At 39.1% G+C, this 144179-nt stretch overlaps 1 protein-coding gene across 1 annotated transcript; it reads right to left on the reverse strand.

The window, feature by feature from the left end:
• Window positions 1–3284: 3284 nt before the first annotated feature.
• ABCA5 (ATP binding cassette subfamily A member 5) lies at window positions 3285–78282 on the reverse strand. Its single transcript, XM_030295096.1, has 39 exons — window positions 78183–78282; window positions 66232–66348; window positions 64781–64985; window positions 62733–62894; window positions 61426–61514; window positions 59453–59682; window positions 57560–57701; window positions 56284–56472; window positions 54418–54565; window positions 52086–52254; window positions 50663–50721; window positions 44177–44287; window positions 42804–42979; window positions 42152–42271; window positions 40904–41042; window positions 39847–39937; window positions 39517–39656; window positions 38447–38566; window positions 34048–34249; window positions 30693–30862; window positions 28067–28194; window positions 27309–27446; window positions 24373–24486; window positions 21275–21445; window positions 19428–19541; window positions 18896–19030; window positions 17343–17417; window positions 16508–16599; window positions 14319–14445; window positions 13893–14010; window positions 13705–13796; window positions 12526–12701; window positions 11633–11708; window positions 11413–11507; window positions 10320–10439; window positions 9037–9186; window positions 8574–8653; window positions 7480–7535; window positions 3285–6986 (listed from the first exon to the last, which is right to left on the reverse strand). The coding sequence occupies exons 2-39, from the start codon at window positions 66331–66333 to the stop codon at window positions 6879–6881; spliced, it is 4929 nt and encodes a 1642-aa protein (XP_030150956.1). The 5' UTR covers window positions 66334–66348; window positions 78183–78282; the 3' UTR covers window positions 3285–6878.
• Between the last annotated feature and the right edge of the window lie 65897 nt (window positions 78283–144179).

The raw sequence follows: 144179 nt of genomic DNA on the forward strand, positions 1-144179 counted from the left end.
CCTGCTGCCATCTGGCGGCCAGAGGGGTTCAGCAGTTCAGGATTTCGCAGCTTGTTTTGTGCTGTTCTCAGCAGGCACACCTGGCGGGATTAGAAACTGTGTTCCATGGCCTCTGGAGGGAGGGAGTGGGTGGGGGTGGGGGTGGGGTACTGGACCTGAATTGTAAAGTTTGAGATAAAATGGTTTTGAATTAAAAACACCCTCAGCATTGCCACATTTCCAACGTGAGATTCATTCTTCCCCAGCTCAGAGCTCTGCGTTTAAATTGTTACCTAAATTCACTTTCCGTTAGACTAAAATGACCAAGAAACTTTCGGTGGCTTTTTATACAACTCAGTTCTCATCTTTTTTCTCTCAGTGGTCTGCTGGATAGGCTTTTTATCTTCAACTGTACGAGGGTCAAGACCAGACCCTGGGTTTGCATCTTATATATACAACATATAACAATATATATGATTCTAATGGCCATAAGTCAAATAGAACTTTAACAGTTCTAACCTTGTAGTTCAAAATGTAAGCAAAGCTATACTGACATGAGGATCTGCCATTCTGTCTTCATAGATTTCTATGTTCACCTAATATTCATAATGTAGGCCTGAAAATAGGGATGGCCCCCTAAAATAAAGGCCTAAACTGGGGACTTATTAAGAAGTAGGCTAAGAATAGCAGATAAACACCTTGACACGTACTAAGAAAAATCACAAAATAATCAAAATCAAAGATTAACTCAAAATAGCACGGAGTGAAAACTTCATATATGCACAAAGACCTTAAGAATAAGTCTGCAGATAGTGTATCAAATTCTGAATGCTTATTTCACTTTTTACTTATTTTTGAGAGAGAGTGCGAGTGAGCGAGGGGCAGAGAGAGAGGGAGAGTGAGAATCAACCCCACCAACACCTTGAATGTGGACTTCTGGCCTCCAGAACTGTTGAGAATAAATTTCCGTTGTTTTAAACATCTCAATTTGTGGCACTTTGTCATGGTAGCCTTAGGAAACAAATACTACACGTTAGAATAGTTCTTATCCAAGCCAAGGAAATGTGTGAGTTATGCCAGCTCTCCTATTTCAATTATATATTCAGAGACTAGAGACATCAACACCAGACGGACCTACAGATTAGTAGACTATGAACTGGATCTAGGCCAGGATTTTATTGATTACTTGGCCCTCCAGTGCCTCCCAACTATGCCACAGGTGCCGTGATGCTTTGGGTCTCTGTGTCAACTTCTATCCTGTGGCCAATACACCTTAAAATATTTGAGCACTCCCCCTTTTCCAGTGTAGTTACCTGGATTAATGGCCACAGATCCCTCTGGAGATCTAGGGGGATAGATACCATGTACACTTGCCATGATATTGCCACCTGGGTGCCCAGTAGTGTCGTGACTGCTGGCCGGCCATCAGCTCCCAGGACAGCCTCCACTAACTTCAGAACAACGTTGGTGTGCCCCTCACCAGCACATTCCCTGTTGCTTTCAGTTTCACCCTCTGCCATGTTCTTCAGTCTCGTAAACCTACTCAAGCATGCCCAGTTTTCTGAATCTTTTCACTCCTTTTCCATCACGCCCCATGGCTTCTTAACATTTAAATGTGACATCGTATGGGCCACTGCTTTTTTTTAACGTTTCTAGGAGCTATCTTAGCAGCATGTTCACCCCGCCTGGGGTTCTTGCCAGGGAGTCAAAAACTTTGCATGCCCCAACAGTGCTCCCAAGTAGTCTTTCTTATCTAACTTTACATTCAGCACCACTCCATCAAGTATCCTCAGAATCCAATCCAACGTACGCTCTCCTAGCTCCTGTGGGTTACGTGGCCAAGTACTATGGCTCCCGTGTGGCACTGCCCCTTTCCCCTCTCAGCAAGCCCAGCACAATCTGGCCAAGTAATTTTATGACTTAACCTTGTCAGTTGTAGTCAACAAAAAGAAAATATCAACTACATAATAATTACACAGGAAGAATAGTTTGGTGAAAAAACATTACTAGCCAATAAACAAGAGAATTAGCATTCAGTATTTTCTCTTACAACTATGTGAAAGACTTCATATTAATAGGTAAGAATTGGATAAACGGATCCAAAATAATGATGTCATCCTGTTAGTAAAGAACCACAAACCAAAAGGGAAAATAAAATGGCAACCCGAGTGAGGGATTCATTTAGCTAGTCTCTGAGAAGGGCACAGTACAGTCACAACATGGAACTTGAAAAATCCTATTATGAATTTCAGAGAAAACTAACGATAAAACTTAAGTGACATCTTATCTTAGAGAAAAATATTGGGTTGCAAAAACCTGAAACTTAGGGCACAGTTGAAAACTCAAGGTCAAAGCCTGAACATAAACAAAGGGCCACCTGGCCAGTTGCCGGCTTACTCTTTGAAGGTAGATCCAGATTTTATGCTCATACTAGCATTTAGTTGACTTCTAAATGGATAGCCCGTTATCCGTTCCAATCATTAAATGAGTAACCTAACCAGCATCCACATCTTAATTTCAAGTTATCAAGAGGTGAACTTTGGTGCCCTGAGACAGCCCTTTTATTGGTAAATGTGTAACCCTGGGCAGACACGTGTAGAGATGGTGGAAAAAAAATTACAAGTTATTGTGTTGATACTTTTTGGAATCCTGCATTTATTTATGTACGTGGGGGAACAAACCCAATCATGTGGTTTTGTGTATAGTGTCCATTTTTAAGATGCTTGAAATTAAGTTTATTTGCTTAATTTTAAAAAAGGTGATTAATTCGATTTGCAAGCTTAGGTTCTTGGGAAGAAGTTGTCCATTACATTTAAAATCTTATCTGTGTTTGGGAGAACCAAAGTTATTCAAAAATTCTTAGGAAACTGATAAATATATAAGCAGTGTCAAGTATGTGGGAATAACTCAGTCTGTTCAATGTAATAAAACATAAATGAAAGTGATTGCCTTGTATTTTTACAAAATAGGTTTGAGACAAAAAGATCTACAAGAATACCTAGTTTACACTTAAAATATGAATGTGAACTGAGGCGCCTGGGTGGTTCAATTGGTTAAGCGTCCAACTCTTAATCTCAGCTCAGGTCATGATCTCAAGGTTTTGTGAGTTCGAGCCTGTCAGGCTCTGTACCAACAGCACAGAGCCTGCTTGGGATTCTCTCTTCCTCTCTCTCTCTCTCTGCCCCTCCCCAGCTCACATACACACTCTCTCTCAAACATTAAAAAAATATATGAATGTGAATTAAAACACAAGTAACTGTCAATCTTCCTTCTGTACTTGAAAACTCCCAACAGATACTAAAAAAATAATTACTAACAACTTTAGTGCCAGTTTTTTTCCTTCATTTTTAATGAGTCGCTCATTCATTTATCAACACTAAATGACAAAAAATCCATTTTAGTATACAAAATGAAAGGTTATCTTAAATTTTCAGTTCTTAAAGCTTATTATTGATAGTATTTATTTTTCTTAAAGAGTAGCACTGAGAATTACATATATCACATCGTGAATAAAAAATAAGTAAACTTTTACCTTATAAGAATAGCTGATATAAAAATTATTCACCTGAGAATAAATTCTTTCATTGTATGTAACACGTTCTTTCAGGAGAGAAAATGAAAAGTTGGTATTAGCAACATTAAAAATACATTAAGGATAAGCATTCCTATTTTGCAAAAATTAATGCCTACTTAGGTATTATATGAAAATACAGTATAGTTTCATCAAATTCATAGTACAATCAGAATAAAATGTATGACCAACAGAACAACAATAAAAACAAGGACAACACTGACCCTAAGTAGACTTAATTGTGCTCCGATGAAAGTGTTAGTACCACTAGCAAAGCATTTGTGCTATTATATTATATGGGTATTGATCTTCCTCTACTGGACTGTATGACCTTACAGGGCCAAAATGGATGGTCATCCTTGTATCCAAAGAACCCACTGGCTTGAAAGACAGTCACTAAAATGTCTGTTGAATTAAATTACTCTAAAAATATTTTAATGATTAAAATTTAAGTACTGACTTAAGGCAGTTTGTGCCCATTTAAAAGAAAAATGTTAAAGAAAACCTACGGCTTTTGTTGTTCTCTACTGAAAACTGGAAAAAAAAAAAAAATCAAGAGCCCACAAAGTGAAACATAAAATACACTCATTGTAATGTTTTCACTGCTACCATCTGTTTAGTCCCTAACAGCTGCACACAGAGGTTTGCCTTATTAGTCGGTAAACAGAGTCACTCAGTGAAGTCCAGGGTTTACTTTAACATTTTATTGTAGATGGAAAGTATAAACTAGGTGATGCTGTTTTACCCAAATTTTGCCTAATGTATGTATTTATGCGCATGTGTTATTGGTATAGGAAAAAAATTTAGATCAGTAATTTAAGAATGTTCAAAAACACAAACGGTACACTAGAAAGAAAAACAGACTTCCTATTTAACTTTCTGTCTCCTTTTCTTCACCCCACTTACCCTGGCTTTCCTAAATATTAGTTAAATTCTACTTCTGGAATTTAAATAAAAACTTTAAAAAAATTATACTTTTGAATAGGGAAGATTTTACTACTGTGAAAAAGGGAAAACACTCCTACAAATAATTTAATTCATAACCAAAATATATTCACTCTGTGTAAAAAGTAAAAAATTAATTCGTGTCTTTTTGAGAAAATGCTTACAAGCGCACAACAGTAAAGTAACCCAACAAACGTAACAGATAAGAACTTGATTACAACTACTCAGCATAACCTCACCTCTCATTTTCCTTTCCATCAGTCACATATTCACAGATGCGAAGCAAACGTGACGAAATCAGTGTGCAGAAGGAGGTAATGCTCTATGTTGGCCACACTCCTTAAAATTACACACTTTCCTCAGTAGGGTCAGGTTCCAAGAAACTACCTTTTCAGTGACTGTCCTGGCAAACTGCAGATTGTTCTGTCTCTTGCATGGAGTTGAAGTGCTCCAGGCAACACGTAGCTACAAAAACATACCCCCAATAAAGAAGACCCTGGGTATTTATATCAACACTAGATACGAAAGGTATCTCCCCAAATTTACGGCACCATTTAGCGATGACTTGCTGAGAAAATGAAACGTGCTATTATCCACAAAAATAAAGATCTTCTTTCCAATGTGTGTTGAGCTGTATTCATCATGCAGGACTAAAGTTCAGTAAAAGTTACAACTTTTACTAAAGATGCAAAAGTGAGATCCTCAGGTGAAGAATCCAAACGCTTGGTATTATGAGGCAAGTGGCTGTCAGTTCCTGATAGAACATTAGAAGCTGGTGCCAACTAAATCTTACGCGGAGAGATAACTTCGTCGAGGGTTGTAAAATCCAAGCAGAGATCGTGAGACAGCCCATTGAGATCAGCGACAAGACCTCAGAGATAGCTTGAAACGCAGGCATCTTTAGGAATGTGTACAGCCAAACAGTAGGTAAAGTATCAGTCACGCACCTTGTGCTGAGAAAGGAACACTATTTTAAATCAGCTGCTAGAGCCTAAAACCACAGATGTCTTATGACACAGGAGTGTTAAAAGTTGATTAAGTTTACCTAAGTAAATAATTAATATTATTTCATTAAAGGGTCTGGCTATTTAAAGTAACTCAGTACCAAATTCTTCTGTCATGGCTGTTGATTTTTAAGATTCTCTGTAATGCAATAATCATACTCCCAATACATTTTTTAAATGTATTTAAGTTAATACTTTCATTCATCTGGTTGAAACAGAATATCAGCTAGTATTATTTATACTATATTATACCTAAAGTCCACACATGAGTTCTACAAGGAAGTATTTCCAAGATTATATTGACAATAACCTTACTTCAACTGATAGAGTGAAATTCTGGTTTCTCATTAAAGTAAATTATGCATAGTTTGCTTCTAATCCTTAACTTAATCCCCCAAAGTTTATTTATCTCCCACCAAAGTGGGAGAATCTGAGGTGAGGTACTAAATAAATCGATACAGATACACTTTAAAACTCTATAAAGGTTCAAATAATAAAGTTTACCAACAAAAATGATTACCCAACAAATTATTTTATTCTATAATAAAATAAAATGTGCCCTTTGAGAGAAAGCAGACCAAAAAATTTATATATGCCATGAGGGGTGCAGGGAAAGGTATGGCTGATTCTTCCAACTGTACAGATGATGTCGTTTCTAACTGGCATCAGTCTATTACATAATAAAATTCTAGACACAGCCTTCTTTTAATTACAACGAAAACCACTGGGAATTTTATTGTAAGCATTCAAATACCTGAAGCCCGATGTCTAACATCACCTAATAGAACGAGGTCTCATTTCCTTCAGATGGTGGATGAGTGCCACCTAGTGGAAGGCCCCTCTATCTGCATGGAGACTGCCTGATGTTTACTTAGCTTCCTGGGATGCCAACTTGCACTCAGTTTCTTTAGAAATTAAAAAGGAGAAGCAAGGAACTTCTGCTTTGTATCTTCTTTTTTGTAAATCATTTATGCATTAGTTTTTTATTTAGACTGGGATACTATATACTTACAGAAAAAGAGGGTATAAATTTAAAAATAAAGATAACTTACAAATAAAATTATTCTATCACTATTTCTTTAAATCATAAATTTAGAAGCACTGTTTTTTGAAAGGTAAAAAAGTAAATATCCAACCTCACATACAGACTGCAGTTCAACAGACTTCGTGTACAAACATGCAGTTTCAATAATTTATACACAAGTTTTATTTGAAGAAAAGCGAAGCACACAACCACAGCATTTCAATTAAGGAACTCAGGAAAATCTCAAGTGCTCCCATGGTTCTTCAGTCACCATTCAAATAATACACCCTTAAACCAAAGTTAAAAATAAAGTAAACAAGAAATAAATTCAGTAAGCAGACTGAACAATACATATTCAAAATACTACTCTGTCTTCCTGTGTTCTTTCCCACCACAGTGTGCTGTTTAAAGTTCCACAACTATTATCTTCTTCCTCTTGTTCTTTAGTGAGTTCTACAAAAACCTAAATGAAAGTAAATAAATGAATATGGTATTCTGTATCACAATCATCTCAAAGAATTTTTTAATTAAATCAGAAAGAGTATAAGGCTACATGCAAATACATTAACCATTCAAGATCAAGAGATATGTTGGTATATTACTTAAGCAGAATAACCTCCATTAATCACCTACAGAGATGAATGCTATGAGGACTAATAGATATTTTTGATTAATATATGAAAAATAATTTATAAATATTTAAGCAATGTAACTATAGATATAGGAAATACCATCAACAACACTCATTTTCTTCACTGAAGAAAAAATATTGAGCTGTTCAAAATAAGCAGATGGAGAACCTGGAGTTTTTTGAAATTATACAGTTTAGGTCTACCGTGTAATAATTTTGTCTCTGGCTCACACGCACCCTCCCCCTCTCCAATATAAATCTAAACAATTAGATATTAGACACCTTCTTCTATAAAAGAATTTTTAAAAATTTAACTTTATAGTACCTGTTCCAGTGTTGCTTGAGAAAAGCTATATTCTTCAATGGCAAAAGTATGTTTAGCTATTAAAATATGAAAATAATATTTTACTGATTAACATTTTAAAATAAAAACGGCAGTTACTACTAAGTGGTTAACCACCCGTTTAAAAAATTTTTTTCTGTCATCAACTCATTTAAATTTGAAGCTGCCAAAATACGTTCCTTTTCTCTCTGGTCTCCTCAGGCCCCCAGCTGGCCCGCAGCCCGAAGCACCACACCCGCGAGGTGACCTGCCTCGCTCACCTGCCTCTTCTAAGCAGCTTCTCCCTCACTATGCCTTTTCTCAGGCCTGCTCTGGAGCCCTGCTCTCTGGGCGCCCTGGGAACCTTTCGTTCCCCAATTTCCATCACAGCCTGTTCTGAACTTCGTGAACTAGACTCTGGTCACTGTTCCTATGTCCATATACTTTCTAATAGTTATTTCAGATCCTCTTGCAATCTGATCTACTACCAAATTTTCTGGTTTTCTTACTCATTCCTGTCGTGGAATTCTCCCCAAGCAGTACAGAGGTGGTTTCATAGTTTATACATTCCATAAAACAACCTGTACACGAATACCTGCCCCATCCAGGAGTTCACCTCTCTCCACTTGCTACCAGGATAGCTTCTTCCTACCAACCACTTATTTTTAAAAATGTCAAGTTTCAACAAGCTTCATTAAAGCTTTTAGGAATGTCCACATTCCTACGCTATGAATTTTCCTCTACTGTCTCCTGTTGCCACTGAAGCCTTGCTACCATTGCTACTTCTAAGGCCTGATACAAAGTGAGAATTCAGTGTTCTGGAATGAACCACTGAGTGCTAATTAAGCTAAACTTTCTCACAGATGCAATGTGAAAAACTGTAGTGATGTCAACTAAAACAGTAAAAGATTTACACTACGATATAGCTGATGTACCAAACCTCTACAGTGTTAGCATTTACCTACATCTTAAACTAATAAAGGGTTCATCTTTTTATTTACAATGGCTTCTATAATAAGCAGCCCCAATTTTCAAACTTTGTAAGTAAAATTCTTTTATGATTTGAAAGCTACCTTGCAATGTTTTTCAAATCTTACCTTCCTCCAGCTTAGAAAAAGACTGTGCAAGGGATGGAACATCTTCCTTAGGAATCTTATAAGCCAAAATAGAAGAAAAACTGAAAACAGATAAAATATAGAAAAATTTAAAAATGACGACTAATATGTTCTAAAGTTCAAGCTCTTTAAAGTGCAAAATCAAACTCCAATGATTTATTTTGATGCATATTTAGATAAACACTGTTTTAAATCTTAAAATATTTCCATGCAAAACAACTCTTTTATTACCACTGATATGAGAACTTCAAAAAGTTTAAATATTATTGAAAATTGCAAGATCTAATACTAAATTAGATATAAAACTGCAGTCATCACACTGCATGAATTCACTACTGGTGATAATAACAGACTTTTTTTTTCCCTAATCCTTAATACAATAGCCAAGTTTTAATGATTATTTATTGCTCTACAAAACAAACAAACAAATTTTAAAAATCTTTACCTCTCCTGACGGCTTGCATTTGGGAAAATATACTGAATTTCTCTTTGAAGGCGGTCTACTTCTAGGTTTTCCACCCATTCCTTTAACTTAATTTCCAAAAAGTAGCCTTTTCCAAATTTACTCTTCAGATGCTGGACGGTCCCAATACACCTACAGTTATTTTTAAAAGAAAACTCGGACTTAAGATGACTTGACAGTTTCAAAGTATGATTTCTCACTTAAAGGATGATTTAAATTAAATGTTTATAATGGAATACTTTTAGATTTATAGACAAGTTGCAAATATAATACAGTCTCCATACACCCCTCATCCAGTTTCAATTTCCTTAATATTATGATCTTGTATTACCATGGCACATTTGTCAAAATTAAGAAACCAATATTGGTTAATATTACTATTAACTTTATATTTGATTTTATTTGGATTTCACCCGTTTTTCCACTCATGTCCTTTTTTCTGTTCTAGGATCTATCCAGGATACACACTGCACTTAGTTATCATGTCTCCTTAGACCCCACTGGTCTGTGACTTTCTTAATCTTTCCTTCTTTTTCACCTTTGACAGTTTTGAGATTGGTCAAGTGTTTTGGTAGAATGCCTCTCAACTGGGAATAGTATGATTATTTTTCTCAGAATTAGACAGGAGTTACGGGTTTTTGGAGAAAATGCCGAGGAGCAGGAGTACCTTTCTTACCACATCATATCAGGGGTACATGATTGCCACGCGACACTGCTCTACTGTGTGGTTACCACCATCCCCTTCCCGTACGTTAGAAGAGACTGGTTAGATCACACTACTCTTGGGAGGTGGAAGACTGAGATCCGCTTCCTGGAGAGGGCAGTATCTCCATATACTGTTTAGAATCTTTTTGTAAGGAAAATTTGCTCTCTTCCCACATTAATTCATTTATTCAGCCACTTATTTATAGGAGTATCAACATGAATTATACATGCATTTATTTATTTAATATTTTTTATAAGTGTATTTATTTATACTTTGGGTTACAACCCAATACAATGCCTAGCAATCTTTTAAAATAACAGATATCATGCATGAAAAATAACACTCCAAGTTGCTGAATCATTAAGCCAATTACATATGCAAAGTAGTCATTTTTTGGAAATAAACCAACATATTTTCAAGTAATTCTATAGAAAGCTAACTGATTCAAAAACTCAAATAAGGATACTTTTCTTGGCATTTACATTTATTATCGTAAGTTTCTGAAACGGTTATGCAAAACCTACCCCCCACCCAAATGGCATGCGCTTCAGACATTTACCGTAACTGCCCAGATACCATGACAGCCACTCGGTCACAGACAGCCTCTGCTTCCTCCATATAATGAGTGGTCAGAATAGCAGCCCGCTTTTTGTTTTTAAATGCAGTTCGAATTGCTCGCCTATAAAACATAAGTAAAATAAACAGAGAAAAGCAACTGAATGCTAATGAAAATCCAACTCTCTGGTTAATTAGAATTTATCAAATATCAACTGCTGCAGTTAATATACACTGCCCAACTACGATTCTTCTAATTTATTTTCCTTTATTTTGGAAAGTTTGACAAATAAACAGAAACTCCATGATTTCAAATATTTCTCTGCATTAAAAAATAAATTATAAAATTTGATGCTTTTTCACATTTTAACAAAAATTGCCATAGAATCATAGGGAAAACTTAATATGCATCTCTACACCAAACCTCACATTTTATAGACATGGAAATCTAGGCTCAAAAAGTTGGCCAACTAATTAGCACTATGAATTCCTAAGAGTTCCAACATAAATTCAAGCCAATGTTATTATGAGAATTATAATTTATATGTTAAATGACTAGGAAAAAAATCTTCTAAAGGCTATTCAGAAAGCAGTACTCTTTATTTGAATAATTACCCATATACTCATTTTTGTTCTGGAATAAATAAAATATTACTAATATTTCATGAAAGTATGAAGTATGATAAAGTTTAAAAGTTCATGGGATTCTCCAGAAATCAAAATATTCAATTTTTAATTATCATTTTGCCATTTGCATAGGATTTTAACTCAGTGTGAATATGTATATATAAATAACACAAAACCATTAATTATAATATTCTTTTACTCCAAAGTATGATACAGTGTAATGCGTCCCCAGTGTCTTTATTAGTTTTCTTTATTTTTGAGAGGCAGAGAGAGAGACAGAGCGTGAGTGGGGGAGGGGCAGAGAGAGAGGGAGACACAGAATCTGAAGCAGCCTCCAGGCTCTGAGCACAGAGCCCAACGCGGGGCCAAACTCACAAACTGTGAGATCATGACCTGAGCTGAAGTCGGATGCTCAACCAACCGAGCCACCCAGACGCCCCTGTCCCGAGTGTCTCTAATGTCATACTCACCACATGTGCTGTTTGGCTTTAGGGTCCATACCCGTAGATGGTTCATCTAGCAGAGTAATGGGAGGGTTCCCCAGCATACTCAGGGCAAAACACAACTAGATAGAAAGGAAAGAGGGGGAGGGGGACTAATAAGCCTTCACATAAGAAATTTGATCAAGACAGTATCAGGCTCTAAACTGATCAATAAAACACACACATATCTGTTGTTCAATAAAAGTACCTTTCGCTTGATTCCTGCAGGCAGTTTCTTTACAGTTTTCTGAAGATGTTCTTTTAAATCAAGTGCATTCGTTATCCTGCAAAACAGGTAATACAAAATGAGTGTATTATCAGTCATTGTTTGTGATCATTCACAGTCTTTTTTCTAGAACACTCAGTTGAAGGGGTGCCTGAGTGGCTCAGGAGGTTGAGCACCTGGCTCTTGATTCAAGTGATGATTTCACAGTTTGTGGGATCAAGCCCCACATCCGGCTCTGCTTGGGATCCTTTCTCTCCCTAGCTCTCTGCCCCTCCCCCACTCATGTGCATGCACACACACACGTGTTCTCTCTCTCAAACACAGATAAACATTAAAAACAAACAAACAAAAAGAACACTCAGCTGAAGCTTACTATATAATTAGACCTCTAATTTACATCATTTTAAACAAATTACTATCTTGACAAAAAGGTTCACTTTAAAATAAGTTTTGGGGCATCTAGGTAGCTCAGTTGCTTAAACATCTAACTTTGGCTCAGGTCACGATCTCACAGTTCGTGAATTTAAGCCCCACATCAAGCTCTCTGCTATCAGCACAGAGCCTGCTTGGATCCTCTGTCCCCCTCTCTCTGCCTTCCCCCATTTGTGCACGAATGTGCTTTCTCTCAAAATAAACATTAAAAAAATCTAATTAAAATAAGTTTCATGACATTTATAGGCACATTCGTTCTGTAATGAGAAACAGAAAAATTACCTTTTTATTTTCATAACTATCATAATTCTGTAAAGAATATATGAAAAAGTAATGACCATTTTCAATGAAAAGTATGATCCACAAAAATGTCTTTAAAAATTAAACTTTTAAAATGTGAACTGTACACCTTTCTCTGGGTAATAAAAAGTTTCCAATTTTACCGATTTATGATTTCTTTCACGTCACTCGTGCTCATTCCTTTTACAGCTCCGTAAATTTCAAAATGTTCCTGCAATGTAATGTCTGGCCACAGTGGGTTTATCTGAGGACAGTATCCCATATACTTAATGGAATCATCATCTTCAGTTGGGTCTGAAGAATAATCTCCTAGAAATACCTACAGAAATACAAACCAATTTTAAATAACTTTTTGCTTAATTTACATTGTAAAGGAATTGGTAGGTGAATTAATTCAAACTCCTTCCTAGAATCACGGTAATAGTAAGTCAAATTTTTATTCCTTCTGATGGCGAAAGGACATACATAGCTAAGTCAGAGTTCAGTGACATGGCCCAATGGGGCGATTAGCTTGACTGATGGGGTACCTGGGTGACTCAGTCAGTTATGCGTCCGACTTCGGCTCAGGTCATGATTTCACAGTTTGTGACTTGGAGCTCTGCATCAGGCTCTGTGCTGAGAGCTCAGAGCCTGGAGCCTGCTTCAGATTCTATGTCTCCTTTTCTCTCTGACCCTCCCCCAGTTGTGCTCTGTCTCTGTCTCTCAAAAATAAATAAATGTAAAAAAAAAAATTAAAAAGAAGCAGGAATGCGGCTTGATTGAAAAGGTAAACTCCAATTGTAACTAGGATGATCAAGGGACCTCACTGGAAGGTGACCTCTGAGCCATGGAGGTAAGCAAATTTCACTGTTTGGATTTCTTCTGGGTAAGGAATACCCAATATAAGGAACCGCTAGAGCAAAAACCCAAAGAAAAGGGTATGCCTGGCATTTTCCAGGATATCAATGGGCCAGAGCAGAAGACAGGATCAGACAGTGTTGTGGTTTCCACAAAGTGGTGATAGGCTACAATCAAAGGCTAACTGATGGCAGGGTCAATATTAGCTCCTAAATCTCCTGAAGTTAGTAAGATGGCCTTCCACTAAATTGGTGGACAAATCCCCCACGCAAGTAATAATCATAAAAGCAAAAATAACATCTGTGCGTGTATCTGCATGTGTGAAAATTTTACGTTATTTTCAAAGATAACCAAAAATATTATAATTTGATCAAGTTATATTAAAAAATTACTACTGAAAACATTAGATCCTAGTCTGTCATTAAGAAACTTACTGTAATTAAAAACGTAAATCATAGCATCTCCCACACCCTCATATACCGTACCTGGCCTGAAGTTGGTTCAATGTCACCAACCAGAATATTGATAATTGTGCTTTTGCCCGCACCGTTTGGACCCAGTAGCCCCAAGATCTCTCCTAAAGAAATTGAAAGAAAAATCATTATGTGTAAGTCAGACTAAAAATCGAAATTACTCTTCTGGAAAAATTACTAAAGAAAAAACAAATACCAACCTTTTTTCACACAGAAAGAGACATATTTAGTTGCTACTTTCTTTACTTTTCTTGTAAGAAGAAAATCTTTCTTGTCATCATACTCTTTATGCAAACAGCTGACCATAATGGCTGGTTTCTAATAAGGGAAATAGGATTTAAAAAAAGAATAATGTATCAGATACCTATCAAGAAATGACAAGCTGTCCACAATTCATGTCCACGTATCATAAGAACTATAGTTGCTAATAAGGGGCATTATATAAGTAAATACCCATTTGTGACTAAAATATGGACTTATTCAAAAGTAAGTAGACAAAAGTATTTTTTCAAAGCAAAGACTTTTTCATATAGATTCATATGAAAAGTATTCTTCAGGTTAATTCCTACACAAGAGAAACTGATCACTGCACATTTAGTAAGACTTGGCGATACAGACTGAATTACCTCCTCACAACACTGGCAACTCATTAGCTCTTTGACCTTCAGTCTTTCAGCTTTGACATCTTCATCTTCATCCTCATTGTTTGGTGGTTCTGGAGACTTCCTATTTTTGGACTTTGTTGAAAGGGTCCTAAACACATAAAGACAGTGGTTTTTCAAATAATTAAAATAGCAAGACATTCTAGCACTCCATGGAGAAAAGACTGAAAAAATACACCAACATGAGATGAGTGGTTCTCTCTGAAAGGTGAAGTCACAGAACTAGTTTCACTCACTGAAACCGTCTGGATGATGTCGTCTAAACTCATTCATTTCTTCAACAATATTATTTATGATCAGTATGTGTCAGGCACTATTTCACACAAAGATAAAGAAACTAAAAAAAGGATGTATCCATCCCTCGAAGATTTTACAGCCTGGCTGTAAATGACATGACCCGGGCAGAGCAGATGTGGAGGGCTGAATTCAGAACTCATAGAAACATCAGAAAGGTAGGCAGAGAAAAAAGTGCTTCCAAGGAAGTTTTGAAGAATAAGAGAGGTAAAGAGGGAAACAGGAGTTGACATTATGGAAAACAGAGGAACAAGAGAAAAGCATAAGGAGGAAGAAGTCAATCATACTAAAGCAACAGATTAGCTGAATAAGTGCAGCCTACTTGATGATACACAGAGGAAGTCATTAGTTACCTTGCTGAAAACAGAATCAGCAGAGGATCAAGCGCAGAACCAGATTACAGGAGTTAAGAAGTGAAAGGGAGGTGAGGAGCTGGAGGTGGAAGTTTCTCAGCTATGAAAGTTAACAGACAGGGGACAAGAGCTAGAGGGATACAGGTTTAAATGAGATTTGTGAGTTCTGATTTCTATTACTTTGTTTTATGGGAGAAAGGTGACTGGCCCCCTCCCCCCAAAAACCCTATTTAGATCCAAAAGGGAAAGACACAGAAAGAGAAAATAAATTGGACAGAGCAACATCTTTAAGGAGACACAATAACAAAGGCATGAATAACAGGAGAGGTACTTCTCTCTCTGGGACCAGGAAAAGGCAAAGGTGATGTAAGTGTGTAAAAATTTATAATTTATAATTAAGTGAGACGGCAAGATCATCCACTGAGAAGTAGAAAATGAAGTGAGAAGGACTGGAGAATTTGAGGACTACAAAGAAGGCTTGGGCTAACGATCGAAAAGTGGTAGGAAGAAAATGGGATAACTCGTGTTAAAACAAAGCTGAGTCTACATGGGATAAACGTGGTGTTAGCAAGCTGCACTTTTATGTCAATTTTCTCCAGCCTGTAATTAGACTTACCAAAAGTTATGATTTTTCGCGGATGGGTGAAAGAGATACAGAAGTGGAATACAGGGTGCTGAAAAAGGGTGAAAAAGGGTGAGAAGGATGAAGCCGAACAGAGAAAAGGTGGAAAAGGCGATTAGCGGAAACATTTGAAGAACAGAAAAAACTCAGGGGCAGAGACCACAGCAGAAAAGTTCAGTGAGACTAACAAAACAAAAAGGCCGGGAAGATGAAGTGTTCCTGGAAGCATGGGACACAGAGGAGGTGAAGCGCGGTGATGGCAGGGCTCCGACCCAAATCAACACGGGACACGCAAAGTCACGAGCATGGAGAAAGTCAGAAACTGAGGATGTTACAAAGGTTCTCTCTGCGGACGCTGATTCTCCCCCAAGACGACAGAAGGAGTAAGAACAAAGAGAAAGGAGAGCCAGATGCTAAGTCCTCAGTGGATGTGGGGAGTAGCCAGTGGTTAACAAGGACATTCACAGCAGCACTGTTCGTGATGGCCAAGAGGTGGAAACGACTCAAACGTCCATCAACTGACGAACAGAGAAGTAAAGAGCGGTATCTCCATACAATGTAATACTAAGAAAAGAAAACTGTAACAAAGTACTGCTACACGCTTCAACTTGGATGAACCTTCAAAACGTTACGGTAGGAGTAAAAAAAGCCAGACAAAAAGACGATCCCATACAATTCCATTCATACGAGCGCTGAGCACTGGCAAATCTGCAACAACTAGATTAGTGGACTGTGGTTATACGTGGCTGGGTGGCATGTGGGAGACGGGCCAGTGAGGACTATAAGGATTTTGGGGGGAGTGAAGGAAATTACCTAAAACTAGATCATACACTATGTAAATACCCTAAAAAACATTAAAACTTAAAAAAAAAAAAATCACTGACCTGAAAAAGGGATCCTTTCGTATCGACCTGCCTCCGTATTTTTTCTCGTAGTACTGTAAGAGGAAAATCCACAGTACGCACTGCAGGTAAGGCTGAAAGGAGAACACATAACAGCTAGTGACTGAATCTTTTTGTTTCCCTGGATCAACAGAACAAAGACCACACACATCAGGTTCCTTACCATCACCACAATAATTAATCACACGTCGTATGAGTTAAGAATAAACTTTAAGATTTCAAGGTAGAGTTTTAGCAAAATAATCCTTCACATATTTTTCTGCCTCTGTAAAGTTCACTGGCTGTCAGCTTCATAAAATATAATCAAAGGAAAAGAGGTTGGTTGCATTTCTGAAGAAGCCAGAATTATAATTAAATAAAATTAATAACATGAAAGAGACAAGTATATTACAACGGACACTTTCAGGGGCGCCTGGGTGGCTCAGTCGGTTAAGCGTCCGACTTTGGCTCAAGTCACGGTCTCGTGGCCCATGGGCTGGAGCCCCGCGTCGGACTCTGTGCTGAAGGCTCGGAGCCTGGAGCCTGCTTCGGATTCTGCGTCTCCCTCTGTCTCTCTGCCCCTCCCCCGCTCACGCTCGCACGCGCATTCTCTCTCTGTCTCTCAAAAATAAATAAACATTCAAAAAACTAAAATGGACATAGTCAGTAAATCTATTACCACTGAAATGTACATTGACTACCGTTAACTGACACAGTTGACTCTCTGATGTACCTTCACTGTTATACAAAGGGATAGAAACTAAAAAGAGAGTTACACACATACAACCAAACTGCTCTTAAGGTAACATGTTAACCCAACATTTTTGGTATTTCTTACCGATATAACTGCCACCAAAAGTCTATCCCATGGGTTATACGTGTCCTCGTTTTTTCGAATATTCTTCCAAGAAATCTAAGACAAAAAGTTTTGAAAATTTTTATGCTGCTGTGATAGGATGATATAATGGTATTTGGTTTTTGACCTGGTTCCAGGACAGAGCTTTTAACCCCCTGGGAATTTTCTGGTTTACAGAGGTGAAGGGAGCATCTTTTGTTATCTAAAATAAGCCCCTTTCAACCCAAGCTGAGTCTCTGTTACTCAGGTGACTTGGAGGATGGTGCTGGTTTCCAGGGAAACCAACCAAGTGATTACAAGGTGGGACCTTTCAGACTCATCCACTGATCACAAGGGGAGAGGGGCTTGAAGACTGATCAACTCACTGTGCCTCAGTAATGAAACCTCCATAAAAATCTCCATAAACACAGGGCTGGGAGAGCTTCCAGACTGGTGAATGCATCCACACCCTTGGAGGGCAGCAAGCTCCAAACTCCATGGGGACTAAAGCTTCAGTAGTTGGGACCCTTCTGGACTATGCCCCCCATAACTCTTAATTATTCATTTGTATATTCACTATAATAAACTGATTAATAGTACAGAAAGTGTTTCCCTAACTTCTATAAACCATTATGGCAAATTACTGAACCTGTGAAGGGGTCACAGGAACACTGGATTTGCAGCCACATCACAACCTGCAGACCCACTATTCAGATCTGGCATCTGAAAAACGGGGGGCAAGCTTGTGGGGCTGAGTCCTTAACCCTGAACACAGCCCCGAGTCTGCACTACCTCCAGGTGGTTAAGTGTAGAACTGCTTTATGTGGGAAAAACTCACGCATTTGTTAGAAATGTTGTAAGTTTTCTTTTAGCTGCAACATGTAGGAATATTTAGATTAAAATGCGTTTTGTTCGGTGACGTGTATTCTCTATGTTAGCTATTAGTATTAACAGCTATGCTTTCTACTTAGATTACAATCCTCCCCATGCCCAAAATATTTCTATCTGGGGATGTATAAATTAAACATATTAAACTGAAGCAAAAAAGAAAGTGGAGGGGGGGTTAGTGAGTAGAATTAGTCAGCAATCATCCCAAATCAGTAATTTGTCAATTTTTTTCTAATCACATGGAATTTTTCCAATTATCCAGGTTTAATAAAAGTAATTTTTTTTCTTTGAAAAAAAAGTCTCTTACACTTTATTTTCTCTCATCCCTTTATAGTACAATACATTATTTAATCCTTGACAAACTCCCCCAAAACATACTGACTGAAGTCAGGTCATACTTCGAATTTATGTCCATCTTTTTGGGAATCAAAGAACAGGGAATGGACACCATACTCCTTGTCCTTTGAGACTTACAGCTTAAAGACATGCTTGAAAAGATTTCACAGTAAACTTAAACTGCTGCTTAATAATATTCAAATCAAGTAAATAGCAGCCAAACTGTTTTTTTTTTTTTTTTTTTTTTTAACTATATTCAGCACAAGAACTAAGATCTCAAAGATTAGGCAGTATTTATGCTTTTCAATTATTAAAACACCTAACAGACCTACCTTTATGAAACAAATCAGACAACCTAGAAGTGGATAGATTGGAATGGCCATACAAAAGGTATAATGGAGAACAGCCGTAACTGTGTATCCCATAAAGAACGTGATTTCGGTGACTGCAATGCAAGCCAATGCTGTCTAAAGAAAGACAATGAGAACACAAGTGAAAAAATGTTTAGCAATTTCATACAAACTCACTTGGAAGTGTGTGCCTCGGCATTTACTATGTCTTTAATCCTCTAATAAGACACGGAACCTGAGAGGATACTTGGCCAGGAGGCGTCAGTACACAGGGACCAGCTCTGTGCAGCTGGGATCCTTGCCACACAGCTCTTACATGCTTTCGGTCCCGTCCCTTCGTGGAATGGATGACGCACAAGACAAATATGTGAAAAGATGCCGGCGGCTAGCTAGCTAAGTCCGTACTCAGAAAATTCTGACACAGCAACATTATGAGTAAAATCTTGAAACAGTTCACAACTTTCAAACAAGTGCGGTCATACAAATAAGTGAAATAATACAAAACATGACTTACCACAGAATAAATAAATGACCAAAACTCTTTGGTATTCAAAATTTTTTTGAAAGTGAAAGAAGTAACATAGGTAAACAGAATGACTGATGGAACATAACCAATAAGGCAAAAAACCTGTAAAACAGAAACGTGTATTTTTATGTAAACATATGAAAAGCTAACAGTCCATATGATCTCAAACACCAGTCATATCAAATAGGTAAAAAAAATTTTTTAATGTTTTATTTATTTTTGAGTGAGAGAGACACAGAGCGTGAGCGGGGGGGGGGGGGGGGGGGGCCCGCAGAGAGAGAGGCATACACAGAATCTGAAGCAGATTCCAGGCTCCGAGCTGTCAGCATAGAGCCAGACGTGGGGCTTGAACTCACGAACCACGAGATCATGACCCGACCTGAAGTCAGAGCCCAACCAACTGAGCCACCCAGGTGCCCCAGACATCTCAAATATTAAGGAATGATTATTCTTCAAGTTTTATTCTCAACAAATCACTCCAAAAACTGAAATTGTGGTTACCTGAGAAATTACCATGCACACTTCTCCTAAATCAATAAAACTCATACTTTTAACTAATTGTAACACAATCCTGAATAAGTAATTCACACCAAACACTATTTGTAGTTCTCTTTTATGCCAAGAAAAATGCTATCTCTAATCATTTTATTATAAAAACAAGTATAATAGCTGGTTACTACTTTATCCTTCTCAATCAACTATGAACTACCATTTCTTTTTTTTTTTATTTTTATTTTTATTTTTTTAATTTTTTTTTTTTCAACGTTTATTTATTTTTGGGACAGAGAGAGACAGAACATGAACGGGGGAGGGGCAGAGAGAGAGGGAGACACAGAATCGGAAACAGGCTCCAGGCTCTGAGCCATCAGCCCAGAGCCCGACGCAGGGCTCGAACTCACGGACCGCGAGATCGTGACCTGGCTGAAGTCGGACGCTTAACCGACTGCGCCACCCAGGCGCCCCTGAACTACCATTTCAATATACAACATTCAATATTTTGTAAATGTTTAAAAAAAATTATTAATTTATAAGGCACAATTTAATATGTAAAGTCACTATAGCCTCTGGCAAAATTGATAAATTTACATTCAGCAACCCCAACCTTACTTCTGTTTTCCCTTCTTCCTAATCACTCATACAAAAGGGTCGAGCATCAGTCATGAACATGTGAACATGAATGGAAGCTATATTCTTCCTTAGTATTTTAAGCTGTATTTATAAATTTTTTTAATGTTTTTAATGTTTGTTTATTTTTGAGAGAGAGAGAGAGAGAGAGACAGAGAGCAAGAGGAGGAGGGGCACAGAAAGAGGGAGACACAGAATCCGAAGCAGGCTCCAGGCTCTGAGCTGTCAGCACAGAGCCCAATGCGAGGCTTGAACTCATGAACTGTGAGATCATGACCTGAGCCGAAGTCGGATGCTCAACTGACTGAGCCACCCAGGCGCCCCTAAGCTGAACTTTAAATTGTGGAATAAAAGAGTTTCTTTGTGAAATTATATTCAAGCAGAGAGACAAGGAGGGCATTTGAAAGAGGGACCGTTTAACTATTCCTGATTACACACCTAGCAGAGAGTCTACAGAAAAGACCACCTTAGTTTCAAGGAATTATTTTATAATAATAGTAAGCTGTGGTTTTCAAAAATCACTTACAGTAATATAAATTACATCATCAGTATCATACACAATAATTAAAACAAATATTGGTTCTATTTTCTATGAACAAAATTAATATCCAAATTACTCAACTAACCACCTGTCATGTTTATAAAGACTTAAGTTTCTTAAAATAACGTTTCATTTATAAATAGCATGAATATAACTGATGTTAACTTACCACAGAAAGGAACTTTATAGCATAAAAATATAATCCATAATGAAATGCAAATAAACTTCCTAGCATCAAAATAAGAACAAGAAAAAATATGGGGATATCAACAATAGCTTGTCCAATCCAATATGCAGACGGTAAAAGCCCTGAAAGTTTAAGTTGAGTATAAGCTTTGATCTACAAAAAAAAAAGAGGGGAGAGGGAAAACTGATTATAATTATAAACATGTTACAAACAAAAAACTCTAGCAAATTATTGTAGAACTCTTAATTTTACATCAACAAAACAAGTCACATTCCAGGTCTCTAGGTAATAAAAGCCTTCCTACAACTAAATATAAATTCCTTTATAGTCTTTAATCTGGTCCATTATTTCTCAGATGTAGCAATTTCGACAACAGTTTTCAGAATCAGAATACCGTAACACAAAACTAAAATAAAGCAAATGATGTCATGGGGATTATAGCGGCGCAAACAGTAAGTAGCCAAAACACTGTTGCTTTTAAAAATCTGTGGAAATAGATGGAAAGATATGTTTAAACAGAAAATGGATTCTCATTATTTACTTTTTAAAATTTTTTTTAAGTTTATTTGTTTATTTTGAGAGAGACAGAGAGCACGAGCAGGGCAAGGGAAGAGAGGGATGCAGACAGAGGATCCGAAGCAGGCTCCATGCTGACAACAGAGAGCCCGACCCGGGGCTTGAACCCACGAACCATGAGATCACGACCTGAGCTGAAGTCAGACGCTTAACCGACTCAGTCACCCAGGTGCCCCAGATTCTCATTTTTTAATATTACCTTCCATGATAACACTAATAAACTGCCAAGTGTCTTCTGGATTTACAGAAGGCTTTCAGCTTTAGTGGGAAGCTTTGTATTGATAATGCACTTAAGCCTTTTATAAACTCCCATGTAGTGCAAAAAGTAAGGTGTTATTACTACATTTTCACATATACAAACAGTAAACTTAAATGATTTGAGTTTCCCTAACTCTCTCATCCTCTCATTATTTAACTTGAAATTTTGAAAACCTTTTATAAATCCAAATACCTAACAATTTTATTCAGTTAATTTTTGACATCTGTAAATGCTTACACTCATAACAATGTATTATATGAAAGGGCTGGTCTTAGAGATAACAGAAGCACGGAATATAAAGTTTAGTTAAGACGGAGAGGAGGAACCGGGGCACCTGGGTGGCTCAGGTGGTTGAGCGTCCGACTCTTACCTTCGGCTCAGGTCATGATCTCATGATTTGTGAGTATGAGTGCAGAGCCTGCTTGGGACTCTCTCTCCCTCTCTCTTTACCCCTCCCCTGCTCGTGCTCTCTCTCTCTCTCTCTCTCCCTCTCTCTTTACCCCTCCCCTGCTCGTGCTCTCTCTCTCTCTCTCTCTCTCAAAATAAATAAACATAAAAAAAAAAAAGACGAAGAGGAGGAATGATAAAAACAAATGGACAACTTTTGTGTTCAATGAATTATAAGAACAAAAATATAAACTCCAAAATAAGTATGAAAACATAAACAAGTCCAGTAGAGTTATTTGGATAATCCATGCTTTTTGTCATTCAAATAATGCAGGTGGGAATGTAAAACAGTATATCCCCTCTGGAAAACAGTTTGGCAATTTCTTATAAAACTGAAAACGAAATCACCGTATGACGCTCTAGGGCATTTACCCCAGAGAAATGAAAACTCACATTCACACAAAAACCTGTACGTAAATATTCACAGCGGTTTTATTCACCATAGGAAAAAACTGGAAACAATTCAGATTCACACCATGGAATACTACCAAAAAATAAAAAAGAATGGACTGGTGGTACATACAAACTGAGTAAATCTCCAGGGAATCATGCTGAGTCAAAAGGCCAGTCCCTCCCAAAAACATGTTGTGATTCTACATATACATTCTTGAAATACTGAAATTACAGAAAGGGAGAACAGACTGGTGGCTGCCAGAGGTCAGGGAAGGGGTGGGTGTGGGGGCTTGAAAAGGGCAATAGGTGGGATCTCTGTGGTGACAGCACTGTTCTGTACCGTGACCGTATCAATGTCAACGTCCTGGGATCTTACTATTATATGACAGTCTGACAAGATGCTATTACTGAGGTGAAGAGAGTAGGGTACACAGGATCTCGTTTTATTATTTCTTACCACCTAATATGAATCTACAATTACCTCTAAATAAATATTTGAATTAAAAAAACATTTTAAGTTGAAACAAAAAAAGAGAAAAATGCAATTGTCTAGGAAATTTTGTATGTGGGTGGTGTGGGGTTATGGATTTTTTAAATTTTCTTATACCTTCCTACATTTTCTAAATTAGCACAATGAATATATATAATAGAAAAAATGAATATGTTTTTAAAATATCTCCTGAGACTCATGTATTACTTTTCCACTACAGAAAATTATTAAAAGATGTAACTGTCTGCTATGAGGCTTAACTTCATTACTTGTCACACTGGGTAAATTAAGAGGAACCTGTCTCCACCGAACTAAGAGCAGACATGGAGAGAACGAGAATTTTGATTACAGGGGTAAGAGGGACAACCTCGGGAGGGTGCAAGGATAGAGACTGTACAGGGCACCACTTGCCTGAGGACAGGAGAGAAAAGGAAAGGATACCACACCACCCCTGTACACACAGCAATTTTCCCCAGGCTCTGGTGATCACAATCACTACCTATTTTTTTCATTTAACAGAAGTTAAGTATCTTGGACATTCAGTACATTCCATTAAAGGTTAAGGGGGGAAAGGGAGTTTAGTGAACTAATAAGAACATAAGGACCCACTACTAAGAGGAGATGAGACAACACGGAACATGGCACATGACTCCCATCACTTCCTGACTTACAAAAGGTCGGTACACATAAACTTACATCACAATGTTGCAAGGATTAACGGATGTAACTTTTGAAGCATGTGACAAGGACTCAAGTAATAAATGATTGTTATTACTCTTACTGTAGTAAATATGTTGACGCTCCATCTACTTATTCCTGAAATATGAAGTCTTGCGCTCATGCAAAATAGGTTATTTTTCTTATATGAGATTTCTTATTAACAAACTGTACCTGTAATTTTAACTCAATCATTACCTTATGATTCTCTGCATTTTCCATGGCAAAGTAAGGTGGCATTGCAGTCACAATGATTCCAAGCAAAGCTGCTTGGAAATACAGCTCGATTTTAAAAACGATGTCTGTAATTTCCTGAAAGATAACCACAGAACAAGAAATGAAAGTGAGAGTTACTTCACATCATCTTAGTACCTTCTAAAAGACTATCAAAACCTCTGAAGAAACACACTAGGATATCTACCCTAGGCGTAGCCTATGTGAGGGAATGAGTGGCAGTTATTAACAGGCAGTGACTTACAGGACCAACTTTGCTACTTAGGAAGCAGCTATAGAATCCTGAGCAAATTATGGTACTTCCATTTTCTTATCTGTAACAGGGAATAATGCAGCATTTAAATTAAGCTTCCCCATTTAATTAAAAATCATAATGTGCATGAAAAAGCAGTTTACATGTCCACCAGCCGTCCTATGCAATGAAAAGGACCACGTCAGAATGATTTCTGATGCACTCACTGGTTGTGACGACTGAGCCATCTGGGATCTCGGGGCCCTCTTCCGTTGGAAAAAGCTGTACTTTGGAACCAGCTCAGCCTCCTGGAAACAGGAGTTTCTTCTCCCCAGCAGGGAGGACTAGAATTCCCACAGGTCCCGATGGTTCCTAGCTAAGAGCCAAGTACGGAAGGCAAACTTCTCCGGACAACCTACGTAAACAGCTGGGGCCCCAAATGTAAGTCACCCAGAACCAAGTTACTGTATCACCCTGCCCTCCACAAGGCCATTTTCTTACCCGTATTCTGTGAAAGATACACCTGTGGGACAGGGAAGGTCCTCTGCACTAGGAGAGAACCCACACTACGTCTAGTAGTCACCCCGGCCCTGGCACACCTCCCTGCAGGACGATGTGGAGACGGAAGGCATCTTGTCAACACTGGCCTTCTCAGTTTTTAGCAATAAAGCCAATTCTTTCATTCATGTCACATGACATTGTAGAATTTGTCCCAAACTATGGTAATTTATAGTGGAAGACCCAGACGGAACCAATAAATATATAAACTAGATGGTACAGTAAGTGGAGATTAGTAAGAATATACTTGTATTCAATCACACAGAATCTGACAAAGGAAGGGAAAAAATGTGGAACACTAGTAAGACTATTGTCTATGAACTGAGCTTTTTAAAAGTCTCAGTTCTTTCCTTCTGGTTTTAAAAAACAGTATGGTTATATGTCCGTGTTTGATGAAAAATATAAGTTGCAAGATCTTTTTTAATAGTCATGGATACATACCAATGTAGTAACATCATAAAAACATACACAGGAATTATAAATTTTGAACTGTGGTTACTTCACGGAGAAGAGAAGGAACAAGATTAGGGAGGAGCACACTGGAAGTTTCAATTGTATCTTTAAAATTTTATTAAATTAAAAAAAGTGCAACAAGGCATTAACATTTGGAACATTTGAGTAGTAGATACATGCCTATTTTCTGCAGGTCTGGAATACTTCACATTAAAGAAAATCACAGAGGATGATCCATAACTGGTGATTTCAGTATCACCTATGTACTGGGACTCCCAATATTTATTTCTGGTCCAGAAGTTTCTCCAGGTTAACTCATCCAGATGCCTCCTACATGTCCCATCAGGCAAATGCCACAAGGATCACCAATAACTCCGTACGCTCAAGACTGAAATGAGCGTCTCCGTTCACCAAACAAAACCAAACTCTCTCCTGCCTGTATTCTCAAAACTGGTGAACAGTACCACCATGCACCACATTACCCAAAACCGTAAGACACACGACTCTTCTTTTCCTCACCTCACAAACGCAACAATGGTGAAGTATGACAGATCTTTTAACATCTTTTTGATTCTATCGCTATTGTTAAGCCACTGCATTAACTCAGTCACTCATCATCTCCTCTCACCTGAACTATTTAGTAAAACAATCTCTGATCAAATCTAAGTTTCCTTCCTTTTGCCACCACCATTCACCCCAGAGAAACTGCTCTCCACCCTGGTGCCAGTGATCTTCTAAAAATGCAAATCTGATGTTTAAGTAAAACTATACCAAGAAGAGTACTCACCTTCAATGTGATCTCCATTTCAAGACGGCAAAACATTACAGCAAACTAAACAAGTTTTAGGTGTAGATTATACAGCCACAAGGTAGAAACACAAGGTAGATTAGTGGCTGGCTGGGAGTAGGGATGGGCGGGGGGGGATAGGGGGTGATTAACTAACAGGAACAAGGGTTTCCTGGGGGGCCGGGAGGAAGATAAAACCTAGAACTGGCATGGTGATGGGTGCAGAACTCTATGAACATAATAAAAACCACTTAATTGTACACTTAAATGAGTTAATTCATAGTATATGAAGTATATCTCAATAAAGCTACTTTAAAAAAGTATAGCAATAGAAAACAAAACAAAAAAAAAAAAACAAAAAACCTGCCATTACAGAAAGCATTACAGAAAGGTATTTGTCCATTTATTTTTCAATATGTGAAAAATAAAACATAATGGCGAGAGAACAATGTTGACTATTCTTCTAAAAACTTAAGTTAGTTTTCACTTTCATAACCCAACAGTCCTATCCAGAGGGAAAATGACTGTATGGATGGCTTCTCAAGGTTCTTTCAGTACCCCAGGAGGAGATTTTAGATGAACAATGTTCATTTGTAAATTATCTTAATTTTTCTTCGACGATGAATACAAAAAATACGTATGCTTTACAAAATATCAGTACCAAGACAGAATTTCCTTGCCTGAAGCAAACCAATACTGGGCAGTCCTAAACCCAGATGAAAACCATCCCCAAGTTTCAATAAGACTAAGAACTGTCATATGATGAATATCTACAGATTTCATTTGTATTAACACTTGGCTTTTACTACACACACACACACACACACACACACACACACACACACACACAAATTTTTTAAGTTTGCTTACTTGAAAGAATGGAGTATTCCAAACCTGGATGCTTTCAGTCACATTTAAATGGTAAAGATAATAATTACTAATAATATTCATCAATACAGGTAAAGAACAAACCATAGTACTGTTGAAAACAGCTGTAAAAACATAGTCCTAAAATTAAAAAAAAAGAGAGTTATTGACATACTTTATATGAAACATATTGCTACCAAGCTTTTCTCACAGACTAAGCTAATCCTCACTAACTAAAGTTGATCGAACAAATTATAGAAATCATATTCAATAAAGACAGAGAGATAAAGATAACCTGGCTTGGAATCTATAAATATTTTGATGTTTTAAACAAATTAAATTACTTGTAGTTTTATAAATTGGTCATTCAGCAGGTCATAAAACACATGATAAACACAGCTAGCTATTTCCAAAAGTAAATTCTAATTTCTAACTAATGAGGTCAAGCCACCAAATGATTAATTTAAAAAAATTTTCTTAGTGTTTTATTTATTTTTGAGAAAGAGACAGAGTATGAGCGGGGAAGGGGCAGAGAGAGAGGGAGACACAGAATCCGAAGCAGGCTCCAGGCTCTGAGCCGTCAGCACAGAACCTGATGTCAGGCTCGAACCCATGAACTGTGAGATCATGACCCGAGCTGAAGTCGGACACTTAACTGACTGAGCCACCCAGGCACCCCAAGCAAACGATTAATTTTAGAGAAAATATCTTAATGTTTTATAACTTTCAAATAGGTATTCATTCACACACATTCCTCTTACCTGTTCTGAATACATCACATTTAAAGCTGCACTATGGGGAGCAGCGGACACATAGTCACTGTCATTAAACATTGTCACCATTATGTTCTGGTTTGTGAAAAAGCCAATAACATCGCTGATATCGGAGTCTGGTGTTAGAAAATAAGCAAATAACAAAGAATCAGTTTAAATGAGAAACAGACACAGACTTTTAATAACACTGGAAAGAGCTTTTTTGAAAAAAAAAATTATCTTCATTAGATAAAGCATAATTAAGAACAATGGCTCTGGCGCCCGTCAGCCTGGATTCAAATCCAAACCAATATATACACAGGCCTTAAAAACAGAACCTGGCACACAGCAACTGCACAAATTTTAGCTGAAGCTGCTACTATTAACGTTGAAAATGTATCTAGAATACATGAAATTTGGTTACGTTTTGAGAAGTAAAATCTATCTGGCAATCTTATGTAACAAGATAACCTACTGGGCTCAGAAAGATAGAGACAGGCAGGGTATGGAGTAAGGTAAGATCACTCTTTAGAGGATTTCTGTCTGCTCTGAGCTGACACACCTTATACATGTCTTACATGCCTTAACTGTCTTAAAATATTAAAACACATAATCAGGTGTCCATCTATATTCTTTAAATTGCCTGGAGCCAAGGGAAAGACTGTGAATCCTGTCTGAGGTTTAAATCTACACCAACAGGTCTGATGAATGGAAACAGTTTCCTCTACATCTTCACAAAAGCCAGAAAGGACAAATGAGGCTTTGAGGGAAATCAAAACCAAACAGAGGAAAACACTGTCAGTAACTGAGAACAGTATGGCAGGTGGATCAGACTCAGCACCAAACTTGAGTGTCAGAGAAAATGGTGCTCTTAGTGCTTTCGTTGGTGCTTTTTTTTTTCTTTAATTTTTTTTTTCAACGTTTATTTATTTTTGAGACAGAGAGAGACAGAGCATGAACGGGGGAGGGTCAGAGAGAGAGGGAGACACAGAATCCGAAACAGGCTCCAGGCTCCGAGCCGTCAGCACAGAGCCTGACGCGGGGCTCGAACTCACGGACCGCGAGATCGTGACCTGGCCGAAGTCAGACGCTTAACCGACCAAGCCACCCAAGCGCCCCTCATTGGTGCTTTTTAAGATACAACATTTACGCTTTATCTAGTGCCTTAAATGACCTCTCATCTCCAGTTTGCCTCTGTGGCTCTATACTCTTGAGAAGAGAGCTACATTATAACTGAAGGAACTGTATCACCTGTGATACAAAAAGCTTTGCAAGGAGCATGGATACAAGCCAATATAGACACAGACACCAGTGATTCCTAAAGGAAACATGGCTTTGTTTAGGACCAACAAAGCCTAGGAAAATATAGGGTACATATGTATGCAACTCTAGAAATACTAGAAAATAACAAAAGGGACAAAACTTTGAAAATACTAGAATTTCTATAGATCGAGAATGAACACAAGGCAGAAAAATTTGAAATACACAATTTCCCAAACACACAAAAAATGTGTATCAGAGTATAAGGCTCCATGCAGTACTATACTTTAACATCATGAAATGTAAATTAAAATCAAAACAAAACTTCTAATGAAAGAAGTAACATCACATTTTCTATTCAAGAGTAGTTTTCTGTCATTCTTCCTCCAAAGGAATAAAGATTACATAATAAAAAGAGAGCCACATTTTAAAAGTGATGATTTTAAGAGTAATTCATAATCATCCCTAACTATGATGATTATCTTAACACGGTCAAAGCTCTTCCATTAATAGTGAATCAGAAAGGAGAGATACTAGAATATAGGTGAAGTGTTGGAAAGTATTAAACCCCAAAGAGTTTGTGAGTTATGTAAATGATCGCATCAAATGCAACTTTCTCACATATTTCAGCAAGATAAGCAAATAAAGCTGCCTTCTATTCTGCTGTCAATCTGCCAGTTAGCTAACCTTGATTTACTCTTCAAGAACCTTGGGACTAAAAATGACCCATGCAGATGGGAGATTTTGTAGGAACAACTGATCACGTAGGAATGAAATTTTGTACTAGGTTTTAACATTTTGAAAAAGCAGAATTGAGCCTTGCTCAAGGCCATGGTTCTTTAGTTTTTTCATATTTGACAACTAGGTAATTAAGAATAATCAGCAAATCCAAAAATACTCACAACCAATTTAATGTATTTGATTATAAATATTTGTATCTAAGGCAATTTTTCTTAATTCTAACTGATTTTTCAGATGGTCCTTGAAAAACTGCTTAAACATTTCTATTTAGATATAGAACTGCATAAATGTTAACTCTTTCTAAAAAGGATGTTTCAATTCCTGACGTTTATTTTGCTGGTCATAAACTATGATAGGAAACACACTGCTCGAGAATATGCAGCTACCATAAAAAATGAAATTTTATTATCATAAACAGTACAAGGTTAGTTTTAAAAACCGTAATCTACATTTAAACCAAAATTTCACTTCTGTAATGTATTACTCAGCATCAGTGATTTTTTTCTTTTAGTTCAGTTTTAAGACAGGCCATGCCTTTACCTTACATCTATTGCTAAAATCCCAATCTCTGACCTATATCCCACCACCCCAGGCCCCAGCCAACACACATTCACAGACCTTCACACACTCTCACCAGTAGAATTTTGAAGAAGCAGAGCTGTTTTGTATTTATGAGGTTTATCTCCAGGTTTTAGGAAATATAGGTCTGGAACAAGTTTGATGGGAACCACAGCATTTTTAAAAGAGCGATGCACCAAAAACATAAAAATCTGAACTGCAAAAAAAATTAAAAGCAGAAGCAACCTGAAAGGCACAAAGACAAGACAAGCACAGGGCACATTAATATAGAAATCTATTTTAAAAAACTCTTCCTTCAAATGACAGTTAAAAGTACTCATGTTAAAAAAAAAAAAAAAGAAAATTAAAGAAAAAACTTGAAAGAAATAGCACTCAGGAGAATTCTACTCTCCAAAACGATCTCTGACAATACTGGATAGAAAGCCAATATTCAATGACAAAATTAAAACTTATAAAACTAACATCGTAGCCATCCTGAAATTTTTCTAGGGTATGTAAACTTGTGCTTCTAACTTTTAAGAACCCAACATTATGCCACATTTACATCTCTGTTGTCTTGAAGGGACTATCACAGCTCCTGCCCTACATCTGAACTATTTACCCTCCACATGTTTTAGAAAACATGATACAAAAATATTTTATATTTTTTTATTTTTATTTTTTTTTAATTTTTTTTTAAGGTTTATTCATTTTTCAGAGACAGAGAGAGACAGAGCATGAGTGGGGAGGGGCAGAGAGAGAGGGAGACACAGAATCTGAAGCAGGCTCCAGGCTCTGAGCTGTCAGCACAGAACCCAGTGTGGGACTCGAACCCATGAACCCTGAGATCATGACCTGAGCTGAAGTCGGACGCTCAACCGACTGAGCCACCCAAGCGCCCCAATACAAAAATATTTTAGATACAGGGAAGGAAACAAAAATACAGTGAAACTTTGAATGACTGCCATCTTTGAAATGTCGTCTATACCACATTAACTTCCACCATTCCTCTACAGGCAAAACAAGATATACTCCATACAGTTATAAGGATCATTATTTGCTACTGGTCAAGTACATAATTCTATACCCTACTCAGAATGACCTTCTGTGTGGAAAACAGATATCCTTCTGTCTTATCCTGCAAAATGTTGCTGCATCATATGTGATAGGTGTCACAGCAAGTGGGTAGAGACTGCTTTAACTATCACATTTTAGCACTTTATAATTTTCAGAAGCCCTATTGTTTTAATGTTTATTTATTTATTTCTAAGAGAGAGAGAGGGAGCAGGGGAGGGGCAGACATAGAGGGAGAGAGTAGCCCAAGCACGCTCCTCACACTGTCAGCACAAAGCCCAGTGTGGGACTCAAACTTACGGAGCTGTGAGATGGTGACCTGAGCAGAAATCAGGAGTCAGACACTTAACCAACTGAGCCACCCAGGTACGTTAGAAAACCTGTAATTTTTTAAAAAAAATCATTCTTTGGGGTGCTTGGGTGGCTCAGTCAGTTAAGAGTCCAACTTCAGCTCAGGCGATGATCTTGCAGTTCATGAGTTCAAGCCCCACGTTGGGCTCTGTGCTGACAGCTCAGCCTGGAGCCTACTTCAGATTCTGTGTCTCCCTCTTTCTCTGCCCCTCCCTTGCTCAAGCTCCGTCTCTCTCTCTCTCTCTCTCTCTCTCTCTCTCAAAAATAAACATTAAAAAAAAATAATTCTTAAATTGTTGTAAGTATACTTAAATCAGCATTTCCAAAAACATACTGCACTGAATCCTAGTTCTATAATATTTAATAGGTATTTTAAGTTAAAAAAAAATCAGGATTAAACAGCATTTGGCAACTCTAACGCTGAAGCAATTCTTTACCATGGAACCTCTTTTCATATGCTCTTTTCATATACCAGCATTTTCATATGCTAATAACTCTTTAAGGGGGGAAATATAAGATACAGTATTTCCTAAATGTACAGATGGTCAAATGCATATTTGTTAGGAATTGAATGTTTGTGTCACCCTCCCCCCAAATTCCTAACTCCCAACTCTCCAACTCCCAACATGATGGTCTTAGGAGATAAGGCCTTTGGGAGGTAATGAGGATTAGATGAGGTCATGGGCCTAAGGCCCTCAAGATAGGATTAGTGCCCTTGTAGGAAGAAAGAGCAGAGAGCTTGCTCTGTCTCTCTCCTGTGCTTAACAAAGAAAGTCATGTGAGCACAGAGCAAGATAATGGGTCATCTCTGCAAACCAGGAAGAGTGCCCTCAGGACCAATTTGGTATCCCAATCTGATTTCCACATTCTAAAACCATGATAAAATAAATTTCTGTTGTTGAAGCGACCTAGTCTATATTATTTTGTTATGGCAGTCTGAACTAAGACTTTTACTGTTTTTCAGGGCGTATTTTAGGTGGGTAGTGTTTAATGAAATAAACTGAAACATGCTGGTTTAAATAAGTATTTTTCTTTTAGTAACGCTGAGGCTGGAATAAATGAAACACTTGACTGACATTTCTTTGATACTGAATAAATCAGTCAAGAAAGCAAATGAATTCACCATATCTCAAGCACATAACAACACTCTATTCTTGCTTATTATATTTCTACTGCTGTTTCAGATCTAACAAGATAGGTGTGTATTCTACGAATGTGCTGAATTTATGTCCCAATAATTGAAAGTCTAGCACCCATGGAAACCTGAGAGAGGTAAAGCAAAGTTGAAAAGTTTTGATCACAGTTCTACAAGCTATAAAGTCTTCTTTATATTTGTTTCTTCATCTGATAAACAGAGATAAAAGTTACTCTTTCTGTTGTTTATAAAAAGCGGCTATAAATAATAGTAACAGACATAGAAAAATTGTGAAAAATATAATTGCAAAATAAAACTTAAATACAGTGACAACAATTCAAAATTTACACAATTAGAGAATATTATGTCAGTCCCTCATTATTTAGATGAGCCAAAAATACTAATTTAAAAAAAGGGTAAAAGCTCTAATGGTATTCAAACAAATTACTAAATGCATGATTCTTTTCTCAGACATTGTGAAGTTACAGTCTTAATCTTTGAAGCTACATAGATTTACCTACATCTACATTTATTTTTTTTTTTATTTATTTTTTTCTTTTTAATTTTTTTTTTTTCAACGTTTATTTATTTTTGGGACAGAGAGAGACAGAGCATGAACGGGCGAGGGGCAGAGAGAGAGGGAGACACAGAATCGGAAACAGGCTCCAGGCTCTGAGCCATCAGCCCAGAGCCCGACGCGGGGCTCGAACTCACGGACCGCAAGATCGTGACCTGGCTGAAGTCGGACGCTTAACCGACTGTGCCACCCAGGCGCCCCTACCTACATCTACATTTAGAGAATGAAGACGACAAATGGAATTTGCACCCTTAAAAAAAACAACTCATCAGGCAGAAAAGTGATGGCACTTACACTGATCTCGCTGATTTGCTTTCCCGTTTCAAAGTAAGCAAATGAAACTTTGCTACCGTGTACACCTGCTGTTTCCAAAGGCTCCTGGTGCTCACTAGAGAAGCCTTCGCTTCGGAAAGAATAAGTAAGCTCTGCTCCATTTCGTCAAAAGATTTTGAATCCACTTCCTCCTCTGGTGGCTGCTGAGTAAATACACTGTAATCTATTTGCCAAAACAAAACAGAAAGCCAGAAAATTATGGTATATTCCTTAAAAGGATGAAAATCTTTCAGAGACATGTAAATTTTAAAGAAGCACACATCTGGTGGTGATGTAGACAAACGGAACTCTCATATACTTTGGCAATATTAAAACTGAACACACACGGGGTGGGGCAGGGTGCCTGGGTGGCTCAGTGGGTTAAGCGTCCGACTTAGGCTCAGGTCATGATCTCACCATTCGTGGGTTTGAGCCTTGCATCAGGCTCTGGGCTGACAGCTCAGAGCCTGGAGCCTGCTTCGGATTCCATGTCTCCATCTCTCTCTGCCCCTCCCCCACTCATGCTCTGTCTCTCTCTGCCTCTCAAAAATAAAGAAACGTAATAAAAAAAAAAAAAGCTGAACACACACACAAACTATGACCCAGAAAATTCTCTACTAGGTAGAAATGCAACAAAGATATGTACAAAGGTCCACCAAAACACATGTACAAGAATATTCTTACCAGGGCGCCTGGGTGGCTCAGTCAATTAAGCATCCAACTCTTGATCCCAGCTCAGGTCATGATCTCATGGTTTGTGAGTTCAAGCCCCGCATCAGACTCCACGCTGACAGTGTGGAGCCTGCCTGGGATTCTCTCTCTCCCTTTCTCTCTCTCTCTCTCTCTCTCTCTCTCTGCCCCTCCCCTGCCTGTATGTGGTATGCACATGCACACACTCTCTCTCAAAATAAATAAACCAAAAAAAAAAAAAAAGAATATTCTTAGCTAGCAACCTATCCAGAATAGTCATAAACTGGGAAAAACCCAAATGTCTATCAACAGGAGAATGAATACATAAATTGTGAAATATTCTTGTAATAGAATAGTCTAAAAACAATGAAACTGAATAAACTACTATATACCTACAATAGTTTAAACCCTACAAACATAATTTAGGTAAAAGAGGCCAGACACAAAAGAGACACACTATATAACTGATTCCATGAGACAAAACACAGACAAAAATAAATCAACGAGAACAGGGAAAATATATGTATTTTTATAAGTGATGCAATTTTCAAAAAATAAAAAATGAAGATGTGAAAATTGGTTTCAGTATTATGAGAACCACAAGGAAGGATTTATTTGATTTATGTTAAAAAAATAAAAAATGAGTAAACATTAAAAACTTTAAGAGTGGAATGGAATAATGCATAAAGTAATATTGAACCAAGCCTGGTTATCCTGGGACCTTAGCAACTCCACAGTTTAGATGAATGACTTAGTAAGATAACCCAGTTTAATCCCTTTCTTTCACTGATACAATGGACTAAATCAAACTAAAAATTGGGGCTAAAATATTGTACATCACAATTGTGGTATTCAGCAAGCACCAATTTACCTTCTACAGAATTAGATACATGTATTTTTAAAAAAATTTTTTATGGTTATTTATTTACTTTTGAGAGAGTGCACAAGCAGGGGAAGAATAGACAGAGAGAGAAAGAGAATCTGAAGCAGGCTCCAGGCTCTGAGCTGTCAGCAGAGTCTGATGCAGGGCTCAAATTCATGAACCGTGAGATCAGGACCTAAGCTGAAGTTGGACAACCAAGCAACTGAGCCACCCAGGCACCCCTAGAATTTGATACATATATTTTTTAAGTTTGTTTATTTATCTTGGGGTGCCTGGAAGGTTCGGTTGGTTGAGCATCCGACTTTGGCTCAGGTCATGATCTCACAGTTTGTGGTTTTCAGCCCCACATCAGGTTCTTGCTGACAGCTCAGAGCCTGAAACCTGCTTCAGATTCTGTATCTCCCTCTCTCTCTGCCCCTCCCCCACTTGTGCTCTGTCTCTCAAGCATAAATAAACATTAAAAAAATAATAATAAAAATAGGGGCCCCTGGGTGGCTCAGTCAGTTAAGTGTCGGACTCTTGGTTTCAGCTCAGGTCAGGATCTCATGGTTCGCGAGTTCAAGCCCCACATAGGGCTCTGTGCTGTCAGAGAATCTTGGGATTCTCTCTCTCTCCCTCTCTCTCTGGCCCTCCCCCGCTTGTACTCTCTCTCTCTCAAAATAAATAAACTTTAAAAATGAAAACAAATAAATTAAAAGTTTATTTGAGAGAGACCTAGTGTGAGTGGGGGAGGGGCAGAGACAGGGAGAGAGAGAATTCCAAGCAGGCTCCCCACTACCAGTACAGAGCCCGATGTAGGGGCTAAAACCCACAAAGCCAAAAGATCATGCCTGAGCCTAAACCAAGAGTTGGACACTTAACCAACTGAACCACCCAGGCACCCCCAGAATTTGGCATTTTTAACCTTTTAAAAAATAAAACCATTAAAATTGGCCAAACTGAATGCAAGTCGATATTAGAAGTAAATTTATTCTGCATGATGGACTTAAAAGTGCTACAGAATAAGGCTAAATAACACCTACACAGCATACAGCCTTCTCATCTCTATTCCCACTACCCAAACATTTCTACCCACTACCTCCTATACCTCAAAGTATTTAGCCCCACAGCTATAAGTGTCTTCTCCATCTAATTCTCTTCCATCATCCAAGGTATTACAAACATACTCACTGATAATGCATTCTATATTCTGATCACTGACTTCCTCTATTTCTTCTATTTCCATACCTTTATCTCTACTCAATTTCAACAAACTGGACGCATGCCCAAATTTGAGACCTTGTTCTTTCCCCAACTACATAAGATCTAAAACTTCTATGTGAACTTTTTCTCTCTGGCTACAATCTGATATCATGTCCCCATCATAAACCTGCCTTTTCTCCTTTCTCCACATGTAAGAGAAACATCCCATTTCCTTCACCCTCCTGACCTACCACCACGACCACCTTGCTAATTTTCAATTGTAAGAAAGTTTCCTCAATTCACATCCTAAACTGCAAAGAACCAGCTTTGACTTTTACCACCACTGAAATGGCACAGTAATGGTCACCACTGGCTTCCATACTATCAAATCCTTCACTGTCTTCTCTGTTACCAAAACCATCTTTTCTGTTCTCATCTTATTCTTCACAGCAATCAACAAATAAGTGATCACTTCCTTGTGATTTTTGTCTGGGCTTTAATGTCTCCTTTTGTGAAGAGAGAAAGAGCAAGGATGGGTCCTTCTTCATCAGCCCTTTTTGGCCCTTCACTGCCCAACCTCAAGGCCCCCCTTCCACTTTTTGTCTGCACTCTCTCCCGGGGTGATTTCAGCAAAACCTATGGCACCATCTACTTCTTACTCCAGAATTTACATCTTTAGCCCCAGCATCTTCACTCAGCTCCAAATGTGTTAATCCAACTGCCCGCTCTACACCTCCACTTGGATGTCTAATAATATAACCAAAATCCAGGCCGAAATTCCTCCTTTCTACAAACCTGCTCCTCCCCCTCCTTTCTACAAACCTGTTACTCCCCCACTCTCAGGAAATGGCAATTCCATTCCCAGTTGTCAGACAAACAGCTTAGCAATTATTCTTGATCCCTCCCTCTCCCCAACACCTGACACTTAGCCCATCAGCAAGACCTCACCAGCACCACGAATGTGACCCACGTCTATCCGCGCTTCCCTGTTTTCATGACCATCCTACTTCAACGAAGACAACGGTTTCCTAACTGGTCCTCCTGCTTCTACTCCTCATTTAAAACTTAAAATGCATTTTTAAATATGCAAACCAGATGTTTAAAGCACTCCTTTGCTTTAAAACTCTCGATAGCTTCACACCACACTAAGGAAACAAACCAATTTCTTTTCCAGATATTCAAAGATTCAAAGACTAAACATGATCTGGCCCCTGGCCCTCCCCTATAATCTGCTTGGCTCTCTAAACTCCATCCACAGTGGCCTTTCCTCTGTCATCAAAATCATCCAACTCATTCCTTAACAGTCTGTGGTAGCGGTTCCCTTTACCTGGAAAGCTCTGCAATAAAATGTACTTGGGTTTTTCTCGCCATCCAAGTCTTAGTTTATCATCTCGACACAGTCCTCCCTGAAGATACGATCTAAGCTACCTGCCTCCCAAGACCACCCGATTATTTCTTTCATAACTCTGATTACTATCAGTAAATATCTGTTACTTATTTATGTACCTTATTTATCTACTCTTTCTTCCCCCAAATACATATTTCACATGCTTATATGATTATTTGTCTTGTTCACCATCTGCCTGGTTCACTGCCAAAAATTTTTTGTTATAGTTTTGTTTCTACCTGCTTGGTCAATTTCTGCTTCAACTTCTAGCTTTAAGAACACATCTTCCAAAGTTGTCATGGAGACACCATAAGAAATAACACCCAAATTTGAGTGAGTGTCTAGAGCAGAAAATAAACCTAAAAAAAAAGAAAGAAAGAACGTTATGAAGTTAAGCATATCATCATGAATTATTCTAAAATATCCTAAAAGGATATCCTAAAAGGATATCCCTTTTAAAATGGGATATGACTAAATTTACTAGCATAGTGGTTCTCAAACTTTTTGGTCTCAGAACTCCATTAACGTTGTTAAAAACTGCTAAGGACCCCAAGGAATGTTTGTTTATATAGAGATATATCTAGTAGATATTTATCATATTATAAATTAAACCTAAGAAATATTTCTCAGACAGAATGATAGGCAGGGTACATTAAGTCGGCAATATGTACTTTATTCTAGTTAATATAATATAGAAAACTAAACTAATACAGAAAATTTCTGTCTAAATGAAGTAAATGTTTTGGGAATTCTGCACAACATATCTGCATCAGTAACATCCTTTTAGTTACTACGAGATCCTAAACAGATAAAGGAAATTGAGTTTGGAGTTCCTCATTATAAAGCGGAGAAATAATGCCACAATCAAAATAATCCAAGGGTTTACCATATTATCATGTAATTCATTATGGAATCATAAAACTGGAAAAGGACTTGAGAACACATATAAACAATCATGTATGTCTGTGTATAATTACATAATTACATATTCCCAAATTATTTCCTTTGCCTCTAAGCAAATGGAGCGATCTGTTTCTTGACAACAAAGCAAATACATTTACTTAACATATTAGTTACAGTTTCTCGCATGATGTTTGTTCAAAAAAAACCAAAGAATGAAAAAACATCCCATGTTAGCTTGTAGTTTCTCATTTTCAAAAGCAAAGTAAAGCAGAAATGGTATATTAACTTCAGTTACCTGGGAACATGTAAATATTATTAAACAGAAAAGTATACAACAAAGTAAATCAAGAAAATCAGTTCCCAATGCAAGATCCTGGTTCAACAACCAGGAAACTGAAAGTAATACCTGCAAATTTGTCCATATCCTTAAAAGGTAAGCTATACACAAGTTGTTGATCATTCTGTTGTAATAAAGTAGCTCCAGGTATATGTTGTTTAACCAGGGACGAAAGAGATTCTGTGGCACAATATCTGTCTATGTACATGCTAGAAAAAACCAAAAATCGTAATTTTTCTAAATAATTCTCAGTAAACAACCAAAAGTAAATTCTGAATGCTTTAAGTAAAGCTAGTGCCATAAAAAATGGCTAAAGTACTAATAGTATGGCAAACCTGAAATAAATTAACAGTAGATCAAGAATATTATAGAAAACAGCCAATAAAGAATAAATGATACCTTAGGCGGTAGCCAATCCCCCATTTACTTTTGAGAAAAATCGAAGAACCAACACATTTCAACATTCCTTGTGATATGACAGCTTTCCTATCTGCAAAGAGAGATCTGCATTTCAATTTTAAGTCGGTAACAGCATTAATAATTGGCATTTATATTTTGTGAATTACCATGAGACACCAATAAGACCATTAAGTATCATTAAATAATCACAACAACCTTACTAGAAAGGTACCAGATTATCACTACCTGGTTTTCAAATGAGAACACTGAGGCAATGAGAAAATACATAGTTTGTTCATGTTTCACAGAGCCAGTGGGTGACAAAGCCAGAAACTGTATCCGGGCAGTTCTGACTCTTTCCTCAAACTGCTCCAAACACCTCAGACTCTTCCTAAGAGGCTTACTATTGCAAGTGTGTTCATAATTCCTTTACAATCAAATGTAAAAACCACAAAAACAAAATGTCACTATGTTGGATCGTTTTTTAACATTTTTTAAAAAACAAAGATAATAGTGAAAAAATAAATCTACAATGTAGACTGTGCTGGACAGGCTGCTTCCTTCTGGGAGACTGGAATTTTGGAGGGGGTCTCTATGACCAGCACCCGGTAGAAACCTTGGGCACTGAGTCTCTAACGAGCTTTCCTAGCAGACAACATTTCACATCAATTGTTAACAACTCATTGCTAGAGAAATTAAGCATATTCTGTGTGACTCCACCGGGAAAGGATTTTTGGAAGCTTGTGTCTGGCTTCCTCCTTGTCCCATGTGCATTTTCACTTTGCTGATTTTGTTCTGTATCCTGTAAGTTTTGGGGTGATAACTCATAAGTATAACTATATGCTGAGTCCCATTAGTTCTTCTAGCAAATTATTGAATCTCAGATGATCTGCAGGACTCTCCAGCATAAAAATATGTAATTCTTAAAAAGTTTAAAACACACAGCTATGAAGAACACACAGCTTCTTTATTTATTCCTCAGGATTTTGTATCTCTGTGTCCACCTCCTATTTTGGCCCCATGACCTTATCCTACAAAAATAAAGTAAAAATCTCACCAGCAAGAATGTCAGCTTCATCCATGAAATGGGTACTAAACACTGTCACCCGATTAAATTTTCTGTATTTCAGGAGATTCCAAACAATATGACGAGAACAGGGATCCATTCCAGCTGTTGGTTCATCCAGCAATAGTATCTGTACGACAAAGAGTGGGGAATGGCAGAGAATCCTCAGAAAAACTAAAATATATAAATTTATGTGGACATTGAGAAACTTTCCCATTTCCAATTATTATTTCCAATCAGAAGTATATTAGATCTGGGTTTTTCATTCATATATGAGTTAGCATAAATTTTTAAATTATTAGTTTGGCAAGTGAATACTTTCCTTGTTTCAATATAAAAAACTAGTATCAGTAAGATACAAGACATAAGTGTAATAACAACGAGATAAAGAAACTAAAAAACAAAACATTGGTGAGGGGTTGGGAGAAAGATAAATTAACATAAAACCAGAACCCAGAGTCATTCCCAAGCTATAGAGCAGCAAGGGGAAATGTGGCAGGATAGTGGGGACCAATGGGGCTCCCGGCTGCAGCTTGCAAAGCTGTGCAAAGCACTGTATTTCTACAGGACAGAGAACAGCACAAGAACAGACATATACAAAAATAAAATCAGCAGGACAGTGAAAAACTGAACAATTCCTTTGGTTTTATTCTACTTTTAAATTTTTATTATGAACTGTTATAAACATATAGAAAACTATAAAGAGTATTAGAACAATACTGTTATATAGCCACCAGTGAAATTTAATCAATGTCATTTTTTTGGCCATATTTTCTAGTTTTTTTCTTTTTAACATTTATTTATTTTTGAGAGAGAGACAGATACAGCGTGAGCAGGGGAGGGGCAGAGAGAGAAGACGATACAGAACCCGAAGCAGACCATTGGGCTCTGAACTGTCAGCACAGAGCCCAATGCGGGGCTCAAATCCACGGACTGTGAGATTATGACCTGAGCTGAAGTTGGATGCTTAACCCACTGAGCCACCCAGGCACCCCTCTACGGATCTTTTTTAAAAAGCACAAAACATTGCATATAGTCCATCCTTTCCATTCCCCTTCCTACAAGTAACCGCGGTAGTAAATATGTTTTATCTTTATGACTCTGGTTTCACAACCTTATCACTATAATCATATGTATAATAATGTATAATATTTCATGTACGCTGACACTTTACACATGTTATTATATATAAACATGCAATACATTATATTTGTGTACAATACATTAATACTTATTTACCTTTGGATTCCCAAGAACAGCAATTCCTAAAGACAGTTTTCTTTTCTGACCACCACTTAACTTTTTAGCTTGGTTATCTTTGATAGCCTGCATGTCTAAATCCAGTAGAACTTTCTGCACCTATAAAGGGAGAACAATGTTACTTTTAAAATTATACCATTTACATAATTATCAATATTAATTTTTAAATGTCCCAATTTTAATATCAAGTTTAAAAATGTTCTTTTAGTACAGAATTTAATTTTGACATGTATTCATATACAATGATTACTGGTTGAAAGGTCTGTTTTACTTTTGTGACTACCTGGGTAGTGGTGTACAAGGATCAGTTTGAAGGCTGTGTGTGTGTGTGTGTGTGTGTGTGTGTGTGTGTGTGGTGGAAGAAGAAAGGCAGGTGTGAAAGGAAAGGATGGAAGAAAAGAAAAACCTATATTGAGAGGAGGCTGGTGTCCTCCAGATGAAACAAGGACATTTTACATGTGCTAAAATAAAATATTTATTCCAAATTCCATCTAATTCTTTGTAATGAATTCCCGTTTATGGGCTCAGAACAAGTTTTTATTTAGATTTTCAAGCATTTTTTATACCAGTTATTACAGAAGGTTATTAATTTACAAGGAATAAAGTAAAAATTTCTATATGAATGACATACTTCTTGTATTACATTATTGGCTGGGATTCCTTTGATTGAAGCCAAAATGGATAAGTTTTCTTCTACTGTCAACACATCAAAGTGTATATCTAACTGTGGACAAATGCCAATCATTTTTCTTGCTTCAAACATTTCGTCTATTTCTGAGACTCTGTGTCCATATATAGACGCAAATCCTAAAAGCAAAATATATATTTAAATTTACACTAACTACATTAAGTATTCAGAAGTATATATGCTTTAATGTATACTAACAACTTAGTTACTTGTACGTAATAAATATGTAAGGTATGAATTAATATAAACTCAGAAGGCATAACACACCTTCATTTCCATTCCATTGGTGACCTGCTTCCACCTTATATTCTAACCTCATTTTCCTTCATTTCCAGTTGATATTACATAGTGAAAAGAGCAAGGAACCAGAGCTTAACGCTGAATAGGGGTATACTGGTGCATTTTTTATATTTCTATTCCAGGAGCAATTTTCCTTCATTTCCAGGCATTAATCAATAGAGGAGAGAACAAAGAAACTAAAAATGTTCCCCTAACTAGATGTGTGGTCTTGAGAAAATCAATCTGAATTCCAGCTTTTCTCTTCTATAAATTAAATACCAATATATCCCACTTAATTTCAGAACTATTAAATCACCGTGATAATGCATGGAGAATTAGAAGAAAAATCGTAAGTTTTTATTAAATGTAGATATCACTACTGTCATCAGAAAGTGACACGATTAGGGATAAGCAACAAAATTAAACCAATTTCAAAAGTTAAACTACATTTTAAAAAATGCAGATTCCATACATGGAAAGTCAGCCTTTCTTAAAGCAAAATATTTATTATATTGCCACTAGATTTGGTTATTGTGGAAATATGGAGCTGCCATATTAAATTCTCACCTATAGGGCAATCACATGTCACAATTATACATTTAAGGTATTATTGTTCTTATAATTGTATTTTAGGAGATGGTTTTGACATCCATCATTCTTTCCTTTTGAATTATTGTTGCACATTTAGATACCTATATCTATAATCTAAAATGTCTGCAGGTCTCATTTAATTTTCAATTACTGATTTATTCTTCCTTGAAAATGAAAAATACACATGAAATATCTTACAAAATGAGTACAAAATCAGATCACTTTTATTAAACATGACTGAATCATTTTTAGTTTCTATTGAAAAAAATGTGTAATCAAAAAGTAATAGTAAAGCACCTTTATACTGAGATTGGTCCCAAATCATTAAAAAAAAAAATTCAATCAGTACATGTTTCAAGGATAAATAACTATACTGTGATACCTTGGTTAATAACACTAATAAACGGAAGAATTTTTGTTGTTTTTTTAAGTCAGAAAACTCTCACCATCAGAAGGCGGGCATAGTCCACAAAGAATATTCATCAAAGTACTCTTTCCTGTTCCACTGTGACCAAGTAATGCAGTAATCTGACCTTCATATATGTCGAATGACAAATCTAGTTCAGAAAAGAAGACTCAAATGTGATTTTTATTTCTGTTAAGCTATATAAAATAATACATAATACTTGAGCAGTCTTGAAACAAATCAATGTTTAATGGCAGATTTAAAGTTATTAGCATATTTAACAGCATAATACTTAATATTATATGATAATAATTCCTTATTATAGTCAATTGTTTGAGCTACAAGAAAAGTAATAAAAATACACCTATATTAACAGATTTCAAGAATATACAAAACATTGGGGAGGGTTTCTGTGGACCCACTTTTGGGACTTTCTATGGGGAGGGTTTCTGTGGACCCACTTTTGGGACTTTCTAAGGTAACTGAAACACAGAGAAAACAAAAATTTGTTCCCAAGGGTATTAACAAGGTTCCTATGGTAAACGTATTAGCAAAAACCTAGAAACTAACCAACAGCATGGGAGTGGTTAACTAAATACTTGAGAAATTCAATTTAAATAAAAGAAAAACTGGGGCGCCTGGGTGGCTCAGTCGGTTAAGCGTCCGACTTCGGCTCAGCCGTGATCTCACAGTTTGTGAGTTCAAGCACCACGAAAGGCTCTGTGCTGACAGCTTGCAGCCTGGAGCTTGCTTCAGATTCTGTGTCTTCCCTTCTCTCTGCCCTTCCCATGCTCATGCTCTGTTTCTCTCTGTCTCCCAATAATAAATAAACGTTAAAAAAATTTTTTTAAATAAAAGAAAAATGGAATGAAGAAGTATCAAGAGAGGATGTGTCAATGATTGAAGGAGGACAAAAGACAGGGATCTGAAAACCCAGCTTTGAATCACTGCAGACCCTGACCTGATGAAGGATCTGCAGGCCAGAAGCAAAAATAAATCTTCTCTGGAGGAAGATCACATCATCCAGAGCATCAAATAATCTCTACAATTTTCATATGCAATACACAGCATTCAAAAACAGCCAGACAGGAAATAGCAAGAGAAGATAAAAACCCAACAGAAATGACAGGTGACAGAAATGGACCCAGAGGACATACAGATATTGACACCATAAGAGATTGTAAAACAACCATGCTATCCTGCTGCTAAGAGAATGCTGACAAAGAACTAAAAACCATACAAAAGAACCAAGTGGAAAGACAAAAACTGGAAAAGTTAAGTGAAAAATATTTCAATAGGATTGTTTAATCACATTAGGCCCAACTACAGAAAATTAGTAAATGACAAGAAAAGTCATAAGAAAATATCTAGACTGAAGCACAGAGAGAGAAAAAAACAATGAAAAATTCAGAAAAGAGCATAAAAAATAAATGGGATGAAATGAAAAGTTGTAACATGTAATAATAATAGACTAAAGGATGAGGAAATAGGACAGAAGCAATACTGGAAAGTACTGGAAAAGAAATGGCTGAAAAAAATTTAAAACAGAAGAAAGACATCAAGCCACAGATTCAAGAAGCACTTGTAAAACCAAAGTGGAATAAATGTAAAACAAACACCACCGAGGCATGTGACAGTAAAACTGCTGAAAACCAAAAACAGATCTTTAAGGTTTTTTTGGTGTTTATTTTTTGACAGAGAGAGAGAGAGAGAGAGAGCGAGAGAGAGCGCAAGTGGGGCAGGGGCAGAGAGAGGGGGACCGAAGATCCAAAGTGGGCTCTGTGTTGACAGCAGCGAGCCCAATGTGTGGCTCAAACCCACCAACTGTGAGATCGTGACCTGAGCTCAATCCACTGAGCCACCCAGGCGCCCCTAGAAACAGATCTTTAAAAACAGCCAGGGTAACAGTATCTACCAACAACAGAGAAATAGGAAAACCAACAGTTATCTCTGCAACCAGAACAATGGAAAAGGGAGACGACAGATTACATTTTAAAGTGCTGGAAAAAAAAATTACCATCAAGCTGAAACTGAATATTCAGAGAAATATGCTTTAAAGGTAAAGGTGAAAAAATGTATTTGCAAACAAAAACTGAGAGACTGTACCATCAGCAGACCTGAATTAAAGAAAAGAGCAAAAAGCTATTTTTCACACACAAGGAAAATTATCCTAGATGGAAGATCAGAAAGGCAGGAAGTAACAAAGATAAATGACACAGTAAATACACAAGTAAATATAAATGAAACGGTCTTTAAAAAACAATGCTAATAACATTATCTTTGGTTTAAAATACACATAGAATTAAACTACATGAAAACAATAGTATATAAGTTGAAACAGGCATAAAGAAATAAGTAGAGATAAAAGTAAGTTCCTGGACTTTTTTTCTCACTTTACTATTCTGTAAATACTATAAATTAGTAAACCACTAACTTGTAAGTCAAGGATCCATGTTATAATATCTAGAGTAGTTTCTAGGAAGGGCACGTGTGACCAAGAAGCCAAGAGGAGGAAAATGAGAAACGGCATAATAAAAAATACTCAATTGCTTCCAGTTCAACTAACCTACTGGAGGATGCGAGACCATATAAAAGAGGTAAATTCTCCCGCCTACAGTCCACTAGACCAACTAGTCTGTCTGTTAGCCAAGTATGTGACCAGGCCACCATCCAATTCCAGACAATCCACAAACTGACTGAAGAACCAAACGAGAGACTCCTCAGTCATAGCAAAGTAATAACTGCCTTAAGCCACTGAGCATTAGAGTGGCTAAAGCTGAACGGTTCGGGCAGAAATAACAACCGATTCCACATCAAGAAGCTAGGAAGGGGCTCCTGGGTGGCTCAGCCCGTTAAGCATCTGACTCTTCATTACGGCTCAGGTCATAATCTCACGATTCACGAGATGGAGCCCTGTGTCACGTTCTATGCTGACAGCATGGAGCCTGCTTGGGATTCATTCTCTCTCCCTCTCTCTCTCTCCCTCTCTGCTCCTCTCCTGCTCTCTCTCTCAAAATAAATAAACTTTTTTTTTTTAAAGCTAGGAAAAGCAAAACTAATTAAACCCAAAGAAAGTAGTCACACAGAAACAACAGAGTAACACAACTCAGTTAACTGCAAAGCAAACACATGTATGATAAAGAAAACCAACAAAGTTGATGCCTTGAAAAGATTAATAAAATTGATAAGCCCAGTGCAAAACAAATGAAAAAAAATTACAAATTACTAAATATATAATGAAGACAGGGAACATCATTACAGATTCTACAGACATGTAAAAGATTATGAATAACCTGTAACAACCAATTTGGCAACTTAGAATCTAAGTTTGACGTGTAGCTACGACCATAAAATCATCACCACTATCAAGATGATGAACATACTCATCTCCACAAAAAATGCTGCTTTAAAATGTTTGTCCTTTGCCTATTCCACCCATCTCCAAGTAACCACTGGTCTGCTCTTTTTCACTACACATTAGTTCTGCCTTTTCTGTTTCACATGAATGTAATCCTATACTACGTAGTTTTATTTCTAGCTTCTTTACTTAACATCATTATTTAGAGATTCATCCATGTTGTAGCACGTATTAAGAATTCATTCCTTTTATGCCAACGAGCATTCCACTGGATGCATATGCCACAGCTGGCTATGCATTCCCCTATTAATAGGCATTTTAGACTGTTTTCAGTTTTTGTGTAACAAATAAGTTTACAATGAATATTCCTGTATAAGTCTTAGTATAAAACAATTTTCACCTCTGCTGGACAGATGCCTAGAAGTGAAATGGTTAGATCACATAACAGGTGCATATTTAACTCTTTCACAAATCGTCAAGCTATTTTCCAAAGCACCTGTGCCCGTTCACATCCCCTCCGGCAGCGCATGAGCTCCAGGTTTCCACCTTCACCAACACTCGGTATGACCAGCCTTTCCAATCTTCGTCATTCCAGTGTTATGTGGTGACAGATGGCAGCTAAGCTTGTGGTTAGCATAGCATAATGTATAGAAAATAATAATTTTAACCATTCTGCTAAGTATGTAGTGATATCTTGTGATTTTAATTTGCAATTCCCTAATGAGTAATAGTGTTGGACACCTTCTCATGTACTTAGTTGCTATCCTTCTATCTTCTTTGGTGAAGAGGATATTCAAATATTCTGCCCATTAACTGGGTTCTTTTCTTATTATTGAGTTTTGAGAGATCTTTATATATTCTGGATCCAAGTTCTTGATCAGATCGATGATTTGCAAATATTTCCCCCAGGCCAATGGTTTAGCTTTTCATTTCCATTAACAGTATCTTACAAACAGAAGCCTTCTTAATTTTTACAGTCCAATTCATCAATTAATTTACAGTTGTGCTTCTGTGCATATCTGGGAAATTTTCATGTAACCCCAGACTGCAAACGCATTTCTTCTATGGATCGTTTTTTTTGAAGTTTGAGAGTTTTAGGTTTTACATTTAGGTGTATGATCCATTTTCAGTTAGTTTTTGTATATGGTGCCTACGACAGACCAATGCTCACTTTATCCAATTGTTTCAACAGCATTTGTTTAAAAGTCCATCCTTTCTCTAGCAAGGTAACTTTGCATCTTTGTTGCAAGTTACCTACTCATACACATATGGGCCTATTCTACGCTCTCTATTCTGTTTCACTGATCTATTTTTATGTTGTTTTTATGCCAAAATTACACTGTCTTGATTACTGGAGCATTCATAAGAAGTCTTGTAACAAAGTTATACTAGTTCCTCAACTTTGGTCTTCTTTTTCAAAGTGTTTTTGACTATTCTAGGTCATTTGTATTTTCTTGGAAAGTTTAGAATCAGTTTGTCAAAAGCTACAAAAAAAAAAAAAGCCCTATTAGGATTTTTATTGTGCCTGAATCTACTGAAATTTGAGTAAAGTTGGCATCTGACCCTGAGTCTTCTCACCCATGAACGTGGTATCTCTACTTATTTACATACTCTTTATTCTTTCAGCAACTTTAAAAAAAAATTTTTTTTTAACTTTATTCATTTTTGAGAGACAGAGCATGAGCAGGGAAGGGGCAGAAAGAGAGGGAGACACGGAATCCGAAGCAGGCTCCAGGCTCTGAGCTGTCAGCACAAGAGCCCGATGCGGAGCTCGAACTCACGAACTGTGAGATCATGACCTGAGCCAAAGTTGGACGCCCAACCGACTGAGCCACCCAGGCGCCCCTTTCAGCAACTTTTTAAAAATTTTCAGGTTACAAATCTGTTACATCTTTTGTCATATTTATCTATAAATATGTTTAGATACTTATGGGCTATTTTTAATTTTAATTTCTTTTTTTAATATAAAATGGACTTTTTAAAAGTTTATTTATTTATTTTTGGCAGAGAGTACACAAGCAGGGGAGATGCAGAGAGAGACAGAGAGAGAGGAAGAGAACCCCAGGGAGGCTCCGCACTGTTAGTGTGGAACTTGATGCAGAGCTCGAACTCACAAACTGAGATCATGACCTGAGTCAAAATCAAGAGTCTGGTTGCTTAACTGACTAAGTCACCTAGGCGCCTCATTAATTTTCTTTCTAATTATCTGTTAGTAGTATATAGAAGGACAATTTATTTTTCTACATTTATCTTATACTCTGCCCCCTTACTAAATTCACTTTTTAGTTCCACTAACTTTTTTTGTAGCTCTAACCAGATTTTTTAAATTTATACTCATATCAACTGCTAACAGCTTCACTGCTTCCTTTCCAATTTGGATGCCCTCAATAATACTGGTGAACCATATCTAGTCAGTTGAAGGCCTGCTGAGCAAAAATGGTTTCCCTGAGAAGGAGGAATTCTGCCCCAAGACCGTAGCATAGATGTCCTGAGTCTCCAGCCCGACAGCCTCCCCTATGAATTTCAGACTGAAGCCTGCAACTTTAACTCTTATCTGAGTTTCCAAGCTGCCATGCTGCCGTGTAGATTTCAGACTCGCCAGACCCCACAATCACATGGACCAATTTCTTAAAATTAATCTCCTTATTCCCTCCTCCCACCCCGCCAGCTCACCCTGCTCTCTACATACGTGGACGTGTGTGCGCGTGCATATGTGAGTGTGTGTATGTATGTGTGTGTATATATATACTCTATTCATTTTGAAGAATCCTTACACATTGTTAAACATTCTACAATTCTCACAATAGTTCTCACGGCAAGGAATTATCACACTCAAAATGTCAGTAGTGCCAAGGTCGAGAAACCCTGTGCTAGGTCAAAAGGAAACAAAATTAACTAACATGTAGACACATGCATAATAATAGAACAAAAAAGGACACAGACTTGTTCAAATAACTGAATAGTTTTCATCTTTAATAGATTACTTTTTACTCTTAGTATTTTATTTGTTGTTAATTTTATTATGAATACTAATCACGTAAATAAATGAAAGTGCCCCTAAAAGAGAGAAAACTGTGCTAAAGAAGTTTAAATTTTGTACAAACTATGTAAATTGTTTTCCAATTTGTACTTTACAATCATGGACTGGGTACAACGAAAGCTACTTACTTCTCAAAGCCTCCACGCTTTCACCTTTCTTTCTGTACGTCTTCTGAATACCACTGATTCTGAAAAACACGATTCTCTAAGTATTCAAAGCAATTTATAAGGTTGTGCGTTTCCATGTGTAGTATTGTTATCAAAGCTGTCATATTTTATAGGAATAATAATAAAGTACCTTCCTACTAAAACAAGAAACCTAAGAGAGGTGACAATAATTATAAAATTATTTTAAAGAAACCACAAAAGCATTCAGTATTCCTGTCCATTTTAAGTGTCATTCATTCACATTTCATGACAAGCCAACTTCTGAAAATAAAGCCTTTGGCTCCAGCAATTTATAGATGTCTCTTCATCTTTGATACTTTTCTGTTTGTAATTTATCAATACTTGTCACAACAGTTAACGGGGATTAAAAACCAAATGCTATATTTCACATCAGCACACATTTCAAACTATCCATAAACGTGAAGTGCTTCTCTCATTCCACTTTAAATGTCTCAAATAACTTAAAGAATTAATGGTTTTGTTAACCACTTTCAATTTTGCCCCTGAGAAGGCAGACCGTTAACCCGCTTATTACATCCTAAGTATCTGACTCTCCCTTGCTTTCTATACGTTCTTAAACTTGAAAAACACATGTTATATTATACTTCACTTTTTCTTTCATTTTTTGCCTTTTATTTCTTTTCTCTTCTTCCTGTTACTTTTTAAATTTGGTTTTGACTGATCTAGAAAGGCATCGTAGTGAATTTCTTGGGTTCACAGAAATTAAACTGATACTCTGAGTCACAATACCTAAAAGTCTATGAAATTAAGAGAGGACAATATGTTGTATAACTTAGACAATGCAGCCGGAATAAAATTATAAAGCTAATATTTGTTCTGTTTCAATCTACTTAATGGAAATCTGAAAATGGCTTAATTGTATGAATACTAGGTTTTATAACTTTTAAAAATTTCCATTGAAACATAAAATTTCAAACCTAACACAACCTTATTCTAAATGGTTGCAAAGAAAATAAGAACCTAAAAGAGAAACTGCTTGTATTAATTCTGTGTTTTAAAAATCATGAGATGTGGGGGCGCCTAGGATGGCTCAGTCGGTTGAGTGTCCGACTTCGGCTCAGGTCATGTTCTCACAGCTCCTGACTTCGAGCCCCGCGTCGGGCTCTGTGCTGACAGCTCAGAGCCTGGAGCCTGCTTCTGTTTCTGTGTCTCCCTCTCTCTCTGCCCCTAACCCACTCGCATTCTGTCTCTGTCTCTTTCAAAAATAAATAAACATTAAAAAAAAAAATTTTTTTTTTTTAAATCATGAGATGTGTACCAAAATCTAAGATACAGTAGTTCCATACATTATTTAAAAATAGGATTTAAATGTAGCAGTGTTTAACTACTTCTTATACCTAAGTTGCCAAAGATTAAATCATACCTTATGGCTTCTTTTCCCACAAATTCTGAAGAAACAGGCTCAACAATTTCACTAAAACTAATATTTCCATTAACATTGCCCTCTGATAACTCCTTATAATTTCTTTTGCTTTTTGACCAATATGATGGCTTTAGAAAATATAAAGATGATCTCCGTAAGCCAAATTCCCCTGAAAAAAAAAAAAAATTGAATTACCCTCACAAATTATTTCTAAAAACTAGATTTGAAATTATAAAGACAGTATGTGAAACACATGACCTGGAGCTAAAGTTCATATTAAAAGTATTAAATCAGCACTGTGTGAAAAATGTTTTTATTGACAAATAATTCTAGTCTATAAACCATCTGAGATGCTTAGAGCACATGAGAATGTAAAGGTGAATAAAGCGCATTTTCTGTCCCGAAGGAGCTCCCATCTTTATGGGCGCACATGTGGAACGAGCGCCTAGAACATGCTGCAGACATGAAGCACATCATGCATGGCGCTAGTAAGAGTTCAAAGGAAGAGAAGTTTATGCCTGAATGAGGAATATATCCTGAAGGCTGTAATGGGTATCATCTTATTGTGTCTTTGAAAACGGCTAGTACTTATTACTTCGAAAAGTGGACACAGTTCACGGAGGTTTTTAAAATCAGGAGAGTAACACGGCAACAGGACAGGCAAAGAAGACCTAGACACAGTAGACAGTGATGGTTGCTCACACAGTACATATCCATTTTCACCTCTTTCCCTAAAAAAGCCAACACTTCCCATTTAAAAAAAAATATCCAACCTCCTCTAGACGGCCACATCTAGATCTGATCCCCTCTACGGAGAGGATCCTAACTCATCTGATCAGCACGTGGCATCCTCTGGTGACTGTTATTGCTCTGGCTGTCAGCATGTAACGAATCAGAAGCGAAGGGTTTAGGTGGGGGAAAGATTCACCCTCCCTCCTCCATTGGACAGGAACAAAGAAGCATCCCACAGCAGCCAGGAAGACAGGCACGGGGGCAAAAGCCTAGAGAATGTGGGTCTTTGAGTAAGGCAACCAATTCGGAACCTATCCTATCTCTGGACTTCCTTTTAAGTAAAACAATCAGTTTCCTTCTTGCTTAAGCCAATTAAAACGATCTTCTGTTAAGAGTAACTAAAAACAATCTAACCGATTCACTGAAGCTGGGCTTAAATAGGTAAATAGGGCTATTTGGATGAATATAAAATACAGTAAGGAGGAAGAGAGTGAAAAGGAGAGCTTAAATGTATAAAAGTAATGTGAAGGACATTCATACATAAAGAGTTTCTATTTAATTCACTAGGATATGTCCAGCAAGATGATTTCTGAGCAGGTGATTAATTTGATTAAAGGCAATGGCTAAGTTTTAGACAGGCTTGAAGCAGGTAATTAGATGAGAGGTATGGTCTAGATGCCTTCCGCAGTGGTGGAAATGTCCTGTATGCATACTATACCATATGGTAACTAACAGCCATTTGTGGCTTACTAAGCAGTCGGAAGGTGACTTGTGCTACCGAGGAAATGGGCTGTTAATTTCTTTAATTCTAATTAATTCAAATTTTAAAAATCATATTGTCTAGTAGTTACCATATAAGTGCCAGTCTAGAGCACAGAAAAAAGTAATGAGGAACTCAAAGGGGAAAGTCAAGGGAGTGTTAGATTATTTTAATAATATTTTCAATCAACAGGAGTTGGCTATAGATGAATGATGGATAAGGACAGTGGTGGGAGTTACAAGATTACCTCATAGTTTTGCACCTTAGAGGGTAAAGTAGTGAAATACTTTAGCCAACAAAGATTAACATTAACAATACTTTAGCCGGGGCGCCTGGGTGGTGCAGTCGGTTAAGCATCCGACTTCAGCCAGGTCACGACCTCGCAGTCCGTGAGTTCGAGCCCCGCGTCAGGCTCTGGGCCGATGGCTCAGAGCCTGGAGCCTGTTTCCGATTCTGTGTCTCCCTCTCTCTCTGCCCCTCCCCCGTTCATGCTCTGTCTCTCTCTGTCCCAAAAAATAAATAAACGTTGAAAAAAAAAATTAAAAAAAAAACAAAAAACAAAACACAATACTTTAGCCAACAAAGATTAACAACAGACATAAATTGAGTCACAGACTTCAGTTTTCAAAGCAAACTGCTCTCTTTTGAAGAGAATCTCCCTACATTCACTAGTCATTAAGGCACAGGTACGAAATATACTTATTTAAAATTAAACTAAGAGTTTAAACAACAAATATGACTAGGGTACTCCAGCTAGAAGAAAACATTTAAACTAAGTTGACCCCATGTGAGCAAAAAAATTAAAATCTTTAAAGTAAAATCCAATAGGTACCTGCATACCTGGAATGACTTGATCAAGATAGACAGCCAAGAGGACATAGAATATACTATTAAGTGCTAGCATGACAAGAGTAATAATTAGAGGATATGGGCCTTCAGTCAAATTAGAAAATAAAGCACCTTCATTAAAATCTTCTAAATGCATGACCTGGAAAACAGAAACACCAACTTTATTATATAAAAACAATACAAATAAGCAAAAGTTAACACTAGAGTTACTCATTATATCCAGATCGACGGTAACCAAACTGGGCCTTCTAACAGTCTACTAAATTAGTAGTAAGAATTTATAAGGAAAACAACAAACTTTACCAAAATATAAGTTTATCACAACAATCCATTTCAATCCCTTTTATTTTTATTTTATTTTTATTTTTTTTAAATTTTTTTTTTCAACGTTTATTTATTTTTGGGACAGAGAGAGACAGAGCATGAATGGGGGAGGGGCAGAGAGAGAGAGGGAGACACAGAATCGGAAACAGGCTCCAGGCTCCAAGCCATCAGCCCAGAGCCGGACGCGGGGCTCGAACTCACGGACCGCGAGATCGTGACCTGGCTGAAGTCGGACGCTTAACCGACTGCGCCACCCAGGCGCCCCTCAATCCCTTTTAATGTTATGTTTTAAAATTAGTATACATCCCTCTCCAGGGCATTTAATTCTAATGTTATGACTATCAAAGGAAATAAAAATAAAGTATGCTCGTACTACTAACTGCTGCAAACAAATGGTCCACATGGAAGTCAAACAAATTAAGTATTAGAGGATAAAATTATGATCAGCATCTTTTCAATACTGAAAAGGGAGAAGGTATTCTGATTAATTAACACAACTCTTCCATTATTCACAATAGATATATGTGATAGAGCAGAAAGACATGTACTAGAGGTTGAGGTGTCATTTAGACCCCAGATCTGCCATTAGGAATAAATGTTAATTACACCATTCTGGATCTCAGTCTCCTCATCTGTGAAATGAAGATGATTAAATGACATTGAGAAGTCCTTCCCACAAGCAACAAAGACCTATGAATCTATAAATCTACTTTCCTAAGGGAAGGAGAACTCAGTGGACTCTTAAAATGTGTAAACGATAGCTCTTAGGTCCAAAGTAACTAAAATTTGCTTAACTCAATACTCATAAACATTAATCTATCTTAGGTTTCACAAATCAGAATATTCTATTTAGTCAACATGAATAATCTCTTATTTTAAGTAATTACATTTTTTCTTTATACATTGACCAAATTTATGTTTTATAATAGAAGAAGCAGTTTCTCATAAGAATACTTCCCTCAGAACCTGACTGCCCCTATAAAATAGACTAACAAAAATCAAATAAAAACTTTAAAAATAAATACATAAATATAAATATTATTTAGGCGAAGGACAATCCCATGAATCCTAAAGTAATAAAATCCACCAGCCTACTTGTTTCACTAATAACAGTCATGAAAATTTGTTTTGCTCCACACACCACAATTTTCTGCCAGGTACACATCTGAGATAAATGTACCAAAGTAGCAATGTAACCAGGCCATATAGCAATCTAGAATACCTGGCGCTTAAAATGACTTTTAACAAACTGAGTTATTGCAGTGAAAATAAACTACTGAGATATACTAATACACAAGATAGAAAACTTCTAAACAGATCATACAGATGAAAAACTTAAAAATGGAGAAATTATAAATGAAACCCATATAAAATGTACTCCAGTGTTCAAACAGCATTCCTTTCTTATGTTGAAATTATAAAATAATTTTTTTGCAAGCAAATCAAAGGCAGTATCACTGCAGTATAACAAGCTGCATGGAACTGGAGAGAAAAAGTACTTAGTAGTGGAAGCAAGATAAATATATCACCTACCTGTGCAATACCAATCAAAAAAGTACATTGACAGAAAGGACTGAAAAGCCACACTAATGATTTAGGAAAACTTTCCATGAGGACTATCAAAAGGCCAACAAATCCAAAAGCCACAGTGACTAAAAATTCAACTATTCCCACATGTTTTGATTTTTTAAAAAGAGGTGTCAGCATCAAAGCAAAAAATACCTGCAAAATATAAATATTAAAGTTAATGCATTGTTCATATACATTGGTATGAAAACAAAATTAATTTTGCTTGTGAAAGAACAAGTTATTTTCATTGGAAAATACATTCATTAAAATAATTTCTAAATGCTATGGTAAGATATTTTATTTTCATAGAAACAGGAATAAATACATTAAAAAATTTAAGATGATAAACATTAAAAACATTTTATCTATGTAAATAGGCAAACATGACTACCTCTACACGACAGAAACCATAACCAGCCACATGCGTCTGCAGTTAGATGTGTACATGTGAACAAAACAATAAATCAACCAGCTTTTAAACAGAGAACCTATCTTTTAAACTCGATGTCTTGATGAGATACAAACTCAGGTAACTGTACGTAGAAGTCTGAGTTGCTTGTAAATTATCACGTGAAAGAGCAAGGGTGATCATGAAAAAATTTAATAAATGGTACAGCATGGGCACATAAGCCAATCATAATAGAAACTAGAACCACAGGAACACAAAGGCTGGCCATTAACAGGAAGCATTTAGCCAATATAGCAGATGAATATCAATACTATCAAAGAGCTATATTTACACTTTTTTTCTTTTATTTTTTTATTAATTTTATTTTTTTTAATTTACATCCAAATTAGTTAGCATATAGTGCAACAGTGATTTCAGTAGGTTCCTTAAAAACAGCTATATTTACAAAGGCATACCTTTACACATCACCCATCACCCTATAATAGAAATGTGAGACTACACCAGGGCGCCTGGGTGGCTCAGTCGGTTAAGCATCCGACTCTTGACCTCAGGGCGGGTCTTGATCTCAGGGTCATGAGTTCAAGCCCCTCAAGCCCACGCACAGCGTGGAGCCTACTTAAAAAATAAAAAATAAAAATAAAAAAAAATAAACATGAGGCTATTTTGTACCTTTTCTAAAATATGGAAGTACAATGATGCTGTCTATGTACAAGTCGTTTGTGAGTAACCTAGTAACAAATCAACTCTAAGTTAACCACAGAATAAGCACTTTGCTGTATTAATCAACAATTTTGACAGTTCTTTATTCCCATTTCAAGTTAAAATACTCACAGATGATAACCCATACAGGAAAAAAAGTAGAAATATCACAACGCAGCTACTTTGAGGGAATAATGAAGAAGCTGTTGCAATGACTGCCATAAGAAGGGACATAAGGAAAATCAAACTTGTATACAGAAGAACCCATGAAAGCCTAAAATGAGAATACAAATACACCTATGATTAAGTGCATGGGCTTTCACAGAATATCATTTCAAACAGAACTTCAGCCATTTTGTTCTTAAAATTAAGTTTATTCTTTCCTGTGTATGCTCATTTACTGAAAACTAGTGTTCTTATAATAGTAATTAAAAATATATGGGGTGCCTGGGTGGTTTAGTCGGTTAAGTGTCTGACTCTGGATTTGGGTTCAGGTCATGATCTCACAGTTCATGGGATCGAGCACTGTGTCGGGCTCTGTGATGACATCGTGGAGCCTGCTTGGGATTTTTTCTCTCCCTCTCTCTCTGTCCCTCCCCTGCTCACATTCTCTCTCTCAAAATAAATAAACCTTAAAAAAATACAACATTGGTTATGATAAAGGTCTGACATAGAGTGATTATCTTTTCAAGAGTCAAAAAAAACCTCCAAATTAATAGCAATTCATGACTAATTTAAATCCAATATTCTCAAAAGTTCAATAATGCAAAAACACTTCCAATTTTCTTAAAATATGAAAGAATTTAATGACAACTTTATGGCCTAGGCTATAATTAAACCTCTGACGGCCTGCCTTTTTGATACTTTAAGCAACGAAGACTATCTCACTAACCGATAACGTACTTAACTACATTTACACAATGTAAGATCAAGAAGTTCGACAATAGACTCACTGTATTTACTCAAAATTTCTTCCCAAATCAGAGTTCAATGGAACTGCAACAGTATTTAGGGCTTTTAAAAAAAATGTTAGATCATTATCTGATGTATGTTACCATGAAACATAAAAGCACTGAAACAGGGCTAAAAGATACCTACGTTACCAAAATTGAACCCATCATTTTACAGAGGCAAAACCGCGGCATTAAGAAACTGATTTGCCTAAATTCTTCCATTTCCTCACAAAGCACTTTAACAGCTCAGTGCATCTTAAAAACCAATGACTACTCAAATGATAGGAGAAAAAAAACAAGCAAAGAAAATATGCTATACACAATGACCCCATTATGTAAAGTGTTATAATTAACTGCTGTATTCAACTGGGCTAAATGGAATACAATTTTGTAAAATGGACTATAATATCAACTCACATACACAGTATTAACTTTTCCCCCCAAATGAGCTCAAAATAAATTTTCCTACTACACAGTGGGAAAAGTAAGGAAAATACATTTAGAATTATTTATAAAAATGCATGCCTCTATAAAATTATCATTGTATAAAGATGTTGACATATTATGGCTCACTTGTGAAAACATTTTCTAAATTTCTCTATAAATTATTTGTATATTTTCATCTTAACTTACAAAAATAACTTTTTTCCTGGGGAGAGGAGGGAACCCCATATGCCACATATGCAAAGTTCAATCATTTTAATTAAATTTTTAATAACTTATATATGCTATGATATTGGGGGAAGACTACAACAGGCAATTAATTTCTAACTTTCCAAGATCTCATACGTTCTATACACTGAAATACATAGAACACACCTCATCAATTATGACAAAATGTGAAGTAAAATTTAAACATGTAATATCAACATGAGTTTCCCAAATCCCACTTCCCTTATGTTAAAAAAAAAAAAAAAAAAGCCAATCTATTGCTGCAGTTTGTTGCCTAGTCTCAACTTCCAAAACAAAAGCACCTCCTCAAGTTGAGTGAATAACAAAATTACAACTCTGGAGATATGTACATTTAATGTAATTATTAATCATACTAAATAATAAACTTTTAATAACATACCAAAAGGCAGTGTCATGAAGTCCCATTATCTTTAAAAACTCCTTTAATTTTTTCTCTTTTTCTGCTACGATATGAATTGCCAAAAAGTAACCAAAAGGTGAAAATGCTATTACTAGGTATATTAAAATGACTCCTCGGGGAAAGGTATCTATCTCAACCATAGCAGTTTCTCCCATAATGACAGCTTTAGTGGACTCCAGCTCCTTCCAAAAGGAAACATTGGTCTTCAGCTAGAATTGGAAAACATACATACAATCAATGAATTTAGTGGTCCCCAATAAAATGTGACAATTATACCCCCATATTTTATACAAACCTATTACAAATACAATACTCAAAACCTACACACCTGAAATAAAGTGACAGACCCCAATGTCAAAGTACAAGCACACATTATTGCTTTCATTCATTCTGGAAGCATACCATGAAGTTTAAGTCTGAAGTTGAGTAGTATACGAATTTTGATGAAATAGCTTATCAAAGAAAATAAAATTGAACAATTATTCTCTTAAGCAATTATATACATCTTAACAAAAATATGCACTTGTAATATTGAGGAATTAAGGAACGATTATTAGTACCATGAAAGACTGTCTTTAAAAAATCTTTTTTTAAATAGTATGTCCTATCGTTTTAAAATCTATGTATGAAGCATGTGTAGACAGAATAATAAAACTTTATGCTGTATGATACTTCTATCTAACATTCAATTAAATGTCTAAAATAAGATCTGCTCTGCCTGTTCATCCAGTGTGGTCTGGGCTGTGGATGGCTAAGGTCTTCGGCCAAAAACACAAGTAAGCACTATAACACCATCACTGTGATATAGCCTATATTTTACTGCCTTTACCTTAAACTTCTATATTACTGAATTTGGGTAATATTACAGCTCTATAATACATTTATACCATGCTGTCAGAGTTTATAAGACAATCTGACACATAGCATTTGGTTCTTACAACAACCCTGTCAAGTAAAGCATTATTACTGTTGTCATTTTACTACATAGCAGTCTAACAACAGAGCCAGGTCTCCTGTTCATTTCTACTAAAATGTGAAACACCTGATAAGGTCTAAGCATGTCTTTAGATTATAACTGTAACCTTTATACACGATCCTCATGGCAGTAACAGTATTAAAACACAAACTTGGGAGCCAAAAAGCCATAGTTGGAATTAGCTTTGTCACTAATTAACTGAATTTTGGAAAGTCAATCTCCCTGTGCTTCAGTTCCATATGTAAAACGGAAATAATAATAGCACAAATCTCAGGTGCCTGGGTGGCTCAGTTGGTTATGCACCCGACTTGATTTTGGTTCAGGTCATGATCTCATAGCTTGTGAGATCAAGACCCATGTTAGGCTCTGCAATGACAGTGCAGAGCCTGCTTGGGATTCTCTCCCTCTCTCTCTGTCCCTCCCTTGCTGGCGCATGCACTCACTCGCTCTTTCTCTCTCTCTCTCTCTCAAAATAAACAAACATTTAAAAAATAAAATAATAGCACAAATCCCATATGTTTGCTACAGATTAAATGGATTCATATTCTAAGCATTCAACTTAGAAACAGTGTTTGGCAAATAAGTGATAATTATTTATTAAATAAAAAATGAAATCCACAACTAGGAGTAACATAACAAAAACATTCATTTTCTTTAAACGAAGTTATTTTTATTCAAGGGGAAAAGTCTATAAATATAGATCATTCATAAATATTACCTATGGTCAACACAGATAGAATAATACAGATATACGGAATTGCTAAATCACATGCTTAGAAACCATCAAGTAACAGTGGGGTTTGAAAAATATTAAACTAAAAAAATTAAACTGAAAATATGACGCATCTTTTTTCTTAAGGGAGTTGTAATATGTATTTTGTACATTTAACAGCAGACAAACTAAATCCTACTGTAAACACTTAAGGCGTAATTGTTAAAATACACTGTGGCTCTATTTTACTTCCTTCATATTTACCTGTATAATAGCAGCATCTATGGATGCTTGTAAAACCGTGAACCCTGAGGACCAGTACTGAGTAGCCTCACATGATGTTGAACAGCCAGCTACAGGGACAAAATGTGAGACATAAAAATCTGCACAACATGTAAGTGCTTTCTTTTAAAGATAATATATGGAGGGTTACTAAAGCAATATAATTAATCAATGTCCATAGGACTGAAGAAAATAAGCAATCGCCCTTTGAAGGTAAAGAATATCACATTCCTGATTGTTTATTTGAAATTTTTGAAATAAAAGACTTACATGTGTTAGGATATTGCATGGTAAATGCATATAAATGGAAAGAAAGAAACTGACTGTAAACATAGTTATTTAAAATAAGTCACTTTTCAAGACTCCTGGGTGGCTCAGTCAGTTAAGCGTCCCACTCTTGGTTTGAGCTCAGGTTATGATATCACGGTTCGGTTTGTGGGATGGAGCTCTGCATCCGGCTCTGTGCTGACAGCACAAAGCCTGCCTGGGATTCTCACTCTCTCTCTCTCTCTCTCTCTCTCTCTCTCTCTCTCTCTCTCTTCCCCCCTCCCCCGCCCCTCGCATGCTCACACTTCCTCTCTCTCTCAAAATAAATAAATAAACTTTAAAAAATAAAATAAAGTAAGTCCCTTTTCTGTTTTAAGGTCATTCTACAGTAACTTAGAGTCAAAGGACTTCCAGATGCCAGTACAAGTCCAGGTTAAGAGGACCAAAAAAAGAAAAAAAAAAAAAAATTCTGTAAAGGCCTTTTGGAATAAAGTCACAAATTCAGTACTTAGCATAAGGGACTTTAATATTGCTCAACAAATGTTTGTGTTTGATAGTATCTCTCCACAGGTTTAAGCACTGAAGGTTGTTTTCCATGATGTACATAAACATAAAACTAAAAAAGTTCACTGGCAGAAGACCTTGAAATTTTAAAGATATGCAACACACCATATGTGAAAAACAATTAAATAGAGGAAAAAAATGCTGGTTTAGAAAGTCATATAATTCAAGATACAATTTTGCTTTCTGTTACTATCATTAAAATTATATATATATAATAATAATATATAAATGTATTAAAATTAAAATGGATGTTACATAAATTATATTTCAAATTACACATAATTATAGATAGATATTTGTGTATACATACATATATTTATGCTACACTTGACACTTTTCTTATTTGAACAAATAGAGTTGAAAACGCCAATGCTGGACCCCATCAAATTTTGCATTTGAACTAAGAGCAGTGAAGACACGCATTTATTTGATTTACAAGATTATTTAGGGCTATTTACCTCTTGAATCCATATAAATAGAAGATACTGGAATCATATCAGGGAAAAAACGGAGTTCATAGGACATGAAATCTTTGAAAACCACACCTACAAAGTTGTTGGGCTTAGAAAGACTGGATACTAACAATTCTTTTTCACTTGTATACTCTTCAGTAATTATGACTGTAAAACATGAAAATAAAGTTAGTTCAAAAATTACAAGTTTACTATCATACAACAGACTGAAATTTAACATTACATTAAATGAATATAATATTTGATAAGCACTTTTGTTTTATCCTCTAACTTCCTGAACAGAGCCATTCTAAAATTATACTAAATAATAATAATAAAAGAACAGTGTAATTTCACAGACACTATTTCTCTCAGCTATCATCTGATTACATAAATTATGTGTCTGTGTAACATGTGAGTTATTAATATGATGAAGTTTAGTATATACTTTAGTATACAGTATATGCCATTCACTTAACTATTTCAAAGTAAAACATACAATAACTCATTGGTAAGTGAATGGGTATTTTATTTTCAAATATTTCTTATGAAGAGGAAAATTCCATAATCCTCCTCAGAAACCAAATATGTATTCTAGTAACTAAGACACAACTCTCCTTTGAATAAAAATTGCCATTTCAACCCCATACTGCTTGTTCCTTTCTTAGAAAATACTCCAATTACCATTTATCTTCCTTTCACATCAGATAATCCCAATTTTTAAGTATTTTCTTAAAGCTTTATTTACAAGCAACTTCTTCACTATAGAAGCTTCAGAACATGTGGTGAAATAGAAGAACATAGGATTATGTGCTTGACCACGAGCAATTTGATACTCTAAACTTCAGCATCCTCGATACCGAGCTGATCATAGTGGTTATTAAGGTCAAAAGCAATTACAAACAAAATGCTTTGTAAGTTAAAAAGTATTACTTCAATGTTAATTGTCATGATTTTCCAGACCTTTAAGGTGGACATGGATTGATGTGAAAAAATACAGTGTTAGTTCAACATCCTACCAGTCATGTTACCACCCATGGATGCGTATTCCACTTTCAGACAGCTCTCTTGTTAAAAAGATAGGACTTAAAATTAAAGCTACATATATTTCTACTATTTTAGCATCTAAGTTGAATACACACTGACTCGGATTTCTTTGGTGTATATGCTTTACTCCAACTCAGAATTACCAAAGAATTTCATTCTCAACCTTTCTGACCAGTTGTTTGAGCTGGCAGGCTAAATGCTTACGGCGATCTGTGCTACTTGTACTTAGATAAACCAACAAACATACCATAAGATATGGCCTTGACAAAACTATTAAATAGTAATAAGTCAGAAAGATATCAGTAGGGAAAATATTATCTGGCTCCTGATTGTATTAGCATCATCTATTCAGTGATGCATTATCCAAAACTATGATGATACATACCAGAAGTTGATTACAACTATCTGATATAAGACAACATGTTAATCTGCTATTTTCAACAGTTCAGCATTTCATTAAATCAATCATCATATTATAAACATTTCTGTCACTTTCTCTAGTTCTCGACTTGGATTCTCTCACGGCCACTTGAGGCTCATTAGTACTGCCTCACTTACACTGTGTTCCAGTCTGTGAGCAGCACAGAGAAACAGACTGAGGTAGTGAGCCACAGTCATAGTCTCCAAAGTACTTCTGTTGACACCATATACCTCCATAAATAGACATGACAGTGTGAAATGATTACTGCTTTGTAACCTTTATCTCTCTAGCTTCTTAACTACTCTAGGAGTCAGAATCAAAATGAAATATTACTTCCAATCCTTTATCCTGTACAAATATGTTTATTTTATAAATGGTCTGGGAATTAAATCTAAAATATTAAGACACATATAATATGCTTCAGCAGAATTACATTATTTTAATAACTTTTATTAAATTATATTTTGGTGAGGGGACATATCCCTAAGTGTTAAGAATGTCATTTATTCAAGAAAGCAAGCAAAAAAATACTGAGGAGGCTTTCTGTTATAGATAGAATCCATCCATAAATACAAGCTCACAATACCATCAGGAAGGTGATCAGTAGACACTTTCTGCATGATGTTTCTTGTAATATTAGTCAGTGGAGTATATCCAAGAATTAGGTTAGAGAGAATAGATTTGTCCATAGGGGTAAGTTCTATATCAGGAACTTCTTCATATTTCTTATTTGGATGCATCATGCTAATTAATATTAACCAAAATAAAAAAAAGAGTGGAAAAAGAATTTCCTACAATAAAGGAGACAAACAAAATGATTATAAAATGTACCAATGGTAGCAAACATCATCAAGATTACTATGCAAATAATATAATGCTAAGGAAAAAACACGAGGACTTAGGGTCTCCTTTCTTACGTACAAAAAGCAATTCTATCCTGAAAAAACTATTGTGTTGAGCATCTCCCCTAACTCAACAGGAAATAGGAGATAATTTTTCCTTTACATTCAGTTTTACTGAAATAATTTAAAATTCAAGTCACATAATAAAATGACACAAACGCTATATTTAAAGATCTTACATCACTAAGCATAAAATATAATATGTTTACATATATAACATTATTTAAATTAACTTACCAAACAGCCCCAATAGGACTCACCATAAAAATGTCTTTCTTCAAATCTGATTTAAAACTCGTGCCTTAATTACACCTAAATTTCTACTATTAATTACTCTGTTAAATTCAATAATGAGCTTTAATAGAGATGAACTATTTACTATTTCATCTTGCTGTTTAATTGTTATGGTGGCTTCAGAAGAAAGGCAATGTACTTTTATCCTTTAGAATTATTAACTGGTTAGGCAGAGTTATTACTTTCTTTTAACTTTTTTTTTTTTTGTTTGTTGGGAACAAATATGTGTCCTAATTTTAGTAGTCCTAAGTAATTCAATCCAGAGTCCAAAAGATGGGAAGTCATGGGGAATAAACTGCGAAATAATGGGCCACAAAATTATCTGTGGAATTTTTTTTTCATTCCATGAAACTTGGGAAATGCATGCCTAAAAGTTCAAACTTAAGCACTGATATTAGAAATTAACTAAATTGGGGCACCTTGGTGGCTCAGTCAGTTAAGCGTCCAACTCTTGATTTCAGCTCAGGTCATGATCTCATAGTTCATGAGTTCGAGCCCTACACAGAGCCTCCTTGGGATTCTCTCTCCCTCTCTCTCTGCCCCTCCCCTGCTAGTGCACGCTCTCTCTCAAAATAAATAAATAAACATTTAAGACATTAAAAAAAAAAGAAGTTAACTATATTTAAGAAACATTATTAAAATGTTTAACATTCAGAAAACAATAGGTAATTTAGGTACTTTTCTGTGTTAACACAAGTTTTTACTTCACAAGCACATTAAAGGGACCTAATGATATAAAATTATACTAGAAATGTATCCAGAAAAAGAAATCACCTCTTAAAGATGGAACATATCAATGCAAAAACTGCAATAAGGCATAAGAAAGAATCATTTAACTTACCTGAACACTACTTTTTTTAGTCCTGCATTTAATTAGGTAATTCTTCAGTAGGAGTGTTCTGGTCTGTCTCCAAACTCCCACCTCCCTAATTGCAGTAGCCATGTTTTCTGGACCAGTCTATTAAAAGAGTAGATTAAAAAAACAAAAACAAAAAAAACTGGAACCCCACAGTCAAGCCCATGCCATTTAACAGCAAAAACAAACATTTGTTTCAGTCTCAGGTTAGCTGGAGGTAAGCATATTCCAAGCTGTCTCTCCTATCTGGACAAAATGAATGGAACAGCAACTTGAAGACTCTGAAAAGTAAATAGGAACCAAGTAAATGTGAACCAAGATGGAACCAGAATTCAAAATCCCCACAACCAACAGTGAGCTCACCACCTGTTTCTCGTCTTTTAGTATCCCCCAAACTGAATGCATCAGAAGCAGGCACTGGTGCAGAGAAAGCAAGAGCCAAAAGCTCTCTGGCTTGAGAAGTAGGGAAGCCTTTTGCTCAGGTAGAGTGCGGAGATATCCAATCTTTTTTTTTCCCCCTACATTCTCCTATGCCTCTCTCCCCAAGCAACTGCATGATAGTAGTGTCAGACTACAGTAATGAAAGCTTGATGCAGCCCAAACTCTGAGGCAAGGGAACCTTCCTCTCCATTAATTGGAGCTATAGTTTCAAAAGGGTAGGGCCAAATCCCCAGGTGTTCTATCTCCTGCCGCTGGGCCCTGGATGTGGTAGATGCAGTTGCAGAAGTGTGTGGCCCAATGGGACAAATAAACCCTAGCTTTCTGGTTGTAGGATGGCAAAGAGAAACCATGGGGAATCCGAAAGCAGTAGGGAGAGCATATAAAAAGAGGAGCACAGGAAAGCAACAGAATAAAAATGGCTTATTAACACCTAAACGGACCCCCACGCTGAGCACACAGGGATCTAATCCCATTATGTGTACCAAAGACTTGAGGAATAAAAGATAGACTACTGCCCAGATTCAGTCTGACTACTGGGAGGCATACACAGGACAGATCCAAACCACACTACAAGGGCTTCTGAAAACTAAACTGAAATTAAAACCACAGCTCAAAGAATGCAGATGAAACATAAGACCTGAACCTAACCAGGCTGACAGCATGTCAAAAGTATCAACGCTCTCCACGCACTTAAAACAAAACCCAGGCTCATACAATCCAAAACAACTCGACCAAAAAAAAAAAGCATGTGGAAAATATCAACTCTATTAAGAAAAGAAAAATCAATGGATACCAATGCCAAGATAACAAGTTTTGGAATTATCGGACAAAAACTTTAAAGTATTTTAAAAGTGCTCCAGCAAACAATACTGAGCACTCTTGAAAAACAATAAAAAAAAAAAAAAATCTCAGCAAAGAAACAAGTCATAAAGTAGCACCAAATATAAATTTCAGAAGAGAAAAACATAGTAACATAAATAAAACCCAGAGAATGGCCTCAATAGTATAATGGAGATAACAGAAAAAGTCAGTGAACTTCGCAGATCAATAGAAGCTATACAATCTGAATCACAGAGAAAAACATTAAAAAAAAATTAACAGTACCTGAAAGAACCATGAACAATAACACAGGTCTAACATTCATATTATCAGCATTCCAGAAAGAAGAGAAGAGTGTTAATGATGAAAAAATATTTTAAAAAATTATTGGCTGAAAACTTCCCAAATTTGGCAAGAGATAAAAACCTGCAGGTTCCAAGAAGCTCAATAAACCCCAAACAGTATAAATCAAAGGAAATCCATACCCATACATATAATCAAACCACTAAAAATTGAAGACAGTGAAAAATCTTGAAAGCAGTCAGAGAATAACCATGCATTACCTACAGAGGAATAATGATTTGAATGACAGTAGATTTCTCATAAGAAACTCTATAGCAAAACTGTAATAGTCATACACTGCTGGTGCGAGTGCTGGTTCAGCTGCTAAGGAAAACAGTTTGTCAGCTCCCCAAAAAGGTGAACAGAGAATTGCCATATGACCTCACTATTCCACTTCTAAATATATACCCAAAAGAACACTTCTACGTATATGCCAAAAAAACTGAAAACAGGTATTCAATCAAGTGCATTTCATGCAGGGTCACAGCAACACTATTCATTCTTGCCAACAAAAGACTGAAACAGTTCAAATGTCCATCAACAGATGAATGGATAAACAAGTTGTGGTATATACACACAATTAAATATTATTCAGCCATAAAAAGGAATGAAACATGCTACACTGATACATGCTACAACATGGATGAACCTCCAAAACATTATGTTAAGTGAAAGAAGCCAGACATAAAGATCAAATATTATGTGATTCCATTTAGATGAAATTTCCAGAATATACAAAGCCATAGAAATGAAGTACAGATTAGTGGCTGCCAGAGGCTGGGGAAAGAAGAGAAAAGACAGAAAGTGCTTACTGAGTAATGGATCTTACTTTGAAGTGATGGAAACAAATTTCATCTTAATAATTTATCTATTTATTTTTTAACAGTATGACCTAACTCATTGTCACAAGTCCAGTATCCCCCTTCCAGCATAACTTTACCCTCTGGAGGTCCTTGGAGCTCTTTCTGCCAGTAGATAGATCTCTGTTGGAGGTATCTTAGTTTTTCAAAGAGGTTGGTTATATTAAAGCTGAACTCAAGAGAAGTGGCCAGGGACTCAACTGCAATCTCTGTGGTCCTTATTCCAATTTGCTTATCCCAGTAACCCAGTCTCTGCACACCAAAGGGTGTTGAGAGGGCAGCTTGGAAGACACAACAAAAATGTCCCGTTAGGCCATCTTCTACAACATTAATTATTGACTTGTGTATATAAACCTATTTGATGGGGGCCACTGGGGTGACTCCCCTCCAAAACAAGAACAATCTATTCCAAGCTGGCTAACCATTTCCACCTACATTAAAAAAACAGGCAACTTTTTAGAGGCAGCTTGTCTTACCCAAAAAAGTAAATATAAATTAAGTTTGGATTAAATAAATGTCCTCTTTATATGCACAAAGAAGATTTTTTTTAATTTAACAGGATTATAGACAACTTTTACTGTTTGTGTTTTTTCTATTTTCTCAATTTTTCCATTAATGTTACTTATACATTTAAAAAACTACACAATTAGATGTATTGTAAAAAAGCATCAAATAAGTAAATTAAAAACAACAAAACCAAAGAAGTCAATAGAGGATACATAAAAATAAATTCTTTCAACAGTCTCATTAATGTTACATCAGATTCTCTAGATACTGATAATCATCTCTAGGCCAAAAAGAAGAAACGAACAAAAAAGAAAGAAAAACTACACTCATTCAAAGATGATTTACTACAACACAAGCAGAAACATTAACCAGTACAACGAGAACATTCTGCCAAAACATATTGATTTAGTGAGCACCAATGAATTATTCATTCAAATTGAATGCTGCATGCTTAAGTCTTCATTTTTAGAAAACAGGCCTCTCATAAAACAGCTGATGGACTCACAAATGCTTTGCTTCCTTGAGAAGTGCTCTCTGAACTCAGGGTTTAGTCTTTAATAGCCTTGTCTGAAGTCCATGAACTTCTGCACCCATCCCACCACTAATCAGAGCTTTTTAAAGTAAAACTTACCTCCACCTCCCACTCACCCACCCACCATGCCAAGAGACAGACAAACATCACCATCACCACGACTACCACTCTACAGCTACCCCTGAGCTGTATCAATGAAATTTTCTCCTGGCAGTATGAAATTGTTAACCAAGAGATCCAAAAACTGGAGTCATGGAAACAGTTACATTAATGGAAACATTTAAGAAAGAAAATTCAGGGGCGTCTGGTTGGTTCAGCGGGAAGAGCACAGGACTCTTAATCTGGGGGTGGTTGAGTTCTAGCCCCACATTGGGCATACAGCATACTTTAAAAAAAAAAAAGGGAGAAAGAATGTTCATGCACTGTCAGTACTAAGCTTTCCCCTAAAGTATGAAACCTACTGTGCCTAAGACTTGGTTTTTCTTTCTTAGAATGTGAAATGCCCTATTATCCACCCACTGTATTTTATTTTCACATAAGTAGCCAGAATCAGATTCTATTTCTCACAAACAAAAACACTCAACCAATGTAACAGTGTGTGTTCTTAACCCCATGGTTAGAGTACTCATAAGGACAATATTGATTTTCAAAGTGAAGCATGGCTTGAACAAAGGGGAATGTTAAAAATTTCCCCACCTCCCCTTCCTACTAAGTGAAGAAGTCCACAGATACTTACTAATGGGAATGTGTAGGGACAGATAAAAAGTTGAGAACCACTGAATGATGTAAAGGTCTTCAAGTTGCTTTAAAATAGTATTAATAGGGAAATGTTTCTATAGAAGATAATATACAGAAGATAATATAGAAGATAATATAATATAGAAGATAATATACAGTGACTTCAAAGAAGTCATTGGTATCTAGTCAATCCTTGGTTTTATGTCCTTTCCTCCAAAGCACAAAATCCCTTCATAAGCAAAAGGTGCTTTTATGTTGTTTTCCTTCTGCTCCTGAGCTCTATTCTTTAGGTTGGTTTTTCTTTCCTCACCCTTTTCCTTAGTCAAATGGTCCTGCATGACACTGTGCCCAGGTCTCTCAGGGAATACTTTCTACTTATTGGCCACATAATCTCATCAATCTGAGGCTCTGTTGACCCGTCATCATCTGTCATCCCTCTCTACCAAAAAGATTCAAAATCAACACAAACATAAACTAAGCTAGCAGTTTATTTAATATTTATAAAAAGAAGATACTGCATCTGCATTTGACTTTGATATTTTAAAAAGATTTCTATTTTGAATTAAGAGATTTTCAATAACCTCTTTTTAAGAAGAGGTTAACCTATCAGGTAAAATCCCAACCTCACCTCTTCATCTACTTTCATCTCAAAGAGTAAGTGTATGTACGTACTTATTTTTTTTTAAGTTTACTTCTTTTAAATGCAATAGCAAGCAGAGGAAGGGCAGAGAGAGAGAGAGAGAGAGAGAGAGAGAGAGAGAATCCCAAGCAGGCTCTTTACTGTCAGCACGGAGCCCCATGTGGGACTTGAACCTACAAACCGTGAGATCATGACCTGAGCCGAAACCAAGAGTCGGATGCTCAACCAACTGAGCCACCCAGGCGCCCCATAAGTGTATGCATTTAAATTTAGAGGCAGTGCGAGCCCTCAGGTAACTACTGACTTTCCGCATCCTGGCACTATTCTCCCCTCCCCCAGCACAAATATCAAAACAACCAAAACACAATAGGCTATAGTAAATCCAAGCATTATCTTCAAACATGCTGAAAGAAACTGGAATCAGTATAAACACTCACATAATAACGATACCAAGAAGACACTCCAAAGTCAACAATCACAATCACCAGAATAATGCCTGATGTAGTAGAATGGTTAAGAGTGGGACCTCTGGAGCCAAACCAACTAAACATGAATCCTGCCTCCACCACTTACTAGCCTTGAGACTTTGGGTGAGTTACTTAACTTTTTTGTGTCTAAGTTTTCTCACCTGTAAATGAAATAATAATAGTATCCACTTCTTTGGCTTATTGAAATGATGAGGAGAATTAATACATGTAAATAAAAATTAATACATGAAAATGGTGTCTGCCACATGGCAAGCAATGATACATGTTGAGGACTATGGTATATACAATCGGTACAACTAATATCTTCAACAGGATAACAAAGAATATCATATTCATGAAACATGAGCAAGGCAATTAAGAAAAACCTACTTACAGAACCTGGAAATCAAACAGACTGATAGAAATAAAATTCTCAATAGATGGGGTGAACAGCACCTGAAGGCAAATCACTGAGTTAGAAAGAAGACCTGAGTCAAGGAAATCTCCTAGAATGGATGGTGAAGGACAAAGGGACTAAAACGATTAAGAAATCTGTTAAGAAATTATAAAGATGGATCAGTATAACTGACTATAGACAGCAAGATGGAGTCACTCATGTCAAGCAGGGGCCTGTGTCAAACGGTGACGCAAGCAGGTAAGGTACTGACTGCAGCTACCAGATATCACCGAGACCAGTGACAGCTGACGACACCCAGAACTGACAACAAGGAGAAGCAGAGGAGGTCTGCAGGGCCCAAGACTGATTAAATCCCTTTAAGGGAGGGTTTTTGCTGCAAGTGTCACTCTTCAGACAGGACTCCTCGAGGTCCGACAGATCAGAAGTAGCTGCTGCTGAAGGCTCCGCCCGACTGATCTGCGAAGAGAACCGAGACCCCTCACTGCTCAGACACAGTAAGCAGTAAGTGCCGGGAGCTGACCCAGACTAGGCCCAGGCCTTATCTCAACAACGTGCCCGCTGACTGACTTCATGTTCGGTTCGTTAACTTCCTAGCCTCTGTGTTATCTTGTTTGTTGTGTGACTTGTCTTAGGTTTTGCTTTGTGTGCTGTATACGCCAAGTTAGTCACATGGTGAAATGTCACTGAGTTTGGAATCCTGAAACTGCTTTACACTTATGTCACTCCTGCTCTCTGACTGAGTAAAGCTGACATTGTGGAAAGACACAACTCATGTGTGCGCCTTCATAGCGTGCTCATGACCCTGACCTACGCAAAGTAACGTTTCTTACATTCATGAGCTCTAGTCTAATCATGTGAAAATGTTAAATTTCAATAACCCCGAAGTTATTAAAGTTATTAAAACATCTTAAAGAAGAAAACCCATTGGTTGCTTGTTTCCTTCCTGACATGAAACACTTGGTTTGGCGGTCTGGAAAAAAAATGAAATATTCTTAATGTTGATTCTTCATATACCTTTGAATTTAATTCTTCATCAACCTTTCATCTAAACAGTAACTTCAAAGCTATAGTCAGGTTTTTGTCAACAGACGCAACGATGGACATATCTGTGATCCTCACCCCTCCAATCCGGCGTTAAGTAGGCCCAACTGAAAGAGGCCATCGGGATAAATCTGTCAAGGTCTGCCCTGCCTAACAATGCGAAGTACTAACTCTACTGTAAAAGATTCCTGGCAAATTATGGGTGCTTAGTAAAATATTTTGCTTCCTCTTCTAATATTGAGACCCTACTGGCTCTGAGAATTAATGTTTGTCCTTTGGGGAAAAGACAGAAAGAAAAAGAATAAAAACGGGATGCCTGCAACTCACACTGGTACGGTAATCACAGAAGTCCCTTCTTCTCAATCCCATCCCCCACTCTTCTGCAGGGTTGCGAATGGAAGGATGCGGGAAGGCAGTGCTTTCTGTACTGAAGCCAAAGATAAAGGGCTGGTCTCTGAGATGAAACCAACTCGTAAGGGTGGGGGAATGAGGTTTCCTGAAAGAAAGGTGGAGATCCATCCCGCGGAGGTAACATGAAAGTGATGCTTCTGACAGAAGTGCATAGCTGAAAACAAGGCTGCAAAGTTAGAAATGAGGTGTGGCCAGCAAGGGGACATCTGTGAAGTCTTTAACTTCTCAGGTGCCTTTTCCTGAACCATAAGAAAACCCATATTTAGCACAGAGCTCTAAATGTCCTCTTCCTACGCTATAATTCTTTTTAATTATCCTAGACTTTATAGCCTTATAAAGGCATTCAAAAGAATAAAGGGAAAAGGCAAGAAAGGATGCTTAGCCAGCCCCACATTTGATATTGTAAGTGGGAACAGAATCACACAGACAATACCCAGGAGCACACTTACTAGTGACACAGTTCATGAAAGTCATGGCAGAGTTGGAAATGGTGGAGAGGACCATACGTCACAAGCAGCTTTTTTTTTTTCTAATTTTTTTTTTTAATACTTACCTATTTTTGAGAGAGAGAGAGACAGAGACAAGCTTGAGCGGGGGAGGGACACAGAGAGAGGGAGACACAGAATCCATAGCAGTCTCCAGGCTCTGAACAGTCAGCACCGAGCCCAATGCGGGGCTCGAACTCACAAACCGTGAGATCATGACCCGAGTCGAAGTCAGACACTTAACCCACTGAGCCACCCAGGCGCCCCTTCAGCTTTTTGAATAGACAACACATAGGACTTTCTCTTTTGCAGCATATACCAGAAAATGATCCTTGAAAGCACAAGCTAATAACTGAAATACAATAAAACTCCTAATGGTGTATTTTTAACAAAACATATTTCTTGGAAAACATAAAACTTGATATAATTCCTTGGGGCACCTGGGTGGCTCAGTCGGTTGAGCGTCCAACTTCGGCTCAGGTCATGATCTCAAGGTTCATGAGTTCGAGCCCCACATCGGGCTCTGTGCTGACAGCTTGGGGCGTGGAGCCTGCTTCGGATTCTGTGTCTCCCTCTCTCTCTGCCCCTTCCCTGCTCATACTGTCTCTCTCTCAAAAATAAATAAACATTAAAAAACAAACAAACTTGATATAGTTCCAGCTCAAAGCCTTACCAGTAGAGTATCTAAAACTGTCCAAAAAAGCCAATTCTTAACTGCTAAAAACAATAACAAAGACATAGAAATAAGGGTACAAACTTCTGCTGAAGCATTTTAATATTACTTTTCACTGTTCTGCAGCATAACTGGGGAATGCACCGTTTGTTGTAGAGCTTTTAAATAATAATTAGATATGTTTTAAACACCTAATATCACAAAATGTTTAATCAAGTATTGAACTTTCCTGGATAAAAACAATTCATCCTAAATCTGTAACTTGCAGGAAAATTCAAAGCCCACTAAAGCCCATCTTCCTTTTCTAAAGTATTAACTTAAAATAGAGACTAAAAGTTATATAATCCCATATTCAATGTCAAATATTTATTTATTAATTTATTAAACAAATATTGATTATACCTGCTATGAAACATATGTTACCTTTCTCAAAGCAATAAAAAATGCACAGGAGTCTTACAAATAATTGTTACAGAGAAATAATTTGGAGTATATTACTTTTATTTCTGAGAGAAATGAATTCAGATTATATCCTATAAAATAAAGAAACTGAATCATCTTGGTAAGAGATGTGGTCAGTCACCTTTTTAGTAAGCTTCAAAGATTTTTGGAAAGGCTCTTTGCTGAAAATGTTCCCTATCTCCAACAGGTAACTGTTAGAGATTATTCCTACCTCACCCAAGCAGTGCTGATTATCACTCCTTTCTTCCACATCCATAACCAATAAATTAACTGCATTTACTACACTGTGCCATCATCACGCTTTGTTTACAAGTCTTAATCTTGAACTTGACCCTGAGATCCTTGACAAAAAAGACTGCCTTATTTATCTTTGTTTCTCTACCACCAAGAGTGATATTATAACCAGTATCTTCTTACTGCAAATTTCTTTATCAGGGGTTGCTAAGAGTCCTTATAGATCTAAGGTCTGCAAACTACAATGCAGGAGGTAGGGGCTGAATCCAGCCCACAGCCTGTTTTGTACAGCCCATGAGTTAAGGGTGTTTTTCACATTATTAAATGGTTAGGGGGACACAAGGAGGGGGGAATCGAAGAATAATATCTGTGACATGTAGAGTTACATGAAATTCAAATTTCATGTCTATAAATAAAGTGTTATGGAACACAGCCAAAGTCATTCGTTTCTGTATTGTCAATGACCCCTTTTGTACTACAACGGCAGAGTTCACTGATACAGAGACCATATGGTCCACAAAACCTAAAATATTCACTACCCGGCTCTTTACAGAAAGTGTGCTGACGCCTGTTATTGATTAAAGGAGGAAAAAAAAAAGAAAAGTGGTACATTCACTTAACATTTACTAAGAAATTTATGCATCAAATAAAATGGAAAAATATAGACACTGTCAATGACTTTGCAGATAGGTAAAATTTACTATAATGTCCTAAGTCCAATCGGGGAAAGAGTGGAATGGACATTTCAGGCAAAGAAAAAGAATGGAAAAGCTAGAATCCCAAAAGGGTATGACTTGTGTAAGAAACAGGGATTCCTGTGACATGGGGGCATGGGCAAAGTGAACCGGGGCAAAGAGGCAGGTGTCTGCTCTAGGTAATGGAGATGGGTCGTGAAATACCTTGTAAGCAAAATTACGCACCTTTATCTTGTGCACCCGTACATAGGACCCTACATTTCCTCTACTTTGTTTTTCATACCTAAGAATAATTGTTTAATTGCCTGGCAATCATATATTTCAATAGTCATTCGTTCTCCCAATCCCCAAACCTCCACTCACTTCTACCAACAGCCACACCCTCAGATTAAAACCTTGGCTCCTACTTCACTGAAAAAACTGAACGGCAATCGGAACAAATTTCCAAAACGCCCCACTATCCCTCCTATTCCTTCTACCTGCAGCTATGCCTAAGGTAACGTTAAATATTTCAACAATGGGCCATTTGGGCCTAAACTGGTGGACTCTTGTTTTCTTTAAAAATCTGAACCGTAAGAGCTCAAACAGAATCTGGTATTTAGGGTTTATTTTTTTGGAAAGAGAGGTTAAGAGCATATTTGGCAGATGAAGTGAAAGAAACTCCTGCCAAATTACATCACTGGTTTCTCAACTAATAAAAGCACTGTAAAATTTAACTTAACAGGGGATAAGCCATAAATACTCTCTTCGCATGTTTTAAAACTGACCGAAGGGAGGGTAATAATAAAACAAAATACCGTCCACGTGATTTAGCCTAAATCTGATGACACTATTTTTTTGCTGAAAACAACGGAATGGTCCCCACAGAACGCATTACCCCATCCCTCCTCTTACGCGTAACAGGTTCCTAAAAGCTTGAGCTTACAACTATTCTAATCCAGTTAATTCACATGCTAGTAAAGATTACGAATTCGTAGAATATTACAAAATTATTTTATATGATCATCCTCTCAATTGACTCAAGGGCACAGTTTATAAATCGTATTCATCTCGGTACTCTTCCCACGTAGTATCTGGAATACGAAAGACACTCCAATGATCACGTAAAATGTTAATAAATGTGCTTTTACCCCGACCGTAAGACTTCCTTACATCCAACCCCGTCTAAAGGGAAACAACACTGGAACAGCACATACTGATGCCTTAACAGTTTGCCTTGTTAGGTAGTTTGATTTTAACCCAAATACCCCAAGAGCCTTAAGAGTCCTCCCTAATAGTGTTTTCTTGTATGGAGTCTTCCCTGAAGATAACCCATCACATCGCTCTCTTGGGCAGGCACAAAATCTGGTGGATAAAGCCCCAGGATTTAGAGTCAGGCATCCGCGGGTTGAAATCTCACGTCCACCTTTTTGCTAGTCGAGACCTTAATAAGGCACTTAACGTCTCTGCGCCCCATTTTCCGCCTGTGCCCCACCTCCTAGGGGTGCCGCCAGGATGAAACGAGATGACAAGGAGCCCGGCTCCCAGCGGGGAGTCCCTCTGTATCTTTTCCTCCCCCTCTGTTCCGACAGCACGTCCCCGACAGAAAGCACAGGACTGTCCACATTCTTTCAGACTCATCTGTCTAGAAACGTGTGCTCGGGAAGCCTCGGGAGCACGGCAGACACCCCCCCCCCCGCACCCCTTCCAGCCACCAGCGACTCAAGCCGAGGCACCGAAGCCTCCCGCCTAACCAGCCTTCTGGGACGCGGGGCGATTTGGGCGCCGGAGCCCTTCCTCGAGTCTCGGGGATCGCGTCCTGAGCCCGGCGCCTTCTCCTCTCGCCCAAACTCCGGGGGACACGCGCGGTCAGGAGCGGCGCCGAGCGCCCGGGCGCGGGGAAGGGGAACGAACCCGCACTGCATTTTCCCTCCCTCGCCGCCCGGGCGAGAGACACCCCGGCGGGGACACAGCGGCCCCCACGCGGCCCGCCGCAAGCCGCGCTTCCTCCCCGCGGGGAGCTCCCGCGGTCCCCCTCGGCGCGCCGGCTCGGCCGCCGCCCCCCCGCCCCTCCGGCCCCTGCGCGCCGCCCCTCTCCCTCGCCGGCCTCCCCTCGGCCAGTCACTCCCGCGGCGGCGGCGACATCCACCAACCCCCCCCAACACCCACGGCGGGCCTCAGGCCCCCCTCACCTCAGCGCCGAGCCGCAGCGCGGCCAGGCCGGGACGCGCTCCGCCTGTGGAGACCGCGCGGGTGACGGAGCTTGCAAACGGGAGTGTGTGCGGGAGGGCGCGGCCCCGCGCGCGCGCGCGCGCGCGCCCTCCCGTGCGCTCCAGAGCCGCAGGGCGGGCCACGCGCCTGCGAGGGGAGCGCGCGGCGCCGGAAGCCAGGCTCCGCCTCCTGCCTAAGACCCCCCCCCCTGGGGGCGGGGCTCCCGGAGGATGGGGATCTGCAGGCGCGCGCGTTCCCGTCGTTCGGCTCGGCGCGCCCCGGCGCAGGCTGGGGTCCATCGCGCCCGCGAGGCCGGCGCACCTGGGGGCGGGGCTCCGGGGGGGGCGGGGCGAGTGGGGCGCGAGGAGGCCCGAGCTCGCGCGCGTACAGGCGCGCGCCCCCAGCCGCAGAGCCTAGATCACTCAGCAGCGGAGGCCCGGTCGCCTGGGTTTTGCACGTTCGTGGGAGAACTCCCCAGGCTCTCCACGGAGGCACAGGCAAAACAAGGAGCCTGAAGTCAGGGACTCGGGTTTGAGTCCAAACTCTGACACCTAGTAGCGTGTGCCCTTGACCTGCGGCCCTCCCATCAGTTTCCCCGGTGGCGTCTAGTTTTAAGAACCCTTTCTAGTGTGTTTCCCTGCTTTTGAGTGGTTCTCTCCCAGGACTGCATTTCCATTCACTTTGCAGCTCCCACTCTTCCCCGCCGCAGTGTCTGGGTTGCAGTGTCCTCAATTCTCCTAACTGCTGCCTCGTTCCTCTATCGGACACCGACCTGAGACATCTGGACACTGAGGATGCCTTTAGTTTCTTGCCCTTAGGAGAGTCTGGGAATGTGGCAGATCCTGAATTTTCCAAATAGCCTGACACGTGGGCATCTGTGGGGGAGATTGTAAGCCGCACTTATTTTTGCTAAAGGTACAAACCGATGTTTTGAGTTTTACTGCCCGAAGTGACCTAAATGGTAGTCAAAAGTTACTGTAAAGGAAAGAAAAGCTCACAACTCCAGCGTTACGTATTTTCCTCTACAGATTTCTGTATGGTCACATTTCTTACACAGTTCCTTACTCTGGGGAATTTAACTATATAAAGGCTTTTTAAAAATTCTGTTGATCCTGTGTACGTCGCGTATTTTTACATATCTTTGTTTTTCTGTTTCTCAAAGTTAAACCAAATCTCTCCTACAGTCACTGCTAAGTTCTACCAAAAAAAAAAAAAAAAAATCAAGGAATCAGGCTTTATTTATCCTACTGAATATGGATTAAATGAGAAATTCAAAGAGTTTTAGCAGAACCTATGATGATTAAAAATCTGGCAGTGGGATTGGGGCAAGGGAAAGATAGAATGTTCTAGAAACTATGCAAGAAAACTGAAGAAGGCAGGTAATGAAAACTATTCAACCATGTATTTTTTCTCCTTTGAAATACCTAAGACATTTTAATTACAAATTCACAAGAATGAATTCCTAGTGGCCCAGGATTTGTGGACAAGTATGTAAATGAAGACCAAAGATAAACTTGGTAAAAATGTGTTGTTGAAATGTATATTCATCTCAACTCTGCAATTGTACTTCTCACTAATACCCTCAACGTGCTCTAACTTCAGAAGTCTCATTTTTCTACCATTATTCTAGGGATTTATTTCCTGAGTTTGTAATTCTTACAAGGTTCTCTGTCATTCATTCTGTCTGCTAAGGTTTCTACTGTTATTTCAAGACCAGTACCCAGTTCTCTGAAACTCTTCTCACCCCCTACAAAATGCTCACTTTCCTCTCAACTGCACACATGCCTCCATCTTGTTCATATCATGTTACTTATGTACTGTCTTTTAATGAAATTCTAAGTAGTCTGGGATTAAGAGTTTTTTCTTGTAGGGGCACCTGGATGGCTTAGTTGGTTAAGGTTAAGCGTCTGACACTTAATCTCAGCTCTGGCCATGATCTCATAGTTCAGTTCCTGGGATCGGGCTTCTCTCTGACATTGTGGACCCTGCTTGGGATTCTCTCTCTCCCTTTCTCTCTCTGCCCCAACCTCGCTCACACTCTCTCTCCCTCTCTCTCTCAAAATAAATAAACTGTATGTTAAAAAAAAAGACAGTTCCTTAAAAAAAAGTTTTTTCTTCCTTCTTTTTTTGTTAATGTTTATTTATTTTTGAGAGAAAGTGTGAGTGGGGGAGGGGCAGAGAGAGCGAGGGAGACACAGAATCTGAAGCAAGCTCCAGGCTCTGGACCATCAGCACAGAGCTTGACACGGGGCTTGAACCCAGGAACTGTGAGATTATGTCCCGAGCCAAAGTCTGACACTTAACCGACTGAGCCATCCAGGTGCCCCAAAGAATGTTTTCTTGTATCCATCTGAATTTCCAGATCTTACGCATCATTGTATGCAGTATCTGTTACCGATAACACTACTGATGAAAAAGCACATGTAGAGAGTATGCAAACATTATTGTCATTATCCCCACAAAATCTCACCACTCGCTCAACAACATCTACCTAACGAAAGAGAGAAGATACTAAATTTTTCTTATAGAATGGATCACAAAATTAAGCTGATAGTATGGTTTGGGGAATAATAGGGAGAGAACGCTAAGACCATTAGAGAAAAAGACGGCTACAAAGAAACAAATTGGCCACAACATTTTATTGTCTCTTTTAGCCAGCTGTTTATAAGTTTTTGTGTACCTTGTAAACAATTTAGCCACATAATCTCAATCTAAATTTCCGTAGCTACTAAATAAGCAGCTGCAGGAGGGATGTTCCTTTCCAAGCTTCTGTATCTAGGAAATAGCAAACAAGCCATATTGCTTGGTTGTCATAGTGGCAACTCAAATCCCCATATCTCATTAACAGATTTCTAAACAAATAAATCACATGGGAATACGTAGATCATAGAAGTCAGAGACTGAGATTTAACAAGTTGCCTAGCTGAACAAAATAAACGATGAACCAGAATTTTGACAGTATTTAGCCTAGAGAAAGAGAATGAGGCTCGCCACCCTTTTCCCGATGTCCCATCAGAACATTATTTTGCATGATGATCAATACATTGAAAATTACATATACCATTTGTAAATTATTACTATTAAGGACTCTTTATAATTTCTTGTTTTTAAACATTCACCATTTCTACAAGCTAAAAAGAAAAAGTGCCAACAGAAGGGATGTGGTTTCTAAATTCAGGGTTTAAGTTAGGTATAATTTAGAAGAGTTTCAAATTAGAATCTTTTTCCAGAATAAGGCAAGACAAATAAAGAAGCAGCGTTGAGTGACAAAATAGAAAGCGAATCTTGCCTCTTTAGCAACAGAATTCCAAAACACCATCTCAAATGTGGCTGAGGTTGCTATTACATAGCTTAGGGAAATGATGAATTAATCATGGGTGGAAGGTTGGAGAAGAGAATGACTTCTAAAGGTAGTTTTAGTTTGTCTGGCTTTTATTACTACCACTCCTGTTATTATGACTGCTGTTTTATTGCTCTACAAAGAATTTCAGGTATTGTACTTCCTTTGCGTCTCTCCAAATAGGAAAATTAGGGGGTGCCTGGGTGGCTCAGTCGGTTGGGCATCCGACTTTGGCTCAGGTCATGATCTCCCGGTTCGTGGGTTCAAGCCCTGCGTCGAGCTCTGTGCTGACCGCTCAGAGCCTGGAGCCTGCTTTCGATTCTGTGTCTCCCTCTCTCTCTGCCCCTCCCCTGCTCATGCTCTGTCTCTCTGTGTCTCAAAAATAAAATAAAACATTAAAAAAATAAAAAAAAAAACAGGAAAATTAGTCAAGGAGATTAGTATTTGAAGAATACCTAGCCAAATTTGATATTTAAAACAAAATCCACCAACCCACAAGTGTATATTGAGTGCCTAGTGTTCTTGCTTAGCAAGAACCCCAACTTTGCAGGTGAGCAAAAAAATGTAAAGAAATCAACGATTATTCTGAGAGACAACAAAATAAATAAAGAGCAACCAAGGGAAGGTAATACTTGCCTCATTGTTCTGTGATGTGGCTGGTGCTAACTATAAAGTGCTATACAGAAAACTGATGGCTGAAGTTACCAAGTACCTTCAAGAGAGAAACGTGGGAAGATGAGTTTCACCAGCATGGAGAATATGATAGAGGGGACAGAGAAATAAACCTGCATAGATTTTTATAAACACAAAATTATCAACTGACCTACGCGAACAGTGTAAAAGCTAAAAAGGAGATTAGACTCGGTCTGTGTGTTCTCTCCTTCTTCAGTAAGGAGCATGGACTTTAAGGTGGTAAAGGCGAAACCAAGTAGAGAAAGAACTGAAACTCGAGAGAGGGAAGGAAATAGTAACCAAGCACCTATCTGTTTCAAATAAGTTCGTGTTTCCAGGCACAAATTCCATCCCACAGCTGTTTACGGGTAATCTAAGACCCGTTACTGGTAAGGGCAGAGAAACTGTAAAAAATGAAAAAGGCAATAGCTCACCTGCTTTTGAAAAGTGGCTTAAAGATAGACACTGAAAGATTTAGAACAGAAAAGTAAAATTCAGAGTTCATAGTTAAATATATTTTGTGAACATTTAGAAGAGGGTTTGCTGGCCGTTGAGAACCAGACTAACCAAACTAAAGATAAGTCCTACTACGCTTTGTTTTTGATCTTTGAGTTAAGATGACGATTGTATATTCATGATACAAATTAATTTCAGGACAGCGTTGAATCCAGTCTTTCATGATATTTGTGGGTGAGACTCCAAAATAATGGCTTGATATAATTAGGTAAACTCGGAGTCAGTTGGATGATTGTAGCCAAAGTTCTGTCCCGAAGACAGAACCAGGAAACAAAATTTTATTAACAACTTGGAACTCTGAACTAAAATATAAAGATAAAATTTAACAGAAATATATGAAAGTCCCTCCAGTGGTTTAAATTGAAAAATAAAGGCACAAAGGAAGAACAAAATACAATTCTGGTTTAGCCGTGTGAGAACCATCAAGAGGTCTTAATGTCTGCCCAAATCACCGCAAGTTAATAATATATGTCCGATAGCCTGAAGCATGCTACTGACATTTCCAGCTGTAAGCACTATGCCCACAAATACCTGCCCCTTCCTTTCATCCTTGGGGGGGGATCCCTTTCCGGTATTCCCCTCGGAATTCACTGTCCCTCTGGAATAGGCAGAACACGGCCTCCGGTCCACCCAAAGATGCCCACATACTAATCCCTGGAAGCTGGGAATGTGTTACTTTACACGGAAAAAAGAAGATCAGCTTTGCTAATCAGCTGACCTTAAAATAGGGAGATCATCCTGGATCATTCAGGTGGGCCCCGTGTAATCACAAGGCCCTTTAAAAGCAGAAGAGGGAAAAGCAGAAGCGGTCAGAGTGATGCCAAGTGAGGATTCAACCCACCGTGGCTGGCTTTGAGGGTGGAGGAAAGAATGCCAGGTGGCCTCTAGAAGCTCGAAAAGACAAGGAAGCAGACTCTCCCTGAGAAGCTCCGGGAAGAAATGCAGGCCTGCCCACAGCTTGATTTGTATCCCAGAGCGAACTGTGTGTTCTAGCCTACAGAACTTTCAGATGATACATTTACGCCGCTTTAAGTCGCTAAGGTTGTGGTTATTTGTGACAGCAGCAGTAGAAAAGTAACACGCCTCTTACAACTTAGTTTCATTCTCTGCAGTGTAGCCCTTTTATTATTTAGCATCCAAGTGTCCTTTACGGTCTTCTGTCCCTCTATGTAAGTAGCAACATTACGCCATAGAAAGGACAATGAGTAGTCACTAGTTTTCCAGCTTGTGAGATAGGATAAAAAATGTCCACCATGTGTGAGGTGTACCTGGGTGGCTCAGTTGACTGAGCGTCCGACTCTTGATTTCAGCTCAGGTCATGATCCCACGGTCGCGGGATCGAGCCCTGCATCCAGCCTGGAGCCTGCCTGAGATTCTCTCTCTCTTCCTCTGCTCCTCTTCCCTGCTCTCTTGCTCTCTCTCTCTCTCTAAAATAAAATAAAATTTAAAAAAAAATGTTTTTAAAGTATTTACCATCTTTGCGTCTCTGGGTTGCTTCAAGGAACTTTTGAGATGCGGTGTGTGAAATAAAATCAACTATCAATCACATAATATGTGCTATGAGCTGCTGTATGCGCCTTATGTGTCACCTTTTATTTAATCTCATCAATGACAATGCAAGCTGTGGATTACTATTTTTCCCCCACCAAAGCAGAGAGAAGTTAAATATTTTGAAAGTTATAAAGCACCAGAGATTACAAATAAATGGACATCAGGTAGGGAATCGATATATGATGAAGAAAAAACGCTTTCTTTCTACTAGTAATGTTCCTAAAAATATGTTCTTTTTTTTTTCATTTAAGCCATACCTATATTAACTCTCAATATTTGTTCCATATACATCCTCTCCACAGTTACTCTCTTCATTACTCTGCCCATTCATTCTGTAAATTATATTTGTTGGAATGTCTATTATATGTCAGGTACTTCCCTAAGTATCAGGGAGAAAATAGAAAATGAAACAGGCATGGAACCAGCTGCTAAGGAGTTAAAAATATTTTTTTATGTTTATTTATTCTTGAGAGGGAGAGAGAGAGAGACAGAGCATGAGCAGGGGAGGGGCAGAGAAAGAGAGGGAGACACAGAAGCCCAAGCAGGCTTCAGGCTCTGAGCTGTTAGCACAGAGCCCGACACGGGGCTGGAACCCACAAACCATGAGATCATGACCTGAGCCAAAGTCAGACACTTAACCACCTGAGGCACCCAGGCACCCCTGCTAAGGAGCCTAAATTGTAAGAAGGGCTATAGATAAAAGCAGGAGTGACAGTACCATATGGTCAGTAGCATCATGGGCACAGCGATCAGCAGGAGGAGGTAAGTGATTCATCTAATACAGACCTGAGAGGTGAAGGAACATTGTCCACAGAAATTCACATTAGGGTCTGAAGGCTGAGTAGGGGTTAGGCAAAGGAGAAGGACAATACTCCGGTAGAATACTGTGTCCTACAGTATTTCGGCCTCTTCCTCTTCCTCTTCCTCATTTCTTATCCCCAACTCTCTGTTCACACTCAAGTGGATCCCGCTTTATGGTTCATTCCAAAATACAATTTGATGTTAAGTCTCTGATGTGAAATTTTCAAATGTTTCATACTGAATAAGCCCTTTGTCTATAATCCATTTGTATCCGATCCCGCATCGCTTAGTCCAATGATCAAGCAATACTGTTTTAGACCACTTTGTTTCCTTTTCCAGTCAGAACTTGGACCACTTTTATTAGCTACCCATAACATAAGTAACAAGTGAAAAATAAACAAGTGTTTCTATAGGGAGGAATTGTGATTACCTGTGATTACCTGCTGCGGCCACTAGATGACGCACGTATGCCTGAGAGACAAACATGCTGATTCAGTGTCTCTCCCACCCTGGGGACTAGAAACTAACCAGTCAGAAGGCTGGGACAGGGGGAAGAAGAAACTGCCCAGACTAAATTTTAAGCTATCCTGGTTCTTAAATGTATCCTTAAAAATAAACCCGACATCTTCTTTTCCTTTCGGATAAATGGGACGGTAAGAGATTTAAAATTTAATTACCTGCACCTACCTGCTTATCTTGTATCACCCCATCCCCAGCCATGCTTTATTTCCACTTCTTTTTATTTTTGCTTTCTAATAATACTGCATTCCAGCATCCTAAGCGGCCAAACTGGACTACTTGTTGTTGCCTATACATTCCCGCCACTGTCCCATCTCCTAACCTAAGCTTATGATTTTCCCTCAATTTGGAAGAGCCACTCTCTCCCTTCAAATACTTCCTCCCCCATTATTACCTTTAGGAATCCCACTCCTTCTTCAAGACACGTTTCAATTATCACCTCTTCTGTGATTTTGTTTTCTGTTACTACCACGAGAAAATGCCTTTTCTGATTCTCTTTTCATTCTCTTCACAAGCTCAGTAGTTTATTTGGTAATAAATGTAGTATGCATTATTCTAAAGCTATATGCATCTCTCTAGTACTTGCAGACTTTCTGCCTCATGATTATTTATGAACATTTCTTAATCTCCCTACTATATAGTGTTTGCCTTTTGAGTGTGGAGACTACCTGACTCATCTTTATATGTCTTAAAGCATTTAGCACAGTATTACTTATTGAGTTGATCTGAATGCTAATCCCCCTAAGATTGCTGCCAAAAACTCTAAGAATGAAAAATGAGATGATGATTCGTAGGGGAAGTCTCTTGGATAATTTGGATGAAATTCATTAGCCAGGCCTGGGGAACCAAAGCATTTTTCCACCTAGAAATGACAGTCATGGCATGAGACCCCCACCTCCTCCAAATGTATAGAAATAATGGATAGGGCATCTGGGTGGCTCAATCATTAAGCATCTGACGTTGGCTCAGGTCATGATCTCACAGTTCATGAGTTCAAGTCCCACATCAGGTGAGCACGAGCCTTGCTTTGGGTGAGTTGGAGCCCCACTTCTGGTGAGTATCACTCCTCTCTCTCTCTCTCTCTCTCTCTCTCTCTCTGCCCCTCCTGGGATTCTATCCCTCTCTATCTGCCTCTTGCTCACTTGTGCCCTTTCTCTCTCTATCTCTCTCTCAAAAAAAAAAAAAAAAGAAGGGCTCCTGGGTGGCTCAGTTGGTTAAGCGTCCAACTTCAGCTTAGGTCATGACCTTATGGTTTATGAGTTCGGGCCCCGCTTCAGACTCTGCTGATAGCTAAGGGGCTGGAGCCTGCTTTGGATTCTGTGTCTCCCTCTCTGTCTGCCCCTCTCCCACTCACACTCCATCTCTCTCTCTCTCTCTCTCTCTCTCTCTCTCTCTCTCTCAAGTAAATAAACATTGAAAAAAGAAGAAATAATGGATAGAATATAACTATTTGAAACTATAAAGCTGAGTTCAAAATTGAGAGAGTAAAAGCTTCAGATACCAGAAATGACAAAGAAATTCAAAGCCATAGTAGTCAGAGCCAGGAGTTAAGGTTTTGACCTCATGCAGGACCAAGAAGTAAGGTCCTAGAGCCACTTAATGAGGAGCTGGAACTAAAATTCCCGCATAAATTGTGGCCTTAAAGAGATTTTCTCTTCTTGAAGCCGAAGTTGCCAAGAAGCTATCTACCCTGTATCCTAGATTGGGTAGAGGTGGAGGGCAAGAGTCCCCACGAAAATTGGAAGTCCCTGGTCTATGGAAATCGAGTTTTACATTAGCATTCGAAAACAGAAGCAAAGGCTTAAAAACAGAAAGTGCCAACCTCCTGGAGAAGCAAATATGAAAATGTGTAGGATATTTGCACAATTCAGGGCACAAAAGAATCCCACAGAATAAACTATCTTCACTGAAGATAAGCTCTCAGTATGCGTGCATGGTGCACAAGAGAAGAATCCACCACAAGGGAGAGTCAGCAGATACCCCAAATTGAAAAGAAATCTGTGTCCAAATAACTTCTGTTAATAAAACAACCTTAAAATGTCTACAAAAAATAAAACAGTTAAAAACATAAAAGAAAGAATATAAGATAAAAATAAGTGAAAGAACAAGATAAGATTAAAAATAGAAATATTTGAAAAAATAAGACTTTAATGATTTATTAGTTCTCTTAACGAATATATACATATATTTAAAAAATTATTTTAATGTTTTATTAATTTTTGAGAAAGTGTAAGTGGGGGAGGGCAGACAGAAAGGGACAGAGGATCTGAAGCAGGCTCTTTGCCGACAACAGCAAGCCCAATGTGGAACTTGAACTCATGAATTGCGAGATCATGACCTGAGCTGAAGTCAGATGCTCAACCAACTGAGCTACCTAGATGCCCCTTTATATGTATTTTTATTTTAGAGAGAGAGAGAGAGCATAAGCAGGGGAGAGGGGCTGAGGGAGAGAGAGAGCCCCAAGCAGAGCATATTAGTCCCTGAGTGGGGTAGACAAAATATGAATTGGCTCTAGATACCTTCATTTGCTGAGTCTTCTCAACTCACTGTCAACTCTGGTCCTCATACCACAAGCTTAATGCGGAAAGTTGATGTGGAAAAGTGGGAGGTAGGACACAGGAACATTTCATCACACAAGATTCAGGTAATTTGGTCCTTCCCTCTCAATTGCACCCTTTCCAAACTACACTATTAATCTCCTACATGTCTCCCCTTGCCTCTTGCTGGATGCTTTGAACCAATTCAACACATAGTGTGATTTCAGCATCTTAATTTGGTCTGTCAACCTTTCTGCTTAGCCCCTTGGTAGTGGACTTGGAGGCTACCATGGCACTGAGGTAATTTCCCGCTGACATACCACTAAAAACGTAGAGACAAACATAAAACTCATAAGCAAAGAAGGAAGAAAAAAGAGGAAGAAAAAAAATCACTCAAGTGAAAGGCAAGAAAGTACTAAAAGAACTTAAGAAGTTACCTTAAAAAAAAACTTGATTACTTTTTCCTTTATTTCAAGAATGGATGGCCAATTTCTTATTCACATGCTTCCCCACGTAGTTTGTTAGTGGGTGTGTGGAATGCTGGGTTAAGAAGGGTTCTGACTGGCTGGCTCAGTCACTAGAGTGTGCAGTGCTTGACTTTGAGGTCTTGAATTCAAGGCCCACATGGGGCATATAGATTACCTTAAAAAAATTTTTTTAGTAAAACATTTTTTAATGTTTTTTATTTATTTTTGAGGGAGACAGAGCACGAGCCAGGGAGGGGCAGAGAGAGAGGGAGACACAGAATTCAAAGCAGGCTCCAGTCTCCAAGCTGTCAGCACAGAGCCCCACACAGGGCTCAAACTTGTGAACCATGAGATCATGACCTGAGCTGAAGTTGGACGCCCAACCAACTGAGCCAGTCAGGTGTCCCCCTCCCCCACAATTGCCTTTCTTGATCCAGGTTTTCTAAGCTTTAAAAATCACCACCAATTCCCAGAACTTTCACCAACTCGATTATATTTTCTTTTAGTGTTTTTTATTCAACTGATGCTCTTACACTTCATGATTTTACCTAAGAGAAAAGTGAATTTGTATACTATTAACTCAAATAAGCAAATACGTACAATACCCACTGCATAAAAACCACAAAGTATATATATATATATATATATATATATATATGTACATATACATATATATACACACATTTATATATATACATACATATATGTGTGTGTGTGTGTTTATATAGAGTTACTACATAAAAAGGAAGGTATAATGATATGCCTATAATTGGCAAGAAATTTCAGCCACTATGCAATTGAATTCTACAAATGGCCACTGAGTTCTTACTGTTATATGTGCAAGGCACTCTACGATAAGAGGAAGCAAAATTGAAAAGCATAGTTCCTGTCCTTAAAGAACTTAAATTGCCATGAAGGAGAACTCCGCGTATACAACTGTAAAACAGAGTATGATGTCAGTAGATCCTAAATATAGCTGAGCATCTAGATTATCTGAGAAATTTTTTAAAAACTGAAATACATCTGACATATAACACTGCATCAGTGTAAGGTATACAGCTGGTTGATTTGCTACATTAAACTATTGCGGTAGGAGTTCCATTGTCACGTTAGATAGCACCTATATCTCTTCACATAATTATCATTTGTTTTTTGTGGTGGGAACAATTAAGCTAGTTGGATGTTTATAATATAATACTGTTGCCTTGATGCATGAATCATGATTTAGCTAGACACAGAATTCTTGCGTAATGCCCTTTCCCCTCAACATTTTGTGGACACACGTGTTGTTTTTATTGTCTGAACCACTTGAGAATAAGTAGCACATATTATACCCTTTGCCCCTAAACATTGTGGTATGTATTATCTAAGAACAAGAATAGTCTCCTACCCACACACAGTTGAGCAACACTGGTTTGAACTGTGTGGGTCCGCTTATATGCTATTATTTTTTCGATAAATACAGCGTGGTACTGTGTATGTATTTTCTCTTCCTCATGACTTTCGTAATAATATTTTTTTCTCGTGCTTGTTTTATTATTTATTTATTTCTCTGGCTTATGTCATGTATACAGAATACAGTGTATAATACACACAACATACGAACTATGTGTTTGATTCTTCATGTTATCGGTAAGGCTTTAGGTCAACAGTAGGCCATTATTTAAATTTGGGTGGAGTCCAAAGTTACATGTGGATTTTCGACTGCACAGGGGTTCAGCGCCCCTAATCCTTGTACTGTTCAAGAAGCAACTGTATAATTATTAACTTGCCTACTTTTACTCTTCCTTGTAAGAATATAAGTTCCACTGGGACAAGAATCACTTCTTTGTGGTCCCTGTTATATATCCCCAGGGACTAGAATAGTACCTTCATTTATAGAATTAACGAGGTAGGCAGACTTTTCTAGAAAAAGCTAAAGAAATGTATTTTAGGCTTTGCAGGTTAAGAGACAAAATTGAAGATCATATATATATATATATATATATGTGTGTGTGTGTGTATATATACACATACACACACATATATGTATCTGTATATATGTGTGCATATCATGTGAATATAAATAAATAAGTATATATGAGAGAAAACAAATTTCCACAATTAAAAAATTGTTTTTAATTTTTTTGAGAGAGAGACAGAGAGAGAATGAGTGGGGCAGGGGCAGAGAGAGAGAGAAAGAGAAAGAGAGAGAAAGAGAAAGAGAGAGAGAGAGAGGAAGAAAGAGAGAGAGAGAGGGAGAGAAAGAGGGAGAGACTCTTAAGTAGGCTCCATGCTCAGTCCAGCCTGAGGCAGGGCTTGATCTCACGACCTCAAGATCATGACCTGAGCTGAAATCAAGAGTCAGTCGCTCAACCGACTGAGCCACCCAGGTGCCCCGGGAAAAATTTTGTTTAATGGTGAAATACAAAATGAACACACGTCAAAGATTTTATTGAATTCATTATATAGTGGGGGGATCAGTCAGATGTTACAACTGGCTCAACAGGAAATTCATGCAACACACACACGATCAGGAATGCTGAAATCAATTTACTCATGGATGCAAAATTGATCTGTGTCCACAGGGCAATGATCGTTGGTATTCCTCTGGACAAAATTCATTTGCATGTCTAGAGACAAGAATCACTTAACATTTCGGCAAACCTCCAGAGTTGCAAAAACAGTTCCAAGACAGAAAGGAGCCTGGACCTTACATTCAAAGCTACATCAGGGAAACAAGACCACCTACCCATTAAAAAAATCAAGCATGATGAAATCTTAAGAATGTTCTGGTTTCAATATACCAAATGTATACCTTGAGCTGCTTTATAGGGAAGGCTAAAAATTTAGTTTTATCTAGTTTGTTTGTAAAACACTATGCCATTTAACAGTATGGTAATCACAGAAATATTATATCCCAACTCCTCTATCAGGAGAATACTGTGAGTAGCCTAGAGGACTACTGTGGGACCAGAGGCAAGAGTAAAGTGTCTTTCAAGAGGAAGATCACACACACACACACACACACACACACACACACGATGTACATCACAGTTCCAACACATGCTGACTGTGTGATTTGGGGGAAATAAATTAACATCCCTCAGCTTCAGTTCCTTCATCTGTTAAATGGAAATAATAATTAGTAACTATTTCATAGGGCTGGTACAAGAATTAAATGACGTGAGGGGCGCTGGGGTGGCTCAGTCGGTTAAGCGTCCAACTTCAGGTCAGGTCATGATCTCACCATTTGTGGGTTTGAGCCCTGCGTCAGGCTCTGTGCAGACAGCTCAGAGCCTGGAGCCTGTTTCAGATTCTGTGTCTCCCTCTCTCTGCCCCTACCCCACTCACGCTCTGTCTCTGTCTCTCAAAAAAATAAATAAACATTAAAAAAATTTTTTTTAAAGAATTAAATGGCATGACAAATGACATGCTTAAATACAGTCTGCCACAGAGTAATCACATAATGTGGTTATCATTTTTCTTTAGATCAAGATTTAATACCATCTAATATGTCTGAAATTTGTCTAAGATATCATTTGGGGCAGTCTTGATAAAGCTGTGAGTTGCTATTTTATGGCATGCTAGTATGTTCCAAAAGCAGGCTCCCTTTTCTGCTGAGAATTAAGTGATACACTTAATTCTCTAGATCTTGGCTGATGTGTAATTCTCTAGATCTTGGCTGACGTGTCATAATGTGGAATTGATGTAACTCCCCTGGGCCACCTCATCCATCAGAGGTCATGACATCCATTCACATGTCAACAGAAAGAGGGGGAAACACCACCTGATTTTCTATAGGAATCAAGATGTTCTTTGAATTAGACAGAACCCTTTTCTTAAAGTCTCCATCAAAGCTACCTGAATATTATTTTCCAATTGTATTAGATCCTAATACAAGGAGACATCATTTTTTTCTGGAAGATTATTAAAAACCTGGCATTTTCCATACTATGATGTAGAAATTAAATTTGAATCTAATTTCATTTCAAGTAAGTTATACACACTTAATTGCATCTTTTCTGTTCAGTTTAAAGAGCATTAGGCATTTAAGAAATTGGAATTGCTATACCGAACTTCTAAATGGAACAAAACAAGAATCACTTAAATGACTTTTTTTTTTTAGAACCAGAAGAGGCTTTTTTTCTGAAATAGAACATTTTTCTATATGAAGAACTGGCCTTTTTATTCCATACCCTACCTACTCATCACTCTGCTCAAATTATCTTTCCAATTCCTCAACTCAGTGGTTTGTTGGTTTTGTTTTGTTTTGTTTTGTTTTGTTTTGTTTTTTCTATTTACGGTATATGAAAACCAACATAGATGCTACAAAAATAACATTAAGATGCAAACTCAAAGCCCATAAGGAAACCTTTCTGTGTCGACAGCATTTCTGGCTGGGGTTTCCATAAAACAAAAGTCTCTTAAGCTTGACTTTGGAAACACCCTTTATTTGACATTGGATTGCCCTCCCTTGCCCACTTGGTCAGTTCAGGTGAATTTCATTTTCTCTGGTCTTTGTTCGATTATCAACTCTGCAAGCCCCTCTTCCATGGAAATCCATTCAACTTCGAGACGACCCAGTAGGACAGAATTGCCCTTGAAAGGCTAAAATGGGGAAAACAGCTTGAGAATGTTATGAGGCAAGACAAACTGACGTGAAAGATATTTTCATCTCCACTCACTGGCTGCCAACTCAGGACAAAGTTAGGAGAACAGTGCGCTCGCTATGTGCTGTAAAGTAATACTGAATGGAACAGGTGACTTAAGAATGGGGTAAGAATGGAAAAGTGAGTCAGAGTCAGACATAAAGGCATAGCATTGTGAATTTATCCTCAGGATAATTGTCAGTGGTGATCATTGGCAGATTTCTGTGACTATTTAATATGTGCTGTAAATATTTGCATTCTGTGGACAGCACAGTATCATGGGTCTGAAAAGTAGATGGGAAAGTGCAATTTAGGTCCTAATTCCATTCTACCTCTTAAGCTGCTGATTTCTGTTGCCAGCGGAAGGAGAAAAAACTATTGTAGGTGAAACATAACAGTTCAGGGTTCCATCCTGGGGAAAAGAGAGGGTTTTGTTAGTAAGCTCTTTATTTCAAAGCATGATAAAAAGTAACTGAGAGAGAGTGTATTTTCTGTTTCTATAGCAATCTTTCTGTATTATTCCTTTCTTACAAAAATGGCATTGCTTTGCAAAATAGGCTTTAAAATGAAGAGAGCCTATATGATAAGTCTTTGTCAATTCTATTAATTCATGGCCTTGAAACCGTCTTGGGTTCTTAGTTCTTAGCTTTTCCTTTCCATACATATAAAAAGGGGGGTGATTAAATGATGGAAATTTTTAAATTTTTTCTTATGCGTGTTTGTTTGCTTTGTTTTGGGATTCCTAAGTGGACATTTTTATCTCTGTGAAATATTACTACCCTGAGAACTTCAAAATATCCATGAGGCAATGCCATGGAAGCTAAATCTATTTGGATGAAATGAAACTTGAAAAGAATGAGCTTTAAAAAATTCTTAAAGAATATCTATCTATCTATCTATCTATCTATCTTAAGAGTTTTTGTAAAAAATTTGAATGTATTGCTGAGCGGGTGCCAGGTAATAAGGTGTATATTGGTAACACCTTTCTGGAAAGTAATTTATCAATATGTACCAATAACTTACAAAATGTTTGTATTAGCTCAGGCTGCCATAACAAAGTACCATTGACTGGGTTATGTAAACAAAGGAAGTTTATTTCTTACAGTTCCGGAGGCTGGCAGTCCAAGGGCAAAGGCATCAGCATGGTTGGTTCTGGGGAGAGCTCTCTTCTGGCTTGTAGAGGAATGTCATGTCTCTGTGTGCTCACAGGTAGAGGGGGACAGGGAGAGAGCAGGAGAGAGAAATTTCTCTCACTTCCTTTTCTTATAAAGCCATAGTCCTATGGGATTAGACCCCACTCTTTTTTTAAATGTTTATTTATTTATTTTGGGAGAGAGAGAGCATGAATGGGGGAGGTGCAGAGAGAGAGGGAGAGAGAAGGGGAGAGAGAGAGAGTGAGAGAGAATCCCAAACAGGCTGCACACCACCAGCGTGGAGAACAAAGCAGGACTCGAACTCAAGAACCTGTAAGATCATGATATGAGCCGAAACCAACAGTCAGATGCTTTACCAGCTGAACCACAGAGGCGCCCCTAGACCCCTTTCTTATGACCTAATTTAACTTTAATTACCTTGTAAAGGCCTCATCTCCAGATACTGTGACACTGGGGTTAAGAGCTTCAATTTATGAATTTTAGGTCCATAGCAATGTTCAGACCCTTTGATCCAGGCATTCAACTCCCAGAAACCCATCCTTTGTGTGGTATTGAGGTACGGGGTGTGGAGTGGGGAGAGGTAACCGGAAAACAGCCCTAAATGAACACTTAAAAATATTCATCGTATTAGTTACCATTTGAGACTAGGAAAACACATACAAGCAAGATGGGCAGAAGATCATCACCTGAATAAAACCATGAAGTAAGTTACAAAAGCAGAATTCCATGTGATTTCCAGATTGGCAACCAGATAAGCCAGAACAGTGCTACAAATCCAAGCCAGGCCCAAGAGATCAATGAGCTAAAATATATAAATAAATAAATAAATAAATAAATAAATAAATAAATATCTATCCAGCGAGTCACAAACTAAAGGGGAACCAATGCAAAAGAGGTTCCAAGTAGAGAGAAGGAATGTGAAATTGGCATAATTCTCAGCCTGGGTTAAGTAGTCGCCAAAACGTGTTGCTGTTGTTGTTTTTTTACGTTGTGTTGTTAAATGTAAAACGTTAAATGTGTTCAGGCTCAATCAAGCCTGAACATGCCATGGTGAGAACTTCTTCTGGCTTCTGCCTTTAAAAATTTTTTTTAATGTTTTTATTTAATTTTTAGAAGGAGATGGACAGAACATGAGTGGGGGGAGGGGCAGAGAGGGAGGGGAAACACAGAATCCAAAACAGGCTCCAGGCTCTGAGCGGCCGGCACAGAGCCCGACTCGGGGCTCGAGCTGACAAACCCCGAGATCATGACCTGAGCCAAAGTCGGATGCTTAACCGACTGAGCCACCCAGGTGCCCCGCTAGCTTTTGCACTTTTAAAAACAATTATAAGCAACGCTATTTCAGAAACGAATGAAGTAATGCTTATGCACAGAATAACAATTACATTCTGAAAAAAAAAATTGTTTCTCTTAATGTCCTCTTTGGCGATTTCATCTGTTTGCATGGCCTTAACTATCAGCTCAATAATGACAACTCTCGAGGTGCCTGGGTGGCTCAGGCGGTTGAGCATCTGACTTCTGTTCGGGTCATGATCTCACGGTTCGTCAGTTCAAGCCCCCCATAGGGCTCGCGGCTGTCAGCACAGAGCCTGCTGTGGCTCCTCTATCCCCCTCTCTCTCTGCTCTTCCCCTGCTCACACTCTCTCTCTCAAAAATGAATAAACATTAAAAAAAAAAAAAAAGACAACTCACAAATCTGTTACCTGTAAGACCCAGCCCAAATACAGTCATCCCTGCACCCATTTCTGTGGTCTCAGTTACCTGTGATCAACCGTGGTCCAGAAGCAGCAAATCTTCACTTTGGCATACTGTCGGGTCAATAGGAGCCTAACTATGTCACGATGCCCGTGTGACTGACCCCATTTCATGTCATCACAACGTTGGCATTTTATCATCTTAAATCATCACAAGAGTGAGTACAGTATAAAAAGACATTTTGAGAGACCACATCCACATAACTTTTATTACAGTGTATTGCTATAATTGTTCTATTTTGTTATTAGTTATTATTGTTAATCTCTTAACTGTGTCTAACTTATAAGTTAAATTTTATCATCGGTGTGTATGTATAGGAAACAATATAGTATATCTAGGGTTCGGTCCTATCCACCATTTCAGGCATCCGCTGGGGGTCTTGGAACACGTCCTCCTTGGATAAAGGGGGACTGTTGTAAATGCCCTGACACGTCTTCCAAACACTAGTCGTGCATGGCCAGATGCTTGGTGGCCATCTCCCTCTGACTGTTTTGACATCTCAAACTCATCCCGTCCCAAGCAGAAATCGTTGCCTTCTGGAAAATGTGCCTACCACGTTGTGAACCTTATCTCTCCTGGTGGCATTCCCGTCATCAGGGAACCCCAAAGCTACCTTTGTTTCTTGTGTCTTATCCATCATCCGTTTCCAGCTCACATTTCCCAGCCAGCCTTGAACTGATATTAAACTGAGTTACTTCATGGATAACTGTTACACACTTTTGTTTTTAATTTTTTCATTCTCAGAGAGGTTATAGTTTGGGATCATACTAATCTGTATATTCTTCTTCTTCTTTTTTTTTCTTTTGCCACTTTAAAAACATGTAAGAGATGTATGTGTGTCTTAGCCTCTTCAGGCTGCTGTAACAAAAATACCATAGGCTGGGGAGGGGGGCGGCGGTTAAACAACAAACATTTCTGACAAGTTTTGAGTCTGGGAAGTCTGAGATCAAGACACTAGCAGATTCAGTGTCTGCTGAGAGCCTGCGTCCTGGTTCATAGAGGGCCATCTTCTCTGTTTCTCACGTGTCAGACAGGGTGATAAAACTCCCTGCCATCTCTTTTAAAAAGGCACTAATCCCATTCGTGAGGGCTCCGCCTTCAAGATCTAATCACCTCCCAAGGGCCCCACCTTCTAGAATCACCACTTTGGCGGTCAGGATTTCGATATATGAATTGAAGGGGACACAGCTATCGAGTCCATAACAACGTTGTTGGATCGTTATGTGCATTCGTGGATAGTCTGGTAAAAAAGGCTTGTGTACGACACAGTTCTCAGTTGTCCCCTCCCTGCTTTTCTTTGTGAAATAGAAGGCAGACGCTTTTATTAAAAGTCACAGGGGCGGCTGGGTGGCTCCGCAGTTAAGCATCTGACTTTGGCTCAGGTCATGATCTCACGGTTCGTGGGTTCGAGCCCCACGTCGGACTCTGTGCTGACAGTTCAGAGCCTGGAGCCTGCTTCGGATTCTGTGTCTGCCTCTCTCTCTGCCCTTCCCCAGCTCATGCTCTGTCTATGTCTCTCAAAAATAAATAAACACTAAAAAAAAAAAAAAAAAAAAAAAAAAAAACTAAGAAAATCAAAGTTACAGCCAGGGGGTGGAGACTACACCAGGAGTAATAGTGACAGACATATACAACTGTGCTTTCATTTTTCAAGAAGAGTAGTTTTGTTCTAAAGCAACAAACTAGGTTTTTTGGTCTCTGGGCCACACTATACTTTCAGGACCTCCTGCGTGTCCCAAAGAACTTTGCCTACGTGAGCTATAATTATCACTACCTAATTATTAGAAATTGAAAAATGGTATAGGTATTTTATCAGTTTGAAGATAGCAATGATGAACACATTGTGTATTAACATTAATATCATCCTAGTGTTATTACTACATTAGGATAATTTTTACATCACAGAGACCCTGGGAGAACTACCGTCTGAAAATTTTAGTTTGTTCCAGAACACGAAAGAGCATACTGAAGCACAAAACTTTGAGATTGAATTTATTTGCTTTGATTTATAAAATTATTTTTTAATGTTTATTTATTTAAACTTCTTTTTAATGTTTATTTATTTTTGAGAGAGAGAGAGAGAGAGAGAGAGAGAGAGAGCGCCAAGAAGGGGCAGAGAGAGGAGACAGAATCTGAAGCAGGCTCCAGGCTCTGAGCTGTCAGCACAGAGCCTGAGATGCAGGGCTTGAACCCATGAACCATGCAGTCATGACCTGCGCCGAAGTCTGGCGCTTAACCGACTGAGCCACCCAGGTGCCCCTGCTTTGATTTATAATACCAGAGTCTCAATAAAAGCTATGAAATGTTAAAATTTATAACAAAATTTCCTCAATTCTGATGGTCTTGCTCCCTGGGCTTACTGATTAGTGGCTTTACCCATAATATTAAAATTCATTGTTTCCCTTATGTGTAATCTGCCTACAGAGCGAAGAGTCTGTGTCATACCAGAATAATTTTCTTTGCTTTACATTGAATTTATCATTCTATGATTATTCAAGAAAAAGAAAAACAAAGGTTCTCACTTTTTAAAGAACTAAGAGGGTCTTTACAACAATGCTATTTTCTGTGCCTATTAAATATATATATATATATATATATTTTTTTTTTTTTTAAATAAACAACAGAAATTTATTTCTTACAGTTCTGGAGACTTGGATATGAAGTCCAAGATCAAGGTGCTGGCAGATTCTGCTTGGTGAGGATGTGATTACTGGTTCATAGATGGCCATCTTTTTTTTCAATGCTTATTTTTAAATGTTATATTGTCACTTCGGTTAAATAGTGTCACAGGCACCCATTATCCTATCTTAGTCAGGTACCCACATTTCTTCTAACGACATTTCTAATTGCCTTCCTACAACTGTATATGACATACCAAAACATTTTTTAAAAAAAATTCTTTTAATGAAGCCGTCTTTGAGATTTCCTAGAGGGCTCTTGGAAAGCACAAAGTTTTGTTCTTTTACTTTATAAAAAGAGAGATGTTAGAAATAATTAGGTTAAGCTTGTTTGATGTGTTACAATAGAAAGAGCTGCATGGGAATATTTGTCAAGTGAGAAAGTACACAGAGTCTGGCCTAGGTTAAATATGTATAAGTAAAATGCTACCAATATAAACATTTCAGAAATCAAATGCTATAGAAGAAATCCCCGGATGTTTGTTAATGCCCTTGTGGACCATAATGTTTGACATTCAGGGTGAACACAGACGATCAAAACTCTTACACAATAGTTATCTAATGTTCTCTTATTTAAAAAAAAAAATCAAAGGCTCCCAGGTGGCTCAGTTGGTTAAGTGTTCAACTCTTGATTTCAGCTCAGGTTACAATCTCACGGTTCATGGGATCAAGCCCGGTATCGGGCTCTACACTGACAGCACAGAGCCTGCTTCGGATTCTGTCCCTCTCCCTCTCTTTCTGCCCCTCCCCTGCTCTCATGCACACTTTCTCTCTCTCCCTCTCTTTCTCTCTCTCCTCTCAAAATAAAATAAAACATTAAAAAAGTTCAATAACTTCCATTCTAATATTACTGGTTACAGTAATAAATTAGTATGGTGATGGCCCGGCCCAACGTGGCTTAGAGGTGGTAACAAAGTCAATTGCTGGAAAAATGTTGGAGGTGGAGCCTATAGATTTGTTCATGGAACTGGATATACGTTAGCGAGAAAAAGAGATGAGTCAAAGCCATCTTCAATGTTGTTGGCTTAATCAAGTGGTGGAACTAAGACGTTTTTAATGAGATGAAGAAGACCATATAGGATCTCCTGGTTTGGGAGACACTACAAAGAATTTAATATTGGACCTGTTGAATACTAAATGGTTAGTAATAAATAAAATACCATTGATACAAATAAGTCAAAATGTATAATATAAATCATATAATAAACATACTTAGATATATAATCATGCATCTTACAAAATAAAACTAGTTTAAATACATAAATTTATGAATAAAATAGAACTGCATAATAATATAAATTATAATAAGCTGTTAATATCATCACTCGCATTACTACTATTTATTATTCAATGTTCACATTGCAGGTGTTAAGTAAGAGTCTGGAATCCAGGACCCAGGTCCACACATGATACAAATTCAGAACTTACCAAATTCTGATAGCCGTGACCGGATGAGATCACCAAGGGAGAGTGTAAATAGAAAAGAGTAAAGGTCCATCCATGCTTTCACATGGATGTCCCAGAAGTGGGATGGCTGAATCATAGCGTAGTTCTATTTTTCCTTTTCTGAGGAACCTTCATACTGTTTTCCGTAGTGGCTTCGCCAACTTCTGTTCCCACCAACAGTGAGCAAGGGTTCCTTTGCTCCACATCCTTGCCGACACCTGTTATCTCTGGTCTGTTTACTAATAAAGCTGGAAACCACCCCCTCTTTTTTTTAAAGATCCCCCAAAACCCCCAAACCTCAATGCCATGATCTGGAAAGCCTGTTTCACAAAGATGGATGTCCAGCTTGTGAATTCACAAGGAGAGCCTCAGGAATATTCACAACATGATTCAGGTCACCTGGGCATGACTGATAACCTGTCACACAGCTTTTCCCAACTCCCTTACTATGTCTCAGTATTGATGGATTCCAACACTGTCTAGGATTGTGGGGTTTATTTGTTTGCATTGTGCATTTAATTTACAAATACTTATACTGGATGCCTGTGAGCTCTAGACTCTGTCCTGAACATGTTACACCTATTAACATATTTAATCTTTGTAACAATTCCAGGAGGCAGTGAGCATTATTATCCCCATTTTACAAAAGAGAAAACTAAGAAACAGGGCAGGTCAGTGGCTCGTCCAAGTTCACACAGCAATTAAAAGGCAAATGTCGATCTGCCAGGAGGCACCTCTTTTTCAATTACTGCAACAGTGATGTAGGAAAGCTTTGGGGCCTCAGAAGGTTGTACGATCCGTACGAACCATACATGTGGAAGCTTCTGTGTTTACTGAATCCCTAACGGAGGACTTAAAAGTAATTTTTCTCGGGGCGCCTGGGTGGCGCAGTCGGTTAAGCGTCCGACTTCAGCCAGGTCACGATCTCGCAGTCCGTGAGTTCGAGCCCCGTGTCGGGCTCTGGGCTGATGGCTCAGAGCCCGGAGCCTGTTTCCGGTTCTGTGTCTCCCTCTCTCTCTGCCCCTCCCCCATTCATGCTCTGTCTCTCTCTGTCCAAAAATAAATAAACGTTGAAAAAAAAAAAAAAAGTAATTTTTCTCTTCTTAGGGTTAAATCCCAGTTTCAGCTTGGTATTCTATATTCTCAAATCCCAGTTTCTAGTTTTAATGATAGTGTAGGGGCCAAGGGCAGGCTGCCCCAAGATGGGCCACTTGGCCATACTTTCAAATTAAAAGTAATCAAAACCCAGCAGGTGCAGGAAAGGCTCTCTGCCTCCCCCTCAACTGCCGAAATCTGCATTGGAAAGGAGAGCCTGTACCCGGAAGAGAGCTGTTAACTGAGACTCCCCTTTACCTAGGAAACTTACCAGCAAAATAGGGCAACCCTGGTTTTCAGACATCTCCTTTCTCCTTCCTGCTATTGGCCTTCCTCTCCTTTGTATCCTCTCCTGAGCTACCCCTCTCCTGAGCTCATAGAAGCTTCACGTTGCCTCATTGGCTTTGGAATTTCCAGCCTGTGTGGATTCCCTGCATGCAGGCCTATTACATTGGATTCTCTCTGTTAGTCTGTCTCACGTCAGTCTGATTCTACGTCCAGCTCAAAGGACCACAGGGCAGAGGAAATTCTTCTTCCCAGGCAGTAGTTTTTCTACAGACCCCAAAATTTCAATGTAACATTCAAATTGTAGTATCTAAAATTCAATAAGGTACTGGAAGGAAGGTCAATCAAAACTACAAGTACCTGGGGCACCTGGGTGGTTCAGTCGGTTAAGCGTCCAACTCTTGATTTTGGCTCAGGTCATAATCTCGCGGTTCGTGGGTTTGAGCCCTCTGCTGGGCCAAGCATTAACAGGATGGAGCCTGCTTGGTTGGGATTCTCTGTCTCTCTGCCCCTCCCCTGCTCGCTCTCTCTCTCTCTCTCAAAATAAATAAATAAACATAAAAAAAGAAAATCTACAAATACAGTGAAAACCTTTCACGGTGGTCCTTCCTATGTTTTTTATGTTTTCAAAAGCAAGGTGTGCCTCAAAAAGCCTATGTCCGAATTTCTATCCCAAAGGGAGATTGTAACATTCCTCCTTGTTCACCAGCTGTGGCCCAGCCTTGAGATCATTTAAGCGTTAATCTCTCTCCAGCACTAATGTTGATTGAGGAGTTGCCACTGTGAACAAAGAAGAAATGCTTTGTCAAAGTCAAAGTGAATTGAAATAGAGTAAGAAACGTAGATTGGACAAGTCCAAAGAACAGAGCTATGTGGACTGTCTGTCCAAGAAACCTTTGCTTATTTCCCAAAACAGGAAGTTATAGTCTCTGTTTACTTTTTGTTATATTGGCAGTGCTAATCTGAATAAGCAGATCAGTGGGTTCCAGGACTTTCCCACTTGCTAAAGTATGTCTAGTGAAGTTGGGCCAATACCTATATTTGCATGTCAGGAGCCTAAGTAGCTAAGAAAAACTCTAGTAAATTGATTTTTTTTTTTTTAACGTTTATTTATTTTTGGGACAGAGAGAGACAGAGCATGAACGGGGGAGGGGCAGAGAGAGAGGGAGACACAGAATCGGAAACAGTCTCCAGGCTCTGAGCCATCAGCCCAGAGCCTGACGCGGGGCTCGAACTCACGGACCGCGAGGGCGTGACCTGGCTGAAGTCGGACGCTTAACCGACTGCGCCACCCAGGCGCCCCTGATTTGTTTTTATATACATGAATCAAATCTGAACAGGACTTGATTTTCAATTTAAATATTGTAGTGCTCAGGTTAGCAATCTGTTGGACTAAATGTCAGGCACATCCTTAATTTACTAAATTAGTGTTCAAGTCTGTAATTGAAGTAATTTCTTTGATAATGTATCCTTAAGGCAAGGGAATACTTTGACTTAATTAAAAAGAGAATGTCAGTTGATGAGTATGTCTTTCCAGAGTATATCTCCTTGCAGATATATTGAATCAAAGAAATAATCAGCTCAGTGAAACCTTACGGTTAGAGAACATATTTGCAATTTTTAAATGAATATACCATTTGTGTAATTAGGCAATGTGGGTCCATCACATTTGCTCTGATGGGAGAAAATAGGTTTCTGATACTAACATGGACTCTGATCTTATCCTACCATCTCAGGAATTCTCCTAATTGATGTTTGCTTCAGTTTATTTCTATCATAGAAGGGTAATTCATTAAGTGTAATATATTTAAAGGCACTTTTAACATACAAGGTTTTTAATTTTTGTTTTTGTTTATTTTAGTAATACTCTACGAGCGAGTCCTGGTTTCTGTGTTCTTCTCCTGGCCTGCCAATAACCAGCTTTATGACTTTGGCAAACCATTTAACTACAGATGCTTTCACGTATAAAATGTGAAGTTTGATTTTCAATGTTAGATCCAGATCTATTATTCAGTGATTATTTGCTTTATTTAAAGATGATTTTTTGTTTCCCCCAAATTGAAGCTGATCTTTTATTCCTAGTGTTGAGTTTTAAAATCTCAAAGGATTGGAACAATACTGTCGGGAAAACCCTGGAGCTATGAACGACTGTGAAACGGACAAAGAGTACCCAGTGTCCCGTTCAGAACAGTCTTCTGGGTTAGCTTTGGGTTTTTGTTTTTTTTTTTTAATTAAAAAAAATTTTTTAAATGTTTATTTATATGTGAGAGACAGACAGAATGTGAGCAGGTGGGGGGAGGGGGGCTGCAGAGAGAGACAGAGACAGAATCTGAAGCAGGCTCCAGGCTCTGAGCTGTTGGCACAGAGCCGGAGGCAGGGCTCGAACTCCCAAGCCCTGAGATCATGACCTGAAGTCGGATGCTTACCTGACTGAGCCACCCAGCAGCCCTGCTATTTTGTAACTTCGTAAGATGTAAAACACTGGTAGTAATTCAAAGGATTCTTGTCTAAAGATGTGCGGATTGCATCCACTGAAATGCAATCCACCATCGTCTTTGGATATGAACACGTTTTACATCTATTTGTAAATTCATTTCAGCATTCCTCATTGCTACGTGTGTGTAATTCTTTTGCATTCTCCTTTGATCAGTTATAACATTGTATTGGTTTCCTCATTAACTAAGAAGTTAAACAACGTATTGGATGTGTATTAGGGTCATGATCTTAATCTTTACTTATCGTTTTTAATTTAGATTTTAGCCTTTATTTATCTTTTTTATTTTAACCTTAAAAAATGTACCCTTTAATTTACCTACATAATTAAATCACTGTGAGGATCAAGTCAGACGATGCATGTTAAGTACTTGGCACGGTGCCTGAGATCTAATGATGATGATGATTCCCGTTTACTCTACTGACCAAGCGAGCTTTGGTTCCAGTGAACAAGTGTCCTCCTCAAAGCGAGCTGGTAAGAATTCAAGATAACAAAGCCTTTAGCTGAGATGGTTTGAAGATTATCAAAGCTACAGCTACTTGAGCAAAGGACTTACTGTATCAAGAAACTACATCTATTTTGGTTATAGATGTTCAAATAAGTCTCACTTGAAATCATGTCTTGATTCGCGTTGAGGACTGACAAAACCTGTGAAGGGACTAGCAGAGATTAAGTTACTACCAGAAGAGCGTATGGATACAGGGACTCAAGAAAAGCACCTGAGAAAACATGCAGACTTTGAAGGGAACCAACTGTGTGTCAATGCTCACTCTTCTGCCCTTAATCGAAGTCACCCACTTGCCAAAGATTCATTCAGAATATGGCTTTTGTCACCAAGGGGGAAGATACAAGAAGGAATAGCAAATCAAAGAATCAAAAGAAGGGAGTCAAAATAAACTTCCTACTGCCCTATTTTAGCTCATTTTACCATCAAAATGAAGGTTGCGATGCTGAGAAGTGAAGGATATTTTATGTAGGTATGTGTTTCTCTGTTACCCCATGGAACAAAGAAACCTGAAGTGGGCTACAGTTAAAGGTATAATACGAACGATAAGAAGGCATCCTGATTACAAGCTTCGTATACACTGGAACAGGATTTCTGGGAACGAGAATGGCTTTCATCAAGAAACGTAAAGGAGATTGTTGAGAAGATTAAGCGAGAGGGGGTTGAAGGGGCAGGAGAAACAGCCCCAAAGAGTTTCTCTCCCTCAATACCGTGATGAGCAAAATATACTACCAACACCATGACAGAACAAATACATAAATTCAACCAACATTTATTAAATACTGCCTAAGTGTGACAAGAAAGAGAGAGAGAGAGAGAGAGCGTGAGCAGGGGATGGGCAGAGAGAGAGGGAGACACAGAATCTAAAGCAGGCTCCAGGAGCTGTCAGCACAGAACCCGACGTGGGGCTCCAACTCGTGGACCGCGAGATCATGACCTGAGCCGAAGTCGGACATTCAACCGACTGAGCCACCCAGGTGCCCCTTAATGTTTATTTTTTTAGAGAGAGAGAGAGCGTGCGCAAGTAGGGAAGGGTCAGAGAGAGAGATGGAGACACAGAATCCGAAGCAGGCTCCAGGCCCTGAGCTGTCAGCACAGAGCCTGACTCAAGGCTTGAACTCATGAACCATGAGAACACGACCTGAGCCAAAGTCGGACGCTCAACCGATTAAGCCACCCAGGTGCCCCTGTGACAAGTACGTTTCTAGCCAGAGAAATCTCTACCCTGGCATAGCTTACCTTGGCAAGGAGCAGGGAACACAGAGGTAGAGACAATCAGTAGGAAAAGTAAAGAAATAAATGATATGGTACGTTAGAGTCATAGGTGCTATGGAGAAAAGTGTGAATAGTAAAGGGAAGGACCAAGGGTTGTAGTTTTCTAGGCTGGCCAGAGAAGGTCACTTTGAGAGGCTGTTTGAACAAAGACTTAGAAGGAGCAAGCCCTGAAGATATGGAGGCAGGGGGGTGGGGAGGGATGGGAGGAGGAAAGAATGTTCCAGGTAGAAGTTCCTGAGGCAGGTAAACACCTGGAATAACAAAGAGGCCAGCAGGTCTCAGCAGAATGAGCAAGGAGGAGGGAGTTGGATGAGGTCAGGGAGCCAACAGGAGTGATGATGGAGGCATATCCCTATGGGCCCAGGGAACCAGTGTAAGGTCTCAGGCTTTCTTCTCAGAGATGGGGAGCTACTGGAAAAATTTTACATAATGGAGTGGTCTGACCTGACTTAAAATTTTTTTTAATGTTTATTTATTTATTTATGTATTTATTGAGTGAGAGTGAAAGTGTGAGTCGGGGAGGACAGAGGGAGGGGGAGAGAGAGAAAGAGAGAGAGAGAGAGAGAGGGGAAGAGAGAGAGAGAGAGAGAGAGAGAGAGAGAGAGAGAGAGAGAATCACAAGCAGACTCTGTGCTGTCAGTGCAGAGTCTGATGTGGGGCTTGAATTCATGAACCGTGAGATCATGCCCTGAGCCAAAATCAAGAGTTGGACACTTGACCGACTGAGCCACCCAGGCGCTCCTCACCTGACTTAAATTTTAAAAGAATCACCAGAGGCAAAAATCAGCAACTGCAATCAAACGATGAGAGGATCGACAAGAAATAAAAGAATCCATAGAGAAAAACTGAGAAGTACTTGGCTCTCAACCGGCTCCCATGCCTCCCCTCCCACCCCCCACAGCCAAAAAGACCACATCGAAAAATTGGAGACAACCAATTATTCACTTTTTTCTCTTTGGACTCAGAAGATTAGGAACATGGTTTATTTTGGGTTCTGCACCCAACTCCAATGCGTGAAGGGGACCCCATACCACCACGCCAGGCTTGGGGACTCGCTGGGTGCCCTACAACTCAAGTCAATTCTGACACTCTCTACCTGGAGATGGCATCAGATTCCACAGGTAAGGGCTCAGGCCCATGAGACAGACCAATTACAAGCCCAGAATGTTACCTGTGCTTCTGACCAACTGGCTCTAAATCAGAGGTTCCCCTGACCTCCTCCTGGAGTTCAAGTAATTTGCTAGAGCGACTCACAGAACTCAGGAAACCTATTTATACACTAGATGACCAGTTTACAAAGATATTACGAAGGACGTTAAAGGATACACATCAATAGCCTGATGAAGAGACACATAGGATGAGGTCCCAAACAAAGGAGTTTCTGTCCTCCTGGAGTTTGGGCCCCGACATGTTGGTACATGGAAGTGTTCTGGTTCCCCAACCTGGAAGCTCCCTGAACCCCCTCTTCCTGGGGGTTTTTAGTGGAGGCTTCATTACACAGGCATGATTGAGTAACTCACTAGTCATCGGTGATTGATTTCTCCAGCACCTCTCTCCTCCCCGAAACTTTCAGTTCCACCCTCTATTCTTGGTGGGTTCCCTTGGCAACCAGCTGTCAATTCTTAGGTGCTTTCCAAAAATCACCACGTTAACATAAACCCAATATTGGTGGAAAGGGGCTGGTTATGAATAAGGAAACACCCATGGCACCTTGATGGCTTTGAAGCATTTGCAGCAGCTGAGGTCAAGAGACCAAATATTATAACAAAGGATGCTCCCTTTGCTTTTACTGCTCAGGAAATTCTAAGGGTTTTGTGAGCTGTGAGACAAGAAATGTGGACGAAGACCAAATGTATATGAGAAACATATTTTGGTCATCTAACTGACAAAATACATATATATCCCATAAATCACAGTATCTCACATTTGTTGGGGGAGAGGGAGATAAAGAAATGAACAATGAGCCTCACTTTCTCTAACGGTCTACACTCAGAATTGAGGGAAATGAGAATTGAGGTTGAACAAGCAGGTGCAATGCACTGTGGAAAGAGAATCAAGAAGTCACCACATTACATCAGATGAGACAGAGGCACTTAAGTCTTAGCAAAAGCAGTAGCTTGGTAACTGCAAATATCCTATAGAGGGAAGAGGGAATACAGCATTCAAGAGGCACACAGCTATCTTAGCTCAAGAACAGAATCAGAAGGGGTAATATCGACCTCAGAAAAATGATCACAAGGTTCAGAACCACGTAATTACAGAACCAAACAACAACAACAAAAAAGAAAGAATAATTAATAGAATAGACACTGGTGAGAATTGAATTACTGGCACTGAGAAGCTTCGGATAATCAGAGTAAATGCAGATAAAAAAATAATACAGAAAAGAAAGCAATAAATGAAGCGACAAGATCCAGAATGCAGACCAAGATAATTCAATCATAAATTTCTCTCCATGAAATAGGGGCCCATCACATGGTACAGAGGTACACAAAACTATAATTCAGTTAGAAGAGCTCATAAATAAAGAGAAAGGCTGCACTTCCAAATTAAAAAGAACGTTCCCCCCTCACCCCCCCCCCCCCCCCCCCCCCCCCCCCACCCCGCCAGGGAAGTCTGATAGAGAAAGCTCAAATCCCATGTGATAGCTGAATCTCAAGGATAGAAGAATTCTTTAGACATCCAGGGAGAGAAGGCAAATCATCTTCAACAGAGGAGAAATAAAACCGGCATTTAACTTCTCTGCAGCCACATTCAAGGTCCACAGATAATGCAGCAAAGTCCACAAGAGTGCTATAAAGAGTGGGAACCGCAGGTCAGTAGCACGGGTGATACCTTGGACACTGGTTAGAAATGCCCAATCTCTGTCAGACCCTATGCCAGGCTCCCTGAAGCTGCATTTTTAACAAGCCCCCAGGTAATTTCTACACATATTCAAGTTTGAGAACTAGTAATCTACAATGCTTTCAGGGAAGGTGTTGGCAGGGATCTCCTCTTTCAATTAGGATGCCATTCTATTTATAAGGTCTTATTTTCAAACATGAAATGACTCGCTTAAAGCCATCACACCAGGAGTCTTTCTGAAGTCTTGATAACCTAATTCGGACATCTCAAAGAATTCAGGAACAAAGAGGCAAGAAGTGAAAGCACAGTGTTGACTTTGAATCCGTTTGATCAGAGAGCAAAACAACCAGGAGAAATACAGTGAACCGAACGTGAACGCGGTAACCCGGATGATGTAACCGTGATGGAACTCTCGACTCCGAAGATGGGAGGGAGAACATCCCCTAAGGCTCACAGCAGACAGTCTGTAAATACTTCCCAAATCTGAAGGATGTAACGTTTTTAAAAAGCATAATGACTTAAATATCTTACTGTTTTTAATGTTCACCCCTGTACTTTTTTAAAATTAACCCTAGAGACCTATTTTAGGAAATGAGTTTTCCTGTGGTAGAGACATGTGAAGTTCAACAATTCCAATTTCACTTCCTTTTATTTTTCTCACACTAAATTCAACAACATGTAATTTAAAAAATGCTTGTGTATCCTGAGAGCGTGCTCATGGGCGGCGGAAGGGCAGAGAGAGAGAGGGAGAGAGAGAGGATCCCAAGCAGGCTCCTCACTGTCAGCACAGAGCCCAACGCAGGGCTCGATCTCAGGACCCTGAGATCATGACCTGAGCGGAAATCAAGTCCAATGTTTAACCGCACCCCAGGCACCCCAAGAAAATGTAATATTTTAATGGCAATCGCACTTATAGTTGTCATTTTTACAAAGTATTTTTATCTTTTTATCTATTCATGATCAATATTTTATCTGTCTCGGTGCACAAAAGGCTTTATGTGTATCAGTGGTGTCTAGAATGTTGTTTAATGTTGACAACACAAGCTTTTAAAATGCTCAGTTTTCCTTTCTTTCTCTTTTTTCTTTTTATTTCTTTCTTCCTGTCTTTCTTTCTTTCTTTCTTTCTTTTCTTTCTTTTCTTTCTTTCTTTCTCTTTTTTCCTGTCTTTCTTTCTGTCTTTCTTGTCTTATTTTTATTTAAGTCATCTCCACATCCAATAGGGGGCCCAAACTCATGACCTCAAGATCAAGTGGCACATGCTCTCCCAACTGAGCCAGCTAGGTGTCCCTATATTTCTTTTTTGCCTAAATTACTTTAAAAGAGCATAAATAACTTATAAAAAGTAGTATAGCAAAACAAATATGAGAGGATATAAATAGTAGTTAATTATAGGTGGTGGAAATAAAATTGGTTATATTTTTTCTTTGGATTTTTATGTATTTTTTATTTAAAGAAAGTGAGACCAAGCTTTACATTAGAGCATCAAAGACATTTTTAAAAGACATTTATTTAAAAATTTTTTGTTGTTGTTTATGTATTTATTTTGAGAGAGAGAGAGAGAAAGAGAGAGCGAGCCTGTGAGCAGGGGAGGGACAGAGAGAGAAAGAATCCAAGCAGGCTCGTGCAGACCCTGACTCAGGGCTCAAACCCATGAACTGTGAGAGCACGACCTGACCCAAAGTAAAGAGTCAGATGCTTAACCGACTGAGCCACCCAGGTGATCCCATCAAAAACATTTTTGATCTAAAGAAGATATTTGCTAATCCTTCATACTTGGACTTTTCTGTTCCTTGCCTTCAGTGGAATAAAGGCAGAAGCCAAGGGCCAAAGCACATCTAAAGAAGAATGTCTAAAAAAGAACCCTCCCTCCCGATATTAGTTGGGACTCCCAAAAGGCTACATTCTTAAGGTAAAGATAAACTACATCTGACCTCCCCAGGGCCCCAACTTCAGGGTTGCCTTGGCATAAAGGTTTGTGTCGGCGTGGCCTGGGAATAAAATTACCACTCTTGCCACAGACCAGCCTCATGCAGACCTGCACCCCGGATGTGCATAGCTGGGATGGACCAGGAATCCCAAGCCTTGAACTTGGATGAAGTGCTCCCCCGTTGGTAATGCACTAATGTACAGGCAGATATGAATGGCAAATGCCTTTAGGAGGAGGCCACTATCCTCATAGGCACCGTAGAACCCCTACAAAGTATTTCAAAGACAATCATCAGTGCTCCACCGGTGATCACCAAGGCACAAGGAAATAAGGCAACATGAAAGAGAAGCAGCAGAAACAAGAAACAGCAGAAACAGTCCTGCAAACAACCAGATGCAGATTAGAAAACAATATCCTCAGTGCCTTTAAAGACATAAACGTGTTTGGAGATATTGGCAGACAGCAGAAAACTAAGAATAATGTTGCAGTTTTGAAAAAGAACCAAATGGAATGTTCCCAAGATGAAAAATGTAGTAGTTGAAATCAGAAGTTCAGTAGATGTGTCAAGAAGCAGAAAAAACAAAGAAGAATTAGATAATGAAAAGATTGAAGAAATTACCCAGAATTTCAGTAGAGTGGGAAAAATGTGAACAAGACAGAAGAGAGCTTAAGAGATGTGGAGAAGTCTGATATATGTTTGATTAGTTCTAGAAAGAGCAGAGGGAAGAAACGGAGGCAATATTTGAAGAGATAAAGGCTGGGAACTATCCAGAACTGGTTAGGTTGCCAATTCACAGATCAGTGGTTTGGTAAATTCCAAGAAGGATAAGTAAGGCCAGTACACTCACATGCTTCGGTTGGTTTGGTAAATTCCAAGAAGGATAAGTAAGGCCAATACACTCACATGCTTCGGTGTGTGCTAACCACAGGAAGCTCGGGTAGCCAAACAGATATGAAAGAGGGGTGCCTGGCTGGCTCAGAAGGGCATGCAACTCTTGATCTCAGGGTTGTGAGTTCGAGCCCCATGTTGAGTGTAGAGATTACGTAAATAAAAAAAAAAAAACACCTCACAAAAACTCTAGTGGATATGAAAGAAAGTAAACTTAGAGATAAAAACAGAAACTAGGGATAAAGTGGACCACTTCATAAGGATAAAACATTAAATTAAAAAATTTTTTTAATGAAAACATTACATTTAAAAGGGAGGAAGCCATTCTACATTTTATGTACACCTAGTAACACAGTCTGAAGGTACATAAAGAAGAAAGAACCACAAAAGAAAGAAAAATATCCATGAATTGTACTGTGAGAAAAAAAAAACCTTGAGTAATTGATGCAATAAACAAAAAGGACAAATAGATATAAAAGATTTGAAAAACATGATTAACAAAACTTGAACAGACATCTGTAGAGAATTGCTTGTAATAACCATAGAATGTACATTCTTTTCAAGAATGTAATATACATCCCCCCCCCCCAAGATACTCCTATATATTCTGAAACAATACAGGGACATGTGCACCTGAACATGTGCACATACACACACACACACACACACACACACACACACACACACAAGAATGTTTATAGCAGTATCATTCGTAAGGGCCAAAATGTGGAAACAACTCAACCACCTATCAACAACAGAATGGATAAATGGAGGTAGATCCATAAAAAGAATATTATAAAACCATCAACAGGAACTATAATCAGATATGCCAATGTGGATGTATTACATAAACATCTTGAGAGAAAAACACAAAAGCAACATACACAAGAAGAGATATGGTATGCTTCCACTTACATAAAATATAATTAAGGGTAAAACGTAGCTGTTCTATTTAGACTCGTAGAGATATCAGGAAAATCAAGGAACTGATTTCCATAAAGCTCAGAATATCAGAATAGTGATTAATTCTGGAAAGAGGAAAGACACTGTAATCAGGAAAATACCATAGGAGATGGCCTTCTGTAGCGACAGTAGTGTTCTATTTCTTGATGTATATAGTCGTTATCTTATTTATAAGAATTTATCGGAGCACCTGGGTGGCTCAGTCGGTTAAGTGTCTGACTCTTGTTTTCGGCTCAGGTCATGATCTCCGGGTTTGTGAGTTCGGGCCCTGTGTCAGACTCTGTGCTGACGGTGTGGAGTCTGCTTGGAATTCTCTCTCCCTCTCTCTCTCTGTATCTCCTCTGCCCTCTCCCTCTCTCTTTCCCTCTCAAAATAAATAAACTTAAAAAAAAGAATTTATAAAGATGTACATATTAAGATGAATGAGGGCTTCTGTGTGTATATTATGTTTCATTTTTTTGCATTTAAATATTTGATCTAGGGGCACCTGGCTGGCTTAGATGATGGAGCATGTGACTCTTGATCTCCTACATTGGGTGTAGAGATGACTTAAATAAATAAATCTAACTCTCTCTGATCTATTTTAAAAAAATTTAAAGTTTCATTTATTTATTTTGAGAGAGAGAGAGAAAGAACGACTGAGGAGGGGCAGAGAGAGAGGGAGAGAGAGAGAGAGAGAATCTGAAGCAGTCTCTGTGCCTCCTGAGCCTGGCATGGGCTCGATCTCATGACTGAGAGATCATGACTTAAGCCAATATTGAGAATCAGAAGCTTAACCCACTGAGCCACCCAGGCACCCCATATCTGATCTATTTTTAATATATCCTGAAGTACTATCAAGGATTGGGTCCAACTTTAGCTTTTTTCCATATGGCTATCCAGACATCACAGTCCTCCTTATTTAAAAACCAATCTTGGGACACCTGGGTGGCTCAGTTGGTTAAATGTCCAACTTCAGCTCAGGTCATGATCTCACAGTTCATGGATTGGAGCCCCACGTGGGGCTCTGTGCTGACAGCTAGGAGCCTGGAATTTGCTTCAGAGTCTGTCTCCCCCTCTCTCTGCTCCTCCCCCTCTCATGCTCTGTCTCTCTCTCTTTCTCTCTCAAAAATAAATTCACATGAAAAGAAAATTTTTTAAAAAAATCAACCTCTTCCCCACTAATTTCCAGTGTATCTTTATTGTATACTAAATTAAACACGCAACTAGATCTAATTCTGAATTGTCTACTTTTTTCCCCCAGTGGCCTGTCTATTCATGCAACAATACCAATATGACTTAAATAAAGAAGTTTTGGAGCCAAGATTCTCAACCTCTGTAGTATCGACATTTTGGACTAAATCATTCTTTTTTGGAGGGGGGGTATTCTGTGCATTGTAAGATGATGAGCATAATCCTTGGCTTCTACTCACTAGATACCAGCAATAAACCCCTACTCCCATCCCAGTCCCTAGCTGTGATAATCAAAATGTCTCCAAACACTGCTGTGTGTTCCCTGGAGTGCGGAGAAAAGTTGCGAATCACTGCTTTGGAGTATATTTTAATACCTGGCAATACTACTATTGGAGGAGGTCACCAGGAGGTTACGACCACGGGTTGACTCGCGTCCTGGACCCCGGGGGTGATCAAGGTTCCCCGCCCCCTCCCCTGTACTTGAAATGTACCAGGTGTGTTTTGCCCACCACGCGGACAGCCAGAGGCAGTTTCAAGGAGGCAGCCTTGAGAGAACAATGTGTTGTTGAGATCTTCTGGACACTCTACGTGACGGAACTCCTTTAAGGTCGCTGTGTGAATGTTTAAGAGTCTCCTGGAGGGTTCGGAAATCTACTTGCCTGGCGGCGTCCAAGACAAGTCTGGTAAGTCCCCTTCTTAAAACCACCACCTACCGATCTGGAGCCGCCTGCCTCTGCCTCCTGTCTCTCCTGGGCCTCCCTGTATGGGGCCAGTTTGCAAACCAGCAGCCGCCTCGCCACATGGCTCTTCTTATTCCTCTTGCTTGTCTAATTCTCCCCAAGCCTTTCATAACCCGCGTGTCTAGTCACAGAAAAAAGCCTCAGAGTATTTCTGTTGGGATGGCATTACATGTGTAGATTAATGAAGGGAAAAACTAACATTTTTCTGAAGTATTCCTATCCAAGAACATGAATATTTATATTTATTGCTATTATAAAAATAGTCTGTATGCAAGCAATGGATTTGGTGTGTTAATTTTAAAACTCAATACTTGCCTAATTTTTTAATTGTTTGTACTATTTTTTCCATTGCTTATTTTGGGTTTTCAAGATATATATATATATATATATATATATATATATATATATAGTCTATAATATAGAACTATCCAATAGAAGTTTTGTAATGATGGAAATGTTTAATATCTACCTCATCCAAAATAGAAGCTACCATCAACGTATGGTTATTAAGCACCTGGACTGTGGCTAGTGTGACTGAGGAACTGAATTCTAACTTTCTTTTACTTATAATTACTTTATTTTTCCCATTAAGAAAACCCCTTTTTTATTATTAAACTGTGTAGTACAAACCGGAAAAGTAAACAAAAAACTGACAATACTTAACTTTTTTTTTTAACGTTTTATTTTATTTTTGAGACAGGGAGAGACAGAGCATGAACAGGGGAGGGTCAGAGAGAGGGAGACACAGAATCTGAAACAGGCTCCGGGCTCTGAGCCGTCAGCACAGAGCCCGACGCGGGGCTCGAACTCACGGACCTCGAGATCGTGACCTGAGCAGAAGTCGGCCGCTTAACCGACTGAGCCACCCAGGCGCCCCTAACAATACTTACTTTTTAAAAACATGTTTTATTTTTGAGAAAGGGTGTGAGTGGGGGAGGGGCAGAGGGGGCCAGAGGATCCAAAGTGGGCTCTGCACTGACAGCAGGGAGCCAGATGCAGGAGCTTGAACTCACAAATCGTGAGATCATGAACTGAGCTCAGTTCGATGCTCAACCGACTGAGCCACCCAGATCCCCCAACAATACTTACTTTAAATGTAAATAATCACATGTCACTGTTGGCTACCATACTGGACAGCACAGGTCTTTATAGTTCTTGCTCTTTAGTTTTATTTTTTACGTAATCTCCACACCCAACGTGAGGCCTGAACTCACAACCCCCAGATCAAGAGTCACACGCTCTATAGACCGAGCCAGCCAGGCACCCCTACTTTTTGCTTTTTGCTTTTTAATCTATGTGTCTTGAGCGCTAACTCTGTATCTAGTTGTATTGACTAATACTTCCAACACAATATGAAATAGGAATGGAGATTGCAAGCATCATTATATTGTTTCTGAATTTTTCAGGAAAAGCCTCTAACTCCCCACTAAGTAAGGAAAATGCTGATATTGTGTGTGTGTGTGTGTGTGTGTGTGTGTGTGTAGTTCATATTCAGGAAGTATCCATATATCAATACTTGAGTATTTTAGAAAGAACGGGTATTAAATTGGTCAAATGTCTTCTTTACATCCACAGAGATGATTATATCATTTTCCTCTCTAGCCTTATACAGGTGATAAATTTTGGATTTTCTAATACTGAGCCACTCTTGCGTTTCTGAGATAACCTGCACTTGGTCATAATATATTATGGTTTCCTACCTATAAGCAATATTGAATACTCAACACTCTCCTTTACCTTTTCTTTTTTCTCCTCAGCTGCTCCACATCTGATTTTAGGTTTGTTTAGTCCTGAGACCACTAAGAAGATCAGCAAGCTTAGTCTACTTTTTACATAAAGTCCCAATTCTTCATCATTAAAAATAATTGTACAATATTTGTACTACAACACATAATCCCTTATAATTGTTATTGATTCTTAATACTTCAAATTAAGTATATGCTTAATGCTTACCACCAATCATTATGTTAAAGTCCTTCCACTCTTATTTCTTGTCTGGAGCTCACTTTAGTACCTTTATCAGAAAGAGATCTATCTATCTATCTATCTATCTATCTATCTATCCATCCATCCATCATCTATCTCTTTCGGGTTCACTGATCATTTTCCCTGTCATCTCCATTCTTCTACTGAAGCTATCCAATAAATTTGATATTTGAATTTATATTATAGGAATATATTTTTATATTGTATTTTTGTTTAAACATCTGTTTTTCTTTTACATTTCTGTCAATTTCCTATATTTTGATTCCCTGTGAGAATGATCCCTGTTGCCTCATTTGGCATAGTTATAATAGTGGCTTTTAATTCTGGCCTGAGGATTCTGACACCTTGGTCCTCTTGGGGTTGGCATCAGTTGATAGCCTTCTCCCTTTAAAATGGATCACATCTTTTCTGGCTCTGTGTATGTAGAGTAATTTTCCATCGGACCCTGGACATTGTGGATTCTGTCATTTTCCTCCAGGTCGTTGATATTTATGTTTCAGTAGGCAATTAATTGTTCTACTAAAACTGCAAATTGTCAACACCTGGGTTGGGTGATGTCTTGGCTCTCGGTTCAGAGGGACTCCAGTCCGTTTTGCACATGTGTGATCCCAGGGTGAACCAGAAACTTGGCAAGTTCTCACGGCCACTTTGGGGTCCTCGATCATCTGTGGGGTCTCTCCTAACTCTGTGGAAGCTCTGCTTGCCCCGAGACCCCTTCCTGCCCGACCGGAACGAGGGGGAGCCCTCCATCTGAGTTTAAGCCTTCCAAGATCTGCTTGCTGCGCTTTGTTGACTTTGGTGTTTTGTTCAGCATTTATCTGAAGAAAGCCCAGGGAGGCTGTAACTCCATCATGTCCAAAGCAGAACTTCCCTGGAAGGGCTCGTTGATGTGCTGGCTTTCTGAGCTTACGGAGGTTGGATTCCTCAAGTATCATTAGACATGGTTAGACCTTATCCCACCCCAGTCTCCGCATCCACTCATGAATTGAATCCAGTACAATCCTTTCTGGTTTGGGTTGCTGTTCTCAGCAAGAACCTGTGGATGATTTGGGGGTCCTCCTATTACCAGGGTCGTCAGATGCCACACTGCTTCCTTCGCTTCATCCCATGATTGGTGTAGATAATCCATGCGGACCTTGCAGGTTTGGGGGACCTATCACCCAAGGTAGGACTGTTGTAACACGAAGTAACAGACAATGGAAATTTATTCTCACAGTTCTGGCAGCCAGAAGTCTGAGGTCAAGGTGTTGGCGGGTCTGCGCTCCTCTGGAGGCTTCCATGCTTCTTCCTTACTTGTGGTTTACCCACAATCCTTGGTGTTCCTTGGTTTGTAGATACATCATTCCCATTTCTACTTCTGCCATCACCTGGCCTTCTCCCTGTTTGTCTTCTGTGCACCCAAATGTCCCTTGCTTTGGAAGGATGTCAGTCATTGGATTAAGGCCCATATTAATTCAATATTACCTAGTCTTAATTTGACTGCACCTGCAGAGATCGCATTTCCAAATAAGGTCAAATACACCGGGGTTAGGACTTGAACGTATCTTTCGGGGAATACAATTCAACCTACAACAGGTGATTTGCCCCAAGGGATTATAGGGCAAGTAGAAGGGATGGGGATAATTTGTAATCTAGTTGTTTTTATAGTAAATATATTCTAACTGTATAGAATTAAGTGACTTGGGTAACATCACATACATGGTAAAATAGAATCCAGTCCACAACATTCTTCTATGCGTTAAATAGTAAGTAAGTTTTACTTAGTTGTTTCTTTTAAAAATGAGAAACCACTAAAACAACAATATTGAAAAACTTTTAAAGGAGAAAACTCATTCACTTCCCCTACTCTCCTAAGACCAAAAAATATCCTCTCCATCTTTTCCATATGCACTAATATTTTTTACATGTTTGTAAGAAATCAAGTTTGCTAACTTTTAAATAAAAATACTCAGCATAAATTACATGAAATAAGGAATTCTGTTACAAGAAATGTAATTGCTTTGCATTTTTCACTTAAAATGAAATCCATAATATCCAAGGGAATTTTCAAGATCTTGTCAGCTACTTTAATCTTCCTTCAGGAGTTGCTGATATTAGTCTAACTGCTCTGTTTTCACAAAGGCCCAGTATGTGATTAGGTACCAAGCGTGAAGTGTACCTGCTCAAGCTAATAATTAGGCCTCGAACATTATTATCAGCCATTTCGTTAATCTCAATGAGTTTAGGATGTAACAACTATAAACTGAGTAAATAATTTCTGTGACTAACCAAGACTCATGATACATAGGCTACCATCAAAATCTCTATACATTTGATACAAAAGATTATGGTCAGTTCAGACACAAATGCCCGAAATTAAATCATCCATTGGTGTAGCACAGAGGCAGATGCGTATAGTAGCTAAGAATGAGCTTTGACTTTAGAACAAAGTGGGTTTGAATCCTGAGTTCTTGTCTTGCCGGCTGGTGAAAGCCTTAAATCTCTTTAAGCTTCAGCTTCATTATGCATAGTGGAGAAAACACACTTACTTCGTAGGCCCTTGAGAATGTTAGAAGATCAAAAAAAAATGTCTGACACTTAGGCCTTCAGTAATTGAATTATTCAATGGGATGTTGAATTGAATATTGAACTATTCAATTGTTGAATAAATATTCAAAGAGGAACGGGTCTTACAGAGATATTATGCTATGAAGCATGCTGCTAACGTAACTGGTCTGACTCTGGTTGATTCTCGACTGTAACCACACTCCAGTCCACTTGGTTGTAGCATTTGCCTTTAAAAAAAACCTGAGGGGACCCCGGTGGCTCGGTCGGTGAAGTGTCTGACTCTTGATTTCGGCTCAGGTCATGATCTCGTGGTTTGTGAGATTGAGCACTGACAGCACGAAGCCTGCTTGGGACTGTCTCTCTCCTCTCTCTCTCTCTCTCTCTCTCTCTGCCCCTCCCCTGCTCATGCTCCATCTCTCTCTTTCAAAATAAATAAATAAACTTGAAAAAATATTTGAATTAGCACTTTCAACTCATGACTTTATCATGGTAACAGGAATTAGTACTTATAAATCATAAAACTCAAAACATAAAATAGGCTTATAGAGTTTACTATGCATTTAACTTTAATATACGTTTAAATACAGTTATATGGAGTGACAAACAGTATGGTCCAGAATTTAATTCCAACTTTTCCCAGATTAAACTTCTGGCAGATGAGGGAAATGCTTTGAAAACGTGCTAATCTTCCTCTTCTCTCATGGTCCGGGCCCTGGGCCTGTGCTGTCTCCTTGTTTACACGGACCGATGACCGGTTTGTCATTGCTTGTTCCAGGAATGTGCATCTCAAATCGCAGTTACTCAAAGTTCATAACACAGTCTTGATTGATGGTATTTGTTTTTTTGCACCGTGTTTCTGACTTTCTTAATAGGTTCATTGTGTTTACATTTTTTTTTAAACATTTATTTATTTTGAGAGGCGGAGAGAGACAGAGTGTGAGCGGGGGAGGGGCAGAGAGAGAGAGAGGGAGACGGAGAATCTGAAGGCGGCTCCAGGCTCCCAGCTGTCGGCACAGAGCCCGATGTGGGGCTCGAACCCACTAACCGGGAGATCGTGACCTGAGCCGAAGTCGGACACTCAACCGACTGAGCCACCCAGGCGCCCCTAGGTTCAAGCTGTTTAGAAATGAGCTCCTCCCAGATGCCTGATGCAGGTGCCTTTGGCCTTTTGTGTGCTCATTCACCCAGACGGAAGGTGACATTGAGGAAGACTTCAGAGAGGTTGTTCCATTTTGGCTGAATCCTGACAGGTAGACCCTGCAATGGGGAGGGCATCCGGGAGCAAGGAAAAGCCGCAGCGTGTTGAGAACACATTCCGTTCCGACCAGTCGAGTCAGTGAGAAAGGCGGTCTGGAGGAGAGTGGCAATAGATAAATCTGGGCGGGAAGCCAGCTTAGGCCGAGTCTCACAGGCGAAAGAGTTAGAATTCCACACTCCAAGTGTAGGTGTCCAGGGTGAGGAACCACGGGCGCACGCAGTGGCTTTATTTTGTCATTCACGCTATATTTGCAATGCAGCAGCCAGGCAGATAATGGGCTGTGACAGGGTGGCAAGAAGGAGCATCTCAAGTATTCTTTCTTCACACCCTGCATTTCCTCCTCAACACGCTGCGGTCCCCTTGTGCTCTACCAACCCCTTCAATTCCTCTATTCCAGCTCCCTGCCTGTCTCTCTTTATCGCAAGCATCTCTCTCAACTGTGCTTATGTATTTACATGCCTGTGTCCTCTACTAGACTGTAAGCTTCTTGAAGGCAGGGACAGTATTGCACTCACTTTGTAGGCTCAGTACTTAGCCCGATGCCTAGAAGAAAGTAAGCATTCAATAAATTCCCTATTGCACTCATTCAGTATTTACATTTTTTTTTTTTTAACGTGTGTTCATTTTTTTTTTGAGAGACAGAGACAGAGCGCCAGTGGGGTCGGGGCAGAGGGGGAGGGAGGCACAAGAATCCGAAGCAGGCTCCAGGCTCCCAGCTGTCAGCACAGAGCCCGACGCGGGGCTCGAACCCACGAACCGGGAGATCATGACCTGAGCCAAAGTTGGATGCTCAGCCGACTGAGCCACCCAGGGGCACCACATTCATTCAGCATTTAATGACTGCCTACTAGGTGTTCCCCAGGAAAACTGCTAAAGACACTGAGCGTGGCACAGTAAATACAACAGAGAAAAATCTCTGTCCGCATGGAGTCTGCCTACTCATTCTGAGGGTCACATGACAGATTAGGAAGCGAGTAAATAAACGGGTGAAAATTTAGTATGTCAGATAACGATAAGGGCTGTGGAAAAAAATCAAGCACGGGAGATGAATGGAAGGGGTGATTTTAAGTAGGGTGATCAGATAAGGCTTTGCCATGACGCCGATATTAGAATACAAACTTGCAAACAAGGGAGCAGCTGGGGGGCAGGCAGGGACGTCTAGAGTGGGGGGAGCAGGAGGTGATCGGGCAGAAGGAACTGACAGAGGAAAGCCCTGAGACGGGCCTGCCAGGTGTCTAAGGACTAGCAGAGGCCGGTACAGCCGGACTTCGGCTTCTACTCTGAGCGGATTGGGAAGCCACTGAAGGACTTTGAACACAGGAGTGACACGAGCCGACTTCTAATCAGACATGACAGCTTTGGCAGCTGTGCTGAGAACAGCCCGAAATGGGGCACACGTGAAGGGGAGAGGTGAGGACTGGTGTGGCATCGGGGATGTGGAAAGAGGGGCTAGACGTGGCACAGTTTGAAAGTGGTTTTTTTTTTTTTTTAGTGTATTTATTTTGAGAGAGAGGGGGAGAGAGGGAGGGGGGGCGTGCAGGGGAGGGGCAGATAGGGCAGGTGAGAAGAATCCCAAGCAGGTTCCACGCTGTTACTGCAGAGCCTGATGTGGGCTCGACCCCGTGAGCCGCGAGATCGTGACCTGAGCCCAAATCGAGAGTCAGACACTTAAGCCCCCCAGGCGCGCCTGAAGGTGGTTTTATTTAACTGGGCTTGCTGGGGGTTGACCGGAGGAATCAGGGAATGAGACGGGCTAAGAGCGTCCTCAGTTTTGGCATGGGCAACTGGAAACACGGGGTTGCAATTTACTGAGATGTGTTGGGGGACCATTTAACTCCCTGTCAAATTATGACCCTTTTGAGAGTGAAAGGGTTGCCCTACAGTTGGGAAAATGGGTGGACCGGGACTGTCTTGGAGAATCTGTTTACCCTGGAGTCGTGGCTCTCAGTCACGGGTGGTTTTGCCCCCAAGGCAACATTTGGGCCGTGTCTGAAGACCTTTTTGGTTGTGAGAACGAGGGGGGTTGCTACTTCGGCCCAGTGGGTAGAGGCCAGGGATGCAAAGGACAGCGCCTCTCGAGAAAGAATGATCTGGTCCAAAATGTTAACAGTGCCAAGGCTGACAAATCGTGCCCTAGAGATAGGGAAGAGAACAAGAAGGCCAGGTTTGCTGACATAAAGAGAGATCAAGATCAATGTAATCAAAGAGATATGTTATGAAGATGCTTCTTCATTCGTTCATCATTTCTATCCAGCCATTTACCCAAAACAGCATATACCTCTGAGCACAGAGGAATATTTAGAAATTACACAATTAAAAGCATCTACAGGCCTAATTAGCCTTATGACCAGGGTTTTACTGGGACCCTCACCCACCCACTCCTCGGCTATCCTTTCTTTGACCAAAGGCTTTGTTCAGCTACATCACTGGTGCTGATGGCTTCTTGGATTTCCAAAGCATATATGAGAAAAGGAAGTTCGAATGCAATTTTAAGAAGATGATGGCCACGATTGCCACCCGTCTAAAGATGGCTAGCTGTATGTGATTTTATAAGCAAAGTTCTTCCTATTCACAACAGACAGGTGAACCTCTCAGAAAGAGCAAGATTATCAAGTGAGATATCTGAACTCATTCTTCTCCCCAGTCCATCTTTTCTCCAAGGCAGAATGAATGAATGAATGAATGAATGAATGAATGAATGAAAACACTATTAAAATGAGTAACAGAACTCAAGGGGTTGACTGCCAGATCTCTGTAGCCATCCTTTCCCCCTTTTCATCTGTGTGGACCATTTCTGAAATTATAACTAAGCCTCCTACTAGCCAACCTAAAAGCATTCTTGTAGTCCCAATTTAGGTTCTTATAGTTTAGTCATTGAATGAGGAGGGGTCGTGCGACTCCTGCACGTGGATATATCTGAACGAGCATGTTGGTTTCTGAGCAGCTAAAACCTGAGAGTGAACATCCCAACTCTTTTTTAAAATTATTTTTAAAGTTTACTTTTTTATTTTGAGAGAGACAGAGAGCACGAGCAGGGGAGGGGCAGAGGGAGAAGGAGAGAGAGAATCCCAAGCAACCTCTGCACTGTCAGGGTGGAGCCTGATGTGGGGCTCGAAGTCATGAACCGTGAGATCATGACCTGAGCTGAAACCAAGAGTCCGACGCTCAACCTACTGAGCCACGCAGGTGCCCCAACAGTCCAACTCTTAAGCTAATAAAGCAAATTAAAACTTTCAAACTGGCCCTAATTTTCCACATTCAGGTCTAAGAGACCAGGGTTTGTGAACTCAGACCCTTTCCTGTCTTGATTTTCTTCTGTGGTCTTAGAATGGGGACCCGGGCTTTAGCAAAATGGGCAAAACATGCTTTTCTGTCTGTGTCTAAATACTCAGAGGGTGCCCAAAGGTTTTTCTTTCGGTAGACATTCTATTAAGGCTTAGTTTTGTGCTATCCCCAGGCACAAGAGGGCATTTACAGCTATTACATAACTTGAAACTGGGTAAGGGTAGAGTGTATACACATTCAGAACTCTGCCCTGTTTGTGGAATGTGAAGAAACAAGTTTAAGCAGGACTGTGCCCCCAAAGATGGGGAAATTTCAGGGGGAGTGCGGGGAGAGAGTAATCAGCCGATCTTTGTGTCCTGTTCATTCAGATTAGGTTTCATGAACGGGGAGAAAAGCTGCAAAGTGCCCGTGCCTCTTGCAGTCCATGGATTTCCACTGTGGATTATTTGTCAGGTAGCTACGAAGGGTTTGAGCACGGACGCTATCCCTACCTCCGCTGTGAGGGAAATAGTTCTCTGGCAAAGCACCGTTGGTGCAATTGGAAAACGAACGAAACCATGATAGTCAACGCTCAAGGAGCAATCAGACGAGCAAAGATACAGGGCTACTTCCGAACCCTGGGATCCCCTCCGGTGGGATATCGTGTGCACAAATGCCTGCCATGGTCGTGGGGGGGCATCACGGGAGGAGGGTCCGGATGGGAGGCATTTCTACTCTCAGCCCTGCACATCTCCCCAAAGTAAAGGAAAACCAGCAAAATGGCTGCCTGTTGCCAAAGGGATTAGTCTATTGTCTTCACTCGACCTTTTCCTCACTTGTATTTGAAGGTAACAGGTGGTTCATTTCAGTCACACAGAGGTCCAGTCGGATCCTGAAACCTAGATGGATGATCAGCAGCAGATCAATCGGGTATCTGTTTTCCCAACAATAAAAGACACTCGTGTTCAGAAGCTGATGTCTAAGGCCTTTCGGCTCTCCATCGTTCACAACACTCACTGACACTTAACTACTTGTCGATGCTTGTTAAGAGCTGCCTGCATTTACCTTCTGAATCTCGGAATAAAAAATATCCACCGTGGGCATAATTTCTGAGACTCAACATGGAGACTCTGTAAATCTAGCAGACTTCGTTACCTAAATGTAACAACATGAAAATATACATATGTATATTTTTTGCATTTGTACAATTCAAGAGGTGCTCGTAACCTTCAGGGAAATTGGTCTTTGTTCTTGGAGTATCACAAGTGCATTGCATAAATTGCCTGCGCCAGTGAATACAGAAATAGAACTAAAGAGTGTGCACATATATAGCATCTTGAAAAATGATTTCATATTCCTTGTTATTCTGCTTCCAAAGCATTCTACAAAATTGATTGAGGAGATAACTGGAATATCATCTACCACAGTTCAGCTCTTCATCCCCCTTATGACTTATTTTTAAAATGCTGTTTTTAAGACACAAGGCTCAGTTCATTTTTTTGGGAAGGTACACGGATAGATATTCGCTTAGGCTCTAGTTACAGAAACTTTGTTTTTTTTTTTTTTTCTTTGAAGGCATCTCAGTCACTGTGAACATGAAATCTAAAATAATGCCTTATTTTCTTCACAATAAGTGAAGAACCCCAAACCAGCATTGATCGTAAATTCCTAACGTAATTCATCCACATAAATTAAAGTTAAAAGGTTAAATGCCTACATCTTTAGTCAGGCCAAAAACTTAGCTGCAGAATCCAAAATAAAATTGTGGCACTAAAATTGTGGAAAGGAAGCAATAGAACATACTACCTGTAGGCTGGCTTTTTAATTTTTCTGAACACTTATTAAAACTCAATATAATCCTATTTATCCTTTTGAGGCCCTGCAGATTCTTACTGGATGACTTTTCGTGTCTGGACTTCTCTTAACATTGCTAAAGGAAGAATATTTTTTTTATGTATGTTTTTGAACTCATGATGGAAAGTAAGTCTTTCAGATAAAAAAATTCGTAAAGTTTTGTTTTCTGGTTCTTTTCCTTTACCCCTGCCTGGTTCCAAACAGTTCATGCAGATCCTTTTGATAAGTATTAAACAAATTATTTCAAACATAGCAATTAATGAATTAATTTCTTTAATAAATTAAAAATGCATTTCTTTAGTAATAAATATTTCATAAGAATTACTTCTTTTTAAAATTATTATTATCATTATTATTATTATTATTATCATTATTTTGTTGAGAGAGAGACAGAGCGAGCAGGGGAGGGGCAGAGGGAGAGGGAGAGAGAGAATCCAAAGTAGGCTCCGTGCCCAGTGCAGAGCCCCTCGTGGGGCTTGATCTCAGCACTGCGAGATCATGACCTGAGTCAAAGTCAAGAGTCAGACGCTTAACTGACTAGGCCACCCAGGTGTCCCAGAATTGTTCCATTTTAAAATAATAATAACAATAATAATAATAATAGGGGCGCCTGGGTGGCTCAGCCCGTTAAGCGTCCGACTTCAGCTCAGGTCATGATCTCACGGTCCATGAGTTCGAGCCCTGCATCAGGCTCTGTGATGATAGCTCAGAGCCTGGAGCCTGCTTTGGATGCTGTGTCTCCCTCTGCCCCTCCCTTGCTCATGCTCTGTCTGTGTCTCAAAAATAAATTAAAAAAAAAATAAATAAATAAATAAAATAAAATACCTCCAATACATGCTCCAACCCCTTCTTTATTTAATTATTAGGCAACGAGGCCCAGGGAAAATATTTTGATTTTTTAAATATTTCTAATATAAATTTTAAAACTGAGCTAATTTAGTTAATTAACAACTTGATTAGCAAAAAGGCAGCACCACCAGTAAAGGTTACAAGAAAAAAGTTCATGCAAAGACAATGAATATCAGAATATAGAGATTAAATAAAAGGATTTAGAATATTAACGTCCTACGGCATGCAAATGATCGGAAAGAACCAAAATAATGTTATCAGTGTATTTCTCTAATAAGGAAAACCATATGATAAGAACTGGTCATTGTAGCCTTAGGATTCTTTCCACCTCTCATTAACTATACTATGCCCTCTGCTGTTTGCTTTGTTCATCAATGACATTATATGGCCAAAGGCCTACATAATTCATGCCTGGGCTCTTCAGTTGTCCTTAAAATCCACTCCACCCCTGTGGAATGGAATTATTTTCTCCATATGGCCTCCATTTCCTCCTAACAAGCATCCAACAGTGTTTTGATTTGCTGCAATAAAAAAATATTTCTTCTCCCTTTCCCTTCCATTAAACTAAGCATTTCTTTTCATTTATGTTGGCAGTAACATTTCTCTAATTTCAAAGCTTTCTTATTTCTCTTATCACTTGGTAAGACACATGTTCTTACGTCCCAATTCTCTTCCACTTCATATACAGTATCTTCATTCTCAAAGAAGGAGCCAATGCTGAGAAATTTAATAGCAACAGAGATAACCGAAAGCCTCAATACCTAATAGCCATTAGCGCATATCATGGACGAGACACTTTTCTTAGAGGCTAAGGTAGATTAGTTCATTTAATCTTCACGACGACCCCATGAGGTAGGTACTGCGTGGGGTAGTAAACTGAGGCATGGAGAAGTGATATTTAGCCCAACTCACAGAACTAGTCCAGACCCTTGAACAATATGGGGGTTAGGGGTACCAACCACCCCCCTCACCGATGAATGATATTTTTTTAAATTAAAAAAAAATTATTAGGGTTTGAATTTTAATTCGGTGAAGTTAACCTACAGTGTTAAATTGGCTTCAGGTGTATAATATAGTGACTCAACAATCTCATACATCTCCCAGTGCTCATCACAAGTGGATTCCTTAATCCCTATCACCTGTTTCAGCTATTCGCCCACCCACCTCCCCTCTGGTAACCACCAGTTTGTTCTCTACAGTTAAGAGTCTATTTCTTGGTTTGCCTCTCTTTCTTCTTCGTTTGTTTGTTTTGTTTCTTAAGTTCTACGTATGAGTGAAATCATGTGGTATTTGTCTTTATCTGACTTATTTCACTTAGCATTATACTCTCTAGCTCCATCCATGTCATTGTAAATGGGAAGATTCCATTCTTTTTTATGGCTGAATAATATTCCATGGTGTATTCCAGTGTGTGTGTATACCACATCTTCTTTATCCATTCATCTATGGATGGACCCTTGGGCTGCTTCCATTATTTTGCTATTTGGCTACTATAAATAATACTGCAATAAACATAGGGGCGAACATACCCTTTTGAATTAGTGTTTTGGTATTCTTGGGGTAAATAGCCAGACATGCGATTACTAGATTGCAGGGTAGTTCTATTTTTAAATTTTTGAAGAAGCTCCATAACTGTTTTCCACAGTGGCTGCACCAGTTTGCATTCCCTTCAACAGTGCACGAGGGTTCCTTTTTCTCCACCTCTTCACCAACGCTTGTTTCTTGTGTTTTTGATTTTAGCCATTCTGACAGTCGTGACGTGATATCTCATCGTAGTTTTGATTTGTAGTTCCCTGATGATGAGCGATGTTGAGCATCTTTTCATGTGTCTATCAGCCATCTGTATGTCTTCTTTGGAAAATGTCTGTTCATTTCTTCTGCCCATTAAAATTTTTTTTAAATGTTTACTTATTTTTGAGAGAGAGAGAGAGAGAGAGGTGTGAGTGGAGGAGGGACAGAGAGAGTGAGGAAGACACAGAATCCAAAGCAGGCTCCAGGCTCTGAGCTGTCGGCACAGAGCCCGACCCAGGGCTTGAACTCACGAACAGCACGATCATGACCTGAGCTGAAGTCAGACGCTTACTGACTGAGCCACCCAGGCGCCCCTCTTCTGCCCATTTTTAATTGGATTGTTTTTTGGGTGTTGAGTTGTATAAGTTCTTTCTAATTTGAGTGTAGTTGACACGCAATGTTATATTAGTGGCAGGGAAATCCATGAATAACTTTTGACTCCTCCAAAATGTAAGTAGTAATAACCTACTGCTCACTGGAAGCCTTACCGATAACATAAAGAGTCAATTCACACATATTCTGCATGTTATGTTTATTATATACTGTATTCTTACAATAAAGTAGGTGAGAGAAAAGAAAATGTTGCTAAGAAAATCATAAGGAAAATACATTTACAGTACTGTACTGTATTTATTGAAAAAAAATCCACAAACAAGCGGACCTGTGCAGTTCAGACCTGTGTTATTCAAGAGTCAACTGTAATTCAAAGAGCCCGGAGTCCAACCCAGCCAGGCAGTCCGGCTCCAGGGTCTGTGCTATAATCCTCTCACAATTATGGCCAACCTATATAGGTCTAGTGTAATCAAATTATACCTACGAACCACTAGAGACAGCAGAGACTGCCTTGGTCATGGAAGCAACTGCTAGGGCTGTGTTAGTGTATCTGCTTCCATGGGATATTATATAGGAAAACAGCGTCTTCCAATGCTATGTTCTTGAGATTTGACACCTTACTATCTCTACCAGAGTCCTCTAGACATAAACGGGGGGGGGGGGCAAAATTCGCATTTACTTGAATTTTTATTGCACCTAATGCTTCACAGTATTTACAGCCTCCATCACAACGAATGGTACCTCATCAGCTCAAGTGTCTTCAGTCCTCAACCATCAACTGTTGGGTTGAATAAAAAGAATGGTGATTATAAGTGTCGCGGAGATAACAGACACTTATCTACTCCTGTGCAGATGAGGCAGGGATGATCATGGTCTATGAAATAGGCCGGAAATTATTTCATTAGTTTCAAATTGATTACTTTGCTTTACGTATCAACTTAGTGTTTGAGGTATAAGTTATAAGTAGATTAAATACACTACAAATTATCTGACTCTCTTTTCTTTTTCTTTTTATTTAGGTGTGACCATTTCCACTAATTCTCACAAAATATTTCCATATAATATCATTTTGAATTGGTCTGCCTTTTCCAACCTAGCCTGCTTTTAATAGAACACTTGACTTTAAGAAATATTCATCATGTTGGACTCTTCAATTAACATAAACTTGTTTTTATTTTTACATTTATTTATTTTTGAGAGACAGAGACAGAGCGTGAGTGGGGGAGGGGCAGAGAGAGAGGGACACAAAGAATCCGAAGCAGGCTCCAGGCTCTGAGCTGTCAGCACGGAACCCAATGCGGGGCTCCAACTCATGAACCGTGAGATCATGACCTGAGCCGAAGTCAGACGCTTAACCGACTGAGCCACCCAGGTGCCCCAACATAAGCTTTTTAAAAACAGGTAGGATAGGTATTAATTTACTAATTCAAATTTCCTTCCTGAATTAAATGTGAATGGCTGAGAAAAAAAAAAACCCAGCAGGAATCCTTAGAATCACTTTGTCATGTCACATCTGTTCATTCGTTACCAAAAGTGGGTTTGAGACAGAACATGTGGACCATACGATGTACAAGGACTCTTGAAGAGTACCATGAGCCAATAAATTCCATATTTCAGAGTCACCCTTACCCTTGAAAAATAGTCCATGACTATTGGTTATGTAAAGACCTGAGGTCGAAATCATGAAACATCTTTCTAGAACACAGGCTTTATGTCTCTGAGTTGGGAGGTGCATTAGTATGTTGGTAGCATCCAAATAGGTATAATGTATTTTAACTATATTTTGGAAACCTTTGTTTCTCTGGTACTTCATTTTAAATATAACAGCAAATAGCTGGTGATGACCGTAGTCTCACCTTGGTGTTGCTCCCAAGTCAACATCCTGTAAATCGGGTCACTTATACTTGTGACAGTGGGGGTTCTCAGTCTACAAACTGCAACAGTGCCTTTGGCTCACGAGATGAAAATCGGAATCGACTTAACCCCTCCAGTTACAAGAATAAATGGAGCACCTCACATTTGAGGTGTCTTTTTGTTCACATCCTGCGAATTATAATAATTTTTTATCCTAGCTTAGAAGACAGCGAGATGTCATAAATATATTGTGCTTCTTTTCTGGAATCTACCTATAATGTCAGGAGCATTTATTGTGAATGCAGTCTCCCAAACTTCAAACCCAGATGCATTTTGGTTTGCCAGCTCATTAACATGGGCTAAGAACTCACATTACGATATACATAAATCCTTAAAATTTTTTCTACATAGTGTATTTCAGACACCTGCTGTGAGAAGCTCTATTTTACACAAAATTAATGAGTCATTAAAAGTTAAGAGCCAAGCATTATATTTTTTCATAAGGCACTAGCTGGGTATATTAAAAAAAAATCATCCAAATGTCTATTAAAAACCTGTACAACGAGCTTCCTAAATCATGAATCGCGTGGAAGTAAGATTAAGAAAATCATACCCAACATTTTCTACCATTTTCTTTGAGATATCCACCAGCATTCCAAGATTTACTCAGTGCCAGATGGCAGCATGCCCCACACTGTTTGATACATGTATTTTGATATTTATTTGGATTAAAACAATCCAGAAACAACAGGATGAATACGGCCCTGTGAAATGGAAATCTCTGGGTGCCTTTCACAAACGGGCAGGTTTTTAGGTTCTCTTTATTTCCCGCCTCAATGTCAGTCAAGTAAGGCCGCTGGAAAGGAGCTCTAAAATCGACCTCCAAACGGTTCCAGGGGCGGTAGGTACAATCTAGTACATCTTGGCTGTTTCACTCCTTATATTGTAGGATTCAGAATCATGAAAAGGCATGGAGCATGTGGCTCATGTTATTTACTCCATCATAAAGAGGTTAACCTTAACCCTCTTTATGGTAGGACGCACAAGCTATAAAATACCATGAGGCGCTCATTATGTTCGCAAATAACTACTTTCTAATACTATACGATCACAAAATACTTACAAAACACTATTTGGTTATAAGATATACTAATTTGAAAAATATATAGAACCCGCTGTTTTTACGAATTTGGCTCACACACAAAATGATTAGTCTACCATCTCAAAGGAGAGGAAATAAGGAAAATTAGCAGTATTTTCAACTTATCTCATATGTGCTGTTAATAACAAAGCATTTCCTTTGGACACTAATCCAAATGAAACAATTTAAGAAAACGCATGTTGACCATCTACAATTATTTCTACATCACTGTCTAGTTCAGAGAGCTTCTCAATAGTCTGTGGACTTTTGAACTTTTTCGGTAATTTGCATATATCGCTCCTCTAAAATATTTCCCCGAACGTTTTATAGTTTTGTACAAAGTGCAGCAGATAAGTATGACCTGAATTATTCAGGTATGTGACTAGAGCCCAGAAGCATCTATTAACATCAATGTAAACATATCAAGGAGTCTCGAAGGGCACAACACTTTGTCCTACATCAGTATTTCTAACTCATCCTCAAATAGTAGAAGACTTACTGAATTGTCACAGTGCATTGACTAACGTACAGAGTGTAAAGGACATACACAGCTTTACTGTGGACTTTAGGAGTCCTGAGTTGAGCTTGTCCTGTGAACAACTAACATAAAACGAGGCAAAATGGTACCAGATGACTGTTAACCTGAAAAAGGTACAACTTCTAGGGCATTTACTAAAAGTTACCTAGCTTAAGATGAGACTGGGTAGCTAAAGTAAGGGACTAGGGATCAGAAGACAAGGTTGTACACCTGCACCCAGGCTGTTTTAAATCCCATGTTTTTCCGTCTTGTCCCAGTAAAGCAACAACGTGATTTGATGATGATAAACTGGGATGCCGGGATGACCCGCTTCAGCATCACTGTGAGGATAAAATGATATATGGTGGACGTGGAAAGAGCTTGTGAACCTTGAAATATTATAAAAATGTTACGAACATTACCCGCAGGATTTTAAGCTTCTCAGAACAGAGATCGTACTTTTTCCATTTTCTTTGCTTTTTTTTTTTTTAATTTTTTTTTTCCAACGTTTATTTATTTTTTTTTAAGACAGAGAGAGACAGAGCATGAACGGGGGAGGGGCAGAGAGAGAGGGAGACACAGAATCGGAAACAGGCTCCAGGCTCTGAGCCATCAGCCCAGAGCCTGACGCGGGGCTCGAACTCCCGGACCGTGAGATCGTGACCTGGCTGAAGTCGGAGGCTTAACCGACTGCGCCACCCAGGCGCCCCTTCTTTGCTTTTTTTAAAAAAAAAATGTTTATTTATTTTGAGAGAGAGAGAGAGAGACAGAACACACAAGCAGGGGAGGGGCAGAGAGAGGGAGGGAGAGAGAGAATCCCAGGCAGGCTCTGCACTAACAGTGGGGCTTGATCCCATGAACCATGAGATCATGACCTGAGCAGACACCACGAGTTGGAGGCTTAACTGACTGAGCCACCCAGGCGCCCCTACTTTTTCCATTTTCTTAACCCACTGTGTTTGCCATAACTGTAAGTCTTAATGAAGGTCTATTACTTTTTAAAATGGATATAATAGGGGCGCCTGGGTGGCACAGTCGGTTAAGCGTCCGACTTCAGCCAGGTCACGATCTCGCGGTCCGGGAGTTCGAGCCCCGCGTCAGGCTCTGGGCTGATGGCTCAGAGCCTGGAGCCTGTTTCCGATTCTGTGTCTCCCTCTCTCTCTGCCCCTCCCCCGTTCATGCTCTGTCTCTCTCTGTCCCAAAAATAAATAAACGTTGAAAAAATAAATAAAATGGATATAATAAACCAGGGTGCTTTTCTTTTCTTTCCTTCCCTTCTCTTTTTTCTTTTCTTTTCTCTTTTCCTTTTTCTTTTTTCTTTCAGGTCCCTGGGATAAATACATTTGTGAGATGTCATGTTTTATAGCTGGCGTTGCCTGTATTTTACATTTTGATTGTTCTTAATCCTCCTTTAGTACATAAACCTAGTATTTCAACATCTGGGATTGGAACATCCCGAGAGATATGTAGGAAAAGGAAAATAGACGGACAAGCAGGGATACTCAAGGAAAACTGAGAGCTGATTTTTTTCTTACGGTACAAGATTCATGATTCTTATAGTAAATGCTCAATTTAATCAACCTATCAAGAAATATTTAGAACAGGCTTGCTATGTCATACAAGGACCTCCAGGGTATTCAAGGGTATTCCCAAGGACTTCCCAGTGTAATTGTGGAGTTAAGATTTTTGTATTAGGAACACTTCAAGTACACAGTGACTAAAAAATTGAATACCTTTGGAAATGCTTCACTTAGTACCAGGGGTTTATAGGAACATGCAGTCAAGACCAATTTGTAAAGCAGGGTCTGCATACTTATTAAGAACCAGAATGAAGAAGTATCGTAGGTCTCATAGGCCAGATAGTCTCTATTTCAACTCCGTTGTAGTTCAAAAGCAGCCACAGGCAATACATACCTGAATGGGCATAGCTGTGTTCCAATAAAGTTTTATTTACAAAAATAGCAGGCATGATCAATCTGGAGCAGGAAGCCATAATTTGACAACCTCCATTGTAAAGAAATTCGCCCAGCTCTCTATAATATAATAAACGTTCCATATGCGCCTTTCATGTCACTAGGGCATGCATCAGTCACCTTGGATCCTTTGTAATGTATTGCCTTTGACAAGCGAAATGGTAGCTATGACAAGATTCTTCATTCCTTTAAGGCTGGAAATGATGGTGCAGTACAACCATGAAGTTCTGGAGGAATTCTCTCTGGAAGAAGTTGCAAAGTGAAATATCTGGGTATCTGGGGGGGCAAGGTGCAGTTCTTTTTGAATCACTATACAGTGCAAGTCAATAACTGATTAAATATGAAATTGACTAGGAGCGTTGCGACAAAGGAGTTCCAAATTTACGCGCAACTTGAACCTCACATATAGAGCGTAACCATTTATTTGGTTTCTGTAGAGCTTGGACTTGTTCAGGTTTTCCAAAGCCAAATGGGGCAGGACCAGAGATACTATGCGTGTGTGTGTGTGTGTGTGTGTGTGTGTGTGTGTGTGTGTATAAAGATAATGAGATCGACTGATTTGATTATGATGGAAAGAAGAGAAAAAGTATATGCATATGTTGGATTAGACATGCTTCTGGTTTTCTCTCTTAACAGGATGTGAAATATTTTTTGCACCCTGTATTAGATAATCTAATGATTCAAAGCGGTTCACTATTGGCCAGTGCTTTAACACACTCCCTGGAGTGTTGAGCATGCTTTTAGGGTTAATACTAGGCTGGAATTGTTTTTATTCTTACTTTCCTAGAACCAACATCCTTTGTCCGTTTATGCTATTTCTGGCTAAGACTGAATACGGTTTTGGGGTGAGGCTGAAACGGCATCACACTGGAGCTCTAGAATTCTCCTTGATTGTTAAGAAATACTGAACAGTCATGGTATGCTTTTTTTTTTTTTTTTTTCTTTGAGAGAGAGAGGCAGAGGGAGAGGGAGAGGGAGAATCTCAAGCAGGCTCCATGCTCAGTGCACATCCCAAGACGAGGATCGATCCTTCGACTCTGAGATCATGACCTGAGCCAATATCAAGAGTTGGATGCCCCACCGACTGAGTCCCCAGGGGCCCGTGTACATTTTTTATTCAGTGAGAATGCATTCATGAGGACTCTGGATAGTCTGTTGGCATTTCCATTAGATATGTCACACACTGTTATTTTAAAGGTTGTTGATAATAATGTGAAAATCTAGAATCTTAATAGGAGTCTTGAAGTAGTAGTCAAGCATTTTTTAGATATACATCATAATTAAATAAAAGTTGTTCTTCCTAGTGAATCCCTATGCTGGCATTTAACTCTTAACAAAGAATGCTAAGATAAGCGAATCAATCCATTTTAGGTGAATGCATTCAGGATGTGATAAATCCATCCACGCTTCAGATAAACAAGTATTAACTGAGCACTTATTATGTGCATGACATATATTTGATCTGGGGCAACATGATGAAGATGAAACTGCCCCCGCCCAAGCTTAGAATAAGGGCCAAATACAGACAAGTAAGGTCTGTCCAAGGGAGAAGGTCAGGAACGCTCAGGGAACCAAAGATTTAGCAGAAGAGATAAGGTTTGTACTTAAGTAATATTACTGCAAGATGGTATTGGATTTATGGCCCACAGGAGCTAACAGGTGCTATCAGAATGTAAAGGGGAGGATGTTCTTTTTAAGTCAGAAGGATGTGATCAAGGACAACTTCCTAGAGGAGGTGACCTTGGACCCTGAATGAAGGGTAGACTTTAGAAAAATGAAGACTTTAGGTGGGGGCCAGAATAAGAATAATCCTGTTTTGGCCGGATTGCTTAGACAAAAGAATCGCAGAATATAAGGCTCAACAGGAACGGCCGCGCCATATTGGGTAGGGCACCGGAAGTCAGCTGAATCTACCTCAGGATTTCTTTTTTTTTTTTTTTTTCCAACGTTTATTTATTTTTTTTGGGACAGAGAGAGACAGAGTATGAACGGGGGAGGGGCAGAGAGAGAGGGAGACACAGAATCGGAAACAGGCTCCAGGCTCTGAGCCATCAGCCCAGAGCCTGACGCAGGGCTCGAACCCACGGACCGCGAGATCGTGACCTGGCTGAAGTCGGTCGCTTAACCGACTGCGCCACCCAGGCGCCCCAAGGATTTCTAAAATTTCTACCATAATCATAATTCATTGCGACACATTAATGCAGTAAAAAGAAAATTTGTTCTTCAAGCTATTGTACCGTTGCTTGTGCAGAACATCACCCGGTTCCTTAAACTAATCTGCCACATGTTTCTCCCCAGTATGCATCATTATCTTTAATGTACCTATTTATCCTGTAATTTTCTAGAATCGAGGAAAGTAGATAGTCAGAGTTTAACTGTGACACCTTCTTTCCCATGTTTGACATCTAGTAGACACTGTTGAAAAACATTAATAAATGTCACATACACATGAGAATTGCTACCTGTAAGGCAATATCTCAAACTGTAATTTGAATATTTCTTATCTCATCTCTTAAGGGATATTGTCATGACAGTCATTGGTTGGCTTGCGGGCACGGAGGATCACGAACACTTAATTCCAATGTAAAAAAAAAAAAAAAAATAGAATGTGTGACCACACTTCTCTTCCTTTAAATGTTTGGTGGTCTTAATCAGACACTGAACTGGGTTTACAGTCACGGGATATTAGAACTAGAATTTAGTCGGACTCTCTGTATGTTACTGGAACAAGAAGAGGTCCAGAAAGGTAAAGTGACTTGCCTTAGGAAGCACAGCTACCTTTTTCTACATCCAGGACTAGAACCCACATCTCTTAGATTCTAGTGTTTTCCTCACATCAGAAGTTACTCTTACCAAATCTCATTAACTTTATTTTTTTAATTTTTTTTTTACATTTATTTATTTTTGAGAAACAGAGTGAGACAAAGCGTGAGCGGGGGAGGGGCAGAGAGGGAAGGACACACAGAATCTGAAGCAGGTTCCAGGCTCTGAGCAAGCGGTCAGCACAGAGCCTGACGCGGGGCTCGAACCCACGAACCGTGAGATCATGACCTGAGCGGAAGTCGGATGCTCAACCAACTGAGCCACCCAGGCACCCCAAATCTCATTAACTTTAAATTAGCTTAAAAATAGAACGTCAGTAACTTCTCAAGGTGTTAACTATGCAACGGCGTTTCTCAAACTCAGCCCTAACTGACGTTTGGACTGGATAATTCTTGGTTGCGAGAGGCTTCCTGTGCTTTGTAGTAGGACTACCAGCATCCCTGATCTCTACCCACTAGATGCCACCCTCAACCCCTGGTTGTAACAACCAAAAATGTCTCTCCAGGCATTGCCCAATGTCTCTGGGCGGTGGGGAGACGGTGGGGGTGGGGGCAAAATCACCTCCGGTTGAGACACCCTACCCCCACCACTTTCTCCACCCTGCATATTCTTCTAGAATAATTCTTTCAGAGCCAGTTTGACTTAGCCTAGGGGCATCCTTCCAAGAATCACACCTCTGGCCTGACAGCATTCGGCATTTCCCAGGTGTTCCAGTACCCCCCGCAGGTGTTATTATCCTTGGAATCTGGTTATTGCAGAATGTCCATGATGACAAGTCCTTCCCCAATTTATTGCATTCATTATTTGAGTATGCCTTTGAGTGCCTATTATATGCTAGATACACGGCACTGGGAATGCAGAGATAAGTCACTGATCATCGGGAGTTCAGGCTCCTGGAGGAGACAAGATGTACATGAACACCTGTCAGCCCTGTGATGAGGATCAGGAAAGAGGTGCGTACTTGGAGCTACAGAATCAGCGAATGCACCTCCTTCACACTGAGGGCGGTCATCGGGTGACGGGTCACAGAAGGGACCCAAAGGAAATGCCAGCTAAGCTGATTTTTCAAGCTAGGTCGCGAATGGAAAAAAAGGCTTTCCAGGCAGAGGGATCAGTGTCTCTAAAGAAAGGACAGACGAACCTGGCTTCTGACTATAGCATCAACATCGGGGGGGGGGGGGGAGAAATGAAGCCAGAAGGTAAGCAGGGGACAGGTCTCAAGGAGCCAATTATACGATGTCAAGGAGTTTGCCGTTGTCTTGATGGTAACTAGAAGCCGGGGGAGAAGGCAACACATTTGCTATTTTAGAAACATCGGAAGTAGAGACCACCTCGAGATAAACAGCTAATGCACTGTCTAATAAACGAACAACGTGCCAGATTTTGCTTTCACTTCCTCATGCCACCATGAGAGGGATTCCCTTCCTAGGAGCACTGCCACAGACCGGCGAAAAGAGGAAAGGCCCACGACCGTACAGACGTACCACGTCTTCCGCCACCCAGGACTATGGGCAGAGGAAAGCTTGGACCACCCAGGCAAGAAGAACTTTTCCTTCTGGAATCGAAGCCTTCAAAGACAGGCTGAGTTCCCCACGGAAATTCAAAATATATGTTTCCCCAGAAAGAAAAAAAAATGATACATTTTGCTATTTTAAAAAATTAATTAGTTTTTATTTATTTATTTCTAAGTAAAGTCACTTATTTATTTCCGAAGTGAAGTCCAACGTAGGGCTTGAACTCACCACCCCCGAGATCAAGAGCCGTGTGATCTACCAACTGAGCCAGCCGGCCGCCCCCGTTTTGGTATTTCTATTTTTTTTTTTTTTTTTTTTTTTTCAACGTTTATTTATTTTTGGGACAGAGAGAGACAGAGCATGAACGGGGGAGGGGCAGAGAGAGAGGGAGACACAGAATCAGAAACAGGCTCCGAGCCATCAGCCCAGAGCCTGACGCGGGGCTCGAACTCACGGACTGCGAGATCGTGACCTGGCTGAAGTCGGACGCTTAACCGACTGCGCCACCCAGGCGCCCCTTGGTATTTTTAAACATGTGGCTCAGCCAGTTTATGGGCCGCTCTCTGTCCAGTAGCTGTCCCAGGGCCTGACACGTGGCAGGTACTCCCTTCATGATCGCAAAGGTGAACTGGATGCATCGAAATAGATCTGCACACTCACATGCCTCTTGGTTACAGGAGACTTAGGAGGCAAAAATGCCAGTGCCACGCGGGGCCCAAATTATGTGTGCAAGAAAGAGAGGAAGGGACAGTAAGGATTCGCCTAGAAGGACAATGAATGATAGTGAGCTAGTAAGTCCCTGAATCTGCTGTTGCTCACGGGACAGAGATCCCTTTGTCTTAGGGACAGGAGCTAATAGGAACATGAAGTGACCTGGACGAATTCTCAATGATGTCAGGACAGAAAATCAACTTAGGGAAACTAATGTTCGTTGCATCACCTATTGCGTATTTTAAGAGTTGATTTGCTGGCTTGTAGCTTAAACATGGTGGCCTTCTCTCTGATTCATCCATTACTCAGAAGGCCCTGGCTTCCTAGAATTCCGAACACAGCTGCAATAGTTTTCATTAGCACTCATCAAATCTAGCTGAATCCTCTCTCAAAGTACCCTTGTTTATTTCCCACTACTGATCTGGCCTGTCTCTAGACTCTCCCAGTTTCAACCCAACAGCGATTGCGGAGCGCAAATTTACCTTCTTAAAACAATGCTTTCATTCAGTTACGCCCCTGTTTAAAACCCTTTCACAGCCTCCCAAGTATCTGTCAGATTAAGTCCAAACCTCTAGGCCTGCCTTTACCTTCCAGGACGGTCCTCACCTGTAAATTCTGTCCACCTCCATTTTTGTATCCAGTCAACCTCTGGATTGAGAGCAACTTGTTTTGCGAAGTGTTTGCCAGATGAGCAAACATTTCTAATAAATTGTAACTGAAAAACAAGCAGTGTCTTGCGATAGCGGTAGTAAGCGAGGCTGGATGTCATGTGATCACAACTGAGCCAATGGTTCTTGAAATTCTCTTTGATATACAAGCGCTTTGGATTACGAGCACGTTTCTAAAACGAATTAATGTTGGCAAACCAAGGTTTTATGGTACGAGGCAATGTAGTATCCTTAGTGTCTCCTGAATAGGCTGTCCTCCTCTCTTTATTGCCTGTGGTTCACACCTCAGCAGCCTTAACTCCTCAACTTCTCCCTCTCCGTGTTGAAAGCACACTTCTGAGTCTGGTCTACTCCGGGAAGTAGATGCCTGGGCTCATTTCAGCCCATGTGCCCTCCCCTCAGTTCCCTTCTTTGCACAGAATCATTCTGTGCATCTACCCCCTAGCCATGAGCAATACAGGACAAAGGGATGACCCAAGGCCCCAGAAAGGTGCCTGGCCCATCCCAGGAGCTCAACAGATACTTGTTAATTTTGTTGAATAAATTCAGGATATCTGGTTTGGTTAATTTTAGACTACCACCCACTTTCTCTGGTAGACCGGGGACTTTCCTCCTCCACCAGGTGAGAAAAAGCATCTAAACATTTTAACTTTGATAAAGTCAGTTGTGACACATAAAAGGCAGAACTTCCTCTTTAACCCTTCAAGAAATGAGAACTATCCCCTCCCATTCCCGCCCACCCCCACTGATTTTCAGGTTCCTTGAAAGTAACCGACCTGGATCATTTCTTACTTAATACAACTTTTATATCTTCTCTGCAGTTGCAAAGGTAATCTTACCTCTAGCCGGCCAAATCACCAACCAATTCTCCATGCGAGAAAAATGTTTAAAAAATGGAGGTGTGGGGGTAAAAGGTCTACAGGCAGGGACATTACAACAGGTGCTGCCCTGCAAACACAAAACACCCAAGCCGACCTTCTCCGCGAGCCAAATGCTTTTCAGCTAACCTAATGTTCTTCAATTATTGCTTCAGGGGCTTTTCGGTAACAAAAATGCTCCCTCGCCTTGGCCCTGCCGTTTTGGGCCCATCTCTTACTACCGACAGCGTGTCTGACTTGTTTATCTGGGCGCACCCAGTCATCTCGCTCGGCGACCCAAGCGACCACGTTTCCTTAAATCAGAGCCCCGTGGACTCTGCTCGGAACTACATTACCCAGCGGCCCCCGCGCCCTTCGCAGGAAGGACGTCTGCGCACTAAGATACTCAGTTCCAAGTTTGGAGCTTTTAGCTGCCAGCCCTGGCCCATCATGTAGCTGCAGCACAGCCTTCCCTAACGTTGCAACTGGGGGAAAAATCACTTTCCAGTCTGTTTTGCAAGGTGTGCATTTCCATCTTGATTCCCTGAAAGTCCATCTGCTGCATCGGTCAAGAGAAACTCCACTTGCATGAAGATTGCACGCCTGCAGCTTGCATCTTTGTTGCAAAACTAGCTACAGAAGAGAAGCAAGGCAAAGTCTTTTGTGCTCCCCTCCCCCATCAAAGGAAAGGGGAAAATGTCTCAGTCGAAAGGTAAGAGCCTATTTGCATTACTTGCAAAAATGCAAAGGGTTGTGCATGCATTTATGAATGCATGGATGCAATTTTCGCCTGGCGATTGCATTTTTAAGTTTGAGGTTTTCCACAGCTCAGTTGCATTTCCTGTTTAGTATGTGTCTTTTTTTTGCAGACACAGAGAGTTCCTGTAAGGCAGGGCTTGCAGTTCAGCTGTGCATTGACGTTATTTGCATTCTTCTGCTAGGATTACTGAGCTCTTTTTGCCTTTTGCACAGTCAGGAGAGATAGAGCAGGTTGGTAGCGTCTAAATGTGCAGTGCTTTATATAATTGTAAAATTCTTTAGTATGCACGCACATTGTGAGTAATTTTATGTGCAACAGGAATACAAACTTTTAAAAAGTCTGTAGGTGAAGATGAAAGGTAAAAGTTGAGTTAAACTAGTAGGAAATTAATGTAATCTTATATTCCTTTGGGAATAAACCGTTGCGGTGCCAGTTTTTACCTAAATTTCCATTGATACCGCTTTGAACATTAAGCAACTTTTGATTTTTAAAGGAAGTAAAGGTGAAGTGTGAATGATAGCATGTTACCAAAAAAAAAAAAAAAAACAAAAAAAAAAAACCAAAAAACCCCAGACAAGAAGGTCTTTCTCTTCTGAGATTTTGCACCGTGCACCAATTGCTTATTGGCTCGCAGTATTTAGAAGCAGCAGTGAGGACATACATGTTTTATGTCTCCCCATTTGAGAGATGCTTTGCATCTCAGGGGAAAATATGGGGAGAAAAACTGTACTTTTAAGCATTACACCAACGTGGGGGGACTGCGCCGTTTCACTGAAAATCAATGAAATCTTTTGAGTGTGTAACTGCATCTATTTAGTCAGCTATAAAAGGTCAGAAATTCAGGGTTATGGTTGTTTTTAATTTTTTTTTCTTTTTCTTAATTTTTTTTTAATGCAGTTGTATTTTGCGGGCTTAATGTTATATTGGGGAGGGGATTAAAAAAATTCCTGACATGGCATCAGAGAGCCGAGAGGGTGCTAGCAGGTGCCACTAGGACCCTAAGTCACTTGTTTCAGAGCAAATCTTTCTTCCCCGTAGAGAAAGCATATGCCATATGAGAATGTATGGGAGGAGGAGGTGAATTAGGTACAGGTGAGTGAGGCTACCACGGACACCACATGCATGGGGAAGACCTGGTGAAATTAAAGTGTCTTGTGAGCTTTCTGCCATGTTTTTGGAGTTGTTGAACCGCCTTTTAATTCTACCTGATGGGAATCCTACATCTCAGACCGAGAAGGAAGTGATCTATGTTCATAAGAGTTCGAAGTAGGGCTGTGTTTTCCTTGACCATTAGGGGAGAGTGGGAATCTGGAAAGCTCAGGGTGCTGAAGAACCTAGGATTTGGCATTATGAAGGACAGAGGTTCCTTAATGGAAGGAAAACCTACAATCTCCTGAGCACAGAAATAACAGCTTAGAATGGGCATGCCATGCTTTGATGTACTGAGGAGCTGGCATCTAGTTACTTTGTATGTGGTATATACTCATTCATTCAGTTCAGTTAATGTATGTATAAATGTGTGTGTGTGTGTGTGTGTGTGTATTCACGTATGTGTATGTAATATATAAATATATATATATATATATATGTATTGCACAGGATTTGGAGGCATACAAAAATATTTAAAATGTACTTGTTTCCTTCAAGGAACTTACCATTTAGAAAGCACGTATGCAAATCATGATACTACAAGATAATTGCATAGATAGTGAAAAGCAATGGCCCAGTTGGAGTTTAGAGATGGCAGTGATCTCTATGGGAGATAGGAAGATTTCATGAAGAAGGTGGTATTATGGTGATCTTATCTTTGGACCTTAGGGTCCAAAGTAAATCAGGTTACTCTTCCCTTTCTTTCTTTTCTTTTTTCTTTTTGGCTCACTCCTAAGATATCTCTGTCCCAGCAGAGCAAGTTTCTGAGTTGGGAAACTGAAAGGTATTAGCATGGCATGCTTCCATTCTGAGAGCGCCCATTGTAGATCGGATACGGGTGGTTCTTCAGGTTGGCTCCTAGTTAGCTACATGGTTTCCGGCATTGGGCCCTCTTTGGAAGGTGCATCTGGTGTGAACGTGAGGTTCCCGTCCAAAAAGAAAAAGACCGATAGAGGTGGACGATCATTTCAGAAGTGGTATAGGAGCCTTGGCCTCGACTTTTAAGTGTGGAATTGGCCTAATTCAGCCATGGTATTCTCGAATGGCCAAGACATTTTTCGCAATACCAAACTGCTTTGTAATACTATAACCAAATGGAATGGGAGGCAAAAGTGAAAGGTGGACACAACCTCAGAGCATTGAAGAATTTAACAACACGTTCAACTCAAAGGACCCTTACGAACTTTCTAGATCACTATAATTCGGTTTCACAGACCTCTAATTTAAGGCACAGCAGAGGCAAAGGAATTATAGAGTCCCTGGGAGCTGGAATAACTGGGCTGCTTCCTTCCAGCCTTACCGGCAGTCAGATTCCGAGAAAGAATTTCTTAAAAAGAAATTTTGTTTTCCACAGTTGTAACTTTAGGTGGTATGCTTTTCAGCTTGTTTATATTAGCTGTCTGGGGTTGAGCTGACATTTTTTCAAATATTAAAGTGGTAGAATGCCTTTTGAGGAAATCTGAAATGTAAGTGAACAGGAAGGGCACCCAGAGAGGGCAGGGATTCCTGCACTTTACAGGAAGACAGGCTGCAGGAAAAATGTGTCCTCTGCATTACCCGGGAGAGAGACACTATTGTTATTAAGCCATGATGATTTGAGGGAGGAAGGGAGAGAGGGAGGTCAGGCGGTCTGGCATCTCCCAGTTCACCTGAAAATCTACAAAAAGTTTGACTGTGTTGGAAATACCCTCTTTCTCACTTCTCCCTCTTTTCACCTTTTAAAAATGTTAGTTTACCTTAGTTTAAGACAGTAATAGGTAAATCATGTCGTGAGGAATGCACGTAAGGCACAATCTCAGAAGCATGTAGGAGAGTGGCAGGCACTCCTATGGGTTCTTTTCTTCTGTAATTCATCCCACCCTGGGAAATGAA

The sequence above is a fragment of the Lynx canadensis genome, chromosome E1, assembly GCF_007474595.2.
Source record: "Lynx canadensis isolate LIC74 chromosome E1, mLynCan4.pri.v2, whole genome shotgun sequence".
Taxonomy (NCBI): Eukaryota; Metazoa; Chordata; class Mammalia; order Carnivora; family Felidae; genus Lynx; species Lynx canadensis.

Coding starts and splice junctions, on each gene's coding strand:
- ABCA5 (XM_030295096.1), bottom strand. CDS start 66,333: ATGGCTACTGCAATTAGGGAGGTGGGAGTTTGGAGACAGACCAGAACA. Junction 28,195..30,692: donor GCTTCTTCAAAATTCTACTG/GTGAGAGTGTGT, acceptor TTCTAACACCAG/ACTCCGATATCAGCGATGTT. Junction 24,487..27,308: donor GGAATACTCCATTCTTTCAA/GTAAGCAAACTT, acceptor GTTATCTTTCAG/GAAATTACAGACATCGTTTT.